Source organism: Oncorhynchus mykiss, chromosome 13 (genome assembly GCF_013265735.2).
Source record: "Oncorhynchus mykiss isolate Arlee chromosome 13, USDA_OmykA_1.1, whole genome shotgun sequence".
Taxonomy (NCBI): domain Eukaryota; kingdom Metazoa; phylum Chordata; class Actinopteri; order Salmoniformes; family Salmonidae; genus Oncorhynchus; species Oncorhynchus mykiss.
The window spans coordinates 34,496,304-34,636,601 of record NC_048577.1 but is presented as its reverse complement, the minus strand read 5'-3'; the positions used below and the strand labels follow the sequence as shown (position 1 = coordinate 34,636,601).

General features: G+C 44.1%; 2 protein-coding genes across 5 annotated transcripts; both read left to right on the top strand.

Annotated features, from left to right (window-relative positions):
* Nucleotides 1–39,709: 39,709 nt before the first annotated feature.
* LOC110486185 (junction plakoglobin) lies at nucleotides 39,710–121,259 on the top strand. 4 transcript variants are annotated; one of them, XM_036940846.1, is made up of 17 exons: nucleotides 39,718–39,856; nucleotides 59,157–59,196; nucleotides 94,529–94,583; nucleotides 95,311–95,475; nucleotides 95,908–96,161; nucleotides 104,478–104,716; nucleotides 105,876–106,077; nucleotides 109,166–109,310; nucleotides 109,464–109,567; nucleotides 110,269–110,607; nucleotides 114,235–114,387; nucleotides 115,490–115,609; nucleotides 115,778–115,928; nucleotides 116,794–116,915; nucleotides 117,672–117,714; nucleotides 119,613–119,762; nucleotides 120,037–121,259. In XM_036940846.1, exons 3-16 carry the CDS (start codon nucleotides 94,568–94,570, stop codon nucleotides 119,747–119,749), a joined length of 2,190 nt encoding a protein of 729 aa, XP_036796741.1. In that variant the 5' UTR covers nucleotides 39,718–39,856; nucleotides 59,157–59,196; nucleotides 94,529–94,567; the 3' UTR covers nucleotides 119,750–119,762; nucleotides 120,037–121,259. The 4 variants fall into 4 exon arrangements, with proteins under 4 accessions (XP_021413282.1, XP_036796741.1, XP_036796739.1 ...); XM_036940844.1 differs by lacking the exon at nucleotides 59,157–59,196 and adding an exon at nucleotides 39,954–40,021; XM_021557607.2 differs by lacking the exon at nucleotides 59,157–59,196 and having other exon boundaries at nucleotides 39,710–39,856.
* A 4,508-nt stretch (nucleotides 121,260–125,767) lies between these two features.
* LOC110486184 (WAS/WASL-interacting protein family member 2) lies at nucleotides 125,768–134,085 on the top strand. The gene is made up of 8 exons (XM_021557606.2): nucleotides 125,768–126,496; nucleotides 127,313–127,434; nucleotides 128,449–128,581; nucleotides 128,834–128,944; nucleotides 129,507–130,193; nucleotides 130,594–130,791; nucleotides 131,267–131,368; nucleotides 131,520–134,085. The coding sequence occupies exons 2-8, from the start codon at nucleotides 127,375–127,377 to the stop codon at nucleotides 131,558–131,560; spliced, it is 1,332 nt and encodes a 443-aa protein (XP_021413281.2). The 5' UTR covers nucleotides 125,768–126,496; nucleotides 127,313–127,374; the 3' UTR covers nucleotides 131,561–134,085.
* Nucleotides 134,086–140,298: the final 6,213 nt, after the last annotated feature.

Below are 140,298 nucleotides of genomic sequence, written 5' to 3'. Positions count from 1 at the left end.
TTAAGGTTCTAGATAGCACCTTTTTGTTTCTAATAGTGTAGGTAGTGTAAAGTATAGCACAGAGAACTTTTGACCAACCTTTACATGGCGATACTTCCTCATTTCCCGACTTGAAAGACAACACGTCTTCTAAACTAAAATGTCTAGTTGCAGGGGGTTCGTTTGAATTTAGAAAATGCTCCATTAATAAATCAAGTTTTTGTTTTTGCTCCATGAAGTAATCAAGCAATGTGTACGCCGCTATCTTGTCTATTTCAAATCTTCTCATTGATCGAGACAGGTGAGTGTCATCATGATATGCAGCACTTTGGGGTGGACACCCACCTGTCTCAATCAATGAGAGAAGATTAGGAATTCAGATATCACCAACTGTCCCTTCCCTTACATTCAATGTGACAACAAAAAAATAACAACGTAGATGTCCGTGCCTCCAAACTAGTCGCCCAGCTCAAGGACCAGCTTGTTTTGTTAGCTCTGGAGTTATTGACTGCTACAAAGTGTTTGTGTGAGCCATTAAGATTGTCTCTGAAAACTGCTTAACGAGGACACTTTTTGGCGTGGAAAGAAGTAGTTTGTCACCAGTGATTTGGCTGATTTCCTAGGGCCACTGCCAGCCATAGGGTGCTTGCTGCTATGTTGAGGGCCCAGGGCCCCAACCCTCTGGTCAGAGAGTGCCATGAGTTGGGTGAGCAGGCTCACCTCTAGGTGTAAGGGAGTGGCAGGAAGTCTGAAGGAGGAGGACTAAACAATATTCACACTGACATAGCCAATATTCAAGCATTAAAAAACACTCACCAAGTGTCTTGCTATTAGCCTTGCTTTGACACTGTAGATGTCTAATCTGGTATTGTAATTTCCAATTTATGGTAGGGTAGCCCTATAATACTTACACTGTCAGATCCAGTATTTGGTCACCATATGCACATACAGTGTATTTGATATGGATTCTGAAGTCCTCCGAATACAGATCCTAGTTCTGATAAATGATAAATAGTTCTGCTAAATGACATTAAGCGTGAAAGGCTGGCTGGGTTTCGAGCTGAGCAGGTAGTAGCAGTCCCACAGCAGCTTTTCATCTAGGTGTTATCAGCGTTCGGCACACTGCACAGCCATGGCCGCGGGGTTCAAACCAAAGGTAATTGGCTTGAAGAAGATAAACCATCTGGTCTTTAATTGTCACTGATAAAATGTGTCCTTTTAAGTGGCTTACGCCTGTGATCTCTGCTGTGTGATCCAGAGTGTATCTGATTTACTTTGAGCTGTGTATTATATATTTAATATACATGCTCTGCAAGGAAAGCAGACATACTGTAGATTCTTCTATGTTAAGAATACAAAATACACGTTGTATACACCAAGGCCATCATTACGATGATACTGCTGATGAGGATGCATTGATGATGATGATGATGATGATGATAATGATAACAACCCAATGGTGCAGCAACTTCAGATAAGTTAACTCTCTGATCAACAGGGGTCGGGGTGAAAGACAGATGCTTCTCACCAGCTCTGCTCAGCTCCCATCCTTCACGTCTCGTGATGACATATAGGGATGGGAAAATATCTTCCATCTGCAGCTTTTGCCAGGCAAAGGCGAAAGGGAGAGAGTGTGAGAAACGCCAGAGGACTCCAGGGACACGGAGACCAGAGTGGTTTTGTACTCTTTCATGTCTTGCTTTATTTCCCCATCCAAGTTCATTTGATTATTTTCTCAAAGAAAAAGCATTTGGCATCTTAAGCATGATCTTGTCAACACAATAAAGCTGTTCCTCTGTTGGGAATATTGTGGCCTGGCCAAACTGCCAGCCACATTCAGAATTCCCTAACATCACCGTGCAAAGCCTTTTAGTGCCATGGCAACACAAGAGGCTGTGATTTGGACTGAGTTCGATATGTGGATGTGCTTTGTAGCCATTCCGTTGATGAATGGGATCATCTCCTGAAAGGCCTTACAAAGTTGTGTAACATTCTCTGCTGCTGACTGAGTCCTTGAGTCAAAAAGGCTATGCCGGCAATTTTAACTTGATTGTTTTTGCGAAGGAAGAGCTGACAGGCTGACAGACAGAATGACAATACACATAAACACTTTTGTGAGTATTAACTAACAACTACTGTACTATACACACACACACACACACACACACACACACACACACACACACACAGACACACACACACACACACACACACACACACACACACACACACACACACACACACACACACACACACACACACACACACATACACACACACACACACACACACACACACACACACACACACACACACACACCATGAGGCTGAACTGAACTGAGGTTGGGCCAGGACAGGTGTCTGTTCCATTTGTTTCAGGGAACGCCAGACCAGGGGTGATGAGTCCAGACAGGCCTCCATATGTAGCCCTCCTCAGAGATTCCTAATGAACTCCCCAAGGTAACAATTAGGCCCCACTCTTTCGTTCTCCCCTCCCTCTATCCCCTCCACTGGCCCTACTCCCTGGGGGACTGATGACAGCAACACCTGGGTTTTGATGGGTGCAGGGTAGAGCCAGAAAAATTGGCTCTGACTCTCCTCTCCACTGTCATAGCCGATGGGCAGAGGTGAGCGTTGTGACACAAAATGGCTGCCGTGTATCACCCAGCTGGGTGCTACAAATGGATGATGGATGTGGGAAGTTACCCCACAGTGAAAACCAGTGGTTCCCCCAGAATAAAGTGCTTTTGACGCATAGTGAGAAGAGCTAACCTATAGAAATGCAACCCATTTCTCGCTGTTATTTATTATTAAGTGTGTGTGAGTTCAAGGGGAGGGGGTGGGGGGAGGAAAGATAGGCTGAAGGGCATCAAATATCCTCCCCTGGCGTGCGATTTGAAAAGGACAGGATCTTTCACGGATAGCGAGACAAACACATCCAGTCAATCAGTAAGTTCACACGCAGGATATGGTTTGTGCTAGTGCCTGTGTTTTTTTTTTCTTCTGGAGGCTAGCGTGGGCCAATGCCAGGACAGTTCTAAGCTGACAGCTTGATGGAGTGCAAATACGCCTCCAAAAGTTTTTACAGTTTTTACAGCTTTTCTGGGATTGTGACCCATTAATACATTGGCACGGCCATGTATCACTTTGCAGTGGAATGCTGTCGAGCCAGAATGATGGATTTATAGACACCTCACTTATTGGTTCTAATGGAACGTAATCACAAAAACAGTGGTATGACTCACAACTCACCTCTGACAAGCAGGGAAAATGACTGTTGTGGTACATCTGATCTAGAGATCAGGGTACATCTGAAATCTCTTCAACAGGGATGAATTTGTTGTAAAATAGCCTTATTTCAAAGTCATAAAGGTAAGAGGACTTTGGTGTCACCATTAAAGTCACAGCTGAACTTGTAGTGCCACTAAAGAGGTATCAATTCAAGGCGATGGAGGCCTAGTTGAGATTCTGCTACAGGGTTGAACAGTATGCTAGACAGAAAATGGCATGTTAAAATAAGTGGCTATTTTGCGATATAATCTAACCAAAAAAGCACTTATCAAGCCATGTCTTCGAACAAATTACTACAATTTATGACCAAATTAAATGTCTGAGAAGGAAATTAGAAACATTTATTGTGGGCTAAAGTGGATGAGGTAATTGACCAAGTAGAGGGATTATGAAGAAAAATCACATCTCGTCTGCAGCAGCTTCACCAGTATAGAGATAGCAGTGCAGAAAATGAGGGATTCAGAAACCAAGCGGCCAAAAAATGTATTCTAAACCAACAAAGTACACACAGTGGCAAAAGTGTCTTTGATTGTCGGGTTGACCTTTTGGTTCAGTTGCTGTGTCTTTGGCCAACCCTATGGTCACCCTTGGCCTTCTTTTTTAAAGTGTTGCCGAAATAACACAGTGAGACCTTCAATTATCGCTACCATTGTAGCAGAGCGACTTATTTTGTGACAGAACAATTTGTACGGGAGGTTTTTCTTTCCGGTGGGACAAATACAGTATATCTAAGTGTTTCACCAGTAGACCTTAACAGAAAGGCTTCCTCAATGCAACAGCGTAAATTGGTAGGCCGTTGCTAATCTAAGTTAAACGTTTTTTTTGTTGTTGATTGAAAGTATTATATTGTTTAAGTCCTCTCTATCTCTTTCTGACGCAGTTATTAGCCTAAATCTGCTCTGTATGGTGTCTCTTGTCATCTTCATCTATGTCTACTAGTTATGATTATGGTCCGCAAGAACTTTGCACTTAAGAGGTCAATTGCCACAGCCTATACTTTATTGAAATACTGTGTTCTATAACTATGTCTACAAGCGAGAAGATAGACATACTAATTCCCAAGTGACCATAACAACACAACAGCATGGCAGACCATAAGAAAATGAGAAACAAATGCACATGTTAGAAAAGCGTTTGAATAAAACAACCAAGCTCCATTAAGAATGGATCAAATGAAACACTCACAGCCTCATCTGATCCTGCCCTGCCCCCCCCCACACACACACACACACACACACACACACGGCCCCTGCAGCTATTGGGACGTTTTAGCAGGAACAAGATAAAGCCCTCCGAGGCCGGCCACTTCTCTGACCCAGAAATGAGCTGCAGGCACCGGGTCTGAAGTGGGCCCAGGCTCCCTGCTACTTTCTCTCATTTAACAGGCTCCACATTAGCATCCCCTGCATAAGCCAGGAGGGTTTAGGGAGTGGTAGTGGTTTCCATACTAATGTTTTTCTTGGTTAAATTATGATAATGGTCAAAAATAGGAAGAATTTAGAGATGCAAGCTTAGGAGGATGTAATGCCAGATGGAATGGCAATGGAATTGTCCCCTGACTTATGCGTCAGTGTAGTGCAGCTACATAGTGTTTTTTTTGGAGCAAGAAGCTTCCCAGCTAACAACAAACGTTCCCACAACTTTAGCTGTCTGCTACAGTGTGTCTAATTGGGGCAAGAAGCTTCCCAGCTAACAACAAACGTTCCCACAACTTTAGAGAACATTCTCTTTAGAGTCTCATTAGGTCATTAACTAACATTAATGAACATTAAGGAATGTTCTCGTGATGTGCAAGGAATGTTTCCAAGAGACAATTCCCTTAAAAACCCTTAGCCTACAATTTCCGCGCCCCCTGCGGAAATCTAATTAACGTAGTAAAAAAATCCCCATGAAAATCCATCTGTTTAAGCTAGATATGTTTTTTTGCATGGGCAGCATCTCAATCCACCGCATATCGCCCTTACACATCTGAGGCGCTAAAGAGGTGTTTGTCAGACCATGAGACATCCCAAAAATCGATCTTCTCACAAAAATGTCTGTAGCATCACAAACACCATTTTTTTAATATATTTTTTTATATACCTTAAGGGGTCTTACAGTTTGAAATCAAATCGCTAAATTAACCTAGGTATGACCATCTTAAAACAATTCAATATGTTAGCTTAGAACCCCCCGCCTCTGCTTAGACAGGGCTTAGACTCTAGAGCAGGGGTGGGCACTCCAGTCCTCGAGGGCCTGATTGGTGTCACACTTTTTATCCATCCCCAGCAAACACAGCTGATTAATCAAATCGCATTCTAAACTGAAGATCATGATTAGGTGATTGGAGTCAGGTGTGTTAGCTGGGGCTGGGGCAAATCTGTGACACCAATCAGGCCCTTGAGGACTGGAATTTCCCACCCCTGCTCTAGAGGGATAATTATTCATGTAAAATAGAACTTACCCAGAACGTGGTTCCCATGTTCTCAGAATATAAGATATCAATGTTCTAGACACGTTTCATAGTAACGTTGCAAGAACATTCATGTGTCCAGTTTTCTGAGGGTTAGGAGAATATTCCAACAACGTCCCACCAAACATATACGGAACATGGTTGATCATGTTCTCTGGATATAAGATATTAATGTTCTAGACACGTTTCAGGAATATTTCTGTGTATCAGTTGTCAGGATGGTCCCAAAGAAACGTTCTACCCCAGAAAAGTTACATTACACATTGTTACCATGCCAATCAGGGTGAACCACTGATCCATTCATAGCACTTTTTCTGTTGGCCTGGTTAGGAACACTCACAAACAGTGCTTTTAACATAGTGTTTTCAATTTACATATTTGATTACATCATGCATGCTGTTTTAAATAGTAATTCATATTCAACATGTCCTCACCTGGAATTTGAACTCACAACCTCCTGGTTGACAGTACTCTGATCTCCCCCACTACGCCACTGTCAGGAAACGCTTGATATGAAAATTCTCATCATGGAATTGATTCTTATTTCATCAATTTAAGAGTTTTCTGTATAGTTGACTAATGTTAGTGGGGCATGTTAACCTGTTTTAAGGATACTGGGGGGTGTGGTTCTCTTCTATTTGTGCTCATATTAAATCTAGACAATAGTGAAACGTCGGATTCTTGATGCAGCAAAGGGACTCCCCTGCACAGTTTAAACCCACAAACCAGCGGTAGTGTCGCCGTTGTCGTGCCACCCGGGTCTCCATGGACACCGCAAGAGTCACTCATGCAGCACCTTTCTATCGTTTCCATGAAACTAAAGTTCTTTACGTTTCATCCCAATTCATTTGCCTCTCTTTGAATACATGTTTCAATGAGAGACAGATATTCCCAGGGAACAGCAGCAGCCTCCATCTCATGAAACATAACTAATGTATAGGAGGAGGCATGGGGGACATTGCATGGGTGTGTATAACTGGAAATAACATACATTACGCATCAATGCATCCATTATTCAGGATCACTTGTATAATATAAAGCAATGATAATAACTTGAATGCTTGTGTTCATCTGAAGAGTTACCATCCCTTGCCCTACACCAGTATAGATATTTAGTGAATGTATTGTACTTAAATACGTTCTTGGATAATATAGAGCTATTTATTTATTTTGTTGGGGGGGGGGGGGGGGGGGGGGGTTGTCTCTCCATTTGTCTCAATAATAATGTTGTATCTCTTCTTCTCTCCCTCTTCCTCTCTCTCTCTCAGTCACTCACTCACTCTTTCTCTCCTCATTCCTCTCTCACTGTTTAGCTTCATTATGCTTTATGGAGGCATTGCTCTCTCGCCGGCCAGTCACAAACCAATAAATATTACAGCCTGTCCAATAGACTGTGGTAGGGGCTCCTTCGTCCTTGAGGTGAACTTAACCAGTGAGCATTTAATCACACCCACACACACACACACACACACACACACACACACACACACACACACACACACACACACACACACACACACACACACACACACACACACACACACACACACACCAAGTGGGAGCTAGCAGAAAGTGAACTTGGCAGTTACCCAAAAGCATTTTAGCTCTTTCGCCCCATTACAATTTCCTACTTGTAATTTAAGTATATGATGAAGTGTTTGCATGGATAAGCAGTATGCTCTGAGTCACTGTTACAGCTTAGGTGATAGACAGCCACTGATTGGCCACAGCAATGAGTAACTAGTACCATCCAGGTGTTGATTGGGTGGACACAGTTCCTCCAGGCTTGCCAAGCAGCGTGGCCAGTCCTGCCCCTAACAACATCTAAATGTTGGAGCTGTCATGCAAGAAGAGGGATTTAAATGTAACAATGTGACAGGCAGCTTGGAGGCATTCCCTTAAAATTGACAGAAATGGGGGTGAGGCTTGGGTTGATAGGGGACGGGCTAGCCTCCAAGCGGGAGGGCCTAACACGAAGATACAGCATATTTGTAAGCTACAACTGTACATTACAACCCTGTCGTAATGTGTCTGTCATTTAAGAAACAAAGTTACTCTCTCTTCATCAGAACATGTTCTCAGCGAATGAATAATACAGCCATAATAACATTGTTTCACCCCTCTAATGTGGTTTTCATGTGAGCCTAGAGTTAACACTGAATTTCCAGCCATGATTCTCAAATACATTTTGAATGACCGTCACCGGGTCAAGTATCAATAATCCTTCTTTTTTTTTAGACATCCTCGGCGTGCTTCCAATCTTAAATGGTCCGCACTGGAGACGGTCGTTTTGTCGGACAAGGCCTCATCTGATTGGTGGATGGTGGGGGTTTCGCTATCTGACAGCATGCTAATGTTGAATAATAGATGTGCGTGAGCAAGAGCCAAGCTGCATTTAAAATCAATTATTCAAACTGCCTCCACGCTCTCCTCCTCCTCCTCTCGCCTTCCCTTCCTCCTCCTCTTCTTCTCACCCTCCTCCCCTGCCAGCTCTATTACGCCCGACACTTTTTTTATTTCATTCTCAACACGTTTGTCGCGTGCTTCCGCGTGAGCGATAGCAGGGACCCGGCCCTAGCGAAGAATTTGAATATGAGCTTTCTTATCGAACGATGAGGGAGCCTTTCATTATTTTCTCCCTTCCTCCTCCAGTTCGCCCCTGTCTCGCTTATCTGGGAGTCCCACACGCCGAACGCTCGCACGGACTCTTCTGTGTCACCCTCTCCCTCTCTCTCGTTCTCTCCTCTCTCTCCCCCTTCTCTCTCTCTCTCTCTCTCTCCCTCAACCTCTCTCTCTCATACTCTCTTCCCTCTTTCTTGTTTGTTTGTCCTCCGTTCCTCTTTTTTTCTCTCTCTCCCCATTGTAACTCTCTCTTGGTATGTATCCATCTGTTTATCCCTTGTTCACTGTCAGCTTTGGCCCCGTTATCTCCTTGTCCATCCCCATGTTCCCATTATATTTATCTTGCTCATTTTATAGCTATATTGCTGCCTGTGACATCCCCTGTGCCTCCCAATATGACTGTGTAGTTTCACCATGTGAGTGATGTACAGTAAGTGCTAGGAATTTTCCCTATAGGTTCTGTAAAGCTTTTTCCAACAGCTTTCACTTAGCTGTACACAGACACATTTGCATTGAGACTCATGATCTGTCAGAAGTTTTACTCTGCTTGAGGCTGATCCGGTGATTTCATGATGGGAGCCATCCCTTCCCTTTGTATTAGATCATATAGAAAACTGCTCAAATCCATCAGAAGCCTCCTTTTACCTGTATTACATTCAACTATTACGACCGATCGTTTCTATCTTGAATCAAGAATGCTTGGCCTTTCAGTGATGCCCTTTGATACTACATGTTCTCAATAGCTCAGGCTTGACACTCAGTCAGTGCTTGTTCACAATGCTCAAACCTTTGGTTGAAAAATACACGTATTGATGGAGGTCTGAATGACATGGTAAGCTTTACATGTCAAAGTGAAATGGCAATTGTTTGATGGGACTGCAATAGGAGGCAAAAGGAGCTGGATGAATAGATAGCAAATGCGCGCACGCACGCACGCACGCACACACACACACACACACACACACACATACACAGGGCGTAGGCCAATAACAGGGCTTTATGATCTGTGAAAGAGGCCTTATCACCAGGTGAGTTATCACCCCCAGGAATAGGCCATGTCCTGGAAGACGCTCCCTGTCCTCCACAGTGTCCCCAACCCGCTGAACATCCAGGTAAACAGGCCCAGGTTAGGGGTCACCTCCATGTGTGATGCCTGCCAAGGTGCTGTGCATTGGGCTCTGGTTGACAAATGACGTCCCTAAGTCTCATTGGAGCCCGGATGACTGAGTCAATTCTTCCCCCTGGTTTAATTTCAGATTGTTAAATGTTATGGAAGACACTGTTCACTTCAACCTGTCCTACACGTCATTGCATACAGCTAGTGTAGCATTAAAGGATAATCATAGCTAGCTTTATTTAATAAATGTAATGAACAATAAAAATAACGGTTTGCCTGTTTTCCCCATTTTAGTTGTGGGTGATTGTTTTCTGTCTCTGGGTCTTCACCAGACAGAACTGTTTCGTTTTCGTATGTTCTCCTTGTAATTTTGTTTTTTTTGTGTTCAGTGTTAATAAATATCAACATGGACACGTACCACACTGCATATTGGTCCGATCCTTCATACCCCTCGTCAGAGGAAGAACAAACTCGTTACAGGTAGAGTAGGTCAGGGCGTGACTGAGGGTTAGTCTAGTGTATTATTTCTATGTGGGGTTCTAGGTTTGTTTTTCTATGTTGGTGATTGTGTATGATTCCCAATTAGAGGTAGCTGGTAATTGTTGTCTCTAATTGGGGATCGTGTTTAAGTAGCTGTTTTTTCCACCTATGTTTTATGGGATATTGTTTTGAGTTAGTGCACATAAATTCCTTTTGATGGCATAGAAGGCCCTTCTTGCCTTGTCTCTCAAATCGTTCACAGCTTTGTGGAAGTTACCTGTGGTGCTGATGTTTAGGCCAAGGTATCTAGATGGAATTTGTATTTGTGGTCCTGGCGACTGGACCTTTTTTGGAACACCGTTATTTTGGTCTTACTGAGATTTACTGTCAGGGTCCAGGTACGGACGAATCTGTGCAGAAGATCTAGATGTTGCTGTAGGCCTTTCTTTGTTGGTGGCAGAAGCACCAGATTATCAGTAGAACAGTAGACATTTGACTTCAGATTCTAGTAGGGTGAGACCGGGTGCTGCAGACTGTTCTAGTGCCCTCGCCAATTTGTTGATATATGTGTTGAAGAGGGTGGTGCTTAAGCTGCATCCCTGTCTCACCCCACGGCCCTGTGGGAAGAAATGTGTGTTTTTTGCCCATTTTAACCACACATTTGTTGTTTGTGTACATGGATTTTATAATGTTGTATGTTTTTCCCCTAACACCACTTTCCATCAATTTGTACCCCCATGCCAAATTGAGTCAAAGGCTTTTTTGAAATCAACAAAGCATGAGAATTATATTTATTTAACCAGGAAAGTCAGTTAAGAACAAATTCTTATTTACAATGATGGCCTAGGAACAGAGCATTGGACTAGTAACTGGATGGTTGCTAGATCAAATCCCCCTGTCGTTCTGCCCCTGAGCAAGGCAGTTAACCCACTGTTCCTAGGCCATCATTGAAAATAAGAATTTGTTCTTGACTGACTTGCCTAGTTAAATAAAGGTAAAGTAGAGCCAAAAAGATTGGAGAAGTGGTTTACTCATACATCTCCATTTTGGACAGATAATTATTCATGTTGTTGTTTGTTTAGTTATTCCAATTTTCCCAGAAGTTGTTAGAGTCTATGGATTCTTCAATTACATTGAGCTGATTTCCGATGTGCTGTTCCTTTTTTTCCCGTAGTGTATTTCTGTATTGTTTTAGTGATTCACCATAGTGAGGGCATAGACTCAGCTTTTCTGGGTCTCTATGTTTTTGGTTGGACATGTTTCTCAATTTCTTTCTTATGTTTTTGCATTCTTCATCAAACCGTTTGTTATTGTTGTTCATTTTCTTCGGGTTTCTGTTTGACATTTTTAGATTTGGTAGGGAAGCTGAGAGGTCAAATATACTGTTTAGGTTTTTTACTGCCAAGTTTACACCTTCACTATTACAGCGGAATGTTTTGTCCAGGAAGTTGTCTAAAAGGGATTTGAATTTGTTGTTGCCTTATTGTTTTTTTGGTAGGTTTCACCCTACATTCCTTCCATCTATAGCATTTCTTAATATTACTCAGTTCCTTTGGCTTTGATGCCTCATGATTGAGTATTACTCTGTTCAAGTAGATTGTGATTTTGCTGTGATCTGATGGGATTGTCAGTGGGCTGACTGTGAACGCTCTGAGAGACTCTGGGTTGAGGTCAGTGATAAAGTAGTCTACTGTACAGTACTACTGCCAAGAGATGAGCTATAGTTGTATCTACCATAGGAGTTCCCTCGAAGCCTACCATACCCAGCGTGTGACAGAGCTGCAGGAGTTGTGATCCGTTTTTGTTGGTTAAGATGTCATAGTTGTGCCTAGGGGGGCATACCCAGTGTGCTTGGCAATTGCTTATTTTTACATAAACATTTACATTTTGGTCTTTTCGCATACATTCTTTTCCAGAGCAACGTACAGTTAGTTCAACTGAGGTAGATAAACAACCACACATCGTGGTTGAAGGATTATACTTGCAAACAAATCGTTTTGATTAAATACAATGCAAAAGTATTTTGTATTTTGTTATGATACATCGGTGTTTAAAGTATTTTGTAATTGTAACAGGATATGATCTTTTCCCATCTATGTGGATGGGTAAAGTGATGCGTTGCCATATCCGCTGGAGGGTGCGGGGTACTGCAGCAACCTCACTAGCCCTACTTCCCACGGCTATGTGCTTCGCTACTAAAATGAGTAAATCATGGCCGAGGTAGACTTCTAATTCTGTACAGGATATAGTATAAATGGTGATGATTGAATAACGTGATCAGAACCTGCATGTACAGTATATGCATCAGACACCCTCAACCCACCAGATGAGGTACTCAATGGCTTTTTCCACTCTTCCACATCCTTACCCCTTCAATAGGCTTGATTAGAGGGCACTGACCTTAGGGCCTCTTCTGAAGGCCAATTTGCCGCTTTCTGGATGAGGCCACTTAAATAATTTCTTCCATCTCCATCCCCATGTCCTTGCTCATGGAAAAAGGTTCTATATTTTAGTCCATGTGCTGTGACCCCTCTAAAAATAGAGTACATATATAAGAGTAGACCTACATTTAAAAAGTACATGAGTAATGGTACTGGCTGTTCTAATGCAACATGTGTGTCTAAGTACTGTAGAGTAAGATCTCTGATACAGATATAGGATCTTAATTAGAGTCAGTTTGCTAGAGCAGGAAAATATTCCTGCAGAAACAGGAAATGTGAATTATTATGTGGATCATTATTAATGGACATTTTTTTTGTAGGGGTTGATACATTTTTCATCCAGTCTGCCATTTTAAAGTGGAAATGACAAAGTTTAGAAGCCATTTTAAACCTTGAAAACACTACAAATTTGCATTACCTGCTGTGCACGGAAGTTCTCAGCAACAAAAGAGTGATCAAATTAAGATCCTACATCTGTATGTCAATGTACTGTATAATTATTGTTTAACTAGATTACTGTATAGGAGACCATGCTGCTCAGAATTCCACTTATAATGGAATTAATGCAGTGGCAATACTGTATTAATTTATGGTGCTGATGCAAGATGCCCAATTGAGTTGCGTAACTGATGCATTCTAAACGTGTGCCTCGTAACAGTATATTTGCTATGTAACAGTGTATTTTCAAATACGCTGCCAAAATGTCACCCTCACCCAGCCTGAAATAACACAACTGTGTGTGTGTGTGTGTGTGTGTGCGTGTAAGCATGAAACCGCTGTAGCACTAAAGCCAATGTTTGTTTTATTAGTGGAGTGTTTTAAGTGGAGTGGATGTGTCACCGGGGGATAGACTCTAGGGACTTGTCCATTTAGTCACTCTGAGTCTAGACTCAGCGTGCTTACGTTCCATGAGGGGAGTCCAGGAATGTCATAATGTCAGTGAATCACACATAAGGAATCTAAAGGTCTTTCCCCACACTGTACTATAGTGGAATGGCATTTCACAGCCTGCCTGTAGCCTACTGTTGAACCGCACTACATAACAGCCATCATCAATATCCACGACTGTTATCCCCTATGTACGAAGAATACTGATCGTTCTGATTAAGAGAACAATGGGATTATACAGTACCAGTCAAAAGTTTGGACACACCTATTCATTCAAGGGTTTTTCTTTAGTTTGACTATTTTTTACACTGTAGAATCATAGTCACGGTTGAATTCATGGTTGAATTGCTGCAGATAAACCACTACTAAAGGACACCAATGTGAGGAAGAGACATGCGTGGGCCAATAAACACGAGCAATGGACATTAGACCAGTGGAATTCTGTCCTTTTGAGATTTTTGGTTCCAATCGCCATGTCTTTGTGAGAAGTAGAGTAGGTGAACGGATGATCTCCGCATGTGTGGTTCCTACCGTGAAGCATGGAGGAGGTGTGATGGTGTGCAGGTGCTTTGCTGGTGACACTGTCAGTGATTCATTAGAATTCAAGGCACACTTAACCAGCATGGCTACCACAGCATTCTGCAGCGATACGCCATTCCATCTGGTCGGTGCTTAGTGGGACTATAATTTGTTTTTCAACAGGACAATGACCCAACACACCTCCAGGCTGTGTAAGGACTATTTGATCAAGAAGGGAAGTGATGGAGGGATGGAGACCTGGCCTCCACAATCACCAGACCTCAACCAAATTGAGATGATTTGCGCTGAGTTGGACCACAGAGTGAAGGAAAAGCAGCCAACAAGTGCTCAACATATGTAGGAACTCCTCCAAGACGGTTGGAAAAGCATTCCAGGTGAAGCTGGTTGAGAGAATGCCAAGAGTGTGAAAAGCTCTCATCAAGGCAAAGGGTAGCTAGTTTGAAGAATCTAACATCTAAAATATATTCGGATTTGTTTAAGACTTTTTGGGGGACTAAATGGTTCTATATGTGTGTTGATGTCTTCACTATTATCCTACAATGTAGAAAATAGTAAAAAAAATAAAGAAAAACCCTTGACATGAGTAGGTGTGTCCAAACTTTTGACTGGTACTGTACGTTTACAGATGTGTAGCTTTGTGTGAACGGTGTGTGAGTGCTGGTCTAGTTCATGATCTCCTCTGAAAGAATGTGGGTCTCACTTATTGTATGAGTAGAGAACTGTCTTCCCTAGCAGAGTCCATATCCCAAATAATACATCACTTCATTTTTTTCAGAGGAGATGGGCCGGTAAGATCATGAATTCTGTCTTTCTCACATCTCTCTCATGCTCTCTTTCTTTCCTTCACTTTCTCCTCCATCAATAACCAACATCATCTGTGTGATTATGACCAGTGGCCTGGAAAGACGGTGTCTGTCTTAGGGCCCCCTCAGGTAATACAAACAACATTATCACCCTCCCCCAATAATCATCATCATTATCATGGCCATAATAATTCACCTTTATAAACTGCCATAAGGGAGTACCGGAGTTCATGAATGGCCCGTTAAGAATGTCCACTGTATTCCAAATGTTCTCCTATCCCTGAGGATAGCTAAGCTTCACAAACAGGCACACGACCCACACTGTGCTCTATCCTGGAACATGATAAACATTATAATAGCAACAGCAACACAAACACCAGAAGCCTGCAGCTCACCTAGTTAAAAGAGCAAGAGCATTTCCCTTCGCTTTTTTGGTGGCATTTTCCATACTCAATAATGTTCTTCTCATAGAAAATGCTCTCGGGTCCACTTCTGGTTGGGAAACTATAAATAGATAAAAATAGATTTAAAAAAAAATAGAGGGCTACAGAGAGGCTGAGCTGAGGATGACACCAGGGCTAGCAAGGCAACTCCATCACCTGGCATCACAGGCTACAGAGAGGCAGAGGATAACATCAGAGCTGGCAAGCCAACTGCAGCACCTGGCATCACCATCATCAACCATCATCAAACTCAGTTTAGAGGCTTGAGATCCCTGATTTACTGAGGAAGTCCTGCTCTATGGCTATGACAATGTCGCTCTGTCCTTTGTTCTGGTGTGTGTGATATGTGTAGCCCAAGTAGGCTAGGTCTACTGTGTAGCCTAGGACTACCATATGTATGTTTGTACATTTTATAACCATTAATAAAGGACCACAATGGACATAGGTTTTCAAACTTGTTTTGTGTCTTCCTCGATGTTTCCAAATGCTTTATCCACATGTGTGGTTGTATTGTGTTTTAAATGGTCCAAAATAAATGTATCTATCTATGTGGCTAAAAGGTTTGAGTGGGGTCCAAGCATTTTTATTCAACCCTTAAAGAGGCCATGTATTTTGTGAGGTGAGGTATTTTCCTAATAACTGTCAAGGGAATTGAGACAGGTAAACACAAGTTATTTTCTCACTATAGAAACCATCCATGATTGCTAGGCAGAAGTAGGTTCTATTCATTGAAAATCATATTTATATTAATACACTCTAAACGATCCTGGTTTTGAAACCCAGGTCAGCGCCGTACAGACAGACATCTCCAGGAACTAGGATTGTATTGACATAAAGACATCATTAGAGCTACGAACAGTTCTTTAGATTGAGAGAAATGGCCAACATTGATCTGTTCCAATTAAAATTGATGTTGCTAGATAGACAGGGGTAGCCCGATCCTATGAATAGAAATCCACAGAGATAAGTTCCGCTGGTAAGGGCCATTACTGTTGACTTGAAAGGTGGAGATGCTTTCATTGATACAGACTGATGGCAAAACATCATATCGATGTCGAAACATCACATCTCTGTCAGTTCCCGAGGCTTCTATACAGCCGACTTGTCAAGTTGTTACCCTCTTGTCTATGTATACGTTCTTTCCCCGCCTTTTTAGACGGAGGAAGCCTCCCGCCGCTTCTCTCCCTCCGGGTAAATGACAGAAGCAAACAATCAGGGGCAGGTTGGTATCTGTGACCTGCTCGTATCTGTTCTTCTGTTATGTTTCTGTCTCTTGAGTTGAACAGTGTGGTAATTACTCAACGTCAGATGACTAAAAGTCCCAGTAAGCTTTAGTCTGATACAGTGCCTTGCGGAAGTATTCGGCCCCCTTGAACTTTGCGACCTTTTGCCACATTTCAGGCTTCAAACATAAAGATATAAAACTGTATTTTTTTGTGAAGAATCAACAACAAGTGGGACACAATCATGAAGGGGAACGACATTTATTGGATATTTCAAACTTTTTTAACAAATCAAAAACTGAAAAATTGGGCATGCAAAATTATTCAGCCCCCTTAAGTTAATACTTTGTAACGCCACCTTTTGCTGCGATTACAGCTGTAAGTCGCTTGGGGTATGTCTCTATCAGTTTTGCACATCGAGAGACTGAAATTTTTTCCAATTCCTCCTTGCAAAACAGCTCGAGCTCAGTGAGGTTGGATGGAGAGCATTTGTGAACAGCAGTTTTCAGTTCTTTCCGCAGATTCTCGATTGGATTCAGGTCTGGACTTTGACTTGGCCATTCTAACACCTGGATATGTTTATTTTTGAACCATTCCATTGTAGATTTTGCTTTATGTTTTGGATCATTGTCTTGTTGGAAGACAAATCTTCGTCCCAGTCTCAGGTCTTTTGCAGACTCCATCAGGTTTTCTTCCAGAATGGTCCTGTATTTGGCTCCATCCATCTTCCCATCAATTTTAACCATCTTCCCTGTCCCTGCTGAAGAAAAGCAGGCCCAAACCATGATGCTGCCACCACCATGTTTGACAGTGGGGATGGTGTGTTCAGGTGTGTTGCTTTTACGCCAAACATAACGTTTTGCATTGTTGCCAAAAAGTTCAATTTTGGTTTCGTCTGACCAGAGCACCTTCTTCCACATGTTTGGTGTGTCTCTTGTGGCAAACTTTAAACGACACTTTTTATGGATATCTTTAAGAAATGGCTTTCTTCTTGCCACTCTTCCATAAAGGCCAGATTTGTGCAATACACGACTGATTGTTGTCCTATGGACAGAGTCTCCCACCTCAGCTGTAGATCTCTGCAGTTCATCCAGAGTGATCATGGGCCTCTTGGCTGCATCTCTGATCAGTCTTCTCCTTGTATGAGCTGAAAGTTTAGAGGGACGGCCAGGTCTTGGTAGATTTGCAGTGGTCTGATACTCCTTCCATTTCAATATTATCGCTTGCACAGTGCTCCTTGGGATGTTTAAAGCTTGGGAAATCTTTTTGTATCTAAATCCGGCTTTAAACTTCTTCACAACAGTATCTCGGACCTGCCTGGTGTGTTCCTTGTTCTTCATGATGCTCTCTGCGCTTTTGACGGACCTCTGAGACTATCACAGTGCAGGTGCATTTATACGGAGACTTGATTACACACAGGTGGATTGTATTTATCATCATTAGTCATTTAGGTCAACATTGGATCATTCAGAGATCCTCACTGAACTTCTGGAGAGAGTTTGCTGCACTGAAAGTAAAGGGGCTGAATAATTTTGCACGCCCAATTTTTCAGTTTTTGATTTGTTAAAAAAGTTTGAAATATCCAATAAATGTCGTTCCACTTCATGATTGTGTCCCACTTGTTGTTGATTCTTCACAAAAAAATACAGTTTTATATCTTTATGTTTGAAGCCTGAAATGTGGCAAAAGGTCGCAAAGTTAAAGGGGGCCGAATACTTTCGCAAGGCACTGTAAACAAAGGTTCAATAAAAACAAAACAAAACAAAAACAAAAAATACAAAATAATAGTAAATCACCATGCAAGAGTATAGCACATTTCTAGGCTTTGTAAATAATAATATGATAATTGCACGTCAATTAGTTGTTCACTGTCGTTAAGACAGTTGAGTCACCACATCAGGTCCCACTAGAGTGGCCTAAGATCACATAAGGTATCATACTGCTTGACTATGCATTGAATACAGAATGCACTGTGTTGAGCTTGGTAGATTGATTCTACTGCATCACATTCTAAGGGCACTTCATGTCTCTTCTACAACTATGATCACGGCTCAGCGTTCAGGCTTCTTCACACCTGTGATTTGATGCGTTTTGAAGATTGCATTTAGCTGTAAATGAAACTATACAGAGGGATAGTTAGACCGCTACCAAGTTGTTGTATCGTGTTTGAAATGCAATTCCTTGAACCTGACATTCTGTAGAGGGTGCATCAATACTCAAGGCTGTTTCTGTCTTTCTGGCTGTCTCTTTGTCTGTATCTGTTCATGCCTAGCAGTCCATCCGTCTGCCACTTTGTCTGCCTCCACTATCTGTGTGTCAATATGTCCATCTGGGTGTTGGTTGTTTCTCTGTCTCCCTGTCTATTCATCTCTGTCTGTCTGTCTGTCTGTCTGTCTGTCTGTCTGTCTGTCTGTCTGTCTGTCTGTCTGTCTGTCTGTCTCTGTCTGTCTGTCTCTGTCTGTCTCTGTCTGTCTGTCTGTCTGTCTGTCTGTCTGTCTGTCTGTCTGTCTGTCTGTCTGTCTGTCTGTCTGTCTGTCTGTCTGTCTGTCTGACCCTTTTCCCTGTTTCTTTGCGCATGGATACCTGTTCATCTGTCTATAGAAATGTGGCCTTGTTGTTCCACCTAGCCTTGGCCCATCCACCTTATTTAGTCATTCCTGTTTGCGCCCATTCTTCCCCTTGTCAGGACAGCTGCACTCTCACAGTGAGCCCAGAAACACCCCAGGCAGTGGCAGGCAGACTCATATTCCACTGCTGGTGCTGTACTCTGGCTGACTTCTATCCTCCCATTAGAATAATTTTTTGTTTGTCTCATTCCTTTTTCTCTCTCCCTCCATCTCTCTCTCACTCCACCACACACTTACTTGACCTCTTTGTGCTATTCATTATTCCCATACTCCTCTCTCTCTCTCTCTCTCTCTCTCTCTCTCTCTCTCTCTCTCTCTCTCTCTCTCTCTCTCTCTCTCTCTCTCTCTCTCTCTCTCTCTCTCTCTCCATTTATCCATATCTCTCCCTCTCTTGATCTCTCTCATATACCTCTCTGTCTTAGGGTGGATTTTCCTGCCAGGCAGATGAGTCCAGTTGTCAGTCTGCAACAGAAAGGGGAGGCGGTATCAGCTGGAGGGGTGGCAGATATACTGTATTCTAGTCAAGGCCATCCTATTCAACTATTGCTGTACAAATACTTTTCTATCCTACGTGTTCTTCAGATATGCTACATGTTCTATCCACATACTGTCCACAACGTCTATACATCCCATATTCTCCAGACTCTGACAGTGCTCATCTTAATATTTCTTTATTTCTTAATTCCATTCTTTTACTTTTGGATTTGTGTGTATTGTTGTGTACTGTTAGATAATACTGCACTGTTGGAGCTAGGAACACAAGCATTTCACTACACTCGCAATAACATCTGCCAAACGTGCGTACAACCGATGAAATTAGATTTCATTTCATTTGATAGGGGAAGAGGGGAAGAGTGTGTGTTCACTCAGCTAGCTAAACAACAACTGAAACAATGTATTTCAGAAATGTCTATATCCACTTCACAATGGCCCATCAACTTGAAACATTTTAGGGTCATCAAAGACATTGCCACGATGAACTACATTAAGTTTTGCATTATGATCTTGAAAAATAAGAAAACTATTAACAATTCACTTTTTTTGTAACACTTATGCTTAAAATAATTGTTTTATCTTCTCATGGACTAAAAAACAAATTCACTCCAAATTTGGTCTTTGGACTCATCACAATCATTTGAGAAAATAACTATGATGCATTAAAAGATGGCCACAGTAAATACCAGTAGATGCATATTAACACATAAGCTAATATGTTGAAATATGCACAGCAAAATAATATAAAACATCTTCTTCTCATGAACAATAGAACCAAATGACACAAAATGTGGAATGTAGGCCCGTAACTTAGCTTTTCTCTAACTAGCGATTGATCAAAAGATGGTTGAGTTATTTACAAATTCAAATCAGATTTTATGTGTCCATGTAAACCAGTGTAAATCCACTCCACAGGGGCCTATCAACTTGAAACACGTCATCGCTGTCATGGACCGCACTCAGATGAACCGCACTGAATTTGGTATTAATATCTCAAAGAACAAGGAAACTATTAGCAAGTCCTTCTTTAGCATATGTCATGCTAATGCTCAAAATCATCTTCCCCTCATGAACCGCACATCAGATTCACTCCAGATGTTGTATTTAAACTCATGATGGCACACAAAGAAAGCTAGTTCCTACATGATAGAGCGTTCGCTTTGTTATCCAACTGATCTTGTGTCCTTTCTGTCACCCTGTGAGCCCTGTTCATTGCTACTCACAGCTCTATTTGCCGTATGTGTTTCTACATGGGTTGTTGTACAACTAACTTCCTCAACAGTAAGATAACACAAACACATGAAATACACCTCCACGGACTGTTAAAAAAAACGTTATTTTATCATTCTGGGAACATAGGAATAACATTCAAAGAACATTGAGGGAACGTTATAAGAATGTCATCAACAGATTTTGTATTTTGTATCTCTTGTCATATCCCTGCAATGTTCCCGAAACCTAAAGAAATGTTTTAGTAACTTTTAAATAAAATAAAAAAAATGTGGTTCTTGTTTTCTGCAACCTAAAAGAAACGTGGTATCATCTGTATCATCATATCATCTGGACAGTTTTTATGTTCCGGGAAGATATCTTTTGTGATATCCCCACAATGTTCCCACCAGACTTTTTCCATCACACAATGAAACATTCTGGGAACCTTTGGAGAACAGACTAAATGTGTTCTGGGAACGTTTCAATGTCAGGTGAATGTTTCATACAATCATCAGCACAACTGGAGAGTTTTTGTGTTATGAGAACATTTGCCGCAACCTAACAAATGTTCTAGGAACTTTCATTAGAACCAATTTTATTTTGCTGTGTGTGTGTGTGTGTATTTGAGTTGCATTTGAGGTTAAGTTGGTGCTTTGAATATATATCTGCGAGCGTGTGCGTGTGTGCAACAAGATCTCACGGTTTGACCAATTTGACTTCAGATTCTGAAATTGTTCCACGTTTCTCTGAACGTCAAATTTCGAAGTTGCTCTAGAGAAACATGAATTACTGGGTTGCCTCCTCCTGTTAGGGCTCCCCCTTGATTAATTCTGAATGGTTAAGTTAAAGGTTAAGGTTTGGAATTAGGTTAAACATTTATAAAAAAAATAATGAGTGTCTACCGCTGGGATTGAATATGCGACCCTCGGAGCCGGAGCTTGCGGCTTGTGCCCATCCGCCATTCCCTTCCATAATGCCATAGCAATACCCAAGCCTACTTGATGGTAATAGCGCTCAATCATGCCACTAGCGGCAAGTTTTGAAGGCATCTCCTGACGTCCTCGGGACATGCACGGACGTACAATTTTGAAGTGAATTTTGAGCGAACTGGCTGGAATGTGACAGTTGACGGCTTATGTTTGGAAGCATGAATATGTGAGTGTGTCTACAGGTGTTGTATGTGTGAGCGTTGACGTATGTTAGAGAATGATGTGCTCGCACGTGTGCGCGCATGTGCGTGTGTTGCTTATGTGTGTGTCGGAATAGTGGCTGTGGTTCCAAACGCATCCACTCAGCCTGTTTCTGATGGCTTTTATCAGAGAGCACTGACTACATGGCACAGCATGTCATGACACATTTCCTGTGATAATCATGACTCTCTCTGATGGACGCAGTGGGCTTCGCTGGGAGCACTCTGACATTACACTCTGTGAAATGTGTTTGGGTGGAGGCGGCACATCTTTTCAACCCTAATGCAATGTTTTCATGCACACGCCCTCTCAAACAGCCACTGAAGTGGGCAAAAGCTCCTACTGTACTGTACTGCAGCACACAAAAAAGCCATTATCCCCCCTTCCCTTATAGTGTATAATTTAAGAAATACAAATAAAATCTTAAGTCTTCGTATGTAACCATGGTGATGAATCAAATTGTCAGCATGTGTTTGAAGGGGTATCAAAACAACCATCTTCAATTGAAATGTGAAAATAATTTGTTTTGCATTACATCTTGAGGCCTGTGTTCACTACAACAACAAGAACACAGAGTGCATCATGGCATGAGGCAGCAGTATTGTGTCCATATGCTCCATATTGTGTCCACAAAGCCTTCACTCCCCTGTGTATAATTTTCTGCTTCAGTCCCATTGTGACTGAAATGTTTCCAGCCTGACAAAACACTTGGGCTATGCTCTGTTTTGAGTGTGTGTGTATGTGTGTGTGTGTGTGTGTGTTTGTGTGTGTGTGTGTGTGTGTGTGTGTGTGTGTGTGTGTGTGTGTGTGTGTGTGTGTATGAGCTGCATTCTAAAAGACTGGGTCTGGTGCTGTGAGTGAGAAGTGTGTGTAAGGGGACATTGTCCAGAGACGCTAATCAACCCCCCTCTGTCCCAATCGTCCCTCACCTCCATCCGTCACACCCGCACAGACTTTATGGTGAGCCAGACAAAAACCAGCCACTGTACTGTGATTAAACAGGCTCTGTTGTGTAGGGTAGTGGAGGGGGGTCAGGGGTTTGCTGGTGGTTGGTGGACAGTGGAGGGCTCATAGTCAACATCCAGCCAGCTATCCATCTGCCTAGGAACACAAAGCCTGTTCTCAGTGTAGCCTCTCTGAGCTGGACAATGGGCAGCCCTCCATGGCCGGATCCCAGGCAGCTGCTGGTTCTTCCGGTCTCGTGCCCAGGGAAGGGACAGTGCCTGGGTGCTGGAGGGGAAGGGGGTGGAGCTAGGGTTGGACAGTTCAAATGGCAGCGGTGTTGGGGAGCAGCCGCATCATCAATCCATCAGAACAGCTGCTGAACAGGTTGCGGGTTCTCCAGCCAGAAACGACAGCTGCCGTGAGAGACGTTTTCCATAAACATCTGGCAAAAATTGGTGTGTGAGTGTGTGTGTGTGTGTGTGTGTGTGCACATGCCTCCTACTGCACAGCTGTGTGAATCGTACAGAAGAGAAAGAGAGTGTAGTCAATAATAGCATCATAAATATCATAACAAGCACCAGGAGACTACACAGAAAGATTTTGAACAGGCATAGGGGTGATAATCTACTCCCATTCAATATACAACACATTAACCTACGTATAATATCTCCCCTAGGATGTCGAAAAGCCCCTCCACGATTACCGTGCCTCTTAACCCGAGAGTCATTAAATCTTGATTTAAATACACTTCCTGTTTAGCCAGATAAGTGTCCACAACATCCTGGTCCTAAGACTCGGGCCTAGGAAGGCTGGTTCCCTCGAGCCTAATCAATGAAGGACCATGGGTAATGAATCCACCATGTATCCTGTGTCGGTGAGGCAAGTGCAGGGTGATATCATCACCCATCATGTTCCTGTTACTTGTCAGTCAGAACTCTACCGATGCGTTGTGCATCTCTTGAATGTGTTCTCTGTCAACTTATCTGGTAAAAATGCAAAAATACGATAACTTTGTCTCAAAAATCCCCAAACCCGACCACCATGATTTCTTCCACAAAATCAGTTGGAGACAGTATACTGTGTTTTGTTTCACGCTCTACCGTACATTCAACTCAAAACAATAGGGACCATGGACTCAAGGTCAGTCTAACATACACCAGAGCTTTAATCCTACGAATCAGGTTTGAGGAGTTACCGAGGTAACTTTGTACAACTCTGAGTTCAACTCGGGATAACCGGTACCACGAAAGTGGCTCACATTTTAGACAGGAAAATGTATAAGGCAACAAATCCTTCAGAACTAACCTGCTCCCGGGCAGGCCGACTCGGCAGATTCCCTTCCTCTTGCAAAGATCGCGTCAACATCCTCTTCATTTCAGGAAGATGATTAAATATTTTATTTGTCAAATATGTTTTTTTGCATAGCAAAATTTGTTTAATTTTGGCACAAATTTAAATGTGGCACTGACTTCCCATGGGTTGATGTTTCAGCATTGTTTCCGCGTTCAACTAGCCACGTGCGACATGCACGCGTAGTTACAAGCCTGCTGGAGCAGCAGGCGGACGAGCAATCGTAGTACGGATAAAGCCTGAGCTAGAATGTGAAGCTAACGGAAGCTGGCTAGAAAACCCTGAGTAGATTTAGCTTACTTTGTAGTATACCCCTCTGGTTTTCATTCTAAAGCAATGACAATTATCTGCGGTTTGTTCAGTCGATTTGGTAATTGGCTAATGGCTTGGAAAGAACATCATGTCACCCCTGTCAGGCAATTGCATACAACTGCAGCCCGCAATTCGGGGCATTCCTGCATGTGGGCATTCATGCATCTGCAGGACCGCCTCCCCTCGAACATCCCATTGGTTTCTTCATGAACGCCCCCCCTTGAGCACCCTACAGGAAGGGAAATAAAAATACTATCAACCCTGCCTACCGGAATTCTCATTGCTAGCTAGCCGCAGACAGTGTCTTTCGCTCCAGTTGCAGCTCACGGTGTCACCCCCGCCACCCTCCGGATGTGTACCAGAGTCCTCCTTAGTACAAGCTGGCTAAGCTAGCACACAGTGTCATTCGCTCCCACCTGCCAAAAACCTGCCCTCACTGTCATTAACAGAACTGCGTGAAAACAGTCCCCGACAGGCGGGGTGAAGGACATTATCTACCGGTGTACGACTACCTAGCTACCGTTGTAGCCCCCACCCCTTCTCCACTTCTTCTGTGGGGTTCATCGGCGGCTGGTATCCAACACTATTGTACATTAATGCCACCTACTGTACTGGATCGCCCCTTGCCTGTCCTAACTTAAAAATGAACCAATCGGAGTATAAAGAGGAGTTCCTGCAGAGGCAGGAACGCCTCGAATTACGAACCTCAATTGCACTCTTCTCCTGTCATCTGTGAGTCCTGTCACAAGTTCATGTGTAGCCTTTGATGACGACAGCAGTGTCCCATTGTCACAGCACACACACAGACACACTCATCATTAGAAACAACAGATCTTTTGTTGTGGAGATTGACAGGAATGTCAGGAAAAAGAGTCAAGACAGATGTTTTATTCATGATCCGCCCAAAGGCACCCATTACCTGTCCCAAACCTACTTGTAGTAAAACAGTGATTCTCCTGGGGATTCTGTTTGTTAATTCTGTTAATACCTGCACCATGTCTCATAGAAGGTCCTCCTAACCTTGAACTGACAAGTCGTGTTTAGGTTGATTTCTATGCTTGGCACCATATAAGATATATTTAACCTTTATTTAAGCAGGGAGTCATGCTGAGACCACGGTCTCTTTCACAAAACATGAAGAGCAAAACACAATCACATGAAACAAACATATTCTTCAGTATAAGGCTCTGCAACATCCACCTGAATTGCCCTATAGACACCAATTCCGCCAGCTTTAAGGAGTTTTAGAGATAATTCCACATGATAGGCATAAAACATAAAGCAGGTGAAGATTAAAGGGATCTCCAGGGTTAGTATTTCCTGAGTCCGGGTCTGGTAACTTATACGTCTGAAGGTTAACAATGAGGCAAGGTATGGCGGACGGAAAGAGTACAATGCATTGATCTACGAGACATCAAAGAGGGCCAGCTTACTTTTTGACGCAAAATGCAATGATGTGTACTGCATTTATTTCCCGTAAGAAAGAAGACACCATACAAGACCTCAAACAACCAGCTGGTGATAATGAGAATGTGCAGATAAGCTAGGCTGGAGTGAAATCGAACAGTATTTCCCTACCTCGTGCATAAGCAAGCACCTGCTTTTGAATGGCAAGAACTCCCTGTTCTTCTCCAATGATTTCTAATATAACATAACATCACAGTTAATTTTATTTGCCTGCATTGAATTAGCGTAAGTTAACGCATGGGGTTTTAAAGTGGAAGCCACCGCAGTGTTGAGCACTCTCTGAATCCGACATCAATCAGGTTTTGGCTCCCCGCCATGAGACGCAGCAGTCACCCATCATAGAGGCCTGACACTTTACAGTGAACAGTGCATGTTCCGCTGTGTCAACTCTCCCTTCATTCTGAGAAGGATCTGACAGCCACATTCCTTTCAGACCCTGTGTGGAGATGGAAGAGGTGAAGTTAAAGAAGTCTACAGTAGGACAGGAATAGTGTAATATAGGCTACAGTCTGATTCTGTATTTTACTTACATTCTAAGGGAGGTTGTGCATTGTATCATTTCCTAATAATTGCTCCCACAGTTAATTTCTTCAAACCAAGCTGCTTACCTATTGCAGATTCAGTCTTCCCAGCCTTTGACAGCTCTTTGGTCTTGGCCATAGTGGAGTTTGGAGTGTGACTGTTTGAGGTTGTGGACAGGTGTCTTTTATACTGATAACAAGTTCAAACAGGTGCCATTAATACAGGTAACGAGTGGAGGACAGAGGAGACTCTTAAAGAAGAAGTTACAGGTCTGTGAGAGCCAGAAATCTTGCTTGTTTGTAGGTGACCAAATACTTATTTTCCACCATAATTTGCAAATAAATTCATAAAAAATCCTACAATGTGATTTTCTGGATTTCTTTTCTCATTTTGTCTGTCATAGTTGAAGTGTACCTATGATGAAAATTACAGGCCTCTCTCATCTTTTTAAGTGGGAGAACTTGCACAATTGGTGGCTGACTAAATACCTTTTTGCCCCACTGTATGTATATACAGTGCTTTCGGAAAGTATTCAGACCCCTTGACTTTTTCCGCATTGTATTAGGTTACAGCTTTATTTAAAAATTGATTAAATTGTTTTTACACACAATACCCCATAATGATAAAGTAAAATCAGGTTTTTAGAAATAAATATAAATAATATTAAAAATAAAAAACAGAAATATCACATAAGTATTCATACCCTTTACTTCCCGTATCCGCACCAGGTGGTAAGCGTTCCATAGCTCCAGCTTGGAGAACACGGTGGCCTCCCCGAGCGGCTCGAAGGCCGAGGAGATGAGAGGTAGCGGTTCTTTACCGTGATATCGTTGAGACCCCTGTATTTGATGCATGGGTGCAGAGTTTTGTCCTTCTTCTCCACAAGAAGAACCCTGCGCTGGCGTGGGAGGCAGAAGGACAGATGAACCCTGCAGCTAGGGAGTCCTCAATGTCGGTCTCCATAGCCTTGGTCTCCAGACCCGACAAAGAGTACAGTCGTCCCAGGGCCGGAGTGATGCCTGGGAGAAGGTCAATCCCACAGTCATATGGTCAGTGTGGTGGCAGCGAAGTGGCCTGGGCCTTACTGAACACCTCCCGGGGGTCCTGGTACTCCGCGGGAATGGCAGGAATTTAGGAGTACTAAACAAATACAGTACAGTATATGAGGTTGCTCTAAGAGAGTGAATACCACCCCCACTGTTGTCAGAGTATATGTGGCTTACCTCCAATCAATTGTACTAAAAGTATTTCTGTATGATCAACCTGCACTCAAGGCCATTTTAATAAACCACAGTTCGCATCTCTAGGTCCTGAGTGGCTCTTAAAATTCAAGGATTTCAGGCCCACTAAACTTTTAAATATCCAATCAAGATGAATCACAGTCTTGACTGGAGTAACCATGTGCTCCTGATGGCTCTTCAGGTGTGTGTGTGTGTGTGTGTGTGTGTGTGTGTGTGTGTGTGTGTGTGTGTGTGTGTGTGTGTGTGTGTGTGTGTGTGTGTGTGTGTGTGTGTGTGTGTGCATATGTGTGAGTAAGAGATTTGGTTTGTCGACTCCCTCTCCTCCCATCCTCCCCACGTTATTATTTTCTACCCACTAAGCAAATAAGTAAATAATCAAACAGGATCAACATATGTTGCAATTATCACTTAGCACATCAGCAGCTGTAATCCTCATCTTCTGCCTTTACTTCACAAGTGAGACACACACCAAATACTAGAACAGAGCAGCACAGCAGCACATTGCCTGCCCTGCAGGTAGTGACATATGAGTAATCCTGTTGAGGCACTGCTGAATACATTAGTCATTCTGAATACATGGTTGTTGTTGTTGTTGTTACAGAGACTCAACACATACAGTATGACAGCTAGTAACAGCTACAGTGAAGGACTGTGTGTGTGTGTGTGTGTGTGTGTGTGTGTGTGTGTGTGTGTGTGTGTGTGTGTGTGCGCGTGTGTGTGTATGCGCGTGTGTGTGTGTGTATGCAGGAGTGTGTGTGTGTATGTGTGTGTATGTGTATACGCAAGTGTGTGTATGCGAGAGTGTGTGTGTATGCGCAAGTGTGTGTGTGTGTGTGTGTGTGTGTGTGTGTGTGTGTGTGAGTATGTGTGCACGTCTGTGTGTGTGGAATGTGAGGGAGGGACTCAACAAAAGGCCATAGAGAGTGAAAGCAACGTGAGGATGATAAGCCCTGAGGCATTTAAAGCTCACCAGCATTATCTTATATGTATGGTGGTATCATGGAGATTAGGCTTCAACCGTGTTATAGAACTGTGGCGCTACGCACACACACACACACACACACACACACACACACATACGCATGTATGCATGACACGTATTTTTATCAGGACGTCACATTGAGAATAAGATCTCTCTTGTAAGTGTGTAAACACACGCTTGTTTATATACACGCAAACAGGCACACATGCAAACACACGCACAAACACACAAATATAAACACATGCTTGAACAAACAAACACACATACGGGCAGCTTGCATGGGTCTCAGGAGATTAAACAGGAGCACATTCTTTTGGCCGATAAATTCAGCAACGATGCACATCTCTCCCAGTACCCTCGGGGTTAGACAATAACAAGCCAACCAAGGGAGGGAGAAGAATGAGCTAGGTTTGAATTTCCACAACCTTTAACCAGAACCAGGCTCAAATTAGGTTTTTCATCATAAACGTGCTACACGTAACTCGTCACAAGAATGTTTTTTAAATCAGCCATCGGCTACGGAGAAAGTCAGAGGTCAAAAGGTTGATGATAGGACAACGAACTTGAAGGTCACGATCGCTACAGACACGAAGCAGTGCTTGTTAACTGGGAGTTTAACCTCCATATCATACATTATCACCCAGTTGAGTCACAGCCAATATGTAATTATAGGCATAAGGAGGTACTAGAAAGCCTTCTAGTGTGGTTAAAGAGGACTAGAAATTGGCCTCCCGGGTTGTGCAGTGGTCTAAGGCACTGCATCGCAGTGCTAGCTGTGATTCTGGGTCCAGGCTCTGTCACAGCCGGCCGCGACTGGGAGGCCCATGGGACGGCGCACAATTGGCCCAGCGTCGTCCGGGTTAGGGAGGGTTTGGCCGCCAGGGATATCCTTGTCTCATCACGAACTAGCGACTTCTGTAGCGGGCCGGGCGCAGTGCACGCTGACCAGGTCGTCAGGTGTACGGTGTTTCCTCCGACACATTGGTGCGGCTGGCTTCCGGTTGGATGGGCATTGTGTCAAGAAGCAGTGCGGCTTGGTTGGGTTGTGTTTCAGAGGACGCATGGCTCTCGACCTTCGCCTCTCCCGAGTCCGTAAGGGAGTTGCAGCGATGAGACTAACTACTACCAATTGGATACCACGAAATTGGGGAGAAAAAAGGGGTAAAAAAAAAGAAAGAGGACTAGAAATTAGGAAGGCAAAGACGGTAACACTTTACACTAACTTGCTCTATACCTGTGTAGTAACGCTGCAATTACAGTAGCAACGTCGCAGCAACTTTCAGAGCTTCAAAAAGAGGGCATTGAGACACACATATCTTGAATAGTTTCTGGTTGTGTTCCAGATGTGCAAATGAACATCTTGTCCTGGCACCATTTATGTCGGTCCTCTCATTCCTGTGGAACAAGCATGGTCAGAACAGAGCACACTACTATTTTATGTTCATGAGTAGCAAACCAAAGACAAAAATAAAACAGAAAAACGTTTTCATGGAACCGAGTATTTTGAACAATTGACTATAAAACAATCAATGTGTATTCAACACAGCTGCTGCAGTGCACAGTCATTTCAACACATACAAAATAGCCGATGGGTTTGGGCACCGGGAGCAGTGATACCACAGTGTTTTCAGACGTGGATAATGGTGGTAATACGTGCTCCTGCCTCCTGCTCCTCCCACTGGTTTTTGGGCAGAAGGCAACAGTGAGTGTCAGTGTGAGTCTCCCTCCACTGCGCTACACTGTGTTTGGATGTTAATTACAATGATAATGGCGCCTATCTGCCAGCTGCCAAACCACAGCCTGTTTTTTTATTTCAGTTTTTCATTTTGTGAAGCAGCCGTGGGAGGACAGCCTGATAACGGCTGTGGTTGTTGTGTTCCGCTGCGAACAACAGTTTCATTGATAAGAATGAGTCCTAATTTAAATACTTTTATTAATCATGCAAATTGCCACCGCCTCAAGAAATATGCTGCTTTCACATACTGGAAACAGCCACTCCCAGCTCCCCTCTATAGCACTGCAAGCCAGTGCTGTGATAGCAGGAGCCCATAGGCATGCCGTCATGGTGATAGTGGATGCTTTGCCTGTTGTTCTCAAATGCAGAGGGGAAGTTTCTTTCGGAGCGTGCCTCCAGTTCAGTCAGTGATTGCAGCAGAGTTAGTTGCTGGCTGTCTAGACGGGGGTGGGGGGGCTGGGCAAATGGTGCGCCGCCCTATGGGACTCCCGATCATGGTCGGTTGTGATACAGACCGGGATCGAACCAGGGTCTACAGTGACACCTCTAGCACTGAGGTGCAGTGCCTTAGACTGCTGCGCCACTCGGGAGCCTGAATGGAGACTCTTTGGTCTCAACATGAGTTGTGTTTGTAGCAGGAGGAGAAGAAACAGTTGACCAGTGTACTAATAGTGGTACAGCTACAGCATTGAGTTAACCACACATTCATCAAATCTGTTCCAAGTTGCCTCTTCCTTCAGCCTCTCTCTGTGCAAACAGTCCTACTGAACACCCCTCAAAACTCCCACAATCCACTATCCTTCCACTCTCATATTCAAGAAGCACACTGACATCGCATTGGCCAAGGTACACTTATCGGCTCTTAACCAACCATGCTATTTTGTTAGTTTTTTTCGCGTTGTTTATAACTTGTTTTGTACATAATGTTGCTGCTACCGTCTCTTATGACCGAAAAGAGCTTCTGGACATCAGAACTATGATTGCTCACCTCAAACTGGACAAAGAGTTCTTCTTCAATGAGTCAGATGGGAGGGATATACTACTACAGACACCCGACCAGGCCCAGATCCATGTGATTCGCTGGAGAAGGAAACTGAGATTTGGTGGAAAAAGATTTGGGTGCCTTGTGAGGATCAGGCGACGAGTGGCTAATCTGCCCTTGTCTTCTGTCCTGCTAGCTAATGTTCAATCGCTGGAAAATAAATGTGACAAGCTGAACGCACTTATATCCTACCAAAGGGACATTAAAAACTGTAATATCTTATGTTTCACCGAGTCGTGGCAGAACGACGACATTAAGAACATACAGCTGGCGGGTTATACACTCCATCGGCAGGACAGAACAGCAGCCTCTGGTAAGACACGGAGCGGGGGCCTATGCATACAGTTGAAGTCAGAAGTTTACATACACCTTAGCCAAATACATTTAAACTCAGTTTTTCACAATTCCTGACATTTAATCCTAGTAAATATTCCCTGTCTTGGCTCAGTTTGGGATCACCACTTTATTTTAAGAATGTGAAATGTCAGAATGATTTATTTCAGTTTTTATTTCTTTCATCCCATTCCCAGTGGGCCAGAAGTTTACATACACGCAATTAGTATTCAGTAGAATTGGCTTTAAATTGTTGAACTTGGGTCAAACATTTCGGGTAGCCTTCCACAAGCTTCCCACAATGAGTTGGGTGAATTTTGGCCCATTCCTCCAGACAGAGCTGGTGTAACTGAGTCAGGTTTATAGGCCTCCTTGCTCGCACTAGATTTTTCAGTTCTGCCCACAATTGTTCAATAGGATTGAGGTCAGGGCTTTGTGATGGCCACTCTAATACCTTGACTTTGTTGTCCTCATGCCATTTTGACACAATTTTGGAAGTATGCTTTGGGTCATTGTCCATTTGGAAGACCCATATGCGACTAAGCTATAACTGATGTCTTGAGATGAGCACAATTGGCCTAGCGTCGTCCGGGTTAGGGAGGGTTTGGCCGGTAGGGATATCCTTATCTCATCGTGTACTAGCGACTCCTGTGGCGGGCCAGGCGCAGTGCACGCTAACCAGGTCGCCAGGTGCACGGTGTTTCCTCTGACACTAAACAGGATATTTTGTCAGGACAAGATGCTAGAATATGCATATAATTGACAGCTTTGGATAGAAAACACTCTAACGTTTCCAAAACTGTAAAGATATTGTCTGTGAGTATAACTGATGTTGCAGGCGAAAGCCTGAGAAAAATCCAATCCGGAAGTGCCCCATATTTTGAAAGCTCTGCGTTCCAATGAGTCCCTATTGAGCAGTGAATGTGCCATCAACCAACTTACGCTTTCTACGTATTCCCCAAGGTGTCTACAGCATTGTGACGTAGTTTTACGCATTTACGTTGAAGGCTACATTGCGCAAGTGGTCACATGATGCTCCCGGAGAAAATATTGCGTAAAGTACAGAGGTACCCATTATTCCAATCACTTCTACTGAGAAACCAATTGTCCTGGTTGATATGTTATCGAATAGATATTTGAAAAACAACTTGAGGATTGATTCTAAACAATGTTTGCCATGTTTCTGTCGATATTATGGAGCAAATTTGGAATATTTTTCAGCGTTGTCGTGACCGCAATTTCCAGTCGATTTCTCAGCCAAACCTCAAGAACAAACGGAGCTATTTCGCCTAAAATATTTCGCCAAAAATAATATTTTGGGAAAAATTTAACTTTGGCTATCTACCTGGGAGTCTCGTGAGTGAAAACATCCGAAGTTCATCAAAGGTAAACTATTTCATTTGATTGCTTTTCTGATTTTCGTGACAGGGTTGCCTGCTGCTAGCAGGGCATAATGCTATGCTAGGCTATCGATAAATGTACACAAATGCTTGTCTAGCTTTGGCTGTAAAGCATATTTTGAAAATCTGAGATGACAGGGTGATTAACAAAAGGCTAAGCTGTGTTCCAATATATTTCACTTGTGATTTTCATGAATATGAATATTTTCTAGGAAGATTTATGTCCGTTGCGTTATGCTAATTAGTGTCAGATGATGACAACGGTCCCGTTCACGGGATGGGGTGTCACTAGAGGTTTAAGAAGCAGATTAGCTTGGTTGGGTTGTGTTTCGGAGGACGCATGGCTTTCGACCTTCTTCTCTCCCGAGTCCGTAAGGGAGTTGTAGCGATGAGACAATATATTAACAATTGGATACAACAAAAAGGGGGTAAAAAACTATTTTTTTATTATTATTATTATTATATTTATTATTTTTTTAAGAAAATAAAATTTGTGGGTAGAACTGAAAAAGCGTGTGCGAGCAAGGAGGCCTACAAACCTGACTCAGTTACATTAGCCCTGTCAGGAGGAATGGGCCAAAATTCACCCAACTCATTGTGGGAAGCTTGTAGAAGGCTATCTGAAACATTTGACCCAAGTTAAAGAATTTAAAGGCAATGCTACCAAATACTAATTGATTGTATGTAAACTTCTGACCCACTGGGAATGTGATGAAAGAAATAATAGCTGAATTAAATAATTATCTCGCCTATTATTCTGACATTTCACATTCTTAACATGAAGTGGTGATACTAATAGCCCTAAAACAGGGAATTTTTACTAGGATTAAATGTCAGGAATTGTGAAAAACTGTTTGCTGATGACATAACAGTGGTAACGATGAAACAGGCTATATGGAGGAGGTCATAGACCTGACAGTGTGGTGCAAGGACAACATCCTCTCCCTCAACGTGATCAAGACAGAGGAGATGATTGTGGACTACAGGAAAAGGAGGACTGAGCCCGCCCCCATTCTCATCGACAGGGGTGTAGTGGAGCAGGTTGAGAGCTTCAAGTTCCTTGGTGTCCACATCACCAAGCACACCAAGAGGGCATGACAAAACCTATTCCCCCTCAGGAGACTGAAAAGATTTGGCATGGGTCCTTAGATCCTCAAAAGGTTTTTCAGCTAAACCACTGTCTGGTATGGCAACTGCTCGGCTTCCAACCGCAAGGCACTACAGAGAGGGTAGTGCGTACGGCCCAGTACATCACCGGGGCCAAGCTTCCTGCCATCCAGGAGTTCTATACCAGGCGTTGTCAGAGAAAGGATATTTTTGCAATGCCCCCACTCCCTTGGAACGCTGCTGCTACTCTCTGTTATTATCTATGCATAGTCACTTTAATAACTCTACCTACATGTACATATTACCTCAATTACCTCAACACAGGTGGCCCCGCACATTGACATTGACTTTGTACCAGTACCCCCTGTATATAGCCTCGCCATTGTTATTTACTGTTTTAATTATTTGTTATTCTTATTTCATACTTTTGGGGGGGGTATTTTCTTAAAACTGCATTGTTGGTTAAGGGCTTGTAAGTAAGCATTTCACTGTAAGGTTGAATACCTGTTGTATTCGGCGCATGTGACAAATACAATTTGATTTGATTTAATTAACTAATACCAATCCCTAACAATGGTGAGTGCACCTGACGTAACTAATGTGTCTGTGATAGATACGTATAAAGGCCTCATCTGCCCAACCAATCCAGACACGATTAAGACAGTAATTGTAAGCACGCAGAATAGAATAGCCCTGCTCCGGAAATTAAGCTACTTTTTAAAGCCTAAAGTAATAGAGAGAGAGAGGTCTTCATACGACGCTAGCTGCTATCTCCTCACAGGCAGGGAGTAATATTCCTCACCATGGCAACAAAATGGAGGCCTTTCGTCATGCTTAACCAGCCATGGTAATCAGGGGAAAAGTCCGCCGCACCTTCAATAATCATAGGGAAATTCAGCTTTTGTGGCATTTTGTGCCGTCATATAACTTGTACAGGCAGGGGAGATGATTGTGTCGAGTCCTGCATGTGTAGGCTGAATGAGGCAGCTATTCTCCTAGCATCTGGTGCATTATGAGTTTGGGAATAGCCTCATTCACGACTGGGTGTTTAAGTAAAGCCCCATGCTTTACTTTAGAAGATAGATATTGCTCAATCTGAAAGAGATTACTCAATCTATTCCAAAAACAGGGCAGTAAATCTAATGGGACTGGGAGCTCATCAAGATCCACACAACTGTTGGGTATTGTCAGGGGCGGACTGAGACCAGAAATCGGCCCTGGCATTTCTAACACACCGGCCCATTTTTTTCCTGAAGGCCCAAACACTGGCCCATTTCTTTCCTTGAGGCCCCCATTATTAACCAGATAATGATAATTTTGCACCAAAAATAAATATATAGTTAGACCAACACTAGGCTAAAAACGGGCCAGCACATCTGGCATTTGCCCGAACTTGTCACACCCTGACCTTAGATATCTCTGTTTTCTATATATTTTGGTTAGGTCAGGGTGTGACTAGGGTGGGTACTCTAGGTTTTTGTATGTCTAGGGTTTTTGTATGTCTAGGGATTTTGTATGTCTATGTTGGCCTGATGTGGTTCCCAATCCGAGACAGCTGTTTATCGTTGTCTCTGATTGGGGATCATATTTAGGCAGGCCTTTTCCCCACTTTCTGGTGTGGGATCTTGACTATGTGTAGTTGCCTGTCAGCACTCTATTATATAGCGTCACGTTTCGGTTGTCATTTTGTTCGGTGTTCATTCTTTTAATAAAGAGAATGTACGCATACCAAGCTGCGCCTTGGTCTCCTTCATACGATGAACGTGACAGAAATGCCAGATGGCCAGTCCGCCCCTGGGTATTGTTGTGAAGTCTGGTCTAGAAGTAGACAAAAATCCCTGTCCTCACCCCAACCCCAGAGGTTTAGGCCAAATGTTTAGCTGGTACCATAAACACAGTATTTAACAGCTACCACAAGCCAAAATGTTGATGTATCGTCTTTATCGTCTATGACTTTCTACTGGACTACCACTCAGGATGTATTTACTGCAATGCATTTCATTTCACAGTTCACACAGTATCCTGTGCATATATGATGAATACACTTTGATTTGATTGTATTTGGCGTCTTCTCCATAGCTTTTTTAACTACCAGACTGCCAGAGTAGTAGCCTTGCAGGGGCACTGCACTGCTGCTGACCATGTCCTCCAAGCTCTCTGTGGGTGTGTGTACAGTATGTGTGTATGTGTGTCTCACAGGGGTTAGGATAAAGGAAAGAGACAAATATCAGTATCTCAGTGACAATTGAAAAAGTACTTTTCTTCTTCAATCATATCTCACATGGCCTTTCCATCACTTCCCTAACAATAAGAAGCCTTGAACGATGACCACAATTAGATGCCATCATAAGAGGAATGTACATGCCTAAGGGGATAGCGCAAAGTAAATCATCATAACTTCCCCCACACTGTCACATTTGGCATTAAAACCCCTTAAAACGAACTGAAAATGGGTTTGAACATTCACTTGATAATGAAGGTGGGCAGAGACAATATCAATGGAATCGTTTGTTTTCTTCTGAGACACTCCGTCATCATATTATTGGTGTTGTTCATTTGAACCCATTATGAAGTGTGTTTTTTCTCACCTTTTCAACATCTACCTCCCCTTTAAATCCCTTTCTCATTTATTCAGAGAAACATGTCAAGTAGCAAAACAATCAATGTCTCAGCAGATAACTGGCAATTAAATGGGAAGGAAGTCACAAGGTAGGAGGCAGATGCTTGCCTTCCAGTCGAGCACAGTTCTTAGATGGGCACCCCAGTGTGAAATTGGTTGAGTTAATTTCCTCAATTCAAGTCGCTGCCATGGGCCAACCCACACAAATACACTATATATACAAAAGTATGTGGACACCCCTTGAAATGGTGTATTTGGCTATTTCAAGCCACACCCGTTGCTGACAGGTGTATAAAATTGAGCACACAGCTGTGCAATCTCCACAGACAAACATTGGCAGTAAATTGGCCTTACTGAAGAGCTCAGTGAATTTCAACATGGCTGGCAAGTCAGTTTGTAAAATGTATGCCCTGCTAGAGCTGCCCTGGTTAACCGTAAGTGCTGTTATTGTGAAGTGTAAACGTTTAGGAGCAACAACGGCTCAACCGCAAAATGGTAGGCCACACAAACTCACAGAATGGGACCGCCAAGTGCTGAAGAGTGTAGTGTGTAAAAATCGTCTGTCCTCGGTTGCAACACTCACTACCGAATTCCAAATTGCGTCTGGAAGCAACTTCAGCACAATAACTGTTTGTCAGGATCTTCATGAAGTGGGTTTCCATGGCCGAGCAGCCGCACACAAGCCTAAGATCACCACATGCAATGCCAAGTGTTAGCTACAGTGGATTAAAGCTCGCCGCCATTGGACTCTGGAACAGTGGAAACGTGTTCTCTGAATCAAGATTCACCATCTAGCAGTCCGATGGACGAATCTGGGTTTGGCGGATGCCAGGAGAAAGCTACCTGCCTTAATGCATAGTGCCAACTGTAAAGTTTGATGGAGGAGGAATAATGGTCTGGGGCAGTTTTTCATGGTTCAGGTTAGGCCCCTTGAAGGGAAATCTTAATGCCACAGCATTCAATGACATTCTAGATGATTCTGTGCTTCCAACTTTGTGGCAACTGTTGCAGGAAGGCCCTTTCCTGTTTCAGATTGGCAATGCCCCCATGCACAAAGCGAGGTCCATACAGAAATGGTGTCAAGATCGGTGTGGAAGAACTTAACCCCATCGAATAGGAACACAGACTGCGAGCAACGCCTAATTGCCCAACATTAGTGTCGACCTCACTAATGCTCTTGTGGCTGAATGGAAGCAAGTCCCGGCAGCAATGTTCCAACATCTAGTGGAAAGCTTTTCCAGAAGAGTTAAGGCTGTTATAGCAGCAAATCGGGGACCAACTCCATGTTAACGCCCATGATTTTGGAATGAGATGATTGACAAGCAAGTGTCCACATACATTTGGTCATGGAATATATGTTCTTGTAGATTGTGGATTTCCCTTCCAGTACAGTAGCTGCAAACCTCATATTCTTCTAATTCAACTATTCGTCTTCATATTAGCCACACAAAAGTCTGTTGTCGGAAACACTGACTGATTCTTGGTCATTTTGTGACTAGATCTCATACAGGTGTTGTCATGTTTTCAGAAACATGTCCAAATGTCATACCAGATGCCTGATAGACAAACCAAAAGGGTTTCTCGTATGCCATGTGAAGAAGTGTCAGGTCAGGACTGAATAAAGGTCAGGACTGATAAAGCCGCCATAGAGAACAGAGACTGGTCAATGGAGTTCTTCTTTCACACATTCTGCCTTGAGTGGTGAGCTGGTGGTTTGTGGTCCAGTTGGTTAAGCCCTAAGTGTTTTTCAGTGTACAGTATGTTCTCTGGTCAATGAAGTGGAACACATGACAGGAACACATACATGGAGTATGATGGTGGGTGCAGAAAGACAGGTTAGGTTGACATTGGGTGTCCCTGGCCTAGACTGACCCATCTGACCTCTGAGCTCTCTTAACCTACGCACACACACTTATTTTTATTTTTGTATTTGTATTTTTTATACCCCTTTTTTCTCCCCAATATCGTGATATCCAATTGCGATCCAATTACAATCTTGTCTCATCACTGCAACTCCCCAATTAGGAGAGGCGAAGGTCGAGATGTGTCAAAAGAAACACTGTTCAACTGACAACCGAAGTCAGCCTGCAGGCGCCCGGCCCGCCACTAGAGTACGATGTGCCAAGTAAAGTCCCCTCGACCAAACCCTCCCCTAACCCGGATGCAGTGCCTTAGGCCACTGCGCCACTCGGGAGCCCCCCCCCCCACCCCACACACACATTCTGTATAATACACACATTGACTAATTACTTTCACAATGCTTCTCTGTTGCCTCAGTGACAATCACACATCACAATCTTTAAGTGGAGAGGCTGGCAGAGTACAGGAGTTAAGAGGGATTATTTGGTCATAACTCTCTAATGAGGGCACTGAACGTTTAATTAGATTAGATGTACATAAGAGAGGAAGAGAAATGATATTGCCCACATATTTCATTTGGTTGTAATTATTGTGGCAGGTTCTGGAGATGTATGGGTGATAGATAGGAAAGCAAACATTTCAATGTAGGCTTTTCTGCTTAGATTTAAAACAAGCAGGAATTATGACATTTGGTGAATGTCATATTAGACATTATGTTTTTAAATTGTTATTGAATGTCTGTTGATGATAGTTATTCCTAATGATGTATCACAATCTATTTCATAATTGTGCAGGGAGAAACATAAAGGAGACGAATATTTAGGCTATTCCTCACTCCAGAAGGAATTGAAAATTGTTACCGATATTGCACATACTTTTCAATTACCTTGTAATAACACTGTATTTGTTGATTTAGCCAATGACCGTTTCAACAACCCGCCTATTGGGTCTCTCTTGGTGCCGTGGGTGGAGACTCCACGAAATTGACGTTGTCACTGAACCGTTGCTCAACACATTCCCGACTTGCTTGGAACGGAGGGATCCAGAACGAGCAGGCGAACACGGGATTTAAGAAAAGTTTATACTCGGAGTGCTGCGCGCAAGGAGGTCCTGAAACCGGCGATTTAATTGCGCAAGGTAACCAACCTGTCAACACACTGGCGCTCTGGGGCGTCGCTTCAGTTGCATGCTGTAACATAGTAGAGTTTATTTGAGATAATGTCATGTTTTGTAGTGTTCGGAAAGCGAATGTTCGAGCAACAGTATTTTCTTCAACAAGATGCTGTGATGCGTTGTGAATAGGTAAGGTATTGATCAGGTGTAGTTTATAGCATTATCAATACCAAGTGACATTCCTTTCCAGCTGCTGAGACTGATATACTCCCTCTATGTCGTGTTTGTCTGGCATTTTTGATTGTGTCCGTGAACGTAGCCAGCCAACCTTCCTGAGCGTTTCAGTCTTGCCAGATGTGGGACATTTTGTTTCGGTCGAATAGGCTACGCACTGAGCTATATAATTGTTACCAGAATTGTCTCACACTTCTGCAATGTTGCTGTTGCTTTTGAATCGACATTCTTTATCTGTGACATGGGTGTAGGCAGCAACCCATCGGTGTCGGTGCGAGTGACCTGGCTAGGGGAAACTTGACTGTTTATTGATAGGAACTCAGGAATAGAGGTGCATGCACCTCTATCTCCAAATAGGGATGCATGCGAGTAGAATAGCCTAGGCATGACTAGTTTGGTATAAGTAGCCTAGACTATTGTTTTAGCTCATTCTAAAACATGAAACTCACCCTGTTGTCAATTCACCAAATATCTGTGTGGGTATTGCAAAATGCTCAGTGTTACCGTATGCTACAGTTATGTCCTCTCCTGTGCGTTGTGCGTGGCTACCCGGACGATTCCGTCATGGTAATTACAATTACAGTAGAAGTTGTTTTGTAGTGGTGTTCGTTGTGAAAATCGATACGTGAGTGAGTCCCATAAGTGCCACCACACCTATATCAAATTATCTCACACTCACCGTGAGCGTCAGTCATGTTTCTTAATTGTAGCCTAGGCTACGTGTAAAACGGATTGGAGTTCTTGCCGTTAGGGAAAATCAATGTTTAACTTTCTGTTTCGGAGCCAGGGTTGCCAGGTCCTGCAAATATTTCTAGCCCAGTGACCACCCAAAACCCACGCAAAAAGCCTGAAAACTAGCCTATTTGTTTTCTTCACAGCAAGACAGGAGTTGCCACATTGATACAATAAACCCTTTTTCCATAACATAATCAAAATTCGGTTTTCACCAAAATAATAATTATTGCAAACGAATTTGAATATGTTGCAAGAGAAAATATTAGTTGCCCATATTAAACTCATCAGTGAAGATCTTTTTCGATCAATGGATGTCGATTTAACTTGTCTGACTACTATGATTAAGCAATAAGGAACAACGGGGTATGGTATATGGCCAATATATCATGGCGAAGAACTGTTCTTAAGCATGATGCAACGCAGAGTGCCTGCATACAACTGTTAGCCTTGGTATATTGGCCATATACCACAAACCATATGTTAAGACTACAAACTGTTATAAATGACCCATTTACGAGATTTACTTGTTATTTCAGTAAGCATAGGCTAGAGACTAAAATCTGGGTTTATGATTGTAATTCAACCTTGCCATGATTTGCTTAGATAGATTCAGCTAGCCTATAGCCCCTGATAGGCCTACATCTTATTTCAGATAGGCTACAGTAACCTAGGCGAGATGAAGGCAAGATGTAAACTGAACGATTTAGCAGCTTGCTTGGTTCAAATTAACATAGTAATTGATTCAACATGAATAGTTTGGCGATTTCGAGGTAAGAAGAGCTTGAGTTTCACAATAGCCTGCTGGAATAGGATACTGAGGATGGGGTCGTAATTTCAACCACTGAATTAAATATGAATAATATGTACAGTACCAGTCAAAAATTTGGATACACCTACTAATTCAAGGGTTTTTCTTCATTTTTACTATTTTCTACATTGTAGAATAATAGTGAAGACATCAACACTATGAAATAACACATATGGAATCATGGAGTAACCAAAAAAGTGTTGCAGGTAGACTAGTAGTTAGAGCGTTAGGCCATGAACCGAAAGGTTGCTGGATTGAATCCCTAAACTGACAAGGTGAAAATCTGTCATTCTGCCCCTGAAGAAGGCAGTTAACCCACTGTTCCCCAGTAGGCCGTCATTGTAAAGTAGAATTTGTTCTTAACTGACTTGCCTAGTTAAATAAATACAAATATTTCAGATTCTTCAAAGTAGCCACCCTTTTCCTTGATGACAGCTTTGCACACTCTTGGCATTCTCTCAACCAGATTCACCTGGAATGCTTTTCCACGAGTCTTGAAGGAGTTCCCACATATGCTGAGCACTTGTTGGCTGTTTTTCCTTCACTCCCTGGTCCAACTAATCCCAGACCATCTCCATTGGGTTGAGGTCAGGTGATTGTGGAGGCCAGGTCATCTGATGCAGCACTCCATCATTCTCTTTCTTGATCAAATAGCCCTTACACAGCCTGGAGGTGTGTTGGGTCATTGTCCTGTTGAAAAACAAATGATAGTCCCACTAAGTGCAAACCAGATGGTATGGCATATCGCTGCAGAATGCTGTGGTACCCATGCTGGTTAAGTGTGCCTTGAATTTGAAATAAATCATGGATCGTGTCACCAGCAAGCATCCCCACACCATCACACCTCCTTCATGCTTCACAGTGGGAACCACACATCCATTCACCTATTCTGCATCTCACAAAGACATGACGGTTGGAACAAAAATAACAATTTGGACTCATCAGACCAAAGGACAGATTTCCACCAGTCTAATATCCATTGCTCGTCTTTCTTCGGAGAAAGCAAGTCTCTTCTTCTTATTGGTGTCCTCTAGTAGTGATACATTTTATTTTACCTGTAGCCTAATCTGACTGAATGTTGCAGTCAGTCTAATGCATTCCAACAACTGATTGGCATTTGCGATAGAGCTTTTAGAACTTCCAAGTTAATTAACTAAACATGGCCATTAATAATTGCATAATAACACAAGGCTACAACAACAATACACTGAAGTTATAGGCTATGTATTACATTTGTTTGACAGCTCCAGGTAGGCTACACAAGTGGCACAAATTGTTTTGCAATGACTCCAGTAATATAGTCATTTCAACATATTTATTGTATCAAATGTTAGCCTACAGTTGCCTGCAATGGAATATAAATGAATAGGCTACTTGATGGCCAGCAGACGCAAATGTATCATTCTCCACATTTAATATCAGTCTCATTGAGGACTTTTCACCATAACAGAAGCACACCATGGAGTTCCATAACTTCCATGAAAATGTTCCATTTGTGCATAATGACAAGTTACATAGCCTACCTACAACTGCGAAAAAGTTGTCACGATGTGCGCATGTGCTGCTCTGTCTCCTCTCACTCACGTGACTCAGCCAATAGTGGACTAAGCTGCATACTGCAGTGCTCTCTCAACACCCTGCCTCATTGCCTGATAGTCAGCAGCAGCAGGTCACACTGAAATAGACTTGTATTTCTTTAAAGAGAAATGCCATGGCGGCCGCGTAGCAAGTAGAAGTAGCCCAAAAACCCACAACCTAGGACCAATACATTTTCAAATAGTTTTCAAAGTTGTCCAATTTAGCAGAAAAACTGCGGACATGGCAACCCTGTTTGGAGCACATTGGGTGAATGGAATTGGATGGGACTGCTGCTGGCTACACGAGAAAAGTACTGGAGAAAAGTAGCTACACATCAGTCAGAGAGCTGTATGCTGATAGAATGCCTGTTTGTGAATTCTCATCCGAGTGGAGAAGTGCAACTGAAGCAGAAAATGCATCTGATGCAGAGCAGAAATTACAATAAGAAGCATTTTACACCTGCATTTAAAAAAATAGAATTGGTGTGAAAAACTCTGAATTTTGCCTTAACCCAAACCCTATATTTAACTTGCTAGTTAATCTAAGTAAGTGGCTGAATTAATAAGGTGACAGGGCATCATGTAGTACCCGCTTTCTGCCATGTTTGAGAAGTCAAAGTTATTTGGATTAGTTATTTGTACAGCTGCCACTATCTTGATTTCCTTATGTTTTTTCTCCTCTCCATTCTCGGCCAGTCTTCTCCTCCCTCTCTTCCCTAAGCAGAGCAGAGAGCCCTGTTGCCCTAGCGACTCCAGACTCCACAAAGACACAGCGTGTACACATTTTTTATTTCACCTTTATTTAACCAGGTAGGCTAGTTGAGAACAAGTTCTCATTTGCAACTGCGACCTGGCCAAGATAAAGCATAGCAGTGTGAACAGACAACAACACAGAGTTACACATGGAGTAAACAATAAACAAGTCAATATCACAGTAGAAAAAAAGTAATCTATATACATTGTGTGCAAAAGTCATGAGGAGGTAGGCAATACATAGGCCATAGGAGTGAATAATTACAATTTAGCAGATTAACACTGGAGTGATAAATGATCAGATGAACATGTGCAGGTAGAGATACTGGTGTGCAAAAGAGCAGAAAAGTAAATAAAATAAAAAAAGTATGGGGATGAGGTAGGTAAATTGGGTGGGCTATATACCGATGGACTATGAACAGCTGCAGCGATCGGTTAGCTGCTCAGATAGCAGATGTTTAAAGTTGGTGAGGGAGATAAAAGTCTCCAACTTCAGGGATTTTTGCAATTCGTTCCAGTCACAGGCAGCAGAGAATTGGAACGAAAGGCGGCCAAATGAGGTTTTGGCTTTAGGGATGATCAGTCAGATACACCTGCTGGAGCGCGTGCTACGAGTGGGTGTTGCCATCGTGACCAGTGAACTGAGATAAGGCGGAGCTTTACCTTGCATAGACTTGTAGATGACCTGGAGCCAGTGGGTCTGGCGACGAACATGTAGCGAGGGCCAGTCGACTAGAGCATACAGGTCGCAGTGGAGGGTGGTATAAGGTGCTTTAGTAACAAAACGGATGGCACTGTGATAAACTGCATCCAGTTTGCTGAGTAGAGTATTGGAAGCTATTTTGTAGATGACATCGCCGAAGTTGTGGATCGGTAGGATAGTCAGTTTTACTAGGGTAAGTTTTGCGGCGTGAGTGAAGGAGGCTTTGTTGCGAAATAGAAAGCCGACTCTAGATTTGATTTTGGATTGGAGATGTTTGATATGAGTCTGGAAGGAGAGTTTGCAGTCTGGCCAGACACCTAGGTACTTATAGATGTCCACATATTCTAGGTCAGAACCATCCAGGGTGGTGATGCTAGTTGGGCGTGCGGGTGCAGGCAGCGAACGGTTGAAATGCATTTGGTTTTACTAGCGTTTAAGAGCAGTTGGAGGCCACGGAAGGAGTGTTGTATGGCATTGAAGCTCGTTTGGAGGTTAGATAGCACAGTGTCCAAGGAAGGGCCAGAAGTATACAGAATGGTGTCGGCTGCGTAGAGGTGGATCAGGGAATCGCCCGCAGCAAGAGCAACATCATTGATATATACAGATCAACAAATGAGGGTGCCTGGGGACTACATTGTGAGAGGTGGGTTGCAGGAGAGTATTTAGATGTTTAGGTTTAGCAAAATATTTTAAAATATATGCGAAGAAAAATATGTAAAAAACGATATATACAAGGGACACGACAGGACAAAGACTTCTGACTGCTACACCATCTTGGATTACACATGCCGCTCGTTTGCATATTAAGCTAGCAGCCTCCATGGAAATTCGCTATTACTTGTGCTAATTTTTTTATCATTCTGGTAATAGATGCCCAATGTTTTTTTTTTTTGCGTTTTTGGGCATCCCCTTGATATAATCTGTGAATACCATATATCAGGATATAAGAGAAGGACGGTATAACGCTATGAAAATCTGGATACCACCCAACCCCAGGTTAGGGGAAGAGTTAGCTAAAAGGGTTAAGATTAGGGTTAGTGTTAGGCAAAGGGTTAGCTAACATGCTATGTAGTCGCAAAGTAGCTCAAAAGTAATAGTAGTTGAAAAGTTTCTAATTAGCTAAAATGCTAAAGTAGTCCGTGATGAAATTCGAACTTGCAACCTTTGGGTTGTTAGATGTTCGCATTGTATGCTTACCCATCCACCCTGACCAACCACCCGTTTCCATCTGTCTTATGTAACCATACCAAACATAACATATCATACTAATTTGCGTGTCTCCGATTTACATTTACTATGTTACGTCTAGTCTATGAGACCAGGCTGGGAAACAAGTTTCTAAAAGAGCTTGTGACAGTGGATTCTCTGCTTTGCGGTCTACAAGCCCCCATCACACGCCTATCAACTGCCACCGCTCACTCCATCTCGCGCAGACCTACTACGGCCACTTTAGTTGTCAATAATTATCCCTTTGTGAAAATAGGGTATGGTCATGTTCTTGTCCAAATGCTGTAAAATTGCCGTCATTCAGTTGTTCATTCAGTAGCTCACCCCCCCCCCCCCCCCCATAATATGCCTTTGAGATATAGGCCACAGCCTTTCCCCCTCTCCAAATAGCTTTTTTCCTCTCCTCATAAATATTTCCAGGTGGTAACCTATCCCTCTTCTCTGAATCACTATCATAGTGGTTTTCCTCCTTTTCCCCCTTATTACATCTTCAAGTGCATCTTGGTCTGCAGTAGCCTTTTATGACATTAAGCCAGGTTGCTCTGGGTGCTAATGAAATCTCATTTCTAGCTGGTTGGTTGGCAACTGACGTCAAACTTGGGCAGATCTCAACACCCATAATAGTTTTCAGGTTATCAGGTGAATCCAGTCATCCGTATTTCAATACCTAGATGGCTGAATGCTTTTGTGAAGTGTCAAATATAGCCTACCACATCACAAGATGGATTATAGCCAAGTTATCTAGGGACATCATGAAGCCCGGAGGCAGGTTTTTACCTAGGTGGCTGACATAATGTGTTTGTCAGGTGGAAAAGGGAACCAACTGGAAGTTCAAACGTAAAGCTTTTAAAGCAGTGGCTGCATCTTGTTCCATAAGCTATTCATCCCATCCTCCTATTTCTCTCCACTTGGCTGATCAAGGCTTCATTTACTGGGATACTATCAGAAACATGCCTATAGCTCCATCTTGTCCTCTGTTAAGTGCAGTTTCATATTGCCTTCCGCCATATTGCTTTCTTATCTGATCCATGAAGTTTGCAGATGTTTAGCCTAGATTAGTGGTTACCAAACTGCTTACAACATTTTTACGGTTGCCTTGCAGTGTTTGTTGACACTGTTGTTGAAACTGCCCATCAAAATCACTTCTCTTCGGTGGGTTGTGGCGTCTTGCCCATGTGCAAGAGACCAGAAGGGAGTACTGCCAGGGCCCCGGGTTCACACAGGGACTGTCATGGGATAAAGTTATAATAAGGTATTTTTTGAGTGGGCAGGAGTGTCACGGCTGTCGTAAGAACGGGACCAAGGAGCAGCGGATGTTTAGTTCCACATATTTAATTAAAAGAGAAACTTAAACAAAACAAAATATATCAATAAACGAACAACTAAACGCGACTACGTGGTGCACATGTACAAAACAATATCCCACAAACACAGGTGGGAAAAAATAGCTACTTAAATATGATCTCCAATTAGAGACAACGATTACCGGCTGCCTCTAATTGGGAATCATACAAAACACCAACATAGAAAATATAAACTAGAACACAACATAGAAATTATAAACTAAAATCTGTTACGTTCGATAGAATAATCATCGGACCAAGGTGCAGCGCGATATGGTTTACACATATTTAATAGAGAAACACACAAAACAAAACAATAAAGAAATCAACGAAACGTGACGACAATGGAGTGCTAACATGCAACTACACATAAACAATATCCCACTAAACACAGGTGACAAAATCCTACTTAAATAGAGACAACGATAGCCAGCTGCCTCTAATTGGGAATCATTCCAAACACCAACATAGAAAACAAATCTAGAACCCCACATAGAAAATATAAACTAGACTAACCCCCAGTCATGCCTTGACCTACTACAACAAGGGCTTTCTATGGTCAGGGTGTGACAGTACCCCCCCCCCCCCCCCCCCCCCCCCCGGAGGAAGGCTCCGGCCATGGAGCTGGACTGGACACCGTACCCGGTGCAGAGGAAGGCTCCTGCCCTGGAGCGGAACTGTACACTGTGCCTGAACTGGGCATCGGCACAGAGGAAGGCTCCTGCCATGGAGCAGAACTGGACGCCGTGCCTGGACTGGCCACCGGCGCAGAGGAAGGCTCCAGCCTTGGAGCTGAACTGGACACCGTGCCTGGACTGGCCACCAGCGCAGAGGAAGGCTCCTGCCCTGGAGCTGGACTGGACACCGTGCCTGGACTGGCCACCGGCGCAGAGGAAGGCTCCTGCCCTGGAGCTGGACTGGACGCCTTTCCTGGAAGTGCCGGACCGTTGACCCTCGCTGGAGGTTACGAACCATGGACCGTCGCAGGAGATTCTGGACCGTGAACCGTCGCAGGAGGTTCCGGACTATGGACCGTTGCAGGAGGTTCCGGACTGTGAACCGTCGCCGGAAGCTCTGGACTGTGAATGCGCACTGGAGGCCTAGTGCGTGGAGCCAGTACAAGTGGCACCAGACTGGTGACACGCACCTCCGGGCGAGTGCTGGGAGAAGGCACAGGACGTACCGGACTGGGGAGGCGCACTAGAGTCCAGATGTGTGGAGCTGGTACAGGTTTCACCAGACTGCCTACCAGATCCTCTGGTTGAATGTTGAGCAGAACACACTTGCACAACATCTCCCTCCTCTCTCTCTCTCCCAACTTCTCCATCGCCTCCCTGACGGTCTCTGGCTCTTCAGGGAGAGTGCGGGGAGCTGGCACAGGACGTACCGGACTGGGGACACGCACTTCAGAATGAGTGTGCTGCAGCATTCTCATCGCTACCACCTCTCTCCGGAATCTTTCATCGAATTCCTCCTCTGACTCCCACACAGGCTCTGGCACGCTCCGCTGCTCGACCGCCAGCTCCATGTGCCCCCCCATCCCCCCCCCACCCAAAGATTCTTTGGCAGCGGACTGATGACACGCTCCTTATGGCGAGTGCGAGGAACCGGCACATGACATACCGGGCTGAGGAGGCGCACCGGAGATCTGGTGCGTGGAGCCGTCACATATGGCACCGGACTGATGACCCACTCTTCAGCACGCTTGCGCTGCCGCATACTCCTAGCCAACTCCATTCTCCGGTATCCTTCCTCACACTGTTCCATCGACTCCCATGCGGGCTCTGGCACTCTCCTTGGGTCGACTGACCACATCTCTATCGCCTGCTCCATGTGCTCTGGCTCTTCCCGCTCAGCCGGCCACCCCTTGTGCCCCCCCCCCAAAAAAATATTGCGGTTGTCCTTGGGGTTTCTGTGGACGTGAACCCTGTCGTCATCGCTGTCCTCCACTATTACCTTCCGTCTGTCGCCAAGGAAGGGTCTCGCATCTACCCATCACTTCTTCCCATGTCCAAAACTCCTTTACCTCGTGGATACGCTGCTTGGTCCTCTTTTGGTGGGATATTCTGTCACGGCTGTCATAAGAATGGGACCATGGTGCAGCGGATGTTGAGTTCCACATATTTAATTCAAAGAGAAACTTAAACAAAACAAAATATATCAATAAACGAACAACTAAACTTGACTACGTGGTGCACATGTACAAACAGAAAAATAGCTACTTAAATATTATCCCCAATTAGAGACAACGATTACCAGCTGCCTCTAATTGGGAATCATACACCAACATAGAAAATATAAACTAGAACACAACATAGAAATTATAAACTAGAATACCCCCTAGTCACGCCCTGACCTACTACACCATAGAGAAACAAGGGCTCTCTATGGTCAGGGCGTGACAAGGAGTGTGTGTGTGTGTGTGGGGGGGGGGGGGGGGGGGGTTCTTCTATCCTTGTGGGGACCTAAAATCTCCCAGAGTCCCCACAAGGATAGTAAAACAAGGAACATTCTCCCCATTTATCACGTCCCCATGGGGACAAAGGCTATTTTAAGCATAAGGTTTAGGGTTAGAATTAGAATTAGGGTTAGAATTACGGTAAGGGATTAGTGGTTAGGTTAGGGTTAGGTTTATGGTTTGGGTTAGGATTACGGGATAAGGTTAGGGTTACGTTTAGGGTTAGGGGGTCAGGATAAATAGGATGTAAATACATTTAATGTCCCCGTGAGAATAGAGAACGAAACGCGTGTGCGTGTGTGTGTGTCTGCCTGTCTGTCTGTTCGTCCATCTGGTATGTTGGTAGTTGTCTCGTGTTTTGGGTTTAGTTTGTTAAATAGTACTCTAATTACACCAGTAACAACAGTATGTTGTCACATCCATGTGTGTGTGTGGTATCTGCAGGTTTGGCTGGTGTGTGTGTCTGTTGTGCATACGTGCTTAAGAGTGGGTGAGTGGCAGATGCCTTGAGTGGCGTCAAGTGTGTACTAGCTACATTGGTGGATTTGGTGTGACTGAGTATTTGTGTGGGTGTTAGCACTGACCTGAGTGTGTACAAGTGGTAAATCTGTGGGTTATGCAAAGGGATTGTTTGATACAAGGCTTCTTCATTACTCGAGACCTGTGATACGTGGTTGGATGGTGGGAACAGCATGCTCCTCTCCCATTCACTTCATCTCTCCCTGCAACATACATTTGGCATGACCGAGTGTTATGCCGCCTCAACATGGGCTTTATCTTCAAGGCGACGCTTTGTGGAAGAATGATCTTAGGCCTCAAATAGCTTTTGGGCTCATCTGATGGTGGAATAGCATCAAAGCAATGGGCGGATGGCTTCAGATACTGTAAACCCGATGGCTATTGCCAACAACATCCCTCAAAGGTCAAGGAAGATTCACTAGGTCAGTTTCAAAGTTGAACTCAACTAGAAACAATGCCAAGGCCTCCAATTAAAAAACATCCCATTTAAAAAACAAACTCACAAAAGGGAAGATAACGTCCATATGAGCACAGCTTTAGCCCTGTAAGTGCTGCTCTGTAATGGTCCTTAGGGTAGTGTTCAATTTAAGGATCACTCTGCCTTTAAAGCGGCTGAATGTCAGGAGCATTCTAATTGAAGCAAATGGGAAGCAAAGGCACAGTGTGAGACGAGTCCTGCGTGCGCCTCAGTGCCAGTACTGAAAGACGATACTTATTCAAGGAAAAAGTACATTGCAGACACTTTCAAGGTAAGCTGCCATTCAAGATAAAAACGAAAGCCCCTTCTTCTTATAGTACCTCTGAAATCACGAGCCCAGATTTAAAGGGACTATGTCAGTGGTCGCAATGGAGAATTTCAGCACATTCCAACCACAGGTGTGAGTGAATGTGATTGAAATTGGACCACTCAGAATTGCTTGGAGGTGAGACCATTCAAACAAATCCACACACACAGCCCCCTCTTCTCTCCTCCTCCTTTCACTCTCTACCTTACCGACACACATTCCAACCATCCATCCAACTGCTGCCAGCAGTGTAAGAGCGCTAGCCAACATTGTCTTTCTGTTCCTTTCGCCCATATCATCAGAGAAACCTGCAGACGGAGGCTGACAAGCTAAAGTGACACGCTAAAGGCGCTTCCCCTGTGGAGCCTTTCTGCTTATCCCCTACCACCTGCTCACGTCGCGATATCGCCCGCTCCCTCCTCGCCCACCCCCCATCCTTCGCACTCCCCTCAGCAAAGCTTCAGGGATATTGCAGCCCCACTACTGCCTGCCAACATGCACCACCCCCCCCCCCCAAAAAAGCCCTAACCTCCCCCAATCCATGGAGTGTGTCAATTCTCTCCCTGAGAGAAGCGGGAATAATCGTGAGTAGCATATTCATGACAGCGTCGGTTTAATAAGCGTCCTCTAGTCGTCAGTTTTGGACCGTGACAGTGACAGTATGATAGGCGTTACGGTTGGTGTAAGTGGTGGTGAAAAGGAAACTGGGTTGTGTGTACGTGAGTGGAGAGTGCTTTGCTTTGCCTAGAAGAGGAGGTTTATAATAGACAGGGTCTGTTAAATATGCTGGGCTAAGCGTCAGGGGTGTTTGGCGAAGGTTTGACGTTCCGCAGGGCTCAGGCTGCCAGCAAAGCAGTGTCTGGTCCTTTCAGAGGAGACTGGTTTGAGGCAGTCAGCCTAGCTAATCTCATTCCCCCACCATAGTCGAAGTCCAGACTCTCTTTTCTTTGTCTCTCGTTCACTCTCTCTTTCCATCTCTCTAAGTCTCTCTCTCTCTCTTTCTCACTCTATCTCTACCCTCCAACCCATCCCTCACCATGCTGGAACCGCCTACTCTCTTTTTCTTTATTTTTCTCCCTCACACACTCTCTCTATCTCTCTCCCCCCTCCAACCCTGCTGCTTGTACACTATCTGTCAGGGACCTTTGAGAGAGATGGCAGGTTACACCTGGATCAGCTAGTCCTATATTCCCCCACTGATAGTGGGGTCTGCTCTGGTCCTCTTCCTCGTGCGCAGTGTGTGTGTGTGTGTGTGTGTGTGTGTGTTTGTGTGTGTGTGTGTGTGTGTCGGCATGTTGCCTTGTCTGTAGAGGGCACACATTTGGTGTGTGTCTGTGTGTGGGTATATGTGCTCTGCATGTCTGTTATTATGTTTGCATGCATTTTACGTTGCGTTTTCTGTGTTTGTGTGTGTGCTGCTCAGTGACAGAAATGGCAGTGGATACTGGAAATTACCTTTGTTGTCAAAAGCAGGTATATTCTCCCTATGGTTATGTAAGGCCTAATTATTATACAACCTGTCAGTTTGGTGTATTCCTATACTTCCCGCCGACCAGGATTTCTCCTCCGAGCAGTATTGTCCCACATCTACTGTTGTCGGAACACTACACTACACTGCCCTCGATAGTATGACCCAAATACTCTATGTATTCAAAACGACACTGTTGTTGAAATACCTTGTACAACATTCTAGTGCTGTGCATAACCACTTAACTATGCAATTTATACACTAAAGCTAGGCCTTTGGGCAGTAGTTTGAACACTCCTAATCATCGTTTTGCATATTGTAGTTTAAACACTATTCTAACAGTGATTTAGGCTCTTATGGATCCCTTCACGCGCCAATCCCTTTAGCGGGATCGATTTGACAACATCCAGTGAAATGGCAGTGCGCCAAATTCAAACTACAGGAATATCAATATTCATCATTCACGAAAATATATGTGTAATACATCAAAAGAAAGCTTCACTTCTTGTTAATCCAGACGCTGTGTCAGATTTCAAAAAGGCTTTATGGCGAAAGCGGACCATGCGAGTATCTGAGGACAGCGCTCCGCATACAAACACATGAAAATCATATTTCAACCAGACATGTGTGCCACAAAAGTCAGAAATAGCGATATAATTAATGCCTTACCTTTGAAGATCTTCTTCTGTTGACACTCCAAAATGTCCCAGAAACATCACAAATGGACCTCTTGTTTGATAATGTGCTTCTTTATGTCCCAAGAATTTCCATTTATTTGGCATGTTTGATTCAGAAATACACCGGTTTCAACTCGCCCAACATGCCTACAAAGTATCTAATAAATTACCTGTAAACTTGGTCCAAACATTTCAAACAACATTCCTAATCCAACCTCAGGTACCCTAAAACGTAAATAATCGATACAATTTAAAACGGAATAAACTGTTTCTAATACCGGATAAAAACAACATGAAGCGCGTTCCAGTTCACGCGCACCAAAACAGTACAACAGAGTCCACCTGGAGTGACACTTACAATGAATAGCCCTACTTCTTCATTTCTCAAAAGAGAAACATCAACCAATTTCTAAAGACAGTTGACATCTAGTGGAAGCCATAGGAACTGCAACCAGGATCCTCATAAATAGGGCTTCCCAAAGAAAACAATTGGAAAACACAATGACCTCAAAAAATGTTTTCCCTGGATGGATTGTGCTCGGTGTTTTGCCTGCCGAATCAGTTCTGTTATACTCACATACATTATTCTAACAGTTTTAGAAACTTCAGAGTGTTTTCTATCCAAATCAACAAATCTATTATATACATATCCTAGCTTCTGGGCCTGAGTAGCAGGCAGTTTACTTTGGGCACACTTTTCATCCGGATGTCAAAATACTGCCCCCTAGCCTTAAGAAGTTTAAAGAGCGACTAAACGCACCGATTCTGCATATTTTTCTTTTGCTCATTAAGAAAAACAAGATTTTAGTCTTGGGGGTGTGGTTTGATGTGGCAGTTACTACTAAGTTTGCCCCTCATTGGACACCATAAGAACAAAGCCAGTATCACTTCCTCAAAATAGTCTAAATGAATCTAAGATAAATCAAGAAATCTGTAATTAATGTTGATGTTTTTTCTGAAGATCTTTTAGATAGCAATTTTACTAGCTAAGGTGTTTGGTGCAGTATTTCGCAGGTCAAAGTTTGATCCGCTGTGCTGCTGAGCAGGTCTGTCTCCCTGTCTGTGTGTTCTGCTGTACGATTGGATTCTAGTGCAAGGACTTCACACAGCATCATTCCGAAGACATGACACTCTTGACACTCAACTTGACATCTAGAGAGTAAACACTGATAATACTCGCGCTAGTCAAGACAACAATAAATGATTCACAAAAAAACACATGCAGTAGTGAAAATGCTTCGCCCACATTAGTTAAGACAATTTCTGGACTCACACACCATCAAATGGGACCTTAACAAGAGTCATCTTCAATTCATCTTTAAAGGAGAGAAGTGGTTGATTATTTCAGCCTCTGTGTTTACGACACAATTTACTTAGCCAATCCGCTGCCTGTTTATAAAGAATGCTTTTCAATTTATCCCTTGACTTCCACCTCCACCTTTCCTCCTTTGTGTTTACGTAATGATTGTTTTGATGTAAGCCTTCATTTATTTGAATTATAGGCGATGGCAACCAATTTGAATTGGCACATTGAGGTATAATGAGTGTAGCTCAAGGAACAGAACAATGAGGTGCTCTCGTCAACAAGCATCGATTGGAACATGAGAAAATTAGAACTGACTGAGTCGTCTGAAATGGCTCGCGAGCAATCCACTTTAGCCTTGAACGAGCATATCCATTTCTTCACATGCTATGTCATTGGGTACGTCTCCCCCGCTTGTTGCACCCCCGCTTGGTTTCTTCCTCCTCAGCTCTGGGCAGTTTGATCTGTTAAATTTCACAGGGCTTAACTGTCCCCTGTTTTTCTCCGTCTGTGTGTGGAGGAAGAGTTCACTCAGTGTGCGGATTATTTCTCCCATGAGGCTGAGGGGGTGAGGAGAGCCCAGTCTGTCAGATCTGCCCACGTTGCCTCGCGGTTACCGTGCCAACCCCTAGGGTCGGAGGGTGGGAGGGAGAGTGGAGCCGGGTGTCTGCAGGCTGTCAGGTCTCTGCCAGTTCTCCCCGCGACAGACCAGACCAGACCGGCTACATCTCCACAATGGCCAGCGCCTGTTGTTTTCAGGTTAAGGTCTTATTCAAATGGCCTTTGCATACTCTGGTCTTGTAGTCCACCGCACCCACTTCTGTTCTCCATCTGTGTGTGTGTGTGTGTGTGTGTGTGTGTGTGTGTGTGTGTGTGTGTGTGTGTGTGTGTGTGTGTGTGTGTGTGTGTGTGTGTGTGTGTGTGTGTGTGTGTGTGTGTGTGTGTGTGTGTGTGTGTGTGTGTGTGTGCGTGTGTGTGTGTACCTGTGTGTGTGTGTGTGTAGGCCTGTTGAGCCATACAGCATACAGCTGGCTCCTCTGCACAAAATCAGGATGACTGGAGGACAAGAGGGTGTAGGAGGGCTCAGGTTTTGGCCTACAAGCTTCTTGTCTCTCTTTGTGTGTGTCTCTCTCTCTCTCTCTCTCTCTCTCTCCAGCTCAATTCGGTTCTATGTAGCAACATTTAAAAAACATTTTTTTTTTTTACAGTGGATAAAAGTAGAGACTCAAAGCTAGAAAATGGTATATCATACACTGCAGTTGAGGAACAATGGGAAGGTAATTCTGCTTTGAAGTTGATAATCTTGTAACCCAATTTTTGAGAAAATGGCCCTTGAATGTTCTGGTACACCTACTGGAGAGCTCTTCTTTGCCTACAACAGTGGAGGCTCCACAGAGGAGAAAGGGGAGGACCATCCTCCTCAGTGAATTTCATAAAAATACAAATAGTGAAACATTAAAAAAGTTATCCTTTTTCGATAAAACTATACACATATATATTCAAGTCACCAAATAATTGATTAAAACACTGTTTTACAATGAAGGTCTACAGTAGCCTCAACAGCAGTCTGTAGGTTAGCACCATGGTTTAGCCGGAGGACAGCTAGCTTCCATCCTCCTCTAGGTACATTGACATCAATATAAAACCTAGGAGCATCGTGGTTCTCACCCCTTTCCATAGACTTACACAGTAATTATGACAACTTTCAGAGGACGTCCTCCAACCTTTCAGAGCTCTTGTAGCATGAACTGACATGTTGTCCAACCAATCAAAATATCAGAGAATGAATTTAGTACTGCAAGCATAACTTACAGCTAGCTAGCACTGCAGTGCATAAAATGTGATGAGTAGTTGACTCAAAGAGAGAGAAAGACAATAGTTGAACAGTTTTGAACAAATTAATTTATTCCAAAATGAAGAAGAAGCGAGAGAGAGAGCTACCTATATTTGTTTGTATTTCTTCATACTCTCACTTTCACTTAGCTACTGAATGCAACTAGCTAGTTTAGCCTACTCACGCTCAAACAGAGAGGGATGCTATGTTAGCTAGCTGGCTATGGCTATCCAACACTTGAACTCTTCCAAGTCAAGGTAAGCTTTTGATTTTATTAATTTCTTGCCACCGGGGCCTGCCGGTGTAACTGCTAAACTGTTTTCTGACTGTACAATGTACTGCATGATTGTAGAGGGTTTACTAACACGTTAGTTCTTGTAGCTATGTTGACTATGAAGTGATAACGATGTAGGCTGTGTGCAGCGGTTATAGCGGTCATGTTATGAGGGTTTGGCTTGGAAAGTTTTTTTTTGTCTAGTCGCAGATTGCTGATGTGTTGTGCACTGAAGTCCACAAGCGAAGGAAAAAGGTGATAGGAGGAGAGTGCGTAGATAGTTGCTGTTTTCATGTGGCTGCTATGAAAGTGAATTGTGTTTGCGTATGATCAGGGGTATATTTATTCCGCCAATTGTGTTCAAAAACGTTTCTTAAACGGAAGCAAACGGAACGAAAATACCTGAATTTGTCCAGTAGAAATTCTCATTTGCAACTGTTGGACTGATGATTACTCCCTAGATCGGCTAGTTGAAGGCAAGAGTGTGCAAGGCATGTCACGCCTGCTCCCAATCTCCCTCCCTGGCGCTCGAGGGAGCCGGGCTTTCCTGCACTATGCACTCCTGCCACCATCATTATGTACACCTGCTTCACTCGTCATGCGCATCAGCGATTCATTGGACTCACCTGGACTCACCTGTGTTATTACCTCCCCTATATCTGTCTGTTCCCCAGCTCTGTTCCCCGCTTCAGCATTGATTGTCATATGTCGTTGTTTTACCCGGTTCTGACGCTGTTCCTGTCCTGTCCCAGATAACATTTTCATTCATAGGCTATGTTGTAGCAACCTCGTGATGGGTACAGGGAAAAATCAAGTAAACCTATCGATGTTACATTGAGCTGGGTGAATGAAATATGAATGACAGTCATCCAATATGCTGTAATAGAAATAAGGCCATGCTCATAAAAGAAAATGATCATCCTCCCTCACCTTGGACCGGACCGACCGCCACAGGTCTACACCCATTCAGTATCATTCACACCCTCTTAAGCCTTAGCCTCACCCATCTCTTTAAGGATTCAGATTTAAGGCCATGTGCTAAACAGAGTGAGTTAGGTAGTGTAGTAAACATCCAAACATTTCAAGACTAAAAGTGGTGAAAGTAGTAGCAAAAATACACTTTATCTAGTCCTTGACCTATATCCTAATCCAGTGTTTCCCCAAGTACCCCCAACAGTACACATTTTCATTGTAACCATGGAGAAACACACCTCATTCAACTCATTGAGGGCTTGATGATTAGTTGACAAGTTGAATCAGGTGTGCTTGTCCAGGGTTACAATACAAATGTGTACTATTGGGGATACTCGAGGATCAGGGTTGGAAAACACTGTCCTAATCTGACTTTGCCGCAGGTCATGTTGTTATTCACATTATTGTCTCTGGTTAACAAACACTATTTCAAATAAAATCTATGTTTATTTGTCACATGCACAGGATACGTAAGGTGTGAACTGTACAGTGAAATGGTTACTTGCGTATTTGCATAGTAGCAATATCAAAAATAGAAAGTATCCAGATAAATATTCTATAAATATTTTATAGTTATTAGATGACTCCTACCCAGACACACTTGTCTAAATTGATGGACATGTGAAAGAAATGCTATAACCAACCCCCAGCCACAGCTATCTAAGTGGACGGGTCACTATTGTTTAGACATGTACACATGTTCATGAAATACTGTACAATAGATGACTGTAATCACCACCAGATACACTTGTCTAACTTGATAGGGCATGTAATCATCTGACGAAGTGGAGTCTTTTGTTTAGACATGTAGCTAGCTAGCTAAACAATGTGCCTAATGGTGCTTTCAAGACAACTGGAAACTTGGAAAAATGCGAGGTCAAATCATCACGTCAGTGATCTTCAGATCCTAAAATTGGGGCTCTAGAAAGAGGCCCGAGTCACGGAGTTGGAATTCCAAGTTGGATGACCGTTCAAAATTATTTTTCCCTGTCGGAGTATGCTTTTTTCTGAGTTCCCTGTTATCTTGAACGCCCTGAAGTCGGAAGTCGGAGATTTCCAAGTTCCCAGTTCAGAGTTCCCAGTTGTTTTGACCATGGAAATAATCCCAAACCATACTACTAGAAATACAAACTGATTGTGATAGCTAGCCAACATGCATGAATCTGCAGGTAGCTAAAGCTAACTAACTAGGTTCAATGTTAGCTAGCTAGCTAACATTAGGCTATAACTAGCTATGCAAAAACATTTCTGAGATACAAATAATATTACTACACAGATCATACACATAATGTTAGCTAGCTAATAGTATGCTTTAACTTTCAATGAAAATTACTTTCTGACAAAGTTAGAAACGTAAAATATCTGAAAATGTAGCCTACTAGACTAGTTTGAAGATGTAACCCGGAGACAGGTGTTTTCTGTGTTCTCTTTTCGACTCCCCTCCGCATATGTGTAAAAAAATGCCAGGATTTTCTCCATCTCCTGAGCTATCATCCTCTGCTTCCACCGGGCATTCCCACATCTTCCATGACAACAACACTGTTGATTGCCGTTTCTTCCCCATCACTGTCATCAGAAGGCTCTACAATGTCTGCTTCAATGAAAATGTTTTTACCTAAATCAGGTATTTCCTCGTCGTCTGATTCATTTTCAGAGTCAGAGAGAGTCGACGTGGCACGATCGTCCTCCAGAAGGTAATTCCATTGCAACATTTTCCCACTGATCTTCGTCCATAGTGCCTGTTAATTTCAGGGTAGCTCTTTTTGCAGTTCTTCATGACATCTTTCAAAAAAGACACAGTAGAAAGGATTATCTACACATACTGAGCAGCTCATGTTATAGACGGAAGCCTGCTACATGGCAGACCAACCCAAACTCATCTCTCGGCATGTCCTATCCATTATCTCAGGCAATCATGGCTAGCGAGAAGGTTCCTGTCTTTTTCTGTGGCTAAACCAACCAGGTTCCTAATTGAACAATTGTATTTGTACTTACAGATGGCATACACGTTTGTTATTAAGGCACATGAAAGTTCACATGTTCCAGAAGGCAAAAATGTTCTGCCAAAAAAGGCATTTTGATAAAAAAAAAACATATTGTGTATATACAGTATTATGGTCCAATGGCTGTATGTTTTTGTGTGTATTTGTCAGTATTTTGTGTGTGTGTGTGTGTATATATATATATATATATATATATATAGCGTGAGAACAGAGCAGTGTCGATAGTGGTTAAGAGACATGACCTCAGATTATCCGGTGCTGTGTTTTATCAGGGTTTTTTGAGGGGAAGGGTGACATATTGCAGTCCACAATGCCATCCCCTGAGGCTGTCTCACACGCACTCCACACACACACACACACACACACACACACACACACACATATAGATGCACACATACAGACACACACACACACACACACTTTTATCTCTATCTGACAGAGCCAGTTTCTCTCTGGTCAAGGAACAGCTCCCACAGGATCTAAGAAGAAAGGAGGGCTGCAGGGAGAGGAGTAGAGGAGAGAGGAAGACAGGCAGAGATAGAGACAGATCTAGACAGACAGAGAGCGGGAGGCTGGAGACAGAGGGTGGAGAGATGGAGATGATGAAAGGACTTAGACTTGTTGAAAGACAGAAATGAGGTGGTCGCCAAAGGAGGAAAACATGTCTTGTTCAGAATCTTTTTTACCAATAATGGTTTTGTGCTAAAATGTAGCATGCAATGTCAGTGGGGAGAATTGCAGTTAAATAAGCACCATTTCAATCCCTGCTTTGTCGCTGTGAAAGAAAAGTAGCGCGTGCATGTGTGTGTGTACATGTGTGTTTGCATACACGCATGTGTGTGTGTACGGTGTGTGTGTTCAGGCAAGCCCCAGTAGTCTATAACCCGTGTGTCTCCAGTGAGAGGATGTGTACCGAGCCAGGCCCCTCCAGTGAGCCAGTCGAATCCTTTCAATTGATGCCTCGCTCAGAATATTGAAGGCCCTGTCTTCTCCAATTACCGTCACTGTCTCCCCCCACCTCCTTCACTTTCCAACCTCTTCACGATCTCCTCCTCTCCGCTCTTCACTCCATCTTCCTTATCTCTCTTTGCTTTTCTCTACCATTTTCCTTTCCTGCCTAACGGTCTTTCTGCGTACTTTTCCTTTCCTCCGTTGCGCCATATCCCTCCTTCTTTTCCGACTATTTATTTTTCTACTCGTTACGTTCCCCCTATCCCTCGTCTGTCCGGTTCTCCTCTCTCTATCTCGCCTCGCTTGCCCTCGGTCCTCACCGTCTTTGAACCGCTTCCACTTTCGCACTCTCTCTGTTGCCTCGTCTTTTGCTCAGTCTGTCGGCGGCAGAGTTGGAATTGGCTGCATTGCTACGACATCCTGCAGTGCTTCAGTATGCAAAGCTGAGAAGCTGGCTGGGTTTTCACCCAGTGCAGTGACAGCATAATGTCCTCCTGGCGTCACACACCAGCAGATGAGGGGCTAAATAGTCACTGTTAGCAAACCCAGCGGGTTCATTTAGAAAACAAACCAACATCTTTTATTGGAAGAACTATGAGTTTAGGCAATAACAAGTTGCTTGATGAATTCTGTTGTGCAGTTCAGCAGCTGAGACACATTTTTGGAGGCCTCTCTCCCTCTCGCTCTCTCTCTCTCTGTCTGATCTTTGAAATCCATTTTCTTCTGGCAAGGCAGGCTAGTATCTCCAAATGTTTTCTCCTGTTGAATGTTATATTATTTTCCAGACAAGCTCTAAAGGGAATTTGGGGGATTTTCTCTGCTCCCTTCAAACAGAGGGAAAGTAAATTCTATATCCATCCGATATAGAAAATTGGATAAATGTTGCCTGTAAACATAGGCTCTAGCCCTCCGCCTCCCTCCACTATTTCTGTCTTCCTCAGTCACCCTCACTCTCTTTCTGTCACTCTTTCCTCTTTCATCGCTCCAATTCCATCCCTCTTTCTTTTCCCCTCTAGTTTATTATTTCTGTTCAATCTTCTCTGTATATTTTTCTGCTTCTTTGTCCAATTCATGCCCCCTTTCTTTCTCGCTTTCTCTCATTCCCCTCATCTTTCATTTTCTGTCTCTGAGGTCTCTGTGGTCGGGCTCAGCTCTCCATCCCATGGGCACAGTTTCAAAGTGAGCCGTTTAGGCGCTCGGCTGATTTATTTAACGCCTAGTGTGTAATCGCCACAAATCCGCCCCGCTCACCAGGAGCCAGCACTCTTTTTTTTTCTCGATCCTTCGTTTCTCTCTCTCCTCCTGTACTCATTTCAAAGTCTGTCCCCATCTTAGCCAGTGCTGAGCCTGGCATTGATTGGTGGGCCCAATGCTCTAACCATTCGGCTATCTGCCACCCCTTGTGGTAGGGGGCTGTGGGTAATATGGACTGAATGGGAGAAATAAAAACAACACTTCAAGGGAAACCTGGAGAGGGAGAAAACAAACATTCGGCCGCCTCGCCTCAGTCCCTGGAGCTTTTTTCTGGTATGAAGGAGGACTGGATAGATTGTGGAGTGTGGCTCGTGGATAAAGGGTACTGCTACAAAAATGATGTTATCTGCTGGGTAAAACGCTCGCCTCCTCATATCGCACAATCAAAGAAGAGGCTGGCTGTGGTTGGTACCAGGGGGAAGTAGCGAAACAAAGCTGGGGATGGAGCTTGAGATGGAACTTGAAAGTCCTGGTTGGAGGGTCGTTGTGAAACTCACACCACACAGCATTCCTCACAACGTTCGCAGTGTTCTTTTCCCCTTTGTAAGTTGCTATTGAAAGTCAACACGCCACAAGAGGTCACATAAGTGAAACTCTTTTCACCTTGGTTTAAAAGGACTGAGTTGATTTTGGCATGCTACATGCTACGTGCAATTTTGCCAACACAATTATATTTGTAAGCCATGTTTCTTGTTGCATAATGGACTCTCGTATCCTAGTTATCCATAAAGGGTATTCACAACCTGTGTGGAGAGAAGGATGTTGGCGAAAACCTGGTATAAAACATGTCTGCAAATTGTCACTAATTTGCTGATAAAATTTGTAAATAGAGATGCTATCAGTGGTTATGGCCAGGACGTAACCTGTCCCCCACCCTGGCATGGCCAGGACGTAACCTGTCCCCCACCCTGACATGGCCGGGGTTTAACCTGTCCCCCACCCTGGCCCCCCACAGTCCTCCAGGCACTGCACTGTAGTGAGGAAATGCAACGGAGCATTTCGATTTACTCTTGTGAAGCCTGGCTTTCTCAACCCGAACCTCGTCCATTTTTCCTTTTTTTTCCTTTGTGTGCTGCTGAGACTGCTGTTTCTCCTACCAGGGACCTTTGACCCGCTAGAGGCACTTTCTGCCATGTCCAGGCTTTTGCTCTACTGACCTTGACCTGTGAGGGGCGGCCCTAGTGGTTCCACCCACAGTGTATATCTAGCATTGGATCCACTGTACCACAATGGCCTGGATTAAAGTCGGTGTCCATCCCACGCTGCTTTTCATTTTCATTTCCTCAGCTTTAATCAACCTACAGTGAGCTAGCCACACACAACCCTCCCCCTCATACTGTTTAAAGTCATCCTCCGTCGGCTCGGGGATCTTTTCCCATTTACTCATAGCACAGGAAGGCATGCCAAAACGGATAAGGGATCTGATGAGTGAAGATAGCTCAAACCCCCCGCCTTCCTCTCTCTGAAGACCTGATGCTTTCATCGTTCCCCTCCGTCAGCTTTGAGCCCAACCTTCTGGGCCTTTAAACCACGCTTCTCCCTCGTTCTCATTTACTGGCTTGTAAACGCACACGGACATATCCTCAAGTGCATTGACTTGATACACACATAGATGCACACACACACGCACACACACACACACACACACACACACAAACGCGCACACACACATACACAGACTACAGACTAGCGTGGGAGCTGCAGACACTGCTTGCAATTAGACTATGTCAGTGAACTTGCTGCTAGTGGCTAATGACTCACTCTATCCATATGTGTGAGAGATCCTATAAGGCTAATAGCACTGAGAGAGAGAGAGAGAGAGAAACTTATGATGGTTGTTAGGTTAGCACCCCTCCCACTCACTCTGTGCTTCATTAAAATCCTACAGAGGGGACAGAGCAGAGAGGGTGGGTGGGTGGCGGTTAGGAACAGAGGGAAATTCCTTCCTCTCTACTTTTAACACAACACACCATACCACAGCTGCAGTGTCAGCCCATTTGGAAGGAAGGCATGAGAGGACAATGTGGATAGTATGGTATAAGTTAGACAACGTATTTGTTTTGTTCAGGAGACTATTACAGAATAAGCTACAGTCCAAGACGGAGTACATGTGATCATCATGTATGTTACGGTTTGTTGTGTCTTTGCGATGACTGCCCATTCGGTAGAAGGGAAGAGACCTGTGATGAAATGGTAGAAATGAGGGTTGTATAAGTCAGATTTCAGATGTGTTGTGTTTGCAGTTAAACTGGATGTTGTTGTTGTTGTCGTTTTTTAAAATTGATTTGAGAGTTTAACATGTCATATTGTGCAGCTTACGGTCCTCTGAATGAGACGTTTTTGAAAGGGAGAGCTTAATCACTATAAAGGTTCATTTCTATTGTCTCTCGTTCAGTCTCAATAGAGAAACCTTCATCCCTCAACCTTCCCAAGAGCACTTGATATGAGCTATTGAGCTGGCAAATCACATCCAGGAACAAGGTCCAACGGATCCACGACAATGTCGACCAAAAAAAATCCGATAAGAGAGCCCTTTGTCAACATTTACGGACTTAGACGTAAAAACCGATTCAGAGAACCTAGAACAGTGTTACACTTGATAGTGATTGGGCTTCGTCATGGTCTTCCTTCGCTCACTAGTTTTCTCTCTGAACTAACCTCTGAAAGAAGGTAGATCAGAGGAGGTGTGTGTGTGTGTGTGTGTGTGTGTGTGTGTGTGCGTGCGTGCGTCGCGTATACACTTTACCAACCCAAACACTGTTTTCCTTTCAGCTCAGCTCTGCAGTGCACACATAGGAGCAGGATTTAATGTACCTCTACCTCTCTATTGATTTAATCACAGTTGGTTGCGGAGTAGCTCTGCTTTGCCGTGTTGATCGCTTTGGCGAAAAGGTGAAACGCTGCTTTCCTACGAAATAATTACCAAGCGCATGGGGGAGCAGGGCGGAGCAGGTGCGGCATGGGAGCTGACATTGTCGTCAAAAACAACTCCCACAGCGCTCTGGAACTAGGAAGGAATCGTAACCACGGTGACAAAGTACTGTAAATATGCCACAAAAGCTGAGGGAAGCGCTAGAATGTTTCCCATCTTCGTGGATCTTTGACTGGATATGTCGGCTAAATCATTTGGCTTTAGTTAGCCTGTGATTTGGGTGCGCTTCTACCGGGACCCATATGGGGAAGTACGTCTGAGATTGAATGTGTGGCCATGTGTAAATTCCATTTCCACTATGTCGAGACTGACACCTTTACAGTGTTGGTTCGTGACCAGCTGTAGACATGTTCCCGATATATCTCCTCTGTGTAATTCAATAATACATGACTCTCCTCACTCTCTCTCCGTGTTTACGCAGCAATTTCATATTTCATGAGCCTCTGATACCTCCAGAAGGTCACTATGCAGTCGGGACAGAAAAAGCATTCAAGGTTTGTCAGAAGCTGCTACAGTATGTAAATCAAAAGAATCACATCTTGGTCAAAAACCACGATCGTGCCTCAACCATTTAAAGTGTTTTTCCGGATGAACAGACAGTCAGACATTGTATTGGATATGGATGGTGCTGTAAATGTCATCCCCTGCCTGATCTGATCCAGTAGAAATGACAGCTAGACTCATCCTCCGCGACCTTCAACCTACCTTGTTAACTTTAAATGCAGGAAGTGTTGCTCCCCCCCCCCCGGATATCAATTATATGCACGTTGACATACCGCAGTGCACTGTACACATATGCACACACACACACACACACACACTTAATCTCGTGCACACAAACACACACCACAGCGCCCCACCGTGACACTCACAGAATCCATCATGGATATTAGCAGGGGGTTCGATCTCTCCCGTGTTTACGTTTCATCGTTCTCTCATCATTCCCCGGGATCCCCATTCCTGCCGTCAGATGTCCTGATGTTCTGTGGGCTGACAGCCTCCATCCACCAGAGAGAAAGCAGAAGCACTATCGATCCCTGCCTTGCGCCTTCCCATTGATTTATCTGCAGGTGGCACGTTCAGGGTCTTATGGATTCAGTAGGATGCCATTCGGCCTGTAATAAAGACCACCTACAACAAACAAAAACATTTTGATTGCTCACTGTGAAGGTTATTATACATTTTTTACTCTGAAATGAATGTATTTACATTCGTAATGATGTCTGATGTAGCGATGTAGCGGTACTCAAATGAAAAAAATCTATACTTTTAGAACACAAGGCCGGCACTAGAAAAAAATATGCTGAATTGCTAGATTGCCCCAGATACAGTATACTATTCAGTTAATAAAAAAACAAGTGCCATTTAAGATTCATTTATTTACACCGTAATATCAACTGGTACCGGTACCGAGTCAATGTGCGGGGGTACAGGTTAGTTGAGGTAATTTGTAAAGTGACTATGCATAGATCAAAAACAGCGAGTAACAGCAGTGTAAGAACAAGGGGGTCAATGTAACGAGTCCGACTGGCCATTTGATTAATTGTTCAACAGTCTTATGGCTTGGGGGTAGAAGCTGTTAATGAGCCTTTTGGTCCTACATTTGGCACTCCGGTACCGCTTGCCGCGTGGTAGCAGAGAGAAAAGTCTATGACTTGGGTGACTGGAGTCTTTGAACATTTTTTGGGCCTTCCTCTGACACCCCGTAGTATATAGTAACCTCAACAGTGGCGCTTGCTTGTAGAAGCATATGGCGGTGCAATGACATAGCCTTGTTTTGTTAATTTGGCAGACAAGACGCTCTTGTTTCCCTAGCCCTTATCACAGTCAAGACACACCTATTTTATATTTTTATATATGAAAAACATGATGTAATATAACAGAATAATATGTTTCTTAAGGAAAAAAGTTGCCAGCGCGAAGTGATGCGCATCTTGCGTCTGGAACAGTTATTCTCAAAGAGTGTTTTTGTGTTGCTTCTCTTGCGTTCAGTGCCAGCAGAGTCAGGGTATATGCAGCAGTTTGGGCCGCCTGGCTCGTTGTGAACAGTGTGAAGACCATTTCTTCCTCAAAAAAAAAAGACCGTAATTAATTTGCCAGACTTTTACATAATTATGACATAACATTGAAGGTTGTGCAATGTAACAGCAATATTTCGACTTAGGGTTGCCCCCCATTCGATAAAATACGGAACGGTTCCCTATTTCACTGAAAGAATAAACATTTTGTTTTCGAAATGATAGTTTCCGGATTTTACCATATTAATTAATGACCTCAGGCTCATATTTCTGTGTGTTTATTATATTATAATTAAGTCTATGATTTGATATTTGATAGAGCAGTCTGAGCGGTGGTAGGCAGCAGCACGCTCGTAAGCATTCATTCCAACAGCACTTTCCTGCGTTTGCCAGCAGCTCTTCTCAATGCTTGAAGCACAGCGCTGTTTATGACTTCAAGCCTGTCAACTCCCGAGATTAGGCTGGCAATACTAAAGTGCCTATAAGAACATCCAATAGTCAAAGGTATAAGAAATACAAATGGTATAGAGAGAAATAGTCCTATAATTCCTAAAATAACTACAACTGTCAGCGATTGGGTGCAGAGATGTAGCGGAGTCGGACACAACTGAGTTTACTCAAAAAGTCAATAAAAAATTCCAAATAGGAACATACATACACACTAGCACAATCAACAACCACTAAAGACACCAACAATCACGGACAGAACAGAAATGTGAACCAGAGGTTTAAATAAGGAACATAATATGGGAATTGAAACCAGGTGTGTGTAATACAGACAAAACAAAACGAAACTGAAACATGGATCGGTGGTGACTAGAAAGCCGGTGACGTCGACCGCCGAACACCACCCGAACAAGGAGAAGGGCCGACTTCGGCGGAAGCCGTGACAACAACCTAAAACTTCTTAGCTAGGAATATTGAAGACTCATGTTAAAAGGAACCTCCAGCTTTCATATGTTCTAATGTTCTGAGCAAGGAACTTAAACGTTAGCTTTTTTACATGGCACATATTGCACTTCTACTTTCTTCTCCGACACTGTGTTTTTGCATTATTTAAACCATATGGAACATGTTTCATTATTTATTTGAGACTAAATTGATTGTATTTATGTATTATATTAAGTTAAAATAAAAGTCTTCATTCAGTATTGTTGTAATTGTCAATATTACGAATATACAGTTGAAGTCAGAAGTTTACATACACCTTAGCCAAATACATTTAAACTCAGTTTTTCACAATTGCTGACGTTTAATCCTAGTAAAAATTCCCTGTTTTAGGTCAGTTAGGATCACCAGTTTATTTTAAGAATGTGAAATACCAGAATAATAGTAGAGATAATTATTTATTTCAGCTTTTATTTCTTTTATCACATTCCCAGTGGGTCAGAAGTCCACATACACTCAATTAGTATTTGGTAGCATTGTGTCACGTATTAACAAGGTGGGTGGAATCAGGCGCAGAGAGCAGGTGCAGTGAGTCGAATGTTTATTCTCCGGAACCAAACACGGTCAACCCAAAATACAGGGTGAAATAATCCAACACAGGATTAAATGTATCGGAGCAAATAACACAATATGTATTCACGAAAACACATGAAACCAAAACAATCCCGCACGAAACAAGGGCGGGACAACCTACTACATATAAGGACGTCAATAAACTAAAATACACACAGGTGAAACTAATAAGACAAAACCAACAGACAAACGAAAAAGGGATCGATGGTGGCTAGTAGGACGGTGACGACGACCGCCGAGCACCGCCCGAACAGGCAGGAGAGCCAACTTCGGCGGAAGTCGTGACAGTACCCCCCCCCCCTGACGCGCGGCCCCCGCAGCGCGCCGCCACCGTCCTCGTGGACGACCCGGAGGACGAGGTGCTGGGCGATCCGGGTGGAGGCGGTGGAAATCTCTCAGGAGAGAAGGGTCCAAAATGTCCCTCACCGGAACCCAGCATCTCTCCTCCGGACCGTACCCCTCCCAGTCCACGAGGTACTGTAGGCCCCCCACCCGGCGTCTCGAATCCAGAATGCCCCGAACTGTGTACGCCGGGGACCCCTCGATGTCCAGGGGGGGCGGAGGGACCTCAGGCACCTCACCTTCTTGCAGGGGACCAGCCACCACCGGCCTGAGGAGAGACACATGAAACGAGGGGTTAATACGGTAATACCTAGGAAGTTGTAACCTGTAACACACCTCGTTTATTCTCCTCAGGACTTTGAACGGCCCCACACACTGCGGCCCCAGCTTCCGACAGGGCAGGCGGAGGGGCAGGTTCCGGGTCGAGAGCCAGACCCTGTCCCCCGGTGCAAATACGGGGGCCTCACTGCGGTGCTGGTCAGCGCTCCTCTTCTGCCGTTCGCCCGCTAACCGTAGTGAGTCCTGAACGGCTTTCCATGTGTCCTTGGAGCGCTGTACCCATTCCTCCACCGCAGGAGCCTCGGTCTGGCTCTGATGCCATGGGGCCAGGACCGGCTGGTAACCTAACACACACTCAAAAGGAGACAAGTTAGTTGAGGAGTGGCGTAGGGAGTTCTGAGCTAGTTCAGCCCAGGGAACATACCTTGCCCACTCACCATGCCGGTCCCGGCAATAGGACCGCAGAAACCTGCCCACCTCTTGGTTTACGCGCTCCACCTGCCCATTACTCTCGGGGTGAAAACCTGAGGTTAAGCTGACCGAGACCCCCAGTCTCTCCATAAACGCCCTCCATACTCTGGACGTGAATTGGGGACCCCGATCAGAAACGATGTCCTCAGGCACCCCATAGTGCCGGAAGACATGGGTAAACAAGGCCTCAGCAGTCTGCAGGGCCGTAGGGAGACCGGGCAACGGGATGAGACGACAGGACTTAGAAAACCGATCCACAACGACCAGGATCGTAGTACTTCCCTGGGACGGGGGAAGGTCGGTAAGAAAGTCCACCGATAAGTGTGTCCACGGCCGTTGTGGAACGGGGAGGGGTTGTAATTTCCCTCTAGGCAGGTGCCGAGGAGCCTTGCTCTGAGCACACACGGAGCAGGAGTGAGACATAAAATCTCACGTCTTTAGCTAGCGTGGGCCACCAGTATCTCACTCTCAGACTCCGCACTGTCCTCTCGATGCCAGGATGACCCGAGGAGGGGAGAGTATGAGCCCACCGAATCAGCTTGTCCCGGACCCCCCTCGGTACGTACTGGGTTCCTACTGGACAGTTGGGGGGGGCCGGCTCTGACCGTGAGGCCTCCTCTATCTCCGCGTCCACCTCCCATACCACTGGTGCCACGAGACATGACGGTGAAATGATGGGAGTTGGCTCAACGGGCCGCTCCTCGGTATCATAGAGGCGGGACAGCGCGTCGGCCTTGGTGTTTTGGGAGCCGGGCCGGTATGAGAGGGTAAACCGGAACCTGGTAAAAAACATGGCCCATCTAGCCTGACGTGGATTTAGTCTCTTCGCTGCCCGGATATACTCGAGATTACGATGGTCAGTCCAGATGAGAAAGGGGTGTTTAGCCCCCTCAAGCCAATGTCTCCACACCTTCAGAGCCTCGACTACAGCTAACAACTCCCGGTCCCCCACATCATAGTTTCGCTCCGCTGGGCTGAGCTTGCTCGAAAAGAAAGCACAAGGGCGAAGTTTGGGTGGCACGCCCGAGCGTTGGGACAGCACGGCTCCGACCCCAGCCTCGGACGCATCCACCTCCACTATGAACGCTAAAGAGGGGTCCGGATGCGCCAACACGGGCGCATTGGTGAACAGCTCCTTCAAACGAGTGAATGCTCTGCCCGCCTCTGCTGACCAGCGCAAGCGCACCGGTCCTCCCTTCAGCAGCGAGGTGATGGGAGCAGCTACCTGACCAAAACCCCGGATAAACCTCCGGTAGTAATTGGCAAACCCTAAAAACCGCTGCACCTCTTTCACCGTGGTCGGAGTCGGCCAATTACGCACGGCTGTAACGCGGTCATCCTCCATCACCACCCCAGAGGTGGAAATACGATATCCCAGGAAGGAAACGGACTGTTTGAAAAACTCACATTTCTCCGCCTTGCAATACAGGTCATGCTCCAGCAGTCGCCCAAGTACCTTACGCACCAGAGACACATGCGCCGCGCGTGTGGCAGAATAGATCAAGATGTCATCGATGTACACTACCACTCCCTGCCCGAGCAGGTCTCGGAGAATCTCGTCTACGAAGGATTGGAAGACGGCTGGAGCATTCTTCAACCCGTATGGCATGACGCGGTACTCATAATGACCAGATGTAGTACTAAATGCAGTTTTCCACTCATCTCCTCCCCGGATACGCACCAGATTATACGCGCTCCTCAGGTCCAGTTTTGTGAAGAAGCGCGCCCCGTGAAATGATTCCACCGCCGTAGCGATGAGAGGTAGTGGGTAACTAAACCCCACTGTGATGGAATTTAGACCTCTATAATCAATGCACGGACGCAGACCTCCATCCTTCTTCTTCACAAAAAATAAGCTCGAGGAGACGGGTGATGCGGAGGGCCGAATGTACCCCTGTCTCAGCGATTCAGCAACGTATGTTTCCATCGCTACCGTCTCCTCCTGGGACAATGGATACACGTGACTCCTAGGAAGTGCAGCGTTCTCCAGAAGGTTTATCACGCAGTCCTCTCGACGATGAGGTGGTAATTGGGTCGCCTTCCTTTTACTGAAGGCGATAGCCAAATCGGCATATTCAGAGGGAATGCGCACGGTGGAAACTTGGTCTGGACTCTCCACCGTAGTCGCACCAACGGCAACTCCTCTACACCTACCTGAACACTCCTCTGACCACCCCTTAAGAGCCCCCTGTCGCCAGGAAATCACCGGGTTGTGTTGAGCTAACCAGGGAACCCCCAACACCACCGGAAACGCAGGTGAATCTATAAGGAACAGACTAATCTGCTCCTTATGATCCCCCTGCGTTACCATGTCCAGTGGCACCGTAGCCTCCCTAATCACTCCTGACCCTAATGGTCGGCTATCTAAGGAGTGCACGGGGAAAGGTTGGTCTACCGACACCAGGGGAATCCCTAGCCTTAACCCACGATCCATTAAATTCCCAGCTGCGCCTGAATCGACTAGCGCCTTATGCTGTAGAGAGGGAAAAAACCCAGGGAAAGAAGTCAAAACATACACATGACCGACAGGAGGCTCTGGGTGAGTCTGGTGCTTACTCACCTGGGGTGATCGAGCAGTGCTCCGCCTGCCCTCCCGACTCCCAGACGAGTTCCTCCAGCACCGGTCTGACGTGTGCCCTCGTCGACCACAACTGGTGCAGGAGGACACTCCTCCTCCGGTCTCCCTCGAAGCTGCCCCTCCTAATTCCATAGGGATAGGGGCAGGAGGGCTGGGAAGTGGAAACGACAGGGCCTGATCCGAACGCCCGCGGGCAGCCAGCAGATTGTCGAGACGGATAGCCAAGTCAATGAGCTCATCCAGTGTGCAGGTGGTGTCCCGACATGCCAGCTCCCTGCGGACGTCCTCCCTGAGACTGCATCTGAAATGGTCGACCAAGGCCCTGTCGTTCCATCCTGCTCCTGCGGCCAAGGTCCTGAACTCCAGAGCAAAGTCCTGTGCGCTCCTCGTCTCCTGCCGCAGGTGGAACAGCCGTTCACCCGCCGCCCGACCCTCTGGTGGATGGTCAAAAACAGCTCGGAATCGGCGGGTGAACTCTGGGTAATTATCCCTTGCCGAGTCCGGACCATTCCATACTGCGTTGGCCCACTCGAGGGCTCGCCCAGTCAAGCAGGAGACGAGGGCGCTCACGCTCTCCTCTCCAGAGGGAGCAGGACGCACGGTAGCCAGGTATAGCTCCAGTTGCAGGAGGAAACCCTGGCACCCAGCCGCCGTTCCGTCATACTCCCGTGGGAGTGTCAACCGCAGAGCCCCGGAGCCAGATGTGGTCGCAGGAACAGGAGGTGCTGGAGAAGGGGGTGCAAGCGATGATGTGGGAAGACCACTCCTCTCCCATCGATCCATCCTCTCCATCATTTGGTCCATGGCAGAACCAATCCGATGGAGCACGCTGGTGTGGTGGAGGACTCTCTCTTCCATCGATGGGAGAGGAGACGCGGCTGCTCCTGCTGATTCCATTGGTGGTGCGGGATTCTGTCACGTATTAACAAGGTGGGTGGAATCAGGCGCAGAGAGCAGGTGCAGTGAGTCGAATGTTTATTCTCCGGAACCAAACACGGTCAACCCAAAATACAGGGTGAAATAATCCAACACAGGATTAAATGTATCGGAGCAAATAACACAATACGTATTCACGAAAACACATGAAACCAAAACAATCCCGCACGAAACAAGGGCGGGACAACCTACTACATATAAGGACGTCAATAAACTAAAATACACACAGGTGAAACTAATAAGACAAAACCAACAGACAAACGAAAAAGGGATCGATGGTGGCTAGTAGGACGGTGACGACGACCGCCGAGCACCGCCCGAACAGGCAGGAGAGCCAACTTCGGCGGAAGTCGTGACACATTGCCTTTAAATTGTTTGACTTGGGTCCAATGTTTCGTGCAGCCTTCCACAAGCTTCCCACAATAAGTTGAGTGAATTGTGGCCCATTTCTCCTGACAGAGTTGGTGTAACTGAGTCAGGTTTGTAGGTATCCTTGCACACGCTTTTTCAGTTCTGCCCACAAATGTTCTATAGGATTGAGGTCAGGGCTTTGTGATGGCCACTCCAATACCTTGACTTTGTTGTCCTTAAGCCATTTTGCCACAACTTTGGAAGTATGCTTGGGGTGATTGTCCATTTGGAAGACCCATTTGCGACCAAGCTTTAACTTCTTGACTGATGTCTTGAGATGTTGCTTCAATATATCCACATAATTTTCCTAACTCATGATTCCATCTATTTTGTGAAGTGCACCAGTCCCTCCCGCAGAAAAGCACCCCAACAACATGATGCTGCCACCTCCGTGCTTCACGGTTGGGATGGTGAACGTCGGCTTGCAAGCCCCCACCTTTTTCCTCCAAACATAACGATGGTCATTATGGCCAGACAGTTCTATTTTTGTTTCATCAAACCAGAGGATATTTCTCCAAAAAGTACCATCTGTGTCCCCATGTGCAGTTTCAAATTGTAGTCTGGATTTTTGATGGCGATATTGGAGCAGTGGCTTCTTCCTTGCTGAGCGGCCTTTCAGGTTATGTCTATATATACGAGTCATTTTACTGTGGATGTCAATACTTTTGTACCTGTCTCCTCCAGCATCTTCACAAGATCCTTTGCTGTTGTTCTGGGATTGATTTGCACTTTTCGCACCAAAGTACGTTCATCTCTAGGAGACAGAACGCGTCTCCTTCCTGAGTGGTATGACGGCTGCGTGGTCCTATGGTATTTATACTTGCGTACTATTGTTTGTACAGATGAACATGGTACCTTCAGGCGTTTGTAAATTGCTCCCAAGGAGTAAATTGCTCCCACCTGACTTGTGGAGGTCTATAATTTTTCTCTGAGGTCTTGGCTGATTTCTTTTGATTTTCCCATGATGTCAAGCAAAGAGGCACTGAGTTTGAAGGTAGGCCTTGAAATACATCCACAGGTACACCTCCAATTGACTCAAATTATGTCAATTAGCCTATCAGAAGCTTCTAAAGTCATGACATAATGTTCTGGAATTTTCCAAGCTGTTTAAATGCACATTCAACTTAGTGTATGTAAACTTCTAACCCAATGGAATTGTGATTCAGTGAAATAATCTGTCTGTAAACAATTGTTGGGAAAATGACTTGTGTCATGCACAAAGTAGATGTCCTAACCGACTTGCCAAAACTATAGTTTGTTAACAAGACATTTGTGGAGTGGTTGAAAAACGAGTTTTAATGACTACAACCTAAGTGTTTGTAAACTTCTGACTTTAACTGTATATATAGAAATCGGCCGATGAATCGGTATCTGCTTTTTTTGGTCCGCCAATGATCGGTATCAGTATCGGCATTGAAAAATCATAATCAGTCGACCTTTAATACAGACGTTCAATTTAGTTTATTCTGCCTGTTCTTTGGAATTTTCCAAATGTATGAATATTTCCACATTTGACACTGCATGGGGATGAATTACAGCCCCAACATCTGTTTGATGAGTAGGCCTAAGCTTAATGATTCGGATGAAAAGACACTTTATCTTATTAATGTTTTTGCATATTTTCAGTGTGGAATCTGTCTATGTTTAGAAGGTTTATGGCCTAGGCTAAACAATTCATTTGCAAAATTGTAATTACTTCACTACTATGGCCTTTTTATTGCCTTACCTCCTCATGCCATTTGCACACACTGTATATAAACATTATTTTTGTTCTATTGTGTTATTGACTGTACGCTTGTTAAACTCTGTGTTGTTGTTTGTGTCGCACTGCTTTGCTTTATCTTGGCCAGGTCGCAGTTGTAAATGAGAACTTGTTCTCAACTAGCCTAACTGGTTAAATAAAGGTGAAATAAAAAAATTACAAATAATTTTAAATGGCTCTTGTAGTTCACAAAAGTAGCCTAAGCGGAAAATAGACGGGATACAATTATTCCAAAACTGTAGCTCATTATTGGAGCACATATTTCCCTACTTCAATCAACCAGTCATTTTTGAAAGTGTGATGAAACTGTCATCATTTGTCAAGGAATGTAGCTTGTGTATCCCATCAGTTAGATACATTTTTATAGGCATTTATTTCTGTAGGCTTACGGGAGCTTCTGTGCGCACTCGGCAGCACACGTGTGTAGAGGAAGCGCAATTGGCCAGAGCGCAATTGAGTGAGTGAGACAAGGATGGGAAAGAGAATTTAGAGAGATGCCCCACCTCTTTTGACCCTCACCTGTTTAGTAGTGTTTTGCATGTTATTTTGTCATTATTACGTGTCATATATCAGTTTCAAAACAATGTAAAAAAACAACAACATTTGTGTTAATAAAGCTGCATACAAACATGGTCTCTTTTTTGTTTTCTTGAGGAAGGCAACTCCAAAATGCATGTGTTTCAGCCTAGCTCAGTGCTTTCTGTGGTAGTGGGGCAGCCAGGGGAAAACACGGAGAATAGGGGTTGGTAATGTTCTCTAGTTCTGTTACTCTAGTTCTGTTACTCATGGGGACACCATGTCACAGCAAAATCGACAGGGAGAGCTCTAAAATTCATGCCCCTTTGGTGCTGCCATAGAGTTACATTAGAAGTGCCCATCGAAGTAGGCTCAAGGTCATTGGCCACAGATAAAATGATGTCAAATCCTGTTATGTCTCACCGTAGCTTTGATTGTACTGATCATGTCAACATCATACTTTCAAAATCTTAGCTAGCAAGCTAGCAGTCATCATCATGAAATTGACAATCTACTGGAAAATCCTTTTCAATCCTTGTCATATGAAGAGAAGTTATGAAAATAAATTATAGATAAAACGTATTGGTGCTCATCGGCCATTGGACATAGACATTACACAACAATTTGGAAATTGCAAATTCAACAATGAGGGGTTTGGATGGAATCAGTTGCTAATTGCAAGCATTGCAAAGCAATCATTAGACTGCTAATCAGTGGAGTGGGTGTGTGGACCAAGCTTAAAAGGATAAACATTCAACATTGGCCATGACTTCTGCCTCGTTCAAAACAACTGGAAACTTGGAACTGGGAAATCTCAGACTTCAGTGAGTTCAAGACAACTCGGAACTCTGAAAAAAAATGAGCTCCGACTGAGAAAAATATGTTGTGAACGGTCATCCAACTGGGAATTCCATGTCGGGAACTCTGGCCTCTTTTTCCGACCTGAAGATCACTGCCGTCATCATGATTTGACCTGTTTGTTTCAGGGTTCCCATTTGTCTTGAAAGCACCATAAATCCAGAGAATGCCAGACTTTGATGACAAAGTTTGTTGACAAAATTTACCAACAAAGGACCTCTGCGCCTCCCTCCTGTTCAAGTGAATACAGCATAACAAGGTGAGTCAGAAAATGTATTGTATGCTGCTGCATAAATTATGTAATATGCCAGTGAGATATGTATGCTGTAGCTAAGGAAGTCATACTAAGTGGATGTTGTGTAGTAGCCCATGTGCCTCACCCTAATAACTTAGCCTTCTGTTCTGACTTGGTGGTGCACATGTGGCCTAAAGATTTTTTGGGAGAAATGTCATCATCAAATTTTGTAAGAGCTTTCATTGTCTGCTTATATGCCCCATTTATTTATTATACGGTTCTGACTTGGTGTACAGGGAGAACAATGTAAGAACGGCCCATGTTCTGAATTCTGTCTCTGTACATTTCAAAATCGCTGAACAAATAGTTATTGACTCCAACCTAGCTTGCTTATTATGTCTTAATCAAAATCGTCCTCTTATGCAATAGTTTGTGCATCTCAATTGTCAGTAGAAATCACATTTGTTTAAGCAAGTCAGTCATATCAGCTCTGTGTTTCTAAGTAAATTAGGCTGAATTAACTGTTTCGCTGCCAGACAAGGCTCCACTGATAGCCAGTTGTAGCAGTGGTAAGGTGTTGGGACTCTGCTGTAGGGACAGCTTTATGTAGGCCTTGACAGTTTGTGGGCACCGTTTGTCACTGTTATAGTGTGGGGGTTTGCCCTACTAAGATTTACATGCTAAAATCGCAGCTGAACATGAAACATGAAATCCATTTCCTCTCCAACAACACTCTCCCACTCAGCATTCTACTCGGGTGAAGTTATTGACGGATGTGTTTATTTTATTCCTGTAGCAGACTTTCAAGGTTTCATTTTTCGCAATCAACTTGTTTCAGTGGACCATAGCTTTGGCCTTGGCTGAACAGACAGTACAGTCGGAGGCTAGTGTTTTGAAAAGCATAATTGGCTGAATATATTCCACAAACCGGGCATCAACTCCTTAGAGTTTTCATGCTCTTTAATTTGCATTTTATGTTTCGCACAGTTGCGCAGGTTTATCCCTCTTTAATTTGCTACTGTTGAGTGTACCTCATTTCGTTTCCAGAACTGCATGTCCAGCGGCAGTTTACCAAACCAAACACAGGCTATCGTTCAGTATCCGCTCTTCCGTACTCTGATTCTCAGCACCCTCATGTAGAGTATTTCTCCAAACTATGATTAGCTTAGCTTGCAGACTCATAACGAGCGAGGGAGGCGTTGATAAGGCAATGATGACGGAAGTCTCGTTAGGCTCAAATACGTTTTGCATTCGTTAATTAGCGAGCTTCCTAGGGATTAATTCCCTCTCCGTGTCCCATGTGCAGAGCTTGTCGAGATGAGAGGGATTGTTCTATTTGTCGCCTCAGCTTGCCTCTCAGGATCACCAGTCACCGCCATGCTGGCACATATCCGTCATCCCAGGGCCGCTATGCGACTCCCTCCCTCCTCTCAGCACTGCTAATAGCAGCAGATTACTGAAGACTGAAGATGAAAAGGCTTTCAATTCCCCACAGAGACGTGTGTGTGTGTGTGTGTGTGTGTGTGTGTGTGTGTGTGTGTGTGTGTGTGTGTGTGTGTGCGTGTGCGTGCATGGCTGACTTGGTTATCCTGTTGTACTGAAACTGCTGTGCTGGGATACAGGCAGGAGATAAGTGGAGGTCTTTTCTTTCAGCATCCCCTTCCCACACCTCATTAGCCAACAAGGCTTCCAGGTTGACATCAAAGGTGTAGCCATCACACACAAAAAAATGCATCCTTATTTCCAATGATTTTTATAGTCTAAATTTAGATTCTAATAACGCTCCTGAATTGACGCCAGCCGTCATTTCATGACTGTTTTCAGAAGTGGATGATAATAGGATTTTTCACTTTCGATAATCACCCTGTAGCTCTGTTTTTCTCAAATCTTTGGTGGCTGTTTGAAGTTGCGGGATGCATCGCTCAACTGCTTAAAGCCAGACTGTCTGTCTGTCTGCCTGGTATCTTTGAATTGAGCCACCAGTTTCAGGACCTTTTGAAGTCTTTAGAACAGAAAGCTGCAGTTGTTGTTGTTTTTTTTTGCCAACGTTAAGTAGCCCATTGGGGGAACATTACGATTCTTGACAAAAAGTCGGAAATAGTTTTTCACACTTCATTAAAAAGTCTCCTCTTGATGTTCCCTCAGTCTAGTGGATGAGTCTGGCTGGGAACTGGAACTGGGTGCATTCTGAAAAATGGCCAACTAATTAATTCATGACACTGTCGTGACAGGATCCATTTGTTACCTGGCCTTCAAACGTTTGGCCGGGTTGGTGTCTCTTTACCTTATCTCTGCGGGTCACAGCACTTGCCAGTGCAATTTAAGATTAGGAGAAAGGGATAGAAAATAAGTTCTCTGTTCCTCTTTGGGGGCATGTGAGGTTAGGCATGTCTTTTTGTGAACCCGAAAAGGCAGTTGGGTGCTCGGGTTCCTTGTGAGCTGAGCCCACTTACGTGGCAGATATGAGATAATTAGCCAGTCATGTGAGGCAACGCTACTACTCTTACTGGAACAAAGTCTCTGTAAACTGGGAAGAAATAATTGACTGTCCTTTTGTTCCGCTTTATTTATTCTGTTTCTCACATTTGGCCCGCTTTGTAGTTTGTTGCACACTAAGTTCTTACGCCAACTCATTATTACAGAAAGGTATTCCTAAAGCTCCTTTGAACAAACCAAACTCATCACCTTGATCGTGCTTGTGTGAAGGGCAGTTCTTTTGAACAAACTGAATAAAAGTGAGAGCAAAAGGTCCTGGCTATAATGTCTTGGATAGTTGGTCCAATACAATAGACCATAATTCCTTTCCATCTGGTCAGTCCCATCATTCCATTGAAATCCATAGAAAGTTCACCACTAGCAGGGAAGTTTTTTGTTGTGCTCAAATCATTTCTCACCCTCCGCGACTCACTTGGAAACTTTCTTATGACACCTGGCCCTTGGCTGAGCTTTAAAAATATACTGCATAGAGCTGAGCTATGGCACAAATGAGCCTAAACCCTGCTGTTACCTCTGAGTTTGAATGCTAGTCCATGCTGCGCTCGTTCACATGGAAACATGACATCTACTAATTCCCAATATTCTCCTATCCTATTCTGTGAGTGCACCATGTTTAATCACCTCATCGATCTCCATAAGTACATTAGTGACATAATTTCAGCTAATGATCACCCGCCATCCTCCAATGACCAGTCTGTATTGATTAATGATTAGTCATATTAGATCATCTACCCTATGGAGTTTGTTAACTGCTGAGTGTAGCCACTTGCAGAGGATGAGGTGATTCAGCTAGACACATTTAAAAAACTTTTTTTTTTCTTATTTCACCTTTATTTAATCAGGTAGGCCAGTTGAGAACATTATTAAAAATCCTAAATTACTTGGAATGATCATTTCGAGATATTCCTAGAGATCTCTGCTGCCAATGACTGAAACTTATATCTCCCTCTCTAACTTTAAGCATCAGCTGTCAGAGCAGCTTACCGATCACTGTACCTGTACACAGCCCATCTGTAAATAGCACACCCAACTACCTCATCCCCATATTGTTTTTTATTTATTTTTTGCTCTTTTGCACCCCATTATCTCTACTTGTACATCATCATCTGCACATCTATCACTCCAGTGTTAATTCTAAATTGTAATTATTTCGCCTCTGTGGCCTATTTATTGCCTTACCTCCCTAATCTTACTACATTTGCACACACTGTACATAGATTTTTCTATTGTGTTATTGACTGTACGTGTGTTCGTCTCATGTGTAACTCTGTGTTGTCGCTGAAATGCGAAAACAACAACAAAAAACAGATGTTGTAGGGGGAACATCCAGTAATTCTTTATATCCAAATCCATTATAGTCCTTGTTTCAAGTCGTATAGCAACAATTGTGCAAACACAAATTATTTGATTGGAATCTGGTTGGATGGGGAGAGAGAGGGAACAGAGAAATGGCGGTTGGGGCAAAGAAAGAAAGAGGTGGTTAATTTTCTGTAAAGTCAGAAAAGGAAAGCATACAGTTGCCTCTATAATATGTGGAAAAAAATGTGAGGGAGGGAGCAAGTGAAGATATTGCTTGTAAAGGCTTTACATATAAAAGACGTCTAGTATACGTCTATCCCTTATAAACAAAATCTTCTCTGAGTACGGTTACATGCACACAATAATGTGCTTATTGTGGATAGTCAGATTAATAGAATAGTTTGTTTAAAATGTTTACATGCTTTGCAAGAAGAATGATATTCCTAATAATCTGGTTTACATGGATACATCTGAAATCAGGCTACCTGATGGCACTTTGATAAACGCAGAAAATCACCAATCAAAATAAATGTTCTACCACATGTTATGTTTTTGAAGAATATTTGATTCTTCTCAAAAAGTTTGTAAACTATACAGTTCGGCGTTGTAACTGACTTCAGTGGGCAAATGCTCACATCCGATGACCAGAAGTGTTCTCTTCGCAGATGAATCCCCGGTTTCAACTGTACCGGGCAGATGGCAGTGCTGAAGAGGTAGGCTCGCTCGGCTGGTGCTAGCACACGCATATGAAATACACAGCTGGAACACCAAGGACAGTGTTCATATGTGCTCATAATTTCAAAGATTGCTTAGAAAACCAGATGTGTTAATCGGCGTTATAATTACTTCAATGTTGACCTTACGCCGACTAAGACTAGCAGGGTAAGGTGTTTACATGACTATTGCATAATCCTCCTACTGACATACACAGTAATGCTTTCATATTAAACTGATTATGTAAATGTACTCACTGTGAGGAATAAGAAACTCCAGTAGCAAAAAAGTACTTTCCCTGAACTGAACCAGCTACTCTCTTTAAAGCCTTTCATATTGCCTTTCATCATGCAGTGCAGTGTTGCTGTGGAATCAACATGTTCTTTTCAAGCCTATGTCTTATATGGAATACTAAAGTGTATAATTAAGCCTTCATCTTCACAGGTGGGAGTAGAACAAAGTTAACCTCAAGACACTGATCTAAGGCCAGTTTTACATTTTATATCATAGTTAAGGTTAACATTGGAGGAGTGCAAGATGATTCTAGATTACCTAGGCTGTGACTTGACAGTAATGCAGTTTTTCTATTCTGATCGTGGAGTTCTGATCATGGAATTCCAAACACAACATGCGTTTACACCTACATGTACAGTTGAAGTCGGAAATGTACATACACTTTAGCCAAATACATTTAAACTCAGTTTTTCACAATTCCTGACATTTAATCCTAGTAAAATTTAGGTCAGTTAGGATCATCACTTTATTTTAAGAATGTGAATTGTCAGAATAATAGCAAAGAGAATGATTTATTTATTTCATCACATTCCCAGTGGGCCAGAAGTTTACATACACTCAATTAGTATTTGGTAGCATTGCCTTTAAATTGTTTAACTTGGGTCAAACATTTCGGGTAGCCTTCCACAAGCTTCCCACAATATGTTGGGTGAATTGTGGCCCATTCCTCCTGACAGAGCTGGTGTAACTGAGTCAGGTTTCTGGGCCTCCTTGCTCGCATATGCTTTTTCAATTCTGCCCACAAATGTTCTATAGGATTGAGGTCAGGGCATTGTGATGGCCACTCCAATACCTTGACTTTGTTGTCCTCAAGCCATTTTCACACAACTTTGGAAGTAGACTTGGGTCATTGTCCATTTGCAAGACCCATTTGCGACCAAGCTGACCTGACTGATGTCTTGAGATGTTGCTTCAATATATCCACATAATTTTCCTACCTTATGATGCCATGTATTTTGTGAAGTGTACCGGTCCCTCCTGCAGCAAAGCACCCCCACAACATTGTACCGGTATTTATTAGAGAGGGGTAAAGAAAGATTTTGTTCGGGCGCCAGGCAGGTATTAACCATGCCGAAAGGAAAAGAGTAGAATAGAGAGAGTACCACTACCAGACCCACACACATCAGCAGAAGAGACTGCCTAGAGTGTAGCCTGTTTACCAGATAGCCAGTGGAGAGAAAAAATAATACAAAAAAGAATGCCACCCCCATGCTTCACGGTTGGGATTGTGTTCTTCGGCTTGTAAGCCTCCACCATTTTTTCCTCCAAACATAATGACGGTCATTATGGCCAAACAGTTCTATTGTTGTTTCATCAGACCAGAGGACATTTCTCCAAAAAGTACCATCTTTGTCCCTATGTGCAGTTGCAAACCATAGTCTGGCTTTTTATGGCGGTTTTGGAGCAGTGGCTTCTTCCTTGCTGAGCAGCCTTTCAGGTTATGTCGATATAGGACTCGTTTTACTGTGGATATAGATACTTTTGTACCTGTTTTCTCCAGCATCTTTACAAGGTCCCTTGCTGTTGTTCTGGGATTGATTTGCACTTTTCACACCAAAGTACGTTCATCTCTAGGAGACAGAACGCGTCTCCTTCCTGAGCAGTATGAGGGCTGCGTGGTCCCATGATGTTTATACTTGCGTACTGTCACGGCCCCTCCTCTGCAGTGCAGGGGCGGTTCCTCCTGCAGGCAGAGGAGGGTCGTTAGTGATTGGAGTAACCTGGGCTCAGGGTATTTAAACCGCTTCACTAATCACTCTTGTCTCTCTCTCTGCTCCTCCAGGTATGATTCTGTTTTGTTTGTTCCTTTGTAGTTTTGCATAGTTTTCACTCAGTCATTCACACACAGAGATTCACGCATCCCTGCACTTTACATACACCTTACATTATGATACTTTCACACCTCATTCCTTTTTCTTTGTTTAAAGTTAATAGTTTGGTTTATAATAAAGAACCTTTTTGATTGGCCCATACCTGTTGTTCGTGTCCCCTCATTTTTGCCACAGGCTATGAGCCGGCCTGTGACAAGTGGGGGCTCATCCGGGATCTGAACCCGGGACCTCTCGCAGTATTGTTTGTACAGATGAACATGGTACCTTCAGGCGTTTGGAAATTGCCCCCAAGGACGAACCAGACTTGTGGAGGTCTAAAAAAAAAATTCTGAGGTCCTGGCTGATTTCTTTTTTTATTTTCCCAGTATGTCAAGCAAAGAGGCACTGAGTTTGAAGGTAGGCCTTGAAATACATCAACAGGTACACCTCCAATTGACTCAAATGATGTCTGTAATGATGTCTGTAAATGTGTCCACCATGTCCACATTGAGTCCGGATTCCCTTTTCCCATGCTATATTCAAATTCCCAATGTGCATTCTGCAAATGGTGGAATAGGCTAAACATGAAAATAACACAACACCAACTTGTAGCTAGCTAACTACTGTAGCTAACTAGCCAGCTGTAGCTAGCTAACTACCGTAACTAACTTGCCAGCTTTAGCTAGCTAGCAAGCAAAGCTCAAAGGATTGCAGACACATGCCTTTACATTCTTGGAACGTAATTTCCTCAAACATTTTATAGGTTGTCTCTTGTTCCCAAAGCACAAGTTATCTGGAGACTTGTGGGCAGAGTCTTGATGACGTCGCCCACAATATGCACTTTTGGTAGCCTGATAACATCTAGACTGAGGAGAAATTGGCACACAATATATCCCTGACCATCACCAGAGGTGGACAGCCAGATCTGAACGAAGTCAGACTACAATGCGACCTGTCTTGTCAATGCAATCGTTGTATTCTGATAGAAGAAGTTGCATGTACAGTGCATTCGGAAAGTATTCAGACCCTTGACTTTTTCCCCATTTTGTTACATTACAGCCTTATTCTAAAATTGATTAAATAAAACATTTTCCTCATCAATCTACACACAATACCCATAATGGCAAAGCGAAAAAAGTTTTTTTTGAAATGTTTAAAAAAAATAAAAAATAAAAAAACAGAAATACCTTATTTACATAAGTATTCGAACCCTTTGCTATGAGACTCGAAATTGAGCTCAGGTGCATCCTGTTTCCATTGATCATCCTAGAGATGTTTCTACAACTTGATTAGAGACCACCTGTGGTAAATGTAATTGATTCAACATGATTTGGAAAGGCACACAGCTACAGTGCCTTGCGAAAGTATTCGGCCCCCTTCAACTTTGCGACCTTTTGCCACATTTCAGGATTCAAACATAAAGATATAAAACTGTATTTTTTTGTGAAGAATCAACAACAAGTGGGACACAATCATGAAGTGGAACGACATTTATTGGATATTTCAAACTTTTTTAACAAATCAAAAACTGAAAAATTGGGCGTGCAAAATTATTCAGCCCCTTTACTTTCAGTGCGGCAAACTCTCTCCAGAAGTTCAGTGAGGATCTCTGAATGATCCAATGTTGACCTAAATGACTAATGATGATAAATACAATCCACCTGTGTGTAATCAAGTCTCCGTATAAATGCACCTGCACTGTGATAGTCTCAGAGTTCCGTTAAAAGCGCAGAGAGCATCATGAAGAACAAGTAACACACCAGGCAGGTCCGAGATACTGTTGTGAAGAAGTTTAAAGCCGGATTTGGATACAAAAAGATTTCCCAAGCTTTAACCATCCCAAGGAGCACTGTGCAAGCGATAATATTGAAATGGAAGGAGTATCAGACCACTGCAAATCTACCAAGACCTGGCCGTCCCTCTAAACTTTCAGCTCATACAAGAAGACTGATCAGAGATGCAGCCAAGAGGCCCATGATCACTCTGGATGAACTGCAGAGATCTACAGCTGAGGTGGGAGACTCTGTCCATAGGACAACAATCAGTCGTATATTGCACAAATCTGGCCTTTATGGAAGAGTGGCAAGAAGAAAGCCATTTCTTAAAGATATCCATCAAAAGTGTTGTTTAAAGTTTGCCACAAGCCACCTGGGAGACACTCCAAACATGTGGAAGAAGGTGCTCTGGTCAGATGAAACCAAAATTGAACTTTTTGGCAACAATGCAAAACGTTATGTTTGGCGTAAAAGCGACACAGCTGAACACACCATCCCCACTGTCAAACATGGTGGTGGCAGCATCATGGTTTGGGCCTGCTTTTCTTCAGCAGGGACAGGGAAGATGGTTAAAATTGATGGGAAGATGGATGGAGCCAAATACAGGACCATTCTGGAAGAAAACCTGATGGAGTCTGCAAAAGACCTGAGAATGGGACGGAGATTTGTCTTCCAACAAGACAATGATCCAAAACATAAAGCAAAATCTACAATGGAATGGTTCAAAAATAAACATATCCAGGTGTTAGAATGGCCAAGTCAAAGTCCAGACCTGAATCCAATCGAGAATCTGTGGAAAGAACTGAAAACTGCTGTTCACAAATGCTCTCCTTCCAACCTCACTGAGCTCGAGCTGTTTTGCAAGGAGGAATGGGAAAAAATGTCAGTCTCTCGATGTGCAAAACTGATAGAGACATACCCCAAGCGACTTACAGCTGTAATCGCAGCAAAAGGTGGCGCTACAAAGTATTAACTTAAGGGGGCTGAATAATTTTGCACGCCCAATTTTTCAGTTTTTGATTTGTTAAAAAAGTTTGAAATATCCAATAAATGTCGTTCCACTTCATGATTGTGTCCCACTTGTTGTTGATTCTTCACAAAAACATACAGTTTTATATCTTTATGTTTGAAGCCTGAAATGTGGCAAAAGGTCGCAAAGTTCAAGGGGGCCAAATACTTTCGCAAGGCACTGTATCTATATGAGGTCCCACAGTTGACTGTGCATGTCAGAACAAAACCAAGTTATGAGGTCAAAGGAATTGTCTGTAGAGCTCAGAGACAGGATTGTGTCGAGGCATAGATCTGGGGAAGGGTAGCAAAACATTTCTGCAGCACTGAATATCCCCCAAGAACACAGTGGCCTCCATCATCCTTAACTGGAAGAAATTTGGAACCACAGACTCTTCCTAGACCTGGCCACCCGGAGAAACTGAGCAAACTGTGGAGAAGGGCCTTGGTCAGGGTGGTGAGAAGCAAGATTGTCTGGTCCGATGAATTCAAGATTAAACTCTTTGGCCAGAATGCCAAGCGTCACGTCTGGAGGAAACCTGGCACCATCCCTACGGTGAAGCAAGGTGGGGGCAGCATCATGCCTTGGGGATGTTTTCATCGGCAGGGACTGGGAGACTAGTCAGAATGGAGGGAAAGATGAACGGAGCAGAGTACAGAGAGATCCTTGATGAAAAACTGCTCCAGAGCGCTCAGAACCTCAGACTGGGGTGAAGGTTCACATTCCAACAGGACATCTACCCTAAGCACACAGCCAAGACAACACAGGACTGGCTTCTGGACAAGTCTCTGAATGTCCTTGAGTGACCCAGCCAGAGCCCGGACTTGAACCCGATCGAATATCTCTGGAGAGACCTGAAAATAGCTGTGCAGCGACGCTCCCCATCCAACCTGACAAAGCTTGAGAGGATCTGCAGAGAAGAATGGGAGAAACTCCCCAAATACAGGTGTGCCAAGCTTGTAGCATCAGATTTGATGCTGTTAATTGTTGCCAAAGATGCTTCAACAAAGTATTGAGTAAAGGGTCTGAATTCTTATGTAAATGTGATATCTCTTTCTTTCTAAATGTGCAAATAAATGTTAGGTGTGTAGATTGATGAGGACATTTTTTTATTGAATCCATCTTAGAATAAGGCAGTAACGTAACAAAATGTGGAAAAAGTCAATGGATCTAAATACTTACTGAATGCACTGTAAATGTCATGTGTAGACACAGCCCTAGACTTCTATAGATGCATTTAAAGGCATATTTCAGGCCAAATCTATATTTGGGTCGAATTACCCTTACCTTGAGTTGTGTCTGAAGCCCCATGGTGTCAGGCCACAGCCAGGAGTTAGCATATTAGGAGTTCCTGGGCTGGCGTGGTAACACATGGTCTGCGATTGTGAGGTCGGTTGGACGTACTGCCAAATTCTCTAAAACGACGTTAGAGGCAGCTAATGGTCGAGAAATTACTTTTATTGTCCCCAGCACAAGGTGCACCTGTGTAAGGGTCATGCTGTTCAATTAGCTTCTCTATATGCCACATCTGTCAGGTGGATGGATTATCTAGGCAATGGAGACATGCTCACTAACAGGGATGTCAACAAATTTGTGCACAAAATGTGTGAGAAAAAAGCTTGTTGTGCATATGGAACATTTCTGGTATCTTTTATTTCAGCTCATGAAACATGGGACCAACATTTTACACTTTAAACTGGAACTTTTTACTCATGTAGTTGCACCGCCGCATATTTTTCTGTTCTATGCTGTAAAATGTACAATAAAGTTTTATTGTATTCCATTGGGCACTCACAGATTGATTACCAGAGCTGTGAACAAACTCAACAGTGGCTTAATTGAACTATCAGAGCATTGGAATATTCGCTTCATACTGCTAAAATAGTTGTTTTAAGTGTTTTTGAAGAGGTTTGGGCTTGTAGTGCAGCATTGCTAACATCGTTTTGGCTGTTTACATTCATGAATTTTGACGAAGTTGGAAGGACAAAAGCAGAACTCTGCACAGCATCCACGCTCCAAACTAATTTGCAGCTCAGTGTGATGGTTTCTCTGGAGCTCAGTGTGATGGTTTCTCTAGAATACATAAGGTTGCTAACTCGCCGCCGTGGCAGAAGTAACTAATGGATTCTTGTGGATTCTGTCAGCATGGCCTTCAGACAACTCAGGTAAGGGTAATTCGACTCAAATATAAATTTGACCTGATCTATCCCTTTAAGTGACATTTGAGCTGCTGTCAGGGTGATGGTGACAGAAGGGTGTTGTAAACACCTGAATTATTTAGGTTGGGAGGACAAAAGCAGAACTCTGCACAGCGTCCACTCTCCAAGCTCATTTGCAGCTCAGTGAGATGGTTTCTCTGGAGTTCAGTGAGATGGTTTCTCTGGAGCTCAGTGAGATGGTTTCTCTGGAGCTCAGTGTGGTGGTTGTGTCTCCACTGGAATACTTAGGTCAACCTGACCTATCAAAGTACAAAATGTTACTGTCAGTCACCAAACAAGGGATCACTACTTAACATGCAGTCAGCTCCTCACAGGTCTAGGAACAGTGGGTGAATAGAGCAACTGGGAGGGCACAACAACAGGAACAGCACTAGCACCTTTGCAAAGGTCTGAGAACAGTGGGAGAGTGTCAGTGAGCTTAGAATAACAGCAGCAGCAGCAGCACCTTTTCACAGGTCTAGGAACAGTGGGAGAGCATTGTGGAGGGAACAACAGGGCCATCCCTAGGCATAAGTGGCATAAGCGACCGCTTAGGTTCCCGCACTTTTTGGGGGGGAGGGGAACGCAGTCATGGTCTCAACTTACTTTTGAGAGTTAGAATAGTAGAATACACAAGGTGCAGTTTATACATTTGGTTGTGCATAAACAGTTTATCTCTTGTAATGTCAGTCACTGATAGTCACTCAATTTGCCCATGTCAGCTAAGATTTTTTGGATTGGTAAGTTAGTCTAGACAGCTATCTAAACGTGTACTAATCGTGGTCTCAATTATCGACTGGTCATGTAGGGCACGTGCCCAGGAGCCCTGACCTCCAGGGGGCCCCCATTCATTTGATTAGTCACTCTCTCTCAGATAGCATAACATGGCTTAAGTCATGGCAAAATGTGTAGAATTGCAGGGAAAGAACTCTAAAACATTTTTGTCACTGCACCGTCAAGAGTTGGGCCACTAAAATGATTTCCTGCAAGGTGGAGGGGATGGGGGCAATAATTGTTCACTTAAGGCCCCAAAAGCGTAGGGCTTGCCCTAGGGAACAACAACGTATAAATAGAATTAACAACAGCAACAGCAACAGCAGTAGCTTTTCAAAGGTCTGAGATCAGTAGCACAGGTATCGGGGGGGAAGGAAAGTTGGGAACACTGTCAGGGTTTGTAATTGGAGGGCGACCGGTGGGGGGGAGTGACGGTGTCATCAGATCCACTCCAGGAATTTGGCAAACATGGCGTGTCTGCAGCCGACTGTGATGCCAAATAAACGGCCGCTGCTTTCATTTGCATGGCCCGGTGTGTATAGCGATTAGAGAGTTAGAGAGAGAGAGAGACTGTCATCTCATTATCAGATCCCGGAGATGAGTCAGTCATGGAGAGACGGGGTGACCGTTGACCTTGTCTGCACCCACACACACACACACACACACACTCACTGTCACTCACCCACACACATTTTGATCCACAGTGAAGTATAAGTACCAAGGACCCGTGAGTCAGTCACCAATACATCTGTGTGTCATGAACATCAATACGTCTTATACACATACAAACACATCGCACACAATCTGTTGACCTACGACTTACAAACGAAAACACACAAACGCAGACTGCCAAACTTGCACAGGCCCTTGACGTCAGATGGAAGAAGGCAGATCTGCTGGTGTATCATTGTTCAGCTGTGCGCCGTCCAAAAACATCCTTCCTGTGCCTGAGAGCCCTGGCAACAGCAGCCTTGATGTGTGTGTGAGTGAAAGAGAGAAAGAGAGAAATTGATATGTGAGATGAATGCAAGAGAGAAGTAGAAACATACAAGGAGAGAAGCCAATAATTATTGAGAAAGCAAGCAGGGGACTTATAAAGGTGAAAGAAAGAATGGGATATAGAGAAAAGGAAAGTGAAAAAGAGATTACGTGAATATAATCATGACCTTCACTGGGACAATGGACAGAAAACAGGAATTTCCTCTCTTCTGCTCTTTCCTGCCCTGGTTATTTCTGTCCTTGACCTATGAGGATACACACGTACACACACACACACACACACACACATTTAATACTCTTCAAAGCAACTGATCAAGATTAAACCCAGCAGTATGTGTGTATAGCCTACTTTAAATAGTAACACACTTGTATTCTAATGTGAAAGGAAATAAAAAAAATATCCTTCTCTTTCTAAATCAGAGAGCAGGGTTAAAAGAGAAGGTTTTTGCCCTTTGAACCAAACCAAAGCCTTCAGATAAACTGAATGAACATTAATGAAGAAGGTTCATCTAAGAGTAATATACTAACCTTGTCTTATTTAATTATGTCAAGGCAGTTCTGTTAAAAGCCATTTTGAATTCCACCAGTGTTTTTAAGTGCTTTTTAATGAACTAAATATCATCCCTGGCCACCGTTGGCTAGACCAACTGGCTCTTGGGGCGTGTGTGTGCGTGTGTGTGTGTGTGTGTGTGTGTGTGTGTGCGTGTGTGTGTGTGCATGCATCGACATGAGACACTCCATGGCCAGTTTGATTAATGACTTGGTGGAAAACAGGCTCTGTGGCATCATAACAACAACAATTAAAAAAGCTATTTCCCAGAAGCCTTGTGTGTGTCCCAGCGACAGTGAGAGAATGGTGGAGTTGTTTTTTTTTATCTTCTCCAGAGTAAATGGAGAATGAGAGAGAGAGAGAGAGAGAGACTTTAGAGAGGAACAGAGGTTTGGAAAGAGAAAAAGGGGAAAAAAACATTTGAAGGAAAAGTTATTTTTGAATAGAGGGTTGAAGGAACGATTGAGAAAATACAACCTAGAGAGTTTAATGGTGTGGCTGAAAGTGAGCAAAGAGATTAGGTGTCCTTGGAGAGAGAACATGAGGGATGGATTGAAAGAGAGATAGGAAAAAGAGGTTGTGAGAAAAAGGCATGTCCGTAGAGATTGCAGAAACAAACTTCAGAATGACGGCTTCTGTCAAAAAACACCCTCGTGCTAAAGAGAATTGTCAGTTTGTCTTAGTGGAGGTTTCTAAATGTTTTATATCGAGAACTAACATTCAGTTTTTTTTTTCTCTCGAGGTGCCGCTGAACATCGAACGGTAAACCTGAGAAAATGGCTCTCTGAAAAAGCCTGTTGTGACAGTCCAAATGTCCAAATCTGCTTTTTACCAGTTATGCTTCTGCTTTCATGTCAACCTGCCATTTTGTGTCAGACAGACAGGCTGCATTATCTCTTAGTGTGGGTGCGGATCGAGGCCCTCACTCATTTGGCTCTATGGGTGATTGTGTGGTTGGTGTGGAAACTGGAGGTCTTTCATCTACCTGTCAGTCACGCGGAAACACTTCATTACGTCGTGAAGGGGGTGATGATGAAATGTATGAGCCGTTTTCCCATGCCTGGAGAAAAGCAGTTACACTTTGCTCATTTGTTTTGTTCTCCGTCTGCCTTCCAGTCAGTTTAAGTTCAGTTAAAGAGAGTGTATCTGTCATCATTTGTTAGCAATTTCTCATTCGGAATGGAGAAAATGTGGTTTATATGCAGGCTAGCATAATGAGTTTTAGATATCTCGCTTCGAACAAGATTAGTATCAGATGCACATACAGTTGAAGTCGGAAGTTTACATACACCTTAGCCAAATACATTTAAACTCAGTTTTTCACAATTCCTGACATTTAATCCTAGTAAAGAATTCCCTGTCGTAGGTCAGTTAGGATCATCACTTTATTTTAAGAATGTGAAATGTCAGAATGATAGTAGAGAGAATAATTTATTTCAGCCTTGATTTCATTCATCACATTCCCAGTGGGTCAGAAGTTTACATACACTCAATTCGTTTTTGGTAGCATTGCCTTTAAATTGTTTAACTTGGGTCAAACATTTGAGGTAGCCTTCCACAAGCTTCCCACAAGAAGTTGAATGAATTTTGGCTAATTCCTCCTGACAGAGCTGGTGTAACTGAGTCAGGTTTGTAGGCCTCCTTGCTCGCACACTTTTTTAGTTCTGCAAAACACATTTTCTATAGGATTGCGGTCAGGGCTTTGTGATGGCCACTCCAATACCTTGACTTTGTTGTTCTTAAGCCATTTTGCCATTTTACTTTGGAAGTATGCTTGGAGTCATTGTCCATTTGGAAGACCCATTTGCGACCAAGCTTTAACTTCCTGACTGATGTCTTGAGATGTTGCTTCAATATATCCACATAATTTTCCTACCTCATGATTCCATCTATTTTGTGAAGTGCACCAGTCCCTCCTTCAGCAAAGCACCCCCACAACATGATGCTGCCACCCCCGTGCTTCACGGATGGGATTGTGTTCTTTGGCTTGCAAGCCTCCCCATTTTTTTCCTCCAAGCATAATGATGGTCATTATGGCCAAACAGTTCTATTTTTGTTTCACCAGACCAGAGGACATTTCTCCAAAAAGTACGATCTTTGTCCTCATGTGTAGTTGCAAACCGTAGTCTGGCTTTTTTATGGTGGTTTTGGAGCAGTGGCTTCTTCCTTGCTGAGCGGCCTTTCAGGTTACGTCGTTATAGGACTTGTTTTACTGTGGATATAGATACTTTTGTACCTGTTTCCTCCAGCATCTTCACAAGGCCCTTTGCTGTTGTTCTGGAATTGATTTGCACTTTTCGCACCGAAGTACGTTCATCTCTAGGAGACATAACGCCTCTCCTTCCTGAGCAGTATGACGGCTGCGTGGTCCCATGATGTTTATACTTGTGTACTATTGTTTGTACAGATGAACGTGGTACCTTCAGGCATTTTTAAATTGCTCCCAGGGATGAACCAGACTTGATTTGATTTTCCCATGATGTCAAGCAAAGAGGCACTGAGTTTGAAAGTAGGACTTGAAATACATCCACAGGTACACCTCCAATTGACTCAAATGATGTCAATTAGCCTATCAGAAGCTTCTAAAGCCATGACATCATTTTCTGGAATTTTCCAAGCTGTTTAAAGGCACAGTCAACTTAGTGTATGTAAACTTCTGACCCACTGGAATTGTGATACAGTGAATTATAAGTGAAATAATCTCTCTGTAAACAATTGTTGGAAAAATGACTTATGTCATCCACAAAGTACATGTCCTAACCGACTTGCCAAAACTATAGTTTGATAACAAGATATTTGTGGAGTGGTTGAAAAACGAGTTTTAATCACTCCAACCTAAGTGTATGTAAACTTCTGACTTCAGCTGTACATGGACAGTGGACATACACCGCGCACACAGACACACTCATATTGTGCTCCACACGACCACACATTCCAAGTAGCCTAGATCACTCGCTCGTGCATTTATCACTTTGTTTTATATGCTGCTCAGTAAGTGGTTAGCAAATAGATCTGAGCTATTTGGCAGAATGGCCAATTCAGACATTGATTAGCTCAGAGGAGAGAAGAAAAACAAGATTTCCCACCCAAAATTAGGGTCGATAATTGATTATGCGCCTTCCAGCGAGTACTTTGCAGCTATTTACATCAGCGACAAACATGCAGAAAAGCTCTCTGATGTCTCTTGGGGATTTTTTGTCACAAACAGCAGGGGACAATGCTCTTTCCCATAATGCATTTGGATTATTCCTCTGCAACACCACCGCCAGCCTCCTCCCTCTGTCGCTCATCTCCACCATTGCCCTAATTATAGTCATGAATTAAGCATTGTTCTGCGAACGGAAAGGAGAAACCTTTTCAGGGAGTGACGCTCACCACTTCTTAAATGTCACCGTCTCTCCTCCCCCCCCCCCCCCCCCCACCCCACCCGCCCTGCAGTAGTTGGGCCGGGCTGTACCGTAGGGACAGGATATGTCTGTCCCATTTACGCCACTCTCAGTCCTTACTGTCGTGCTGCACAAACTTTGTTCGATTTTATGGGGACGCACAAACTTAGTTCGATTTTATGGGGGCACTTAATATTATGTTGACATTAATGTGACATTTTACATGGTTTGGAGTGTCCAGTTTAGTTGTGCCTCACTTACATGGGAGCATTGGACTCAATGAAACAAATCAACAGCCAAAGGTGTTTTATGAACTTTTCAGTTGTTACCAGGCAGATAATAGTCTAGTTGTTTATACAAAGAGTTATTACAGTAGATGCTCCATTTTTTTGGTATCCCGCAGCAATAAGGACATTGTAATGTATGGTTGCTCTGGATGCATTCGTTTTTGTTTTTCTTCAGATTTATTAGCTCTCTGATGGTCGTTTTCCATTTATGTCATTTAGCAGACGCCCTTATCCAGAGCGACTTACAGTAGTGATACCAACCCACAACCCTGGCGCTGCAAGGGCCATGGTCTACCAATTGAGCCACACAGGACCATGATTCACGGCCTAATGTTCTCTCTTTCTCTTTTATTCTCCTTTCTTCTAGAAAGTTTTCTCCAAAGGCCAGTTTTGAGAGTGGACAGTGATGATGTCCATGCAAAGTAAGTATTTTGTTAAAGACTCGCTGGCTTCGTTTAATCTGCCAAGAATCATTCTTGATGAACCAAAGTTTGGAGCACTGTGTTGCTGTACCCTAGAAACACACTAGCAACCGTCCACTCAGTGTCCCTTCAGAGTGGCTGAGCATAAGTATAGTGTCTGAATATGGTGCAGAGGGAGACAACAGACCACTGGCTGTCAGTCAATCAATCACACTATTTTTATAGCCTGTTTTACATATCCACTGTGTCACAAGGTTAATCCAGGGTCTAGGATGGTGAAAAAGGATATGTCACTCTTCCAACCCGTCTCCAACCTCTCTCTTTCTCTCTCTCTCTCTCTCTCTCTCTTTCGCTTTCTCTCTCTTTCGCTTTCTCTCTCTCTCTCTCTCGCTTTCTCTCTCTCTCTCTCTCCCTCTCTCCCTCTCTCTTCTCTCTCTTTGTCTCTCGCTGTCTCCCCATCTCTCCCTCTCTCTCGCTCTCTCTCTCTTTGTCTCTCGCTGTCTCCCCATCTCTCTCTCTCGCTCTCTCTCGCTCTCTCTCTCCCTCTCTCTTCTCTCACTTTGTCTCTCGCTCTCTCCCCATCTCTCTCTTCTCTCGCTCTCTCCCCATTTCTCTCTCTCCCTCTCTCTCTCTCTCTTCTCTGTCTTTCTTTCGCTCTCTCTTCCCTCTCTCCCTCTCTCTTCTCTCTCTCTCCCTCTCTCTCTTCTCGCTCTCCCTCTCCTCACAGTGAACGAGGCAGAGGGGTCAGTGAAGGTGGCCGAGTGGCAGCAGACGTACTACGCCCACGACTCCGGCATCCAATCAGGCGCCACCACCATGCGAGATGATGAGGGCACAGAGTACAGCGCCAAGAAGTATGCCGTCACCACCACCTTGGTGGAAAACCCTACAGGTATAAGTTATCTCTCTCTCTCGCTCTCTCCCTTTCTCTCATAGTCCCACTTCCCACTCTCTCTTCCCGTCCCTCCCTTTCTCTCTCATTCCAATTTTCCTTCTTGCTCTACTTCTCTTTCAGTCTCTCTACATCTCTCTGTCTGTCTGTACAAATAGGTCAACACTTACTCATTCAATGTCATAATCATGCTGTGATTCACTCACTCACTCATACGCCATCACATACACAGGCCAGTTTGGACTGTCCTCATGTCTTAAAATAGCCATGATTCTTCTTCTAAAAACTCACTGACTAGGAACTCACTGACTAGGGGCTAGAACAACTTTCAAACTATCACTAGTTTGAAACACTATCTCTGGATGTATCTATCACGTATCCAATGATCTCCCCCTCCTCCTCCCTTTCTCTTTCATCCCTCTCTCCCACCAGAGATGGAGGCCCAGTACACCCTGACACGGGCCCAGCGAGTGAGAGCGGCCATGTTCCCAGAGACCCTGGTGGAGGGCGAGGCGGTGCTGTCCACTCAGACTGACCCGGGTCAGCAGACCAACGTCCAGCGGCTAGCTGAGCCCTCGCAGCTTCTCAAGACCGCCATCGTCCACCTCATTAACTACCAGGATGACGCCGAGCTGGCCACTCGCGCCGTGCCCGAGCTCACCAAGCTGCTGGCCGATGATGATGCGGTAACTAACCTCTAAGAGTTAACAAACAAAAACTGAACTTTTGTTATAAATCCAATTTTCACAAAGCCCAGCTGTTAACACATGAATGCATTAAACAATACTATTTCCAATGTGCTCCTATTTAAAAAATATAAAAATCCTTCAGTATTAATCAGTATTAATAAATTAGTGATGCAGCTAATCAAATAGAAGAGATGGTCTTTGATTTCTAGATTAAAGACATTCCAATGGATGACCTTGTCCCTCCTCCCTCCCTCAACCGCCTCATGCTGCCTGGTGGGAGCAATCTTTGATAAAACTCTAGTGCACTGTTTAAACAAATAGGCTGATTTGGAAATGATTCAGCCAGTGACTATTGTAAGATAAACGTGTGTACTATGTGTATCTAATGTACAGTGTCTTCAGAAATGATTCACACCCCTTTTACTTAAAATTCATTAAATTACCTTTTTTTTGTGTCACTGGCCTACACAAAATACCCCCCAAAATGTCAAAGAGGAATTATGTTTTTAGAAATATATATATTTTTTTTAAGGAAAAGCTGAAATGTCTTCAGTCATTAAGTATTCAACCACTTTGCTATGGCAAGCCTATATAAGGAGTAAAAGGTTGCTTAACAAGTCACGTAAATTGCATGGACTCTGTGTGCAATAATAGTGTTTATCATGATTTTTGAATGACTACCACATCTCTGTCCCCGACACACACATACAATTATGTGTCAGGTCCCTCAGTGGAGCAGTGAATTTCACAGATTCAACCACAGTGGCAAGGGAAACGCAGACATTGAATATCTGTTTGAGCATGGTGGAGTTTTTAATTACACTTTGGATGGTGTATCAATATACTCAGCCACTACCAAGATAACAGGCGTCCTTCCTAGGGCTGTGGCGGCCATGAAATGTGTCAGACCGTTACTGTCATGCAAAAGACTGCCGGTCTCATGGTAATTTCCCGTTAATTAACATTAACCCGCTTAGCATCGCCAGGCCTCCACGCGTACAAGCTGCCTGATGCGTGCCTTTGAAACATCTACAATTAACAAGCGCTTAATACATCTATTTAAAATACACCATCACAACTCATCCATTATTTATTTTAGGCCGTTCTAAATAAACATTATGATATGAAGAAAATGTATTTCAGAAAAACAGAATATGAGTTGGCCTACTGTAGGACTATGTTATTATAATTGTGTGGTGTTCGTGTGTATGTGTTGCAAATGTATTTATTGCACTTGATGCATGTCTACTGTGTCTTCCTGTCCTTGGGTCCACACACATCACAGCGTTTCTTCTTGTTGCTACCGGCTGCAATCTAGAAGGATGATAACACTTAGTTCAGGAATTGTACTAACATCTCACTCACTCATTCACATACATTATATAGTTACAGCAGGCCACGGTAAGAGAGTCAGACGCACACAAATGCAACAGCATCACTCACACTTACTTCTGGTATTGGAGTTGTTGGTTCTGTGGGTCGGGCGGATGGGGCATCAGCATCCTTCACCTGAATCCTCCTCATGATGGCTCCAGAATCTGGGGTCCTTTGGGATATGGTGCCTCCTCTGGATTTAAGGTCTTACCAATGCCTTGCCCAGCTCCTCAAGAAAGAGCCATCTCCTCTGGAGCTTACCTCTGGTCCAATCTGGGTTCAACGCCACCTGGATGACAAACGCGCTGTACACCGAGATGTCCAAGATGTTGAAGAATATCACAAGTGGCCAGCGTAGGGTTCTTCTTCTGCAGCTGTAGCCAGTCACCATCTTGTCTAAATTGTCCACCCCTCCTTTTGTGGCATTATAATCCATTATGATTTGCGTTTTTTTATGTTCCTGGCCACCGATTCTCCCATCCCTTCCCTATGCAGCGTACTCATGAGTTATCGCATGTGATGATGTGGGCACGGAGTCCCTGTGTCACGTCCAGGACAACCCGCATCTCTTGGTTCTTCTCAGGGGCTCCTCCATCTGGCTTCCCCGTACACACTTGCAAGTTCCACGCATATGATGAAGCAGCATCACAGGCAGCCCAGATCTTGATTCCATATTTTGTTTAGACAGTATGTGCTGCTTGAAAGGGGCAGCGGCCCCTAAATGGCATGACCGGCTCATCAACAGTAACGTTGGGCCCAGGGTTGTAAAATAGGGGAAGGTGGTCCACCCACTTGTCCCACACTGACCTGATAGCAGCTAGCTTGTCTCTCTGCACTGACCTGACTGCAGCTAGCTTGTCTCTCTACACTGACCTGACTGCAGCTAGCTTGTCTCTCTGCACTGACCTGACTGCAGCTAGCTTGTCTTTCTGCACTGACCTGATTGCAGCTAGCTTGTCTCTCTGCACTGACCTGATTGCAGCTAGCTTGTCTCTCTGCACTGACCTGATTGCAGCTAGCTTGTCTCTCTGCACTGACCTGACTGCAGCTAGCTTGTCTCTCTGCACTGACCTGACTGCAGCTAGCTTGTCTTTCTGCACTGACCTGATTGCAGCTAGCTTGTCTCTCTACACTGACCTGACTGCAGCTAGCTTGTCTTTCTGCACTGACCTGATTGCAGCTAGCTTGTCTCTCTACACTGACCTGATAGCAGCTAGCTTGTCTCTCTACACTGACCTGACTGCAGCTAGCTTGTCTTTCTGCACTTACCTGACTGCAGCTAGCTTGTCTCTCTGCACTGACCTGATTGCAGCTAGCTTGTCTCTCTGCACTGACCTGATTGCAGCTAGCTTGTCTCTCTACACTGACCTGATAGCAGCTAGCTTGTCTCTCTACACTGACCTGACTGCAGCTAGCTTGTCTTTCTGCACTGACCTGATTGCAGCTAGCTTGTCTCTCTGCACTGACCTGACTGCAGCTAGCTTGTCTTTCTGCACTGACCTGATTGCAGCTAGCTTGTCTCTCTACACTGACCTGACTGCAGCTAGCTTGTCTTTCTGCACTGACCTGATTGCAGCTAGCTTGTCTCTCTACACTGACCTGATAGCAGCTAGCTTGTCTCTCTACACTGACCTGACTGCAGCTAGCTTGTCTTTCTGCACTTACCTGACTGCAGCTAGCTTGTCTCTCTGCACTGACCTGATTGCAGCTAGCTTGTCTCTCTGCACTGACCTGATTGCAGCTAGCTTGTCTCTCTGCACTGACCTGATTGCAGCTAGCTTGTCTCTCTGCCACCGAGCTGGTCAGGTGTCTCGATTATCGAAGCGGATCATCCTGGAAATAATGGGACATTGTTGCACAGGAAAGTTCTCTGCCAGTTTCTGCATCCCCACAGGGATTCTGTTGATTCCCCATTAGATCTGAAAACACCAGCAAGGATAAGAACCCCAAAGAATGCATGTAAATGAGTTGGTCCATCTCCTTCCACCAAAAACACGCCTTCCCTCCAAATTAGTGTAGTCCAGAATGATTTTCTACATGGTGTCTGGGATGAACAGTTCAAAAGAAGACTCTATGTCCTGCCCATGAGTTACCGCCATCTGCGTCGACCTTGGTTGCATCCTTATCACATTGGCAGCCATGCGGGTGGCTCATTCCTTGGGCAAGAAGACCATTCAATTTCTTTTCTACATCCATATTTCTCCGCCTGCAAGCTGCTGATGAGCTGGTTGCTGACGGGCTGGTCCTGGGGCTGACTGAGGGTCAATCTCATCCTCTTCTTCCAACTCACTGTCAGACTCCGAATTGACAGAGACATGTTCCTAATATTCTGAAAATACGTCATCTTTCAACGTGGAAGACATTTCTTCCACACTAGCTTCTCTCTCTGCAAAACAAATGGCCAAGGCCCTCTGAGCGTACTGATTGATTGTGGTAATGAGCCACACATGCAAAGCTACTTATTTGTTGTGTCCCTCCCCCAATTTGCACTTGGCTGGGGTAGAGTGTGGGAAAATACTGAATTTTGTACAATGTATCGAAAGATAATGTATTGTAATAACATTGTGCAGGTACCCACAAGACATTGTGTAGTTGAACACACTACAAAGGGTAAAGAGTGCAAGAAAAGCGGGAGACAGGGAGAGAGACAGAGAGAGAGACAGACAGGTTCTTGGCGCTATGTTGAAACAGCAGGCTCAGGGAGGAGGAAGACCGAGTGAAGGCACACAGCAAAACTTTTTGTTTAAATTTGACTTGTTTTCACCTACACACACACTTTTACACACTTTTATTACCCTCGGGTCCAGTGGACCCGAACACCACATACATTTGTAGGGGGATGCACAGTGTGCACTCAATGAAAATGTGTTCTTTTAGTAAACATTGAAAATGGGTCAACAGACGCCACACAAGGGTTAATATGAGCAGCTGTGAAATAAATCTAAAAACACTTGTTTCATTCCACGCGTCAACCACTGTTTGAGGAGCATGCTATCCCTGCCTGACAGGAGATGTTCTGCCCAAACTCTATATGCCATGGGCTTTCAAACCTTGTTCCTGCAGCTACCCTGTGCTTAATTTGGGAAACCAAGTGAAATCAAATCAAATCAAAGTTTATTTGTCACGTGCGCCGATTAAAACGGGTGTAAACCTTACAGTGAAATGCTTACTTACAGGCTCTAACCAATGCTTCCAAAAAAAAGGTATGTATGTGTGTGTGTGTGTGTGTGTGTGTGTGTTGTAGGTAAGTAAAGAAATAAAACAACAGTAGAAAGACATTTGAAAAAAGAGTAGCAAGGCTATATACAGACACCTGTTAGTCAGGCTTATTGAGGTAGTATGTACATGTAGGTATAGTTAAAGTGACTAAGCATATAAGATAAACATAGAGTAGCAGCAGCGTAGGGGTTGGGGGGGGGCACACAATGCAAATAGTCTGGGTAACCTGTTCAGGAGTCTTATGGCTTGGGGGTAAAAACTGTTGAGAATCCTTTTTGTCCTAGACTTGGCACTCCGGTACCGCTTGCCATGCGGTAGTAGAGAGAACAGTCTATGACTGGGGTGGCTGGGGTCTTTGACAATTTTTAGGGCCTTCCTCTGACACCGCCTGGTGTAGAGGTCCTGGATGGCAGGCAGCTTTGCCCCAGTGATGTACTGGGCCGTACGCACTGCCCTCTGAAGTGCCTTGTGGTCGGAGGCTGAGCAATTGCCGTACCAGGCAGTGATGCAACCGGTCAGGATGCTCTCGATGTTGCAGCTGTAGAACCTTTTGAGGATCTCAGGACCCATGCCAAATCTTTTTAGTTTCCTGAGGGGGAATAGGCTTTGTCGTGCCCTCTTCTCGACTGTCTTGGTGTGTTTGGACCAGTCTAGTTTGTTGTTGATGTGGACACCAAGGAATTTGAAGCTCTCAACCTGCTCCACTACAGCCAGTCGATGAGAATGTGGACGTGCTCGGTGTTTAGTCCCAGGATCCTTAGCTTGATGATGAGCTTTGAGGGTACTATGGTGTTGAACACTGAGCTGTAGTCAATGAACAGCATTCTCACATAGGTGTTCCTTTTGTCCAGGTGGGAAAGGGAAGTGTGGAGTGCAATAGAGATTGCATCATCTGTGGATCTGTTTGGCCGGTTTGCAAATTGGAGTGGGTCTAGGGTTACTAGGATAATGGTGTTGATGTGAGCCATTACCAGCCTTTCAAAGCTCTTCATGGCTACGGACATGAGTGCTACTGGTCTGTAGTCATTTAGGCAGGTTGCCTTTGTGTTCTTGGGCACAGGGACTATGGTGGTCTGCTTGAAGCATGTTGGTATTACAGACTCAATCAGAGACATGTTGAAAATGTCAGTGAAGACACCTGCCAGTTGGTCAGCACATGCCCGGAGCACACGTCCTGGTAATCCGTCTGGCCCCGCAGCCTTGTGTATGTTGACCTGTTTAAAGGTCTTACTCACGTCTGCTACGGAGAGCGTGATCACACAGTCGTCTGGACCAGCTGATGCTCTCATGCATGCCTCAGTGTTGCTTGCCTCAAAGCGAGCATAGAGCATAGGGAACATCAATAGTAGTGTCTTTTTGTAACAAAACAACTGTTGACAGCCCGTCTGCGTGCCCAAGAAAGGATAAAGGAGAGAGAGGAGGAGATGGAAATGCATGGTGGTGAGATATTCTGTATAGCTGAAGGTAATGTGACACTCAATTAATATGAAGATATTTGTAAAAAAATCCCTATTACTAGGCTATTCCAAATCAAATACAAATTCACTAATTGTAGGCTAACTGTAAGCCGCCCTGGACAAACAATGAACCAACAGCATCGCCTAGGCCTGGCTATATGTTCTCTCCCAGACTCGTGGATATACATTTTGGAGCGTAGCGTAAGGTCCATCCAGTATGAATAATAATACAGTCCACACTCAAAGGCGATTATACAAATGTGTTTACTTTTGGAGCATAGGCTAGAACAATTATGTACCAAGACGTCTTAAATCAGTGTTTGTTTTATGTTTTTCTGCCATGCGTAATATGCACTAGGCTGTGTGTTGTATAACGGCACAGTCATCATTTTAATTGAGTTTTTTTTCTGGCTTGGGCTGGTAAGCCTATGCAGAAGCTTTAATATGCGTGAGTGTTTCGAATGAATCATCACCTTAGAAAGGCTGTCCAGTTCGTCGTGTTAGGCTTTGAAACAGCATCCACAACAACCATGTTAACACTGTTTCAACCTGCTGTTGAACTTCTTTCTTCAAATGAATCCTCACAGTGAGGTGAGTTTTAAAGTATGATTGGCCAACTGTTGATAAGATGATAAGTGTTTGATGTGTTTTTCGAAGCATTTTCATGGATGTCAGAGCGGTTAGGGGGAAAATAGAGGCCTGTGTACCAGGCCATTAGGACCTGATGGTAGTTAGCAAATTGGGTACTACCAAAGCATGTCCAGAGGGCATAAAATTAGATTACTGTGACTCAAAAGTCAACTGGAATTTTACTGTGATCACGACTCATGACTGCCTGTGTGGCGGTAACATGGTCACTGCAACAGCCCAAGTCCACTCAGGGATTTCACAATGAGGCCAATGGTGACAGATACAGAGTTTAATGGCTGTGATAGAGAAAACTGAGGTTGGATCAACAACATTGTAGTTGCTCCACAATACTAACCTAATTGACAAAGTGAAAAGAAGGGAACCTATACAGAATACAAATATTCCAAAACATGCATCCTGTTTACAAACAAGGCACTAAAGTCATACTGCAAAAAAATGTGTCAATGTTATGTTTGCATCATGTTATGCTTGTAATCGTTAAGGACTGGAGAGTTTTTCAGGATAAAAAATAAACAGAATGGCGCTAAGCACAGGCAAAATCCTAGAGTAAAACCTGGTTCAGTCTGCCTTCCACCAGACACTGGGAGATTAATTCACAGTTCATCAGGACCATAACCTAAAACACAAGGCCAAATCTACACTGGAGTTGCTTACCAAGAAGACAGTGAATGTTCCTGAGTGGCCGAGTTACAGTTTTGACTTAAATATATAGCAAGATCTGAAAATGGTTGTCTAGCAATGATCAACAACCAATTTGAGCTTGAAGAATTTTGAAAATAATAATGGGCAAATGTTGCACCTTCCAGGTGTGGAAAGCTCTTAGAGACTTACCCAGAAAGACTCACAGCTATAATTGCTGCCAAAGGTGCTTCTAGAAAGTATGTAAAAAAAAAAATCCACTTTGTCATTAAGGGGTATTGTGTGTAGATAGGTGAGAAAAATGTTTATTTAATCAATGTTTAGTTTCAGGCCATAACGCAACAAAATGTGGAATAAGTCAAGGGGTATGAATATTTTCTGAAGGCACTGTATCTCTTGTACTATAGAAGTACCATTATGTACTTAATAGTGACATTGACTCTGTCACTATTGTGTGCTGTCCCTCCTCACACTGGAGCACCGTCCTACTGGCTAGCATTGATCCTGTTCCATGCTTGACTAGCTCCTAGCTCTCTGTGGCTGTGGCTGTGCTTGTCAAGGTCGTGACTGAGCCAGTTAGATTGGACACAGATTAGGACTACCCCAGAAACAAATCCTCTATAGGTTTATATTGTCATTGAACATCATTTCAGCTGTCCTTAAAGGATTCAGTGTACAACATTGCTTGCGTTGAAGCCTAGTTCTGATTATGATTGAAAGTCATGATGAACCCTAGTCCTTCTCTGTCTTTTACTTCACAATTCAAACTCAAGGCGTGGTCTGTTCCTGAATCTTGTTATCAATGCCTATGTTCAATGAACCAATGAATTTCTGAAGTGCAACGTTTGAAATCAGCTATGCCGTAAAGCCATGACCCTAAAGAAATGTGCAGACCTAACATTGGGCCCCAATCCAATGTCACCATTTTGCATGCACAGAAATTCACAATTATGCATTGTCTCATTCCCCACAGGTGGTGGTCAACAAGGCGGCCATGATCGTGAACCAGCTGACGCGGAAAGAGGCGTCTCGCCGGGTGCTGATGCAGTCCCCCCAGATGGTGGCGGCGGTGGTGCGGGCCATGCAGAACACGGGAGACATGGAGACAGCCCGTTGTGCCGCCAGCATCCTCCACAGCCTGTCCCACCAGAGAGAGGGCCTGCTCGCCATCTTCAAGTCCGGGGGCATCCCTGCCCTGGTCCGCATGCTCAGGTAGGAGAGGAGGGATGGATTATTGGGTGGATGGATGTTGAGGGGTAGATGGGAGTGGATAGATGGAGGGAAGTATCGACAGATGTTTGGAAAAATTGTTGGTAAATGGTTTGATGTGAAGGAGTAGGTATGGATGGATGGGTGGATAGAAGGATCGATAGATGTTTGGATACTTTTGGTTAAAGTAGGGAATGGACTGGTTGGGGTGAATAGGCATGGATGGATGGATGGATGGATGGAGGGATGGATGGTGATGGATTTATATTTTTATAGGCATTGTAAGTTGGTGGTTTGATTGGGAGTGAATTAGTGAAATATAGAGAGAGAAAAAGCAAGGGGGTGAAAGAGAGAAAAAGATATACTCGTCAGATGGAATTCAGTGTTAGAAATAAAGTGAAATGAGGCACGCACTGTTCTGGCCTGTCTCTGCATCTGCAATTGTGTACGTGCTGTTTGTGCTAATTTGTGTGTGTGTGTGTGTGTGTGTGTGCTTGCATGTATGCAAGCATGAGCGTGTGTGTGTGTGCGTGCATACATGCTTATGTGTGTGTATCCCCACCACCATGTCCACTACTGCCTGCAGGCTACGATATTAGCCTATCACATTATTACCCATCAGAAATGAGGTGTCATGCTGTGCTCATTAACTTGGCCAAACTGGTCTGCACATCATTTCAACCTGACCACCAGGCTCATTTTAACCTCACGATAAGCGGTGGCCATTTTTCATATGCATTTCTCATAGAGGCAGAGAGTCTCTTTATCTCTGTTCACACAGTATAAACCCTGTATAACAGTCTAGGAGGCATTGGGCAGAAACTGAATCAAGACATTTAATTAATTCAGAAACATAATTCAAATAAATACAAATGGAAAAACCTACCTGTACAAGACTATCAAATAGGGATTTAGATGCAGATTCACGATAGAAAAATATGTGCTTTTTAATGATACAAAGAGCAGATTCGAGCAAATTAAATTCAGAGGGAACTAATTGGGAAAAGAAAGGTCATGCTAATTTCTCTCACACCTCAATCTCTTCCTCTGCTCTCCTCTGCCTCTCTCTTTTTCTCAACCTACTCTCCCTATTTCCCTCCCTCTCCCTCTCCCCTCCCTCCACTCTCCTCTTACCTCCCCCTCCCCTCTCCTCTTCCCTCAGTTCTCCCATGGAGTCAGTGCTGTTCTATGCCATCACCACCCTCCACAACCTGCTACTGCATCAGGAGGGAGCCAAGATGGCGGTGCGCCTGGCCGACGGCCTGCAGAGGATGGTGCCCCTGCTGAAGAAGAGCAACCCCAAGTTCCTGGCCATCACCACAGACTGCCTGCAGCTGCTCTCCTACGGAAACCAGGAGAGCAAGGTGTGTAGTGCGGGAGGATAATGCTTGAGCCATCATATTTGGCATAGTGGTATTGGCACAGACTACCTGCATCTTCACTGCAGCCAGGGTTGTGTGTGTGTGTGTGTGTGTGTGTGTGTGTGTGTGTGTGTGTGTGTGTGTGTGTGTGTGTGTTGTGGTGGTTCATTTCTTTACTGTCAATTGAGGAGAGACAAACTTATCATACAAGTCAGAGTTATACTTCATCTAAATCTTTATTCACTTATTACTAAGAGAGCAGGTCAATACAACACACACATATAAAGTGAATCGATTGAGTGCTCTGCGTTAAGGATGACTGGTCGACGAATCACCCTCAGATGATTCGTTGAGAGCCCCGAGACAAAGGTGCAAAGGTCTTTTATAGCCAAGATACACCCCCTTCAGTCTACATGACAAACAACAGATGTATGGAATGGGTCACAAGGTGAAGATTTGCATGAAAGATACTTAGTATTCACAGCAGAGAGTATCTGATTGTGTAGAGACCAGGGTCTGACCCTGGAGTCATCTCTCCCTGCTACCTTATAGAACAGAAACATTAACTCATGATCTGGAATGCGGTATCACCCAAAGACATCGTAAATCGTCCAGAGGCCCATCCTCAGTAGAACACACACCGATGAGAGTTCTAACAACCCATTATTCTGTTGCATTAAACAACCCTTTGATGCAATTACAGCATTATAGCATAATCTTGCAATTTTGCTCTCACAGTGTGCGTGTGCGTGTGCGTGTGTGCGTGTGTGCGTGCGTGTGTGTGTGTGTGTGTGTGTGTGTGTGTGTGTGTGTGTGTGTGTGTGTGTGTGTGTGTGTGTGTGTGTGTGTGTGTGTGTTGTGGTGGTTCATTTCTTTACTGTCAATTGAGGAGAGACAAACTTATCATACAAGTCAGAGTTATTCTTTCAACTAAATCTTTATTCACTTATTAGTAAGAGAGCAGGTCAATACAACACACACATATAAAGTGAATCGATTGAGTGCTCTAACGTTAACGATGACTGGTCGACGAATCACCCTCGGATGATTCGTTGAGAGCCCCGAGACAAAGGTACAAAGGTCTTTTATAGCCAAGATACACCCCCGTCAGTCTACATGACAAACAACAGATGTATGGAATGGGCCACAAGGTGAAGATTTGTATGAAAGATACTTAAAATTCACAGCAGACAGTATCTGATTGTGTAGAGACCAGGGTCTGGCCCTGGAGTCACCTCTCCCTGCTACCTTATAGAACAGAAACATTAACTCATGATCTGGAATGCGGTATCACTCAAAGACATCGTAAATCTTCCAGAGGCCCATCCTCAGTAGAACACACACAGATGAGAGTTTTTACAACCCGTTATTCTGTTGCATTAAACAACCCTTTGATGCAATTACAGCATTATAGCATAATCTTGCAATTTTGCTCTCACAGTGTGTGTGTGTGTGTGCGTGTGCGTGTGCGTGTGCGTGTGTGTGTGTGTGTGTGTAGTTGCAGGTCTGGATTATGCGTGGTCCCTTTTAGTGCCACCTGCAGCTGCACTGCAGGAGAGCAAGGGTGTATATGCACGTGATGTGTGTGTGTGTACATGCACACACACAAGCACTCACACACTGTACATGTCCTTAACACTGGCTGCTTGCAGCTGCATTGGTGCAGCAAATGTAAAACCCTGTATGGGGTTAGTAATGTACCCTCTATTACGTCAGTAATATACTGAACATTAAGTAAATAGAATTAAATTAAATACACACACTGCTATTATTACTCTAACAATCATATGCGAGACAATTCATAATGCAATGTAATGTAATGTCCGTAATGATATTTCATTGTACATGACAGTGTGTTTTCATTGTTATTCCTCTCAGCTTATCATCTTAGCTAACGGGGGCCCTGAGGGGATGGTCTTCATCATGAGGAACTATAATTATGAGAAACTGTTGTGGACCACCAGCCGTGTGCTCAAAGTTCTCTCAGTGTGCCCTAGCAACAAGCCCGCCATAGTAGAATCTTGTGTGTGTGTGTGTGTGTGTGTGTGTGTGTGTGTTGTGGTGGTTCATTTCTTTACTGTCAATTGAGGAGAGACAAACTTATCATACAAGTCAGAGTTATACTTCATCTAAATCTTTATTCACTTATTAGTAAGAGAGCAGGTCAATACAACACACATATATAAAGTGAATCGATTGAGTGCTCTAACGTTAATGATGACTGGTCGACGAATCACCCTCAGATGATTCGTTGAGAGCCCCGAGACAAAGGTGCAAAGGTCTTTTATAGCCAAGATACACCCCCTTCAGTCTACATGACAAACAACAGATGTATGGAATGGGTCACAATGTGAAGATTTGTATGAAAGATACTTAGTATTCACAGCAGACTGTATCTGATTGTGTAGAGACCAGGGTCTGGCCCTGGAGTCATCTCTCCCTGCTACCTTATAGAACAGAAACATTAACTCATGCTCTGGAATGCGGTATCACCCAAATACATCGTAAATCTTCCAGAGGCCCATCCTCAGTAGAACACACACAGATGAGAGTTCTAACAACCGTTATTCTGTTGCATTAAACAACCCTTTGAAGCAATTACAGCATTATAGCATAATCTTGCAATTTTGCTCTCACAGTGTGTGTGTGTGTGTGTGTGTGTGTGTGTGTGTGTGTGTGTGTGTGTGTGTGTGTGTGTGTGTAGTTGCAGGTCTGGATTATGCATGGTCCCTTTTAGTGCCACCTGCAGCTGCACTGCAGGAGATCAAGGGTGTATATACACGTGATGTGTGTGTGTGTACATGCACACACACAAGCACTCACACACTGTACATGTCCTTAACACTGGCTGCTTGCAGCTGCATTGGTGCAGCAAATGTAAAACCCTGTATGGGGTTAGTAATGTACCCCCTATTACATCAGTAATATACTGAACATTAAGTAAATAGAATTAAATTAAATACACACACTGCTATTATTACTCTAACAATCATATGCGAGACAATTCATAATGCAATGTAATGTAATGTCCAAACTCTGTAATTATATTTCATTGTACATGACAGTGTGTTTTCATTGTTATTCCTCTCAGCTTATCATCTTAGCTAACGGGGGCCCTGAGGGGCTGGTCTTCATCATGAGGAACTATAATTATGAGAAACTGCTGTGGACCACCAGCCGTGTGCTCAAAGTTCTCTCAGTGTGCCCTAGCAACAAGCCCGCCATAGTGGAAGCTGGTGAGTGTGTGTGTGTGTGTGTGTGTGTGTGTTTTGGGGGAGGGTGTGTGTTATGTGTGTGTTAGTACATGTGTGTGTGTCTGTGCGTATGTTTGTTATCTCATCCTTACCATAAAAGAGCCATTTAACCTCCCCTCTCTCTCATCCTTCCAGGGGGCATGCAAGCCCTGGGACAGCACCTGACTGGCTCCAGCCAGCGCCTCACACAGAACTGCCTCTGGACCCTGAGGAATCTGTCTGATGCTGCCACTAAACAGGTAGGAGGTCAGGAGTCCATTTTGAATCCGCAGAGACCGTACCATAGAGTAATACAGAGATAGTACAGAGTTTATAAAGACCAATGACTATATATATTAATGAACAAAGCCATCGATCACGTGACAGTATCTATTCCTATGTGAAGACTCTATAGCGCATTGAAACCAAATTAAGTCGGTTAAGATTGCGCCTCATGCAGATGTAACCTGCACAGTTTGAGCTAATTCAGGAAGTGACGTTGCAGGCTAGCTCAGTGCTGCCCGCTTTCATTGAGTAATTCAAGTTGAAAGCCGACCAGGGTACGGCAGGCTGCCATTCGCAAACTAAATTCTTCTGTGTGCGATTTTAAAATAATCGGTTCAAGGACATACTGTACATCTTGTGTGTTAGAAAAACAGTTATTGGTACCATGATTGTCTTCATAACATTTATTTATTTTTATGAAGACGGACCACGAAGATCGACATTTTTCCATTTTCTATAATGGGAGATCCTGTTTTCTCCCGCAATCGGCCTCGAACTGCTGTGGCTTCAATGAGGCAGTCGTTCTCCCCTGTTAAATACAGTACCATTGAGTTCCACAGAGACAGTAACATACAGTAGTTGGAGTTCTACAGTAAAACATATAATGAACAAACAAAGACAAATATGGAATTCTCAATCCCCAATCTTCCTACCTCCCCCCGTTCTCTGTCTGTAGGAGGGTCTGGACGGCCTGCTGCAGGTGTTAGTGGGACAGCTGGGTTCGGACGATGTCAACATGCTGACGTGCGCCACGGGGATCCTGTCCAACCTCACCTGCAACAACTCCCGCAACAAGACCCTGGTCACGCAGTGCGGCGGCGTCGAGGCGCTCATCCACGCCGTGCTGCGGGCCGGAGAAAAGGAGGACGTGGCCGAGCCCGCCGTCTGCGCCCTGCGCCACTTGACGTCACGCCACCAGGACGCCGAGCTTGCCCAGAATGCTGTGAGGCTGCATTATGGTATTCCTGCCATTGTCAAGCTGCTGGGGCAGCCCCACTACTGGCCTGTGGTGAAGGTGAGAGGGGAGATAGTTGGTTGGGGAGGGAGTGGGAGTGGGAGTGGGGAAGAGCTGAGAAAAAGGGTATACTGTTTTTTTTGTCTTGCTCGTTGTTTTGTCTGGCTGGAAGCTCCATTACTGTTGAAGTTGAAGTTGAGGGGTTGAAGGATCAAAGAGTTTGCAGGTTGGTTGTGGTTGTTTTGTCTGGCCAGTTGATCTTTTGTTTGTTGTTTTGTCTGGCTTGAGTGTTCGGTTGTTTTGTTTGGTTGGCTGGTTTGGTTTGTCTTTGTGGTTCTTTTGTTTACCTAAATAACTGGTTGTGGTACATCCAATTTGTCTATGTGTCTATATCCAGCAGCTGCAGTCCGCCTTTAATGATTCCTGATTTAACGGGTGCTTGAGTGAGGTTAAAATCATTGCGTACAGCCACCACTCATCGTCCCCTTCTTTGCAATGTATGATGCGCTGTACATATGAATGCATTTTCTTTGAGGCTTTAATTGGAAACAACATGGCTGTACTAATAAGGGCTCTATTTCATTTGCATTGCGTAAGTTCAACTTTACAGCGTGATTGAATGTTCCCGCTTTAGTGGAGACTTTGTTCATAGTGAACACTGTATATGTCGGCCCAATTGGAAATGACCTTAACTTAACATTTCTATCTGCGGAATCCGTAACACTTCAGCATTAGAGATTGAATAGAGTCCTTCATTTAGCTGGAAGTGTCGTTTGAAAATTGTGGTACTTTAATGAAGAATTACTTTTAAATTAAAGCAGGTCAGAGGGGATGTTTTGGAGTGAGTGAGACCTGCATAGGGGATGAAGTTGTTCACGATGCGAGATGTAGTGCAGGCAGGGTTCTGGGCTGTACCCCGAGGCAGGGCACAGGACGTGCCTCCCATAATCCTGCTGGGACAACACCCGCTGGCTCCCACTGTCCCCTCTCTGGCTTTTTGTTTTTGTTTTGGAGAAAATGAGGGAGGGAGGGAGGGAGGGAGGGAGGGAGGGAGGGAGGGAGGGAAAATACACAAAGATTAAGTAAGATAGAAATGGCTAACTTGTTGAGAGAGAGAGAGAGAGAGAGAGAGAGAGAGAGAGAGAGAGAGAGAGAGAGAGAGAGAGAAAGAGAGAGACTCACATGCAGCGAGTGTAGTATGCTTCACACAACAATGTCACTGTGAAACAAGGATAACATCATCTGGGATTTGCAAGGCCGTCGCTGTCATTTCTTTTTTTTTTTGTAATGAAAACAAGATTGGTTGGATTTTTCCCAAAGTGGCTACCTTGGGAATTTATATCAATGTGTTATTGTTTCATCAGGGAATAATGCACACCCATCTTTGACAGCAGGTGGATTTAAGGATGGCAAGTTAGTTACATGCTCAACTTGCCAGAATAATCAAACAAAATAAATCATGCTAAAATGTCAGCCTAGTGTGAGGGTAAACCAATATCTAACATTATTAGCTATGCTATTGATATACAGTAGATATACTAAGATGATAGTAGGCATAACAGTAATATCAATAGTAATACAGCATAGCAATAGTTTGATACCAGTAATAGTAATATCAATGGTACATTATCATTGTTTTAAAAATACCACCTACCAATTCATGTCACCTTTGCTTTATGATTGGTCGTTTTCCTCTCTTATGATCTAGACAGTCAAATAGTATGATAAGGAAGGTTAGTTTCCCTTCCCCCTCCAACCCCGTGCTTCAGTGTCTGATCGCTGATTGGTTTCGAGATGCTCCTCTGATTCGCTCCGAGCAAGCAGCATCCGTGAAGCACGCTTGAATTCATGCCAATCGGAACAGAACCCTTCAATGGCCGAGTCTGCTTGTGTGTCTTGCTGTCCTGCTCTGTTCCCATGGGCACTGGTCCACAAGAATGGCCCTTTATTTTTACCCTGATGTGCACTAGCCTCTCTGTGTGTCGTGGTTGTCTCCCAATAGTCCATCGAGGTGTTCTTTCCTTGTGTCCTTTCCTTCAATTCTGATCTGAAAGTATTTGATGAGTGAGTGAAAGCACTATGGTAGGCAGCTATCTAGTCTTTTCTACCTGTCATTGGTCTTTAAGGACAGTGGAAAGTAATCAATTTAAGAGTATTTGTACTCTCTGTGTGTGTGCATGTAGGCCTATGCCTGTACACTTGACAAGTGGCCATGTGTATCTTCATGACTCCAGTGACACATCTCCCCCATCTGTAGCACCAGGTAAACATTGACGTCTCTCATCCTCTACTCCAACTGAAAGAAAGGTGTTTTCTAAGGCCTATCGGCAGCCAGCTATCCATGTATTGGCACCTTGTTCCCGATTCCTTGACCATGTATACAACTCTTCCCATTTGGGGGATATTAGGCTTTTTGAGTTCATTAGCTCTGATTGACTGTCACTTAGTTCCCACACAAAGAACATGAATGACACGCACACTCTACTCTCTCCCACACACACACATACACACACACACACACACACACACACACATACACACATACACACACACACACACACACACACACACACAGCTCTCTCTCTCCCTCACACGCACATACACTCACGCACACACACACACATACACACACACACAGCTCTCTCCCTCACACACACACTGCTCTCTCCATAACACACACACACTCCTCTATCTCTGCCTCCTTCTGCTCTACGTCAGCCAGAAGGTCGCTCTGCACCAAGCTGTGCCTAATCACTCATTTACGCCTTCTGAATTTAAATCTCATACTGTGGCGGAGTGTGTGTGTGTGTGTGTGTGTGTGTGTGTGTGTGTGTGTGTGTGTGTGTGTGTCCAAACCCATATGGATAAGCAGAGAGAGCCATATAAATATTTACCTGGGCATGCTGGAATGCACTCGTGTGTATGTTCATCTCTGACTGCGTACACATACATGTCTGTGCCTAAGCGGGATTTAATAATTCATTTACAGTCTGAATGAGCCAATCGTTCCGCCCTCTCCCTCTCCCTCTCTCTCAGTGCGGTACGGAGGCAGACGCTATGAGCCATGCCTGAATTTTCCTCCTGATCTGCACTCCTCATTGACAGACAGCAGGGAATGTGTGTGTGCTCGTGTGTGTGTGTGTGTGGAGAATTAGGCAACCCGATCTCCATCACAGCACACGCCAGTGGAGGATTCTCAATCCAGCCGGAGCTCTTTTAATAAAGGGGAAGTTGTTATTTTATGATGCGAAATGAATGATGTGATTTTTAAAAGGGGACTTTATATAAGATGTTATTGGCCCCTGTTGGGGCTAGAGGTCGGGGTATGTGAAATGGGAGGAAACATCAGAGGGCAGTGTTATGGTAAGCCAGACCATCATTTCAGGAGATGGCATCTCACGTTCTGCTAAATGTGACTGCAGTTACATTGCCGCAGCGTGCAACGGCTTGCACAGTCGCACATATAGGTGTATATCTTAGGGTACGCATGCGTTCTTTCACATGAGCACCACACTGCCGTGCCAAGTCCTTAATAGATGTGTACTGTATGCTTTCATACATGCACTCTCATAGTCATGCAGTATATCATGTATTTGTGGACAAGGTGTTGTAGCAGTAAAAGAGATTATATTGATGCTTTTTCCCCATACAGCTACATTCAACCCGCCCCCTCTCTCTTTCCCGTAGGCCACGGTTGGTCTGATCCGTAACCTGGCGCTGTGCCCAGTCAATCAGGCCCCACTGAGGGATGCTGGAGCCATCCCCCGATTGGTCAACCTGCTGCTGAAGGCTCACCAGGACACCCAGAGACACGCCTCCAGTTCTCAGCAGACGTACCAGGTCGGCCACGACGCCATTCAACACATAAGACTCACTGTCACAGGAATGACACTGTCATAATCCAGAATGATAGAAGTTATGTCGCCTTCACCACAAATGTGCAAGTCACTCACAGTCACAGCACTTGCACAGAGGGAGTCGCCTCCGTTGCAACCCACGTACCACGGATGAATCCACTCCATTACATGCTAGCCATATCACACAATCACCTCAGCCGAATACAGAATTCAAACACACTGAAGCACTCGAGGCAACATTCTTTCAGCACTCCTGCACATCAAACCACACAAATTCCAAGACTGCATTCTCTGTGTTTGAAACCGTTCCTCACACTGTAAAACAAGTAGGTTGTATTTCAGACTCAGTAAAGGGCTGCAATGCGTCACACAGTGGTCCCAGCAGGATAGTCCAGTGGTCAACACCATGCCACGGCGCCAGCACACGCCCCCCATTCCAGGCCTCTCCAACCCAGTGTAGGCCGCTCGGGAGACCCAGTGACAGAGATCCATTTCAGTCCACCGGCCCACTTTGAACTCTGAGCTGCACAACAATACTCACACGTATAGACAGAGAGCTGTGGCTTGAGGGAAGACAAGAAATGTAGGCTAAGTTTGTGAGAGACGCCCGGGGAGTTTTTCACTGATTCTCAGCAGAAGGTTGCAGACCTATGCTCCCACCTGTTTCTGGTTTTCACCTGTCAGCTTTTTTCCAGCAAGCCAAAAATGATTACTAAGCAAAACAGGCCCATTCCCCTTGCTCGTTGTCTGTAAATGGTTTATTTAAACATGAGGCAGGATACATGCACACACATACACACCGATACACCCTCTCAAGTCTATGAATCATTTTACAGGGTTTTGCCGCCATTGGGATTAAGGTCCTCTCTGAGTGTCAAAGTGAATGGCGCCCAGCTGTTGTATTGTTAAGATTGTCAAACCAGCTTACATTAAGTAGATCAGACACACACACACACACACACACACACAATGTTAAGTGCTGAAAACAAACCCATACATCAATGTATCATCCCACAGAGGATTCCACAAAGTTACACATACTACACACACACACTTCCTAAATCTCTTTCCCGCTCTCTTCCCAGGATGGTGTTCGTATGGAGGAGATAGTGGAGGGCTGTACAGGAGCCCTGCACATCCTGGCCAGAGACCCCGTCAACAGGGGAGAGATCGCCAGCATGCAGACCATCCCACTCTTTGTACAGGTTAATGTCTAATACACCATACTCTCGGTTGGTGTTGTATGCACTTGTGTGAGAGAGAGAACGTGGGAAAGAGAGTGAAAATAAGTGAGTGTGTGTGTACTTGTGAGTTTTTGGTGTATTCTAGCAGATGTGTCTGAGCTCTCCCTCCCTCTCTCCATCCGTCCGTAGCTGTTGTACTCGTATGTGGAGAACGTGAAGCGTGTGTCTGCGGGGGTGCTGTGTGAGCTGGCCCTGGACAAGCAGTCTGCGGAGATGATCGACGCAGAGGGAGCCTCCGCCCCGCTCATGGAGCTGCTGCACTCCAACAACGAGGGCATCGGTCAGTCTCTTCATAAACAGCAGCTTGCGCTTTAGTGGATTGTATGTAGCACTTGGATTTTCAACAAACAATCAAATATATCTTCTTTACAGACTTGGGCTTTCAAAACAGTTCCATATACTGTACATACAAATATACACGCACGCACACACACGTTACACTCCTACACTCTTAGAGGAGAAAGGTGCTATCTAGGACCTGAAAGGGTTCTTCGGCTGTCCCCATAGGAAAACCCTTAGTAGAACCTTTTTTTGGTACCGGGTAGAACCCGTTTGGATCCAGGTAGAACCCTTTTGAAATCCATGTAGAACCCTTTCCACAGAGGGTTCTACGTGGAACCCAAAAGGGTTCTACCTGGAACCAAAAAGGGTTCTACTATGGGGACAACCGAAGAATCCTTTTGGAAAACCTTTTTTTCTAAGAGTGTACGCACAAGTCTTCAGAAACAAACACACTGTAAGCCACACTTTCTTTATTTTATCCCTCTCTTTCTCTCGCTCTCTCTCTCTCTCTCTCTCTCTCTCTCTCACAAGCATATGCACACAGACCTCTTACAAACAAATATGACCTCTTTCTCTATCTCTCCCTGGGCTCTCTCCATCTCCTTTTAATAATGTGTGCTGACTAATCAAACATGACTCTCTGTCTCTTTAAATCTCTCTATATCTCTGCCTCCCACCTCTCTCTGCCCATCTCACTTTCTCAATGTTTCTCAATGTACCCCATTAGCATTTTGAGTACTCATCATAACTGTCGTAGCATAGAGGCAATGACAAACAACCTCTTGATATCTCTTCCTTCTTCTCTCCCCCCCTCTTTCCCCCACTCCCTCTCTCCATGTCTCTCCCCGACCTCTCCCTCACAGCCACCTATGCGGCAGCTGTTCTCTTCCGTATCTCGGAGGACAAGAGTTCCGACTACAGGAAGCGTGTGTCCGTGGAGCTCACCCACTCACTGTTCAAACACGACCCTGCGGCCTGGGAGATGGTAAGCCTCTGCCTCTGATGCCGCCTATAGCCTGGGAGCGATCAGTACAAGGATCAGTCAGTAGTGGCTGGCCCTGTTTGAACACCTTTAAGGTTAATCTCAGTTGTCTATAGGGGCTTGACTGGCCTCCACCCTGGGATTGCTTTAAACCAATCCAATATTTCTCAGGTCAGTCATTGCTTCAGGGAAGAACTGTAGCAAAATCAAAATACACGCCACACTACGACACAATCGATACCACTCAGTAATCGATCTGTATGTTTACCTTCCATGCTTGCATTACTATAAGAATGAATCGCCGACAACTAACTATATCTAGTGTTTGAACATGATTTCAAAACCGGCATGCCTAATGCGCTAAGTATCTCCGAGCCCCACACTTCGCCACAGGCTCCCAAAGCTCATTGGATAATTACCACTATCGAGGCTCACCGATTGGATTAGTGGCGGATCTGGCCCAGGTGTGAATCAATCACATCGAGCCGGGAACCTGCTGACTCATCAGGTTGTCAAGGGGAAAGGAGACAGGGAGGCCCAAAGCAGACAGGTATACTGTTTACACTACATCCGCCATGAGGAAGTATCGACCTCCAAAGGGATAGATTTAATGACTGAGCGTCGTGGGCACCAGGTGTAAAGTCAACGTCTGCCTCTGTCGTTTTTTTTTTAGAAGGGGATCGGTGAAAGTATCGTGTTTTGAAGCTAGAATGGTACAGATTTACATGAATATTTCTCAATCTCTCTCTTTCTCTCCAGGCCCACAATGCTGTACCCATGCAAGCTGCATACTTGGCGGATGGTGAGTGTGGACCAGTCCTATCTTACAGTACAATACACCAATGTACACCACTATTGTATACTATGCTATATCATAAACCAGGTGGTTCAAGCCCTGAATGCTGATTGACTGAAAGCCGTGGTATATCAGACAGCATACCATGGGTATAACAAATATTTACTATTTACTGGTCTAATTGTGTTGGTAACCAGTTTATAATAGCACCTTGGGGGTTTGCGGTATATGGCCAACACACCACGGCTAATGTCTGACAGCCCTTCGCCATGGTGCATCAGCCACATACCACACCTCCTCAGGCCTTAATGCTTAATTATACTACTGCAATCAACATCTTACATTACACTACTGCGTTTCACCCCCCCCCCCCAAAAAAAGGCAAGAGCGAGTTAGATTGCAGACCAGAAGAGAGAGAGGCAGAGATGAATTGACACACACGGATTGAAATGGATTGACACACACACACACACACACACACACACACACACCAGCGTCAGACCGCATTTAGGTTAAGTGCCACTTGATTGGTTTCCTGTTAGTGACTGTGACGAGTGACAGTGGACTGTGTGTGCCAGAGGGTGTTCATTAAGTCAACGCGCAAGCAATGTCACAGCAAAGTCTGCCCTCATCTCACTAGTCACGCACACACACACAAACACTTACTTGAACATGAGTGGAAGAAAAGGAAAAAAAACAAATAATTGAGTTTCTCTCTCATATACACGCGTATACATACACACACACAGTAGTGAGCATCAGAGAGGAGGGAAACGAGAGACACGTGTCTACAGAAAGCCGGAGCCAGGTCTTGTCCTTTTCCCCTCAGCAGTCCATCAGACCCCAGGGAGTGTGGGGGACCCCTGCTGTTTATACAATGTACTCGGCCCCCTGGCCACACTGCGGAGAGTGTGGGTGTGTGTGCGTGCGTGCATTCATGTCCGTTCATGTGTGTGTGTGTTTCTCTCTGATGTGTCTGCGCTCTCCATGCCCTGGAGAGGGGGGGGGGGGGGCGTCAGGGGGTTGGTAAGGGAGGGAGGAGGGGTGCTGTCATCTGGGATGGAATTAAATTCACAGAGGTATCTATCCATTTCCCCTCTGGTCACATTTCCATGTCATTTACATTTCCATTAACTGGCCATCTATCATCGTCAAGCGATCTCCCGCACTCTATCCCGCTCTCTCTCTCTCTCACACACACACACACACACACACTGCCGAGTTGACACACACTCTCTCTTTTCCACTGCTCGGCTAATGCTCCCTCCCGCCTTCCTGTGATTGCGTAACACTTCTCCTCTACAGAAAACACCGGCACTCTCTCTATCTGGTGAATTTATCTTTTGTTTTTTCCCCCTAGCTCTATCGGTCACTACTTTATCTCTTTGCAGTCATACGGCGTCTTTCTCCAGCTAAGCTTCAGGCCTCTGTCGTATGTCCTAGTTGTGAATCTCCACTCTGTCTTCCTCTCCTCTCGTCCATCCCTCTCTCTGCATACAGTAAATCCTCCTCATCTCAATATCTTTAATTATAATTCTGAACTCTATCCCTCCTATATCCCCCAGTGTGTGTGTGTGCGCGTGTGTGGTACATTAGTCACCATCCGTCCTTTCGCTGCTGACGCTTTATCCATATTGCAGTGCTCACATTATTAAACAGGGTATGAAATAGCATTAATGGAATAGAATAGAGGTGAAGGTGAAGAGATTGTTATTCCTGCTCTTCTATCCATCCGTCACAGGAAAACGCCTGCTGATGGGAGCAAAGCCCCTTTCTGACTGCCTGTCTAATAATTTGGATGCTTGCACACCGTCTGTCAGTGTCAATCCACCAGATGAGCTTGCCTCTCTGTTGGCCTGTGAATTCTATATTTCTCTCATCTCTCTCGACCTCCTTCCCTTCAGAGCTGGATGGAGGCTATCCCCCCTACGGCTACTCTGACCTGGGCGTGGACGGGATGCCACTGGAAGCAGAGATGCATGAGCAGTACATGCCTGAGATGGCCTACGATCCCCGACAGGCCTACCCAGAGCCACTCTAACACACAGTGCAAGGTCAGTGATATGGATGCATACTCACACACACACACACACACAGCTACACAGCACTCCTCTAATGCACAGACTCAGCCCGTACTTTCCCCAGCACACACATACACACAAACACACATGCCCAGAATGGCTGTAAAAAAAACAGACAGCTCAGCTCTGTAGTGACATAGTCAATTGCATAGTACACACACGAATACCTCAACATACCATAATTTCAACATTTTAAGACGCGCATGAAACATGACTTATGTCTAAATAACTGCCTCTTCCATTGAAGGCACAAAATGGAAGGAGTGAAATTGGCATGAACACCATGGAGGGACAGCTGAACGAGGATTTCACAAAGGGAAACTCCTATTTCATGGGGAGACATTGGCCAATCAGGGGCTGTTGTCAGAAAACACAAGAAAAATGTAATAAAAAAAATAAAAAAAAGAATTTAGTGTTCCTCAAAATGAAAAGTTGCTTTGTTACAGTTAATGTGGCGGGAAATTGAACTTTAACTTTCAGATGCTGTGTTGGTTTTAGACGTTTCCTTGCATATTTACCTTGCACATTATTTTACATTATCGTCATGCGTATAATTTACATGGCGGTATGCAGAGCCACATACAGTAGTCCTCGACAATAACAAGTAACATTGAGTTCAGACAAGAAATCCTATTCATCACGTAATGAGTGCTCAGGCCCAGCTGTCTATCCCCCCCAGTCCAGTCCATGATCCAGACTGCCGCTGGGCCTGAGGGTCCGAGACAAGCAACCCCCCCCGGAAGGTTTGTCCACAACCACTCTCTCCCAGTCGAGTGGTCTCCCAAGCACACTGGACCACAACTTCAGCTGGTGCGGTTGGTGCACCCTCTGTTCCTGTGGACCGGTCTTGCTCACCAACAGTTGCAGACACTCAACCGACACCGCATACATATGCATCGTGGACTCTAATACATTGTGCTTCAACATAAAAATGTGTGTACGATCCAAAAACGTCATGTCTGGCAGGCCCGCACCCTTTTACAGCTACTACAACTGACGTTTCCACAAAGTATGTGCGTTGTTATGGAAGATGTTTTTGATTTTGTCTTGATTCCTGGGGGTTTGGGGGAGGCGGGGAGGAGGATTGGGAGTGTGTTTTACTGAGGTAAGAGGCAGGGGGTGTATGCCAAAGAGATTTATTTTGTGACGATGATAATCATATAGCTTTCTGTTTATTTTTTATTTTGATTGGGTGGGGGGGTGGGGTTGTGTGGGGGGGGGGGGAAAGCAGTCATCGTGATCCTGTTGTTTGTAGAGTGTGTGTTCCATAGCGACCCCGCTGCACATTCCTACCTACCAAACGATAGAAAAGGCAAAGAAAAACACGAGGGATGATCGAAGGATGATGTTGATAAAGAGAGGAGTGTACCATATGAATGAATGAAGGGGAAATGAACACTATGAATATGCATTTTTACAGAACATTTTTAGTTTGAAACTTTTTCTCAAATAAACAAACTATATTAACTAGCCTGTCTCCTGTGTCTTTGTGTGGCTAATTGGGATCTTATTTAGCCTTGAGGTCATTATTGCTTTCACCCACTGTCAGTCAAGCAAGGCCCGAACTCCAGCCTTTTAAAACCACTGCAGGCTGGCGGTGAAGAATTCAAAGGAAACTCTGTCTCACAGCGCCCCCATGTGTCCCTAAGAGGCAGGAAATCTGCCCTCGCAGTACCACATTCGGGTTTCAAATAGTAATAACAACCCCAACGCTTATGATGAATATGCTGATAACTAACCCTTATTCATCTGTGTATGTAACAGAGGGAAACGGCGCCATTGAATCGGATCCGGGTTACGGCTCCAATGTATCCGCCATTACTGTGCCAAGAGAGCCATAAAAAAAAAGAGAGAAGTATGAAATAAAGTGTATAAAGAGAAGGTAGAGATTCAGCATTGATTATGGGGATAGGATTTCTGGGATAACATAAGAGAAAGGAGGCAGTCAGTGGTTGTGTGTCTGTGTCCCGACTTCCCGACAGTATAGGCACACTGCCACCAAGTGACTGTTGTGGTAATTCACTGGGCAGGATGTCTGACGTTTCAATCTCAAATCAATTTGTCACATGCGCCTCAGACAACAGGTGAAATGCATAATTACAAGTCCTTAACCAAAAATGCAGTTTTAAGAAAATACCTATACATTTTTTTCTTTTTTTTTTTAAGTAAGAGATAAGAATAACAAATACTTAAAAGAGTAGAAGTAAATAAATATATCGGGGCTATTTACATGTAGGTAGAGTTATTAAAGTGAATACGCATAGATAATAACAGAGAGTAGCAGCAGCACAGAAGGGCGGGGATGCAAATAGTCTGGGTAGCCATTTGAATAGATGTTCAGGAATCTTATGGCTTTGGGGGTAGAAGCTGTTTAGAAGCCTCTTGGACCTAGAATTGGCGCTCCGCCGTGCGGTAGCAGAGAGAGCAGTCTCTGACTAGGGTGGCTGTATTCTTTGACCATTTTTAAGACCTTCCTCTGACACCACCTGGTATAGAGGTCCTGGATGTCAGGAAGCTTGGCCATCTACTTTGTGCATGACACAAGTCATTTTCCAACAATTGTTTACAGACAAATTATTTCACTTATAATTCACTGTATCACAATTCCAGTGGGTCAGAATTTACATACATTAAGTTGACTGCGCCTTTAAACAGCTTGGAAAATTCCAGAAAATTATGTCATGGCTTTAGAAGCTTCTGTTAGGCTAATTGACATAATTTGAGTCAACTGGAGGTGTACCTGTGGATGTATTTCAAGGTCTACCTTCAAACTCAGTGCCTCATTGCTTGACATCATGGGAAAATCAAAAGAAATCAGCCAAGACCTCAGAAAAAAATGTATTTGACCTCCACAAGTCTGGTTCATCCTCGGGGGAAATTTCCAAATGCCTGAAGGTACCAGTTCATCTGTACAAACAATAGTACACAAGTATAAACACCATGGGACCACGCAGCCGTCATATGGCTCAGGAAGGAGACGCGTTATGTCTCCTAGAGATGAACGTACTTTGGTGCGAAAAGTGCAAATCAATCCCAGAACAACAGCAAAGGACCTTGTGAAGATGCTGGAGGAAATAGGTACAAAAGTATCTATATCCACTGTAAAATTAATCCTATTTCGACATAACCTGAAAGGCCACTCAGCAAGGAAGAAGCCAATGCTCCAAAACCGCCATAAAAACAACTAACTACGGTTTGCAACTGCACATGGGGACAAAGATTGTACTTTTTGGAGAAATGTCCTCTGGTCTGATGAAACAAAAATAGAACTGTTTGGCCATAATGACCATCATTATGTTTGGAGGAAAAAGGGGGACGCTTGCAAGCCAAAGAACACCATCCCAACTGTGAAGCACAGGCAGCATCATGTTGTGGGGGTGCTTTGCTGCAGGAGGGACTGGTGCACTTCACAAAATAGATGGCATCATGAGGTAGGAAAATTATGTGGATATATTGAAGCAACATCTCAAGACATCAGTCAGGAAGTTAAAGCTTGGTCGCAAATTGGTCTTCCAAATGGACAATGCCCCAAGCATACTTCCAAAGTTGTGGCAAAATGGCTTAAGGACAACAAAGTCAAGGTATTGGAGTGGCCATCACAAAGCCCTGACCTCCATCCCATATAAAATGTGTGGGCAGAACTGAAAAATCATGTGCGAGCAAGGAGGCCTACAAACCTGACTCAGTTACACCAGCTCTGTCAGGAGGAATGGGCCAAAATCCACCCATCTTATTGTGGGAAGCTTGTGGAAGGCTACCCGAAACATTTGACCCAAGTTAAACAATTTAAAGGCAATGCTACCAAATACTAATTGAGTGTATGTAAACTTCTGACCCACTGGGAATGTGATAAAAGAAACAAAAGCTGAAATAAATCATTCTCTCTACTATTATTCTGACATTCTTAGTCCTGTATTGACGCTTCGCCTGTTTGATGGTTCATCGGAGGGCATAGCGGGATTTCTTATAAGCTTCTGGATTAGAGTCCCGCTCCTTGAAAGTGGCAGCTCTACGCTTTAGCTCGGTGGGAATGTTGCCTGTAATCCATGGCTTCTGATTAGGGTATGTACATACAGTCACTATGGGGGCATTTCCTCAATGCTCCTATTGATAAAGCCAGTGACTGATGTAGTGTACTCCTCAGTGCCATCGGAAGAATGCCGGAACATATTCCAGTCTGTGCTAGCAAAACAGTCCTGTAGTTTAGCATCTGCCTCATCTGACCACTTTTTTAAAAAGTAGTCACTGGTGCTTCCTGCTTGAATATTTGCTTGTAAGCAGGAATCAGGGCAAGGGAGAGCTTTGTACACGTCTCTGTGTGTGGAGTAAAGGTGGTCTAGAATTTTTTTCCATCTGGATGCACATTTAACATGCTGATAAAAATTAGGTAAAACTGTTTCCTGTTTGCTTATGCACACACTGTATATAGACTTATTTCCTATTGTGTTATTGACTGTATGTTTGTTTATTCCATGTGTAACTCTGTGTTGTTGTTTGTGTCGCCTTGCTTTGCTTTGTCTTGGCCAGGTCGCAGTTGTAAATGAGAACTTGTTCTCAACTAGCCTACCTGGTTAAATAAAGGTGAAATAAATAAATAAAATTGAGTGCGGTTTTAGTGCCAGCATCGGTCTGTGGTGGTATGTAGACAGCTACGAAAAATACAGATGAAAACTTTCTAGGTAGATAGTGTGGTCTACAGCTTATCATGAGATACTCTAACTCAGGTGAGCAAAACCTGGCCAATAAAAATAAAAGATTAAGATGGGCAAAAGGACACAGGCACTGGACAGAGGAACTCTGCCTAGAAGGCCAGAATCCCAGAGTCGCCTCTTCGCGGTTGACGTTGAGACTGGTGTTTTGCATGTATTATTTAATGAAGCTGCCAGTTGAGGACTTGTGAGGCATCTATTTCCCAAACTAGACACTCTAATGTACTTGTCCTCTTGTCCAGTTGGGCACCAGGGCTTCTAATGTTAACATGCATGAAAACAATGCTTTTACAGTTACAGAAGTCAACAAATGAGAGCGCCTGGGGAATGGGAGTGATGCTGGGGGCTGCAGGGCCTGGGTTAACCTCTACGTCACCAGAGGAAGAGGAGGAGTAGGATAAGAGTACTGAAGGGCTAAAATAACTGGTTGTCTAGTGCATTCGGAACAGAGAGTAAAAGGAGCAGGTTTCTGGGAGCGGAAGAATAGATTCAAGGCTAAATGTACAGACAAGGGTATGGTAGGATATGAGGACAGTGGAGGTAAGCCTAGGCATTGAGTGACAATGAGAGAAGTTTTGTCTCTAGAGGCACCATTTTACCTCATGGAACATAAGTGCTAGCTAAGGCATTGTGAGCAGGGCTGGAGGCTCTACAGTGAAATAAGACAAAAATGACTAACCAAAACAGCAAAAGACAAGGCATATTGACATTAGGGAGAGGCATGTGTAGCCGAGTGATCATATGGTCCAGTGAGTAGCTAGGCAAGCTGGAGGCACGGCGATTCAGACAGCTAGCGGGCCGGGGAAAGCAGCAGGCTAGCAGATGGGCCTCGGGGGGGACGTTGCAAAGGGAGAGCCTGTTGAAACCCCCTCGGACGATTACGTCGGCAGACCAGTCATGATGGATCGGCGGGGCTCTGTGTAGGCAGCAAAGGGTCTAGGACAATTGGCAAAAGAGGCCTTGAAGCCCAGGAATTATCTGATGGATTTCTTTGGCTAGCCGGGAGACGGGCCTAGCACGAGGCTAGCTCCAGGCTAACTGGTGCTTGCTTCGGGACAGAGATGTTAGCCAGTAGTAGCCACTCGGATAGCAGCTAGCAAGCTGCAATGATCCGGAGTAAAGGTTCAGAGCTTGTGGTAGGAATACGGAGATGTGGTAGAGAAAAGCAGTCCGGAGTTGACCGGGCTGAGGCTGGCAGGAGTTGACCGGGCTGAGGCTGGCAGTTGTCCGAGTGGCAGTTGTCCGAGTGTCCGGGTGACAGCATGGGCAGCACCATTGAGGCAACAACAACCCTTAGGAACCCAGTTGACTACTATGACTACTTTAAAATAGCAGAAGCATGGTGGAAGCCCTCAATGGCGCTGGCCATGCGAATATGGCCTTTTGGCCATTAGAGGCCTCTATCGTTCTCTGTAAAGTGACGTGTTCTGACGATACAGACCTCAAGGCTCATGGTACGTGTAGTTATTTTGTGCTCTTTGTGGCAGAAAGTGACGGTAAAGACATGACTTCTCAAGACAGAGTTTGAAACATTCTTAACCAATGGGCACTACATCAACATACGAATTGTACGTTGTACAGTAATATTGCTATCGATAATATTTATCACAACGGGTGATTTTATTGAGAATTCACTTCCTGGAACCGCTCATTGGTGCCATATTGCCCCCTCCCTGTCCTAGAAAGATGTTACGATTCTGGGGGCTCCCCCTCCGCGGGGCGGGGGCAATAGGTAGACCACGGTGGTGCCAGCCCCGACTCGAAAAAATAGGGAGTGGGGTGTCTCGCTTTCTTTACCATCTCTGGGCATTTTCCGTCTGCACACTTCAATCTTCTCTGCTGCAAGTGAAGGGGCGTGTGCGTGAATGCAGGAGTGAAATATCAATGGCCAGCTTGAAACTTATTAATACAATTGAGATGAAGGAACTACCGAGAACGAAGAAACTAATATGAGTTAAAACGTCAAATATCAAACGAATGGGCTGCTAAGAAACTCCAGTAAGTTGCATTCTGAAGCAATCTCGCTAGCAATTCGCCTAATTAATCTAATTTGCAAAGGTTGCCAACTCTGGCAAGCTAACCCAGGTAGTTAGCTCGCAACAGATCCTGTAGTTAGCTAACATGATGGCCATGAACATTAGCCAAACATGATAGCCATGAACATTAGCCAAACATGATAGCCATGATGAGTTCGCGCCATGTACGATATAGCTGAGATTCATAGCGAACGTTTGTTAGGATGTATTGTAGCCATACTTTACTACAAGATGGTTAGCTAGTTGAGCTGTTATGTATGGAGTTAGCTCATCCTTTTGCTGAAGGGCCGCCGCAATGGCATCAAGTTTGTATGCTAATTGGTTAGCTAGCTAACGTTAAATTTGTGAGCTTGCTACCTAACGTTAGTCAACCGATTTATGCTAACTATTGGCTAATCTGACCTAGCTACCGATGACCAGGTTTATTTGGAGACGTCACACTGTTGGATGATTTAACGCTATCTACAGTCGGCTCATTTCCATTACACAGCAGCACTGACCCAACGTTAGCCCTCTGCTAGCATAACTAGCTAGCTAGATAGGCCAACTTGCTAACGAAGTGAAGACGTCATCAGTAACGTCACATGAAACCAGTATGTTAACGTTTATTCGATGGCTAGCTGCGTGGTTTAAAATATAATTTATTGCAAGGGAAGCAATCAATTCAAAGTGAACCACTTCTACTTAGCTAACTATACTAGTTGACAAATTCATGCTAGATAAGACTGAAATATGTCACTAGATGACTCTGAAACATGTTTTTCTGCGTTTATTGCAGGTGGTGACTGAGTTTGTATCTGAGACCCCAGGCCATCCACAAGACTTGTTGAGCAGGCCAGGATGCCCATTCCTCCCCCTCCACCCCCTGGAGGCCCCCCTCCACCCCCCACCCTCAGCCAGGTAAGACCTTATTCAAGTATGCAGTGTCACCTGGATGCAAAATGTTTCCTGTGGAACTGTGTAGCGAACTGTATCTGTCAAACAAATGATAGGGACATATTTAATGGTATGAGCCATGATGTAGGCCTAGCTCTAGTGTAGTTTATATAAATTAGTTGTAACCAACTTGACAACTCTCAGATCCCTTTTTCACTGGTATTGTGAAGCTGAATTTTTACCTTGTTCAGAGAGCACACTACTGAAATCTGAAATGAGCTCTCCCCGTGGCCTGTGATTGTATGTGCTATCCTTTCCCTGCCAAACCCAATCAGAGGTTGTGTCTCAAAAGGCACCCTATTCGCTTTAATAGTGCACTGCTTTTGACCCATAGGGCTCTGGTCAAAAGTAGTGCACTATTTAATGAATAGTGTGCCATTCGGGACCTACCAGAGAGCTTCTGGTGATTAGCGCTGCTCGCTCATGTTAATCATCCTCAAAAATGTTTTATTTTTTTTACACATGAAGTAATTCACATAATGAGCAGTCAACCGACCAGGCCTCTGCAGACGGGGCTGCATAACGATATGGATTTATGCAATGGACAACTAATTAATGACTTGATGTGAAGGACTCACAAAATATAAATCTTCTAAAAATGTATTGTGCTGTAGCCCCTCGAGGACACGTTCTACCCGGCTAATTCCCTTGCACCAACTGTGACATGTGCTTTCTGCAAGCTGTTACCTGTCAGGCCATGTGTAATCTTCGCTCGTTACACCAAGTCTATGGGCCGAATGGCCCCTCCCCATCCCAATTTCGAAAGACTCCTCTGAAATCGTGATTTGTCCAAAGCACCCAAACTAATGCTGCTCGTTATCATACACATCCCGTTGAAATCATGACAGATCTACTGTACCGTTTATGTAGTCTGTCCACGAGAAATTGGGTTGTGTACTCGGGTCTGTTCTACGTTAGCATAAAGTGTGCTATGCTGAGCTAACTAGAGGACACGTGGGCTCTCTCTTCCCCTTGCAGGCCAACACCACCCCACCTAAGCTCAACCGAGATGAGGCCAAAGGCAGAGGAGCCCTGCTCGGGGACATCCACAAAGGGGCCAAGCTGAAGAAGGTCGGCGTGGTAAATGACAGGAGCGCACCCATCTTAGAAAGTAAGGCCACAGCACCACTAAGGTTCACCCTTGTCTCAAACCTACTATTCTGGTAGTGTTTTACTGACTAATCTGATTGGATGGAAGTAAGAAGCACAGAACTGATGACGCTAGGGTAGTGCATGGAGCACACACTCTGGGGGTCAAGGCTTATTTCACAGGAGTGGAATGGGAGACCATGAGTGTAATTATACATATAATGGGTTAATATTGTAATGTATGTCATTTAACCTTGTTTTCTTCCCTGTCCAGATCCTAAAGGAGATGGCGTTAGTAATGTAGGCGGAGGAGGCTCGTCAGGGGTCATTCAGCCAATGGGAGGTCTTTTCCAGGCAGGTGTGCCTAAATTGAGACCAGTCGGAGGCAAGTATTTCATATCTAATCTGTTTTTACTAATGGTGTCACTTACAAAGATTTCCCAAAACAATCTGGACCGCCGAATGAGTGGTCCGTCAAACTTGTGTTGAAGAAGAAGGTTTAGCACAGCAATTTAATTCCCTTCCGTTACATTTATCTCTGACAAGTTTGGGAGCAAGCTTCTTCGTCAAAGCACGATTGCAATTGGTTGAAAAATGAGCACTGGTCTTTGACTGCTTAGATGGGGCACGTCAGGTTTCAGTGTTGTCAGAGGGCAGGACTGTAATAGATCTGACAGGCATGGCTGAAGGAGATTTTCTGATTCACAATATTGAGTTCCCTAACCTGCACGTCTGCATTAGTCTTAGATTTCATCATAGGAAAGGCCTTACCCTCTGTCAGAGAGAAAATATTAGAAAATGGATTATGATGAATAAAACAACATAACAAGACATTTCTGTTCTGTAGTAACTCTGGACTGAGAAATGTCCTAATGTTTCTCTGTTCATGTATAAATTAATCTTCATATAAATTGCTGATGACTTTTTTAAATATTTTTTTGGTGCAGATGGTTCGGTTGGCAGGTCAGCCCTGACGCCTCCTGGCACGCGCCCCGCTGCTCCTCGTCCCCCCGGACCCCCTGTTCGCCAGGACAACACAGATTGCTCAGCCCAACAGGCCTCTCCCCCGGAGCACTCCCGATCCCAGAGGCCCTCCCTCCCCGACCTCTCCCGCCCCCTCAGCGGAGGCAGCCCTAACAGTGGCATGAAGCACAGCTCCTCCGCCCCTCCACCTCCTCCCCCTTTTTCTCGCCGGGGCAACGCACCCCCTGCCCCGACTCAGAAGGCGCCACCACCCGCCCCCTCCTACAACCGGGAGAAGCCCCTCCCTCCCACGCCAGGACAGAGGGGGACTTCCCCGGTGCCGGCCCGCAACAGTGCCCCTCCTCCACCCCCTTCTCCCAACAACAACCGCCGGCCCCTGACGTCAGGGGGCTCCTCTGCATCCTCCTCTTCCTCCTCTCTGGGTCCACCTCCTCCCCCGTACCGCCAGCCCATGACCAACGGCCCCTCCAGCCCGGTTAACGAAGCCGCTCCGGAGCTACCTCAGAGACACAACTCCCTCAGCAAGAAGCTGTCGCCCGGACCTGGACACACTCCAACCCGTGGGCAAGCGCCACCCCCGCCTCCCTCCCCCTCCCCGCCAGGCGGACGCCCACCCCCTCCAGTCCGTGAGCCCCCCGGTAGAGGAGCAGGTGTGTTGCTACTAGTGATCTCCTTGTTCCTTTACCTGTAATGGAGCTGGGTTAGGGCCAGTCCCATTTCAAGTCCATTAAGTTCTAAATATTTTTCTCGCTGTGCTACAATTCTTGCTTTGCCTCGTTTAACCTCGATCTCCTCTTGTCAATCACCTATCATAATATGAGGCAAGCGAGGAGGGGTGATTGTTTGTTTATTAGTGTAAACATTTTAAACGAGTGTAGAAAAAGTAGTGTGGCAAGGCGTGGCGCTACAGTCAGGACGGTGGGGTGCCACGACAGGCCTACAGTGTTTTTCTAGCGTTCCTGTCTTACTGTTGTATTGTAATGACTGATGGGTAGCCAGTGTGGCTTCTCTATTAGTCCTTAATGACTGTACCGTTCGTTTTATGTACAGCTCCACCCCCGCCTGGGTCGAGTCAACGAAACGGTGGTCGGGATGCCCCCCCTCCACCACCCCCCTACAGAGGTAGCCCTTCAGAGCCTCATAGCCGTGGCAAGCCCCCCCCTCCTCCCTCCCGTACCCCTGCCGGACCCCCGCCCCCTCCCCCACCTATCCGCAATGGACACACCTCCATTTCCCGCTCCTTCGTAGGTGAGTCTTCTTCCCCCATACTGCATCACCTGACCTCACATTTGGTTTCCCTCTACATTGACTAACAAAATGAGAGTTGGTTATTAATCTACTTCGGAGTCTTTTGGAATGTATAAAATGTTGCAGTCCACGTAAGTATTGGATCTGTGAAAGAGAATGGGGAAACTATGCATCGGAGTTGGTCAAATCAATTTGAGTTGGGTAAAGGGTAAACTGACTTAAAAAAAATATATTTCTTATATACACTTTTATTTTATTTGTGAGAGCTGATTAATCTCTCGTGCTTCAGGGCACTTGATCCATGGCCCCTTCGGGTGGAACAATTTGGATCAATACAAAAGGGGATTGAGAACGACCGACACTTCACACTCTTCCCTACTGTTCTTTCTATCCTCTCCTCCCCTTTTGCCCCTCAATGGCTTTGACCACCACTCCTGACCTGAACTGTCATCTTCCTAACCTTCTCTCCCTACAGATGACTTTGAGTCCAAGTATTCTTTCCACCCTCTGGATGACTTCCCTGCTCCAGAGGAGTACCGGCACTTCACCAAGATCTACCCCAGCAAAGCCAACAGAGGTGAGGGCAACATGCCAATAAGTAACGTACACACAGATTTTCTGGTGCAGAGTACATTTTTATTTTTATTTTTTTACATGAAAGGAATATCAATATTTTCCCCATAGGCCTATAGTTTATTGTAACAGTTTTTTTATTGTTTCTTTGGCAGTGATGAGGGGAGCTCCTCCTGCACCACCTGTGGGAAGGTGAACACTGAGACTCCGTCACTTCTAGTGTACAGGAGACAAGGGTTACACACACACACACACACAACATTCTCACATGGAACCTACAGCATATAACATATACATGCTTCTCATTTGACAACATTTCACTTAAGCTCCACAACCATTCACTCACACGCTCGCCCTTGAAAATAGCCCAGGAATTTTTTTCTATGGCAGTCTCACTCCATTTGGAGGTGGAGTTTGGCAGCTTACTTATGCCATTCCCAGCCTGTGTCCGCGTGGGTGAACTTGCCCTGTTTAATCACAAAGGCATACTTACCCATTCATAGTGTTTCCAGGCTCGTGTGTGGATGGGGAACACTAGGACACCGTTATGATAGACATTCATCTCCTTACCACACGGGCTCCACGTCAGAGTATGCACTGTGAGAGCCCACATCACCATCAAACGGGAGAACACCAGTCAGAAGAAACAAGTGACTGGTCCTAACAGCCTGGTCCTAACGGCGGTGACTCTACAGCCTGGTCCTAACGGCGGTGACTCTACAGCCTGGTCCTAACGGCGGTGACTCTACAGCCTGGTCCTAACGGCGGTGACTCTACAGCCTGGTTCTAAGTGTCTAAAGGGGAGTGACTTTTGGGGACCCACTGCACCCCTTGCCGATGGAGGGAACTGCAACTGTTTGAAAGTTCCTTTCAGGTATACGGTTTGTGGAACTGAGAACTGGAGAAGATAAGAGGTTCTTTCCAAAAGTGCCAACTAAGTCCGAACTGAACTGGGAACAGCTCATATCCCCCATCCTGTCTCCCTGCTGCAAGGCTTGTCGTGGGGTTCTCTTATGACTGGTTGGAATGATGGACTGACAAAAGCAATAGTTCCATATGTTCTCGGTGATGGTTGGCAGTAATCAACACCTGTGACAATCGTTGGTTTGTGGAAAAAGTAATCCTGTTGAGAATGATCGTGCACATGTATGGGATCTTGCAGCAAGGAATCTCTCCCTCCCTTCCTCTCTGTGCAGGAAAAGACTAACCAGATAGATGCATGTTGTTTTTCTTTTTCAGTGTGTCTTGTCTTGACAAAATGCACAAAGGTGAGCTTGTTAGTTGTCCTAAATGCAAAGCAGAAGGTTATTATGCCTTTAAACACTAGTCTGGGTCGCTGAAACCATTTCACAACTAACTCAACACTACAACCCCACTAGCTCCCTAGCCGGGGCGGCAGGGCAGCCTAGTGGTTAGAGCGTTACTAGTCCAAACCCCCGAGCTGACAAGGTACAAATCTGTCGTTCTGCCCCTGAACAGGCAGTTAACCCACTGTTCCTAGGCCTTCATTGAAAATAAGAATTAATTCTTAACTGACTTGCCTAGTTAAATAAAGGTAAAATAAAAACACAAAGCTTAAAAATGACAGCTTTTCAAATGCATTGGATGCTGCACCATTACATTGACACTAAAATACTTCAAGAGTTTATTGTTCAAAATTGATGGGGGGGGCTTATGTTGTGGGGTAAGTAAATGGATGCTTTCAAATACAACCTTATCCTGCCGATTTCACATGTTGATACCCACAATAGCCACTAGGTGGCAGTATTTAGTTTTTCCCATAGGGAGACGTGGGAGTTACATGGTTGTGATGCAGTACCCCTTCAACTTGTAATTTAAAAAAAAAAACAGTTGTGTATTATGGATTTGGCCAATGTTGAGCGAAAGGGCAGTGCAGACCTGTGTCTGTGTACCAATTTTGAGCTCTTCTGCTGAGGGTTGAATGGACAAACTAGTGATTTAACAGCCAAGTTGTTCATCTCAGGCATAGTTGTCTACATTCTGTCTTTTGAAAGAAAAAAGAAAAATCTACTTGATTTCCAGAATAACATTTATGTAATGTAGTCCCTACATTTTCTTTGCTTATTAATGCACTTGACCACAAGCCTGAAACAAATGCACATTGTTACCCAAGGGCGTGAACCTTTAAGGCTGGTACTTGTGATTGGTTCCTATTGTTTGTTTTGTCGGGTTAGTCTTATTCCTCATTGTGACAGAACCCCCCCCCCCTAAACTGTCACTCGCTATTCTCTTTTTATTTCAACCCTTTGCTGGTCTTTTGCCTTATCATACGCATTCGCTGTAAGTCAATTCAGGATGTGTTTAAAAAAAAAAAAAAAAGCTAAACTAATCATTAAGTGTATACACCTCATATGGGTAAAATGGTAGTCATAGCAATTCTACATGTTAATATGTATAAAGCTTGTAATATAGTGAATAAAACTGGGATAGATGACGGCAGGCTTTTGTCAGAAACCAGTGACGAACTGTTAGTATTTCCATATGTCTTTCTCTTGCCTTCTGTCGTTTATTTAGATATTCCCTCTTTGTGTCAGAGGGCCTGTGTGGCCATTTCAACAGGAGCAGTATGCACTCACATTGAGAGAACCTCCTTATTCGTGTCTTCTTCTCGTCCCTCCATTTCATACTTGGCTTAATCCAGGCCCTGGTTCCTTCTGTACATTTCACCCTTCTGCGTCAGACATGTTGTACCAATTAAAATGTCACTGATGGAAACAAGTCAACTTTTCCTGTCTCTGTCCAGTCCCTTGTCATCTGTTATTATTGACAGGATGCAATAATGTGCCACCGGCTTTGGTTAAAAGGATAGTTCACCCACATTACACAATTACATCAGTTTTCTTTTAGGGGGTAGATTGCTGGAAGCTACAATGTAATAGTCTGCATCACTTAAAGAATGTTTCCTTTTATGTTCCCCAAATTGGTGTAAACTAATAGACAATAACACTTAGCTTTAACACTATATGCACAAGTATGTGGACACCCCGTCTAATTAGTGGCTTTGGCTATTTCAGCCACAGGTGTCTAATATCGAGTGCACAGCCATGCAATCTCCACAGCAAAACATTAGCAGTAGAATGGCATTACTGAAGAGCTTATAGGATGCCACCTTTCTGCCTTGCTAGAGCTGCCCCGGTCACCTAGGCGCTGTTATTGTGAAGAGGAAATGTCTAGGAGCAACAACGGCTCACCTGCGAACTGGTAGGCCACACAAGCTCACAGAGCGGGACTGCCAAGTGCTGAAGCGCATAAAAATTGTCTATACTAGGTTGCAACACTCTACCGAGTTCCAAACTGCCTCAGGAAGTAACGTCAGCACAAGAACTATCTGTCGGGAACATTGCTGAGGAGCCACACACAAGCCATGTGCAATTCCAAGCGTCGGCTGGAGTGGTGTAAAGCTCGCCACCAATGGACTCTGGAGCAGTGGAAATACATTCTCTGGAGTAATGAAGCTCCTTTCATCTGGCTGTCCGATGGACGAATCTGGGTTTGGCAGATGCCAGGAGAACGCTACCTGCCCCAATGCATAGTGCCAACTAAAGTTTGGTGGAGGAGAAATAATGGTCTGGGGCTGTTTTTCATGTTTCAGGCTAGGCCCCTTAGTTTCAGTGAAGGGAAATCTTAACACTGTGCTTCTAACTTTGTGGCAACAGTTTGGGGAAGGCCCTTACCCTTTTGAGCATGACAATGCCCCCTTGCACGAAGCGAGGTCCATACAGAAATGGTTTGTTGAGATCGGTTTGGAAGAACTTGGCAGGCCTGCATAGAGCCCTGACCGCAACCCAATCGAACACCTTTGGGATCAATTGGAATGCAGACTGCGAGCCAGGCCTAATCTTATATTTAGTCCCACCTTAACCCCATCCCCCATCTCTCTTAACAGCATCCAGTTTTGATTGCTGTGATGTTTCACAAAAGTTCTGAACCTTTTCTTTTCTCATAGTTTCTACAGATTGTAAATTGAAAGAAATATTTTTGCTAAAAGTATTCTTATTTGATTGACGACTTTTCAAATCACCCAGCAGTGCTATTTTCAGAGTTCCCTCCATGTAAATGTTTAAATTCTTCAACCATTTTTAAACTGTTGTCCAAAAACCAAGGTACATATGGACAGTACCAAAACAAATGATCGAATGATTCTGTCTCTGTAGCTAAATCTGCAGAGCTGGCATGGTTGTATCCCCCATATACAGTGGATACAGAAAGTATTCAGACCTTTTTTCCCCCCACACTTTGTTAGGTTAAAGCCTTATTTTCATATTGATTAAATAAATGATTTATAAGGCTGTAACGTAACAAAATGTGGACAAAGTCAAGGGGTCTGAATACTTTCCTAACGCTCTGTATATAACATCCCGTTGGTTGCAAGAATTTTGTATAATTAGTAATTGGGTCTTCCTTTCCTGTGGTGGTCCTCATGAGAGCCAGTTTCATCATAGCGCTTGATGGTTTTTGCAACTGCACTTGAATAAAATATGAAAGTTCTTAATGTTCTGCATTGACTGATCTTCATGTTTTAAAGTCATGATGGACTGTCGTTTCTCTTTGCTTATTTTGAGCTGTTCTTGCCATTAATATGCACTTTGTCTTTTACCAAATAGGGCTTTCTTCTGTATACCACCCCTACCTTGTCTCAACACAACTGATTGGCTCAAACGCATTAAGAAGGAAAGAAATTCCACAAATGTACTTTTAACAAGGCACACCTGTTAATTGAAATGCATTGCAGGTGGCTACCTCGTGAAGTTGGTTGAGAGAAAGCTTTGCACACTTTGGCAAAGGGTGGCTACTTTGAAGAATCTCATATAAAATCTATTTTGATTTATCACTTTTTTTAAAAGTTACTACATGATTCCATATGTGTAATTTCATAGTTTTGATGTTTTCACTCTTATTCTACAATGTAGAAAATAGTAACAAAGAGAAACACTGGAATGAGTAGGTGTGTCCAAACTTTTGACTGGTACTGCACATAACTTTAACCCCATTGAATTGTGTCCAGTACTTATGACTTATTATCACCAATCTATCGTCCATGTAAAACATTGTTTTTTTAAAAACCTGTCTGATTAGGATTAATAATATCTGACTATCTTTTTAATTCTATGCATTTTGCCAGAATGTTTGCATCACAACACTGAAGTGTAAGGGGGTCCTCTAATTTTTTAATGGACTGCAATCTTTATATATATACCACTTGGGTCCTGTTTTAAGTAGTTATGAAATCAGACCACCTTGTTAAGTATCTGATAATCTACCATTTTTATAGGAGTGGTTAAAACATGCTGAAAACGGTCCTCCGGGTACATCGAAAAAGGCTTTAATTGCATCATGAAGTTCCTCCTCTGTAATTTGGCTTTCTGTACAGATGTTAATTTGACATTATTAATAGAAAGAAAAATTCATACAGTTTAACTTTGGTTAGTGGAGATGGAGGAGAGTGAAATGAACACAAATGCTTAAAAGTACTTTGCTTCCTGTTTCAAAATATGGTTTTCGTGAATCATGGCTGGCTCCATTTTGTAACACGTTTCAGTCAATTTTGTTTGGTATCATTTCTATGGTGAGGATTAAATTATAATTTGGTACATTATTTTTCCCCATATTCCATCCAGTTTGCTGTATTTTTTTATATTACACTGGATTTTTCTTGAATAAGTTCCTCCACTTCTTTTTGTTTTCCCTCTAACGTATTCTGTGCCTCTATAGTACCGTTTTTATTGCTATCTAACTGTACTGTTAGTCCTTCAATTTCCTTTGTTAATATGAACTATTTTGACCTAAATTGCTTTTGTTTTAAAGATGAGTATTGAATTGCATTTCCTCCAAAGGCACATTTTAGAAGTGTCTAAAACAATAAGGGGATCTGCTGTACCTATGTTATGTTGGGGAAAAAGTCAGTTTTCAATATATTCTCCCATGTGGAAATTCTGTAATAGTAATGTATATGGCAATTTATTTGATGGTCCGACCGCATTCTGTCCCATATCAATACTTTCTGGTGCCAGTGAGAATGACATAAAATAGTAGTCAAGATGACTGGATTGATTGAGCCTCCGCCATGTATATCTCACTAGGTCAGGATATTTAAGTGTCCGTATATCTCACTAGGTCAGGATATTTAAGGGTCCGTATATCTCACTAGGTCAGGATATTAAACCTCCATGTATATCTCACTAGGTCAGGATATTTAAGAGGCAACTCCAGGATGCTGGCCCTCTTGCCTCAGAAATTTCATCCAAATCAATACTTTAAAAAAAATGAATTTGACCTTTATTTAACTAGGCAAGTCATTTAAAAACAAGTTCTTATTTATAATGACAGCCTACACCAGCCAAACTCAGACGACGCTGGGCCAATTGTGCGCCACCCTATGGGACTCCCAATCACAGCCGGTTGTGATAGTCTTGATTTGAACCAGATTGTCTGTAGTGACGCCTCTGGCGCTGAGATGCACTGCGCCACTTCGGAGCCCTAACCCTTCACAGAGTTCAAGTAACAGACACATCTCAATATCAACTGTTTAGAGCATGAATCAGGCCTTCATGGTTGAATTGCTGTAAAGAAACCACCACTAAAGGACATCAATAAGAAGAAGAGACTTGCTTGGGCCAAGAAACATGAGTGGAAATCTGCCATTTTTGGATATATTTTTTTTAACTACGCAAGTCAGTTAAGAACAAATTCTTATTTTCAATGACAGCCTAGGAACAGTGGGTTAACTGCCTGTTCAGGGGCAGAATGACAGATTTGTACCTTGTCAGCTCAGAGATTTGAACGTGCAACCTTTTCAGTTACTAGTCCAATGCTCTAACCACTAGGCTACCCTGCCGCCCCCTGCTGATCTCCGCATGTGTGGTTACCACCGTGAAGCATGGAGGAGGTGTGATGGTGCTTTGCTGGTGACACTGTCTGATTTATTTAGAATTCAAGGCACACTTAACCAGGGTACCACAGCATTCTGCAGCAATACGCCATCCCATCTGGTTTACGCGTACTGGGACTGTCATTTGTTTTTCAACAGGACAATGACCCAATACACCTCCAGGCTGTGTAAAGGATATTTGACCAAGAAGAAGAGTGATGGAGTGCTGCGTCAGCTGACCTGGCCTCCACAATCACCCGACTTCAACCCAATTGAGATGGTTTGGGATGAGTTGGACCGCCAAGTGATGGAAAAGCAGCCAACCAGAGTAAAGTAGGGAGTCATGTAGGCAAGCAATAAACATTTCAGAACAACTACGAGTCGAATAAGACATGGGAGAGATGACGAATTTTGGAAAATAGATTTATTTATAGACTAATACACTTAAAACAAATAGCCAAACCGAAAACTGCAGACATTACTAGTGCCTCCCCCCGCGATCAACCCGGAATCGAAATCAAATTAAACACAGCCTAACGTGATCAGAAATCTCAACTAGCCAAACCGAAAACTGCAGACATTACTAGTGCCTCCCCCCGCGATCAACCCGGAATCGAAATCAAATTAAACACAGCCTAACGTGATCAGAAATCTCAACTAGCAAGCAAGTCGCTGCAATGAAGAATTGAGTGCGTGCGCGTTCACGCGAAGGGGGGGATTCTGACAGTGGGGAGATTTTCGGCACAACACCGGTCCGTACGCGGCATGATTCAATACCGCCCGCGTAATCATATGCTCGGATCACATGAAGAATTTGCATGGGTAAAGTTTTGAAAAACGTATTTGTTATTCAAATTAAAAGCCCAATGAATACTCGCCTTTGTGTAATGATTTAAATCCCACCGCTTGTGGGACATTTATTTTGAAGGCACGTATAAATAACTACACGAGGACAGACAGTGACTGACAGGCTGACACACACGTCACAGTTGCAAATAGTAGATAGCTAGAAATTGCGCAAAAATTAGTTTTTCAAAGAAAAGGAAAGTAGATGATGAATGTAGGGTGTGTTTTGGCCTTTTTGTACATTAGAGGCAGATGTATAGCCTTGTCAAAGCATTCAAGGGAAATCTCACCCACCTTCTGACACTACCAGGCTGTTCCCTATCAGATGACCACGCTGCTGCGTGTTTTCTTAGTTTTTCAGGATTTCAAAATGTTGGGAAATCACATGCTGTTGGCTTCCTTTCCTTTCACCTTCAATGTGGATAACGCTCCCACTGACCTGCAACTTGAGCTTATTGATCTTCAGTCTGACGCAGTGATTGGAGAATTATTCAAAACAACGTCACTGACGAGGTTCTACGCATCTCTCGATGAACAAAACTTTCCAAAGATTAGGAGTCATACTCAGAAGATGTTTGTACTGTTTGGGTCAACCTATGTATGTGAACAGTCATTTTTTTCAGTAATGAAAGGCACAGATCATCTCTTACTGACTCTCACCTCTCAGCAATCCTGCGCATAGCGACGTCAGAAACTATACCTGACTTCACTGCTCTAGTCAATGCCCATTAGAGACTTACACTGATTGAGTAGTTTAAATGTAATGTTGAGCTCTTTTTGTTTTTGTGCATACCCGTTAACAAGAGTTCTGTCCATGGTGCTGAATGCACAGTGTACTTTTCCTCCGTGTAGTTCATTGCATGTTTAATAATGAAAATACCTACCAAAAGGTGAACATGGATGTGGTTTATTTCGGGGCAAGTGAAGTAGCATATCTGGATGTGACTTACAGTAGATATATCTGTCAACACAGTCATACACATGTATAATCCTGTAATATGATTCTGGCCTGTGATGGCAAAAATACACTGCTCAAAAAAATAAAGGGAACACTTAAACAACACAATGTAACTCCAAGTCAATCGCACTCCTGTGAAATCAAACTGTCCACTTAGGAAGCAACACTGATTGACAATACATTTCACATGCTGTTGTGCAAATGGAATAGACAACAGGTGGAAATTATAGGCAATTAGCAA

What these genes read in the sequence shown, in the direction of transcription:
- LOC110486184 (XM_021557606.2), top strand. Translation starts at nt 127,375, where the DNA reads ATGCCCATTCCTCCCCCTCCACCCCCTGGAGGCCCCCCTCCACCCCCC. An exon ending in TAAATTGAGACCAGTCGGAG is followed by an intron (nt 128,945 to 129,506) that starts GCAAGTATTTCA and finishes TTTTTGGTGCAG; the next exon opens with ATGGTTCGGTTGGCAGGTCA. An exon ending in CCCCAGCAAAGCCAACAGAG is followed by an intron (nt 131,369 to 131,519) that starts GTGAGGGCAACA and finishes TTTCTTTGGCAG; the next exon opens with TGATGAGGGGAGCTCCTCCT.
- LOC110486185 (XM_021557607.2), top strand. An exon ending in CTTGGTGGAAAACCCTACAG is followed by an intron (nt 95,476 to 95,907) that starts GTATAAGTTATC and finishes CTCTCCCACCAG; the next exon opens with AGATGGAGGCCCAGTACACC. An exon ending in ACCCTGCGGCCTGGGAGATG is followed by an intron (nt 116,916 to 117,671) that starts GTAAGCCTCTGC and finishes CTTTCTCTCCAG; the next exon opens with GCCCACAATGCTGTACCCAT.